This window comes from Alosa alosa, chromosome 2 (assembly GCF_017589495.1).
Source record: "Alosa alosa isolate M-15738 ecotype Scorff River chromosome 2, AALO_Geno_1.1, whole genome shotgun sequence".
Taxonomy (NCBI): domain Eukaryota; kingdom Metazoa; phylum Chordata; class Actinopteri; order Clupeiformes; family Clupeidae; genus Alosa; species Alosa alosa.
The window spans coordinates 18049323-18188867 of NC_063190.1; the positions used below are offsets into that span (position 1 = coordinate 18049323).

General features: G+C 41.9%; 2 protein-coding genes, 1 long non-coding RNA gene and 1 pseudogene across 6 annotated transcripts; 3 read left to right on the forward strand and 1 right to left on the reverse strand.

Moving 5' to 3' along the window:
• Positions 1–29379: 29379 nt before the first annotated feature.
• LOC125291170 lies at positions 29380–30537 on the forward strand. The gene is made up of 4 exons (XR_007192941.1): positions 29380–29470; positions 29551–29626; positions 29714–29787; positions 30032–30537. It is a non-coding gene; the product is annotated as an uncharacterized LOC125291170 (long non-coding RNA).
• A 7251-nt stretch (positions 30538–37788) lies between these two features.
• LOC125310752 lies at positions 37789–40413 on the reverse strand. The gene is made up of 3 exons (XM_048268421.1): positions 40385–40413; positions 39592–39713; positions 37789–38595 (listed from the first exon to the last, which is right to left on the reverse strand). Exons 1-3 carry the CDS (start codon positions 40411–40413, stop codon positions 37919–37921), a joined length of 828 nt encoding a protein of 275 aa, XP_048124378.1. The 3' UTR covers positions 37789–37918.
• A 14265-nt stretch (positions 40414–54678) lies between these two features.
• Positions 54679–74293, forward strand: LOC125310755 (annotated as a pseudogene).
• A 2652-nt stretch (positions 74294–76945) lies between these two features.
• On the forward strand, positions 76946–121412 carry LOC125286009 (unconventional myosin-Ic-like). Of its 4 annotated transcripts, XM_048230667.1 has the most exons (35): positions 76946–77054; positions 77174–77351; positions 78868–78953; positions 83153–83577; positions 90494–90652; positions 91127–91242; positions 92379–92577; positions 93898–93978; positions 94156–94335; positions 94520–94618; positions 94869–94982; positions 95320–95391; positions 95655–95774; positions 96367–96449; positions 97142–97247; positions 97809–97889; positions 99320–99411; positions 99632–99726; positions 100286–100332; positions 100593–100673; positions 100862–100967; positions 101708–101825; positions 102720–102833; positions 103970–104046; positions 105557–105625; positions 106113–106197; positions 106384–106543; positions 111713–111796; positions 112008–112101; positions 112324–112379; positions 113044–113179; positions 116146–116216; positions 116330–116427; positions 119606–119705; positions 120100–121412. In XM_048230667.1, exons 4-35 carry the CDS (start codon positions 83560–83562, stop codon positions 120130–120132), a joined length of 3144 nt encoding a protein of 1047 aa, XP_048086624.1. In that variant the 5' UTR covers positions 76946–77054; positions 77174–77351; positions 78868–78953; positions 83153–83559; the 3' UTR covers positions 120133–121412. The 4 variants fall into 4 exon arrangements, with proteins under 4 accessions (XP_048086624.1, XP_048086607.1, XP_048086631.1 ...); XM_048230650.1 differs by lacking the exon at positions 78868–78953; XM_048230674.1 differs by lacking the exons at positions 78868–78953; positions 83153–83577.
• Positions 121413–139545: the final 18133 nt, after the last annotated feature.

The following is a 139545-nucleotide window of genomic DNA, read 5'->3' on the forward strand; positions in this document are numbered from 1 at the left end:
TGAACTCGTTCATATTTTGGGCGAATGTGAACTGAACGTACTGTATTACTGCCTAATGAACGTTACTGTGAACTCGTTCATTCTGGTGTCTGTGAACTGCACGCTCTCAGTTTAACTTCCTTCAATAGGGTGCCAGATTTCTATAGAGCCTTCTAGGCAAAAACCTGGCTAAAACACACTGCAAACAGGCCTTAATAATGTAGTGGGAAAAACACCCGATCTGGCAAGGCCAGCCACCAGTGTCGCACCGCCACATGTGTCATCAAAACAAAAGCATCATGTAGGCCAGCATTTCTCTATGTCCGCAACGTGGACACTGCTGGTCTGTGGAGTGAAATTATTCCCGGGGCTTCATCTGATAATTGAATAAAGGAATGGTGGACCAACAGAAAAAGAAAACAAATGTTTCTGCAATCAGTAGGAAATACTTGCTAATTTGGTGTCATTAAACTGTCGTGGTATGAGCTTTTATTCAATGCATGCGTGTGCACATCTGCGCGAGAAACCACTCGATAACGTTGGTAGCAAAGCTCCGCTTCAACCTATTGGAAGGCTATTTAATTATGAAATGACATTTAATAGAACGACGTGGATATATGCAACTAACTTAAAAACAGAGCACAGACTATATAAAACACTGTCTAGTATTATGTATTAGCATTACAGTAAGTCAAATTTGAATATAACGTGGCAGCTATTCATTAGTCTTAATTACTAAGATCTCCAAATCAGTGATTTAGGCCTATCTGATCCGCCATTTACAATTCACAAAAGTTGGTATTGTGCACATTGCATAATGTTGGACTGGAGCAATGCTGTGACTGTTTTCCCAAGATGGCGCCTACTTGTATACGTGAACGGTACGGTTTCTACGGTACTGTTTCTAAACTATCTTTTTAATAAACTGTCTGTACACTTACAAAGTTCTCAATGCTTTGGTTTACATGTAGGGCCCCTCATTATGCTACTGTGTGAAGTGTGGTGCTATTTGGAGCCTTGTTAGTGGTATAGAAATAACGATTTCTTTTTTACTTTGCCTGTGCCCCGAAGACTAGCGTTAAAGGGACACCAGGCAACGTTTTCGTGTTAATTAATCATCTTCGTAAGTTGGTATATGGTTAAATGACTCATTACAGGGCGAATGAAGACTCTCGCCCGCCCCTACTGCCTATAAGAAGAATATCCCACTTACAAGTTTACATCCTGCATACAGCACAGAGGCAGGCTAACGAAACGCTAGTGATTGTTGCAAACATGTGTATAATGGCGGAAGATGCAAAGAAAAGGAAAAGAGCTTCAGACCGAGTGAGGGGGAGTTTCGTAGAGAAAAAGTATCAAGCTTGCCTGGTGTCCCTTTAAGCACTTATTAGTGGTTCGATTAGCATGAAAACGTATCCCAGACAATGAACGAACTCGGTACACATGAACGAACTCGGTACACGCTAGATTCATTTTGTGCCGCAATTGTCCTTTAATATTAATTTCTATACAAACCAAGATGGTGGATTCCTAAAGAAACGCAAGCACCCACACCTTAAGTGTATTTAAAATTAGTTATGTACTAAAAAATGTATTTTACCGTGACTCAAAGAGCTGTAAACAGTGTTGTAAGGCTGCGGTGTAAAAATCCACTTGGAGCTCCAGTGGAATTTTGATTTGCAACGGGAATTCTCGGTCTAACCGTGAGAGGTTGGTGTGCCACCAGCCCGTGAGAAAGGTTGGAAATAGGCAGCCACCAGCCCAGCACTAAACTCAGAGCGTGGTAAACAAAATCGGATATTTCAGGCAGTAAAAGCCCCGGTAAGAACCAAACTAGAATTTGTTCAAATCTACACACCTATGCCTACTAAAAAATGTACGGTTCATTTATTAAATGTTCTTTTGAAGTATTAAAAAACATTGTTGTTTTAGAATTTTCGAATGAAAGGGTTGGTAATTGGTGGTTTTATGATAGCTGGTTGAGTGTGATTTTTCATTATTTCTCTTACTCAGGTTACTTGGCCAATGTCACCTCTACCTCCTGCGAGTGTTCTCGTGGAGAGTATAAATGCAGCCACGCTGCTGCTATGATGATCTGGGCTGTTCATAATCTGAGCTCCACGGACGTGGAGTGCAGATGGAAAAAAAACAGTGTTCCATCAGACAGTCAAGGCAGTGGAGGAACTTTTCCCTGCATGCAGTTACAAGCCACTGGATCAATTCCAGGGTCATTTCATGGGGGTTTTCCTGGCTGCTCACTCCTGAGCCAGAAACTCAGCAGGGATCCCTTCTTCAGCTCTGCAGTCACAGCATTATAACTGCCATCAAACACCTGGGCAGTGATGCTGTCCTTGCTGCCTTAAGGCTGTCCTTGGACCAGATAATGGCCATCCAGACAGCAACAGTGGATAATCACCTCTGGCATGCCCTGCGGAAAGGTCGCTTGACGCCCCGCAATTTTGGGAGTGCTGTCCGCAAAACATGCCACCCCTTCCCTCATCAACAGGCTCTGTGGGAACCAGGACCTTTCTGGAGTTGTGGCTGTGCAGTGGGGCATAGTGAATGAAAAAGAGGGTATTGCTGCGTTTGAGGAGGGCAACGGCCTGAAGGTGTAGTTTACGGTTGTCTGACTGGGATCCTTGGTGCCACCCCCGATGGTCTCGTTGGAGAGACAGGCATCATTGAGGTGAAGTGTCCATACAGATGGAGGGACAGTACCTTTGAGGAAGCGGTGAAACACAAGACCTTTTACCTTCACCAGGAAGGTGGCACCTACCACATGAAAAGGAATCACAGCTACTGTCACCAAGTTCAGGGGCAGCTGCACATTACTGGGAAGACCACATTTGGACACCTACAGTGGGCATCGCTTTCAAATGACCACTTCATTCATTACGGCGCTTGATTTTATTACCACTTTCAGCCACTGTCGCGTCGGCTCTGCCACTGTACATCGCTCTGCCTGCCGTCCCTTACATAATTGTTGCGAGAGTAATCCCAGCCTACTTAATTCAATAACAAAATAAATCATGCATAATTAAACATTACCTCGATTTAGGCTACTTGGGTATGGCTTAAGGCTTGACTACAACGAAAAATCGAAATCGAACTTTGCTGTCTACATTATTGTCAGTGTTGGGGTTAACGCAACTTCGCAAAATCAAAACAGTGGTGTGATAATTGAGCCAGTAGAGAAATAACTGTTCAGAATTAATCTGTAGCCTTGGGTAGGCTTCTGCAGAAAACAATGTTGTTGCCGATTTAATACTATCTGGCGGCGTTTTTAACAGGCTACATAATAGAGGCTTAGACGACTATGACCCACGTTTTGGTTTAGTAAATTAATTTGCCCTACTTCTTGACTGCAATGTAGTCAATTGACTGCTTGACATGTCATTTTTATTTTTCTGTACGATAAACAATTACATCTGCTTTATGCCGCAGAATTACATTCATATTTGGCTGACTGCAGGCGGCGCCACTTCCCTCCCCATATTCCAAGATTAAGATAGTATGAAGTGCTTTTTGTATAGGCTACTATCATAAAAAAAGTTTAAAACGAATAGCTATTTGCAATTTGACAAAACACTGGTCCTCATTTTGCGAATCACGAGGGCGATATGAGCCTGTTGCATTTAGTTAGATGTCCGAGTCACGCATAATGTTTGAAAACCACTGGCTCGTAATCACAATAATTTAACACACGACAGTTGGATAACCTACTTCATCATGTCCCCATGCCTACATTTTTGTGAGTAGCATAGAGATCGTTAAACAATAAAGTATGGCTCTCCGTTTGGGACATCGAAAACTTATATTTTTAATAGACTACCGTCGAAGATGCCTACTTGCAAAAACCTCGGGATAACACGTTATCTCCACTATCATGCCCCTTGATCAAAGTGGGGAATGAAATAAAAGTTTGATAACCACTGGCTTAACAAGTTACCTGCAGTCCAGAACACAGAATCTGTTGCAATATTCTGATGATCGGCGATGATATCGGCAAATGTTTGTTTTCCAAAGTAAGAATTTCACTTCACCATGCACCTTCGACAATACCTGGCCTACCTGGTATCATTACAAACATTATTCTGTGTCCTAAAACTGGCATATTTAATGGCATTGTGTCATGTAAGATCGTTGCAAAATCTAGAGAAATGTGTGAGGTGGTCAGCGGGGGACAATTGAGACACACATTGGATTGTGTTATTACTTGAACATTCCACACTATCCACAGCTGTGGTAGGCCTATCAGGGGCAGGAGGATTACTGTCAGCGCAGGCTTTATATAAAATTCTTCAACAGAAGGCCTCGAATGTTGTCTTGTTTGTGGGCTGCTTCTCGCTTCTGTAATTCGGCTTCATTGAAAATGAGGGCTTCCCTCAATGACCCTCCGAGAATAAAGGTTGAATGAATGAATGAATGCAGGCTTGCCCAAAAATAAAAGGCATGTGGTTTTGCGCAGCCTACAGTAAATAACAGACCCGCCAGAATGTGCGTTATGATGCTTTTACGAGAGCAAGATGTTTTTGGTACCCTCGCACACTGCATGTTCTTAAATAACAATGATCATCAGTAATATTCGACCATTCATTTGGGTAAATGGGCAAGCGTGACCACCTTGATTGGCTGATGATTATAACGCTGGCATGATTCCAAACACCTCCCTTGCGATGATGAGTGACAGGTCTCAGAATCGTCGCTACACAAGGATGGAAGATGATGAATAACTGGGGCCGTGGGCTATTCACAAAAGGCTTTATCTTACTACTAGGAATAGGCTACTCCTAAATCGCACTTAAAAGATTTTAGATTGGAGTTTTCTCTTAAAAGTTATTCACAAAGCCTTTCAGACAACTCCTAAACTAGGAGTGAGTTTTTAGATGGCTATGGATGGCGTCATTACTCATGCACGAGCTTGACTGAAGTGACCACCTTGATTGGCTGGCGATTGTAGCGGGAATTCCAAACACCTCTCTTCCGATGATGACTGACAGGTGACAGGTCGGGAGAATGCGTCGCTACACAAGTAGTGTGAAGGACGGAAGATGATTAATAACTGAATAAAAAGGCCTAGCCTAAATGAATAAAAGAGTAAGGCTAAACAAATAGCTTAGTAGCCTAATGAAACATAGGCCTATGGATTGATGCAGTAGCCTACCTTTGCAACATTATTAAATTAATCTGTCACCATATCCCTAGGCTACGTTTGCAAAGAGGAGAACATTTTAATTTGATTCACAATGAAACGTTACATTTCATTTTACATGTTAACAATGAGTAGTTTTGGTTGTTGTTGGTGGCGTTATTGCATCCCTTTTATGAATGCAAAATTGTTCCCTCGCGATTGGAAGCTCCTGTTAGCATAGGCTATTTCAAAACATCATAGCGTAAAATGCCACAAAAAAAGCTGTTTATGAATAGGTCTTAGTGAGTTAGGAGTCCTCTCGACTTAAGCTGTCCCAGACTTAGGTGCTACTTTTTAGGTCTAAAATGCTTAAGTGAATTACTTTTGTGAAAAAATTAGGAGTCCTAAAGTTAGGAGTGACCGCCCATTATTTTTAGGAGTTGCTCCTAAATTAGCCAGTTAGGAGCTACTTTTAGCTAATTTCTTACTTTTAGCAATTCTTTGTGAATATGGCCCTGAATAAAAAAAAGGCCTAGCCTAAATGAATCAAGGCAAAACAAATAGCCTAGTAGCCCAATGAAACATCTGGATTGATGTAGTATCTTGTAACATTATTAAATTATTCTGTTACTATGCCTACGTTTGCAAAAGAGAACATTTTAATTTGATTCACAATAATGTTACATTTAATTTACATGTTGACAATGATTAGCCTAGTTTTGGTTGTTGTTGGCGTTATTGCATGTTAGTTATGCCTACAATGCAAAATTGCTTCCTCGATTGGAAGCTCCTGTAGCTGCATAGGATTTCAAAACCGCGGGTTTGTGAATAGGTCTGTGAGTAAGGAGTCCTCTTGACTTCTTTTAAGCTGTCAGAGGTGGGAAGGTGTGATTTTTTTTGGGGAAGGGCGGATTAACTGGGCTGGTGTCTGATGGCCCCCTTCCCCAGCCAACGTGAATCGGGTGGTTAGTTAATAGGCCTATCGTTGAAGATTTTTCCTGCCATCTAAGGCACGGCGCATCTGTGAGGCCAAGCCTCACCAAGTAGCTCGTTTGTTTACAACTAACATTCCATTTAATTAAACTGCTTTATAGGCTATGCGAAATAGTTTTCAACATTTTGAATATTAGTGTCGGGGTGAATTGAAATGTTCTCAAAGTAGCCTTATGGCTGAAAGCTGCTTAGGACACCCCCAGTCAAACAATATAACCATACAAACGCGCTTCCTGCACTCATTGTTTCAAAGGAGTAATTTTGGCTTTGTCAGAACTGAAGAGCTGTGGACGGCACGGCGCGGTATGCCCAATGAAAATAAATTAACGCAATGCAACACAACACAACACAGATCCCGCTTCTCTGCATCAGTCACTGACAAGAATGAAACACAGAACCCGCTTCTCTCCGCGGCAGTCACTGACAGTAACCTAGAATAAATGCATGGGGAAAAACACTTCCCCATGACAAAGACATCGTAAAACACTGAAAGTTAATATTTTGTCACTAGCAACATTCATCTGTCCTTTGTGAACATACAAAGAGGGAAATTATTTCTCTTGCAGCTGAGTTCATGTTCATAAGGCCGAACATGCAAGCCTATCGTAATTCTCCTCGATAATCGTTGAACAAATACATTAACTCACACAAGTTATTTCACAAGGATGAAAAGGGCAAGGGGTAGCAAATAGGGCAACACAGAGACAGGCCCGATGTGCTGTTATGAGAGTTTAAAATATGGGATATTCTATGGGAAAACATTAAAACGGGCAAGACAAGCGGGGAAAGTTAAAATCGTTGCATGCATTGTTTCGGTCCCGTGCACAGGGATTATTTGTCATACTATTAATCACATATGATTATTTGTGAAATTATGCAAACAGGCCGGAAAAAGTTGACAGTGATTTTTATAATCACTTCATAGAAAAATGTATTGCTGGCGAGGGACACGTCTTTTTGGACTAATGCTCCCAAAACTCCTCCGGTAGCCCCTTAAATAAATAACGAACAGTCCTATTAAGTAAACTTGTGACCATCAAAAATCGTTTATAAGCCTGTAACTCCATGATAACAGGGCCGTAACAGGAAGGCATTTGGCTGAGCAGCGGAGGTTAATACTCTATATTTTGTCCAAATGATGTCTGTCTATCATCGTTGCATTTTCGAGAAAACCAGAATGTTTAATTTGTCCTGTGTCTCTCTGACTGCAAACGGGATTCACTGCATGTTAACCAAATATTTCTTTATTAGGGCAGGGCAGGCATATTTCTGGCTATTACATTATTTCTAAACCAGTCTGCTAAAGTCTGTAGTGAAGTCTGTGTAGGGTTTTCCAGGCTCCATTTCTTTTCTGAGACACCCTGCTCACTTGAGCCATCTACGGTTGTTTGGGTTGTTGCAGCGTCTCACTGGAAAAATACAAATTAAAGTCGCGTGATACCGCGTGATCCCACGCGCGGACCGCGAGTGAAGCTGGCCAAGTCGAAGCACTGCCCACTGTAAGTAGTGCATGATATTGCCAATCTGTGACGACTCCTGGCTGCCTAATTTGGGGATTTTGGAGCCATATTATAACGCTCATTTGCTCCCACATATTGAGCAGAACTTGTAAATTGTAAATAGTGTAACTTTTTTATTTATTTATAGTGTAAATAGTTCTAACAATAAGTTCCCCTTTGTTCATCCTTGAGGATTTCTTCACAGTTCTGTTCAAACATTTTTGGGAGGCAATGGATCAGCGTTCTTGCCACGCCTCCTGTCAGTACCTGATAACATGGAAGCCAATGATCCAGTTAAAAGATATAAAAAAACAGCTAAATGAAATAAAAACAACTAGCTTCTTGTTTTATTTAGGTTAGAGATGCACTGACATGGAATTTTAGGGCCGATAACGATAACCGATATTAAGTGGTTTGTTGTGGCCGATACCGATACAATAACCAACTAGATGTACCGCAGAGCGGTACAAAATATGACCGCCGCCCAGTCCAGCGCATTTTTTCCACAAAAAGAAATCACGCTGAAAGGCCTATATGATTCTAACTGTCTCACTAAATTGCATTATCCACACTCAATTCTCACTGGTATCTGCTAGACAACAAGTACCAAAACATGATTAGTTCATAGATTTCACATGTAAAATTCATTTTATACAACCCCACCTCCATCTTGCCTGTTCATAATTCTGAGAAATTCTTGATTGTTTGTGTGTGTGTGTGTGTGTGCGTGCCTGCGTATGTGCCTGTGCATGCAAGCGTACATATGTCTACTGTGTGAGTATGTGTCATACGTATGATTACTGTGAATCTATGTGTGTGTGTGTGTGTGTGTGTATCTGTTTGTGCACATGTGTGCACATGAAATGGGTTAACATGACCCCGGGAGGCAAACATACGGAAAAAAATGGTCATCCTAGGCCCTACAGTTCTCAAGATATTCACAGAGAACTGTGTCTGCCCTACCCTCGAGATATTCACAAAAAACTGTCTCCAGCCACCTACAGGCCAGTTGGTGTATAGTAACATAAATTAATTTATTGTGTGGCCCCCCATGAACGGAATTCCACAAAACTTGGCGTGCATACAGAGGGTGTCATAATGATCCTACACTTCCAATTTCGTGCAGTTTTGACTATGTTAGGTCACAGATACCTTCAATTACAACACCTCATTTTTACTTTTTTGTGTTTAACTAGGTGGCGCTATACATGAAAGGAGTGGTTATGGAATGGGTTGACATGGCCCCTTGAGATCAACAAACAAAAAAAAAAGGTCCTCCTAAACCCTACGGTTTTCGAGATATTCACAGAAAACTGTGTCTGCCCTATCCTCCTTTCGGGGGGTCCAGTCCAGCGGTGGGGCTACAGATCAAAACGAAAAACGATGGTTCCATGTGGGGTTACATGCCCACCAAGTTTCGTGTACCCCGGTCTTTCAGTGTCCCGGGAATCATTGACGGACCGCTTCGCTGCGCGGCGGTCATAATAATATTGCTCTTGAAAAATAAAATGTGATAAGTGATTTGGGGACAGCATTTAATAAGCATAATTTAATTGCAGTATTTTTCCTACCACCAATGATGGACAAAACTCAGGTAATCAGACAACAACTGCAGTGAGTTGGGAGAGATAAAGCAAGAACACATAGGCTACTACTGGCCAAATCCTCTCCAATTGTTAGAATTGGACTCTGGGCGTTTGGGAACAGCTGAGGGAGGAGGCTACTTGAAACTGTGAGTTTGGGTCGGTGTGGCGGCCGGACTTTCAGTTGACAGTAATTAACACCCTTTTGAACAATCTAAGCTGTCGAACGCGTCAGAGGGCGGGATCAGGCGTGACTAGCTCCTTATAATATCGGAGCACCTCTCAGGTAATCAGACAACAACTCAGTGAGTTGGGAGAGGGAACACATAGGCTACTACTGGAAATCCTCTCAATTGTTAGCTTTGCATGAGGGAGGAGGCTACTTGTAAATGTGAGTTTAGATTAGGTGTGGCTTTCAGTTGACAGAATTAAACCCTTTTGAACAATCTAAGCTGTCTTGCTCAGCTGCTGATGCATCATTAGTGGGACAGGAGGACAGCTGCATGCAATTCCTAGCAGAATAAAAATAGTGGCAGCCAGCCAGCGGCGTTTAAAGGCGGACACGGTCAAGGCGAGCAATTTTACCTGTGCAAGGTCACCGAGCACAGGCACCGACAAAAGGCAAAATGTGCGTTCCACCATATCTGTTATCACCGGCCATTGCAGAAACGGCATCATGCCAAAAGGGCAGAAATGTCAAAGGGGCAGAAATCTCCTTCACCTCCAGGAACTTAAACGGTCCTCACCGACAGAAACCTCCTTCTCCATGGGCTTGTGGAACTGTCAATCCGCCCAGTCAACAAAACCGACTTCATAGCTGGCTATGCCAACCACCTTTCATTGGAACTCCTTGCTCTCACTGAGACTTGGATCAAACCAGAGAACACTGCCACCCCAGCTGCACTCTCCACTAACCTTACACTATCCCACACCCCTCGCCTATCTGGGCGAGGAGGCGGACGGCCTGCTGATCTCCAACAAATGGAAATTCACCCCGCTACTGCCTTCAAACAAATATGTCTCATTCAATTCCATGCCATCACAGTGATCGCCCCAGCAAAACTCTACGTGCTGGTCATCTACCGCCCTCCAGGCCAACTAGGCGACTTTTATTGACCGAACTTGACACTCTGCTATCCTCCATCCCTGAGCATGACTGTCCGCTTCTTGTTCTCCGGTGATATGAACATCCACTTAGATGCCCCAGGCTCAGCGGACTTTTTGGCCCTGGTCCACTCCTTTGACCTCAAACTGGTTCAAAGCCCACCCGACTCACAAAGCTGGCAAAGAGCTTGACTTGATCTTCACTGAACTGCAGCACAGACACCCTCATGGTGGCGCCTCTTTATCTTTCTGACCACTTCTTCATCCAGTTCAACGTCAGCCTGTCAGAACAGCCTCCGGCTCCTCAGCCGATGGTCACGTTCCGCCCGCAACATCCGGAACCTGTCTCCAACGCTTCTCCTCTGTGGTTGCCTCCGGTCTACCTCCACTCAACACCTTCTCCTCTCTGGAGGTTAATGAAGCCACTGACTCGCTCTGCTCCACACTGACCTTGTGTCTAGACGAGGCTGTGTCCTCTTACCACAAGGCCAGCTCGATCCAAACATTCTCATCCATGGCTAAATGATACCCTCCGATCGCAGCGCACCAAACTCAGAGCCGCGGAGAGAAATGGCACAAATCCAAACTAGCTGACGACCTCAAAAACTACCAGACACTCCTGACCTCCTCCTCCATCCAGCCTTACTGCAGATACCCTCGCCTCATTTTTTACAAACAAAGTGGCGGCAATCAGCAGTCAATTCTCTACATGCCCACTCCAACGATCTGACTCAGATACCGCACTCCTACAACCTCTAGGGACTGCTGGAACATCTTTTTTCAGCATTCACGCCTCTCTCGAGAGTGAAGTGTCCAGACTCCTGACATGCAGCCGTCCTACCACATGCTCGCTGGACCCTATACCTCTGAGCCTACTTCAGTCCATCAGCCCGACCATCGCTCCCAGCTATCACACATGTGATCAATGCCTCGCTAACCTCCGGCACATTTCCAACAGCGTTCAAAATGGCCCGGGTAACACCGTTATTTAAGAAAGCTTCTCTCAACCCTGCTCAACTACCGCCCTGTCTCACTACTGCCTTTCCTATCCAAAGGCATTGAACGAGCAGTCTCCAAACAGGTCTCTGACTTCCTTTCACAGAACAACCTTCTGGATCCAAATCAGTCTGGGTTCAAAAGCGGCCACTCTACCGAAACGGCTCTGCTGTCTGTAACAGAAGCCTTAAAAGAAGCCAGAGGCGACCGCCGGTCATCAGCACTCATTCTGCTTGACTTATCGGCTGCCTTTGACCGCGGTTAATCACCGTATCCTTCTCTCTATACTCGCTGACATGGGAATCTCGGTTCTGCTCTCTCCTGGTTTGAATCCTACCTCACAGGGCCTTTCGTTTAGCGATATAATGGCTTGGTCAGCTATCCACACCTCACCATCTCACCACAGGGGGTCCCCAGGGCTCAGTGCTGGGCCCCCTCCTCTTTGCTATCTACACCACCTCCTTGGGACAGATTATCTGTTCAAGACGGCTTCTCATACCACTGCTATGCAGACGACACACAGCTCTATCTGTCCTTTCCACCTGACGACCCCCTGGTTTCAGCACGGATCTCGGATTGCCTTTCAGACATAGCTACATGGATGAAGGCACACCACCTCCAGCTGAACCTCTCAAAGACTGAACTGCTGGTCATCCCAGCTAAACCTACCATACACCACGACATCAACATCAAATTTGACTCCCTGTCTGTTTCACCCGACCAGGACTGCAAGAAATCTAGGAGTTGTTCTGACAACCAACTAAACTTCTCAGATCATGTTGCCTCAGTCGCCCGGTCATGCCGTTTGCACTCTACAACATAATGGAAAATCAGGACTTACTTGACTCAAGATGCTACCCAACTTCTGGTTCAGGCAATAGTCATCTCACGGCTTCGACTACTGCAATGCCCTCCTGACAGGTCTCCCAGCCTGCGCAGTGAAACCACTTCAGATGATCCAGAACACGGCGGCGCCTGGTCTACAACCAACCCAAAAGGGCACATGTTACCCCGCTCCTCATCCAGCTACACTGGCTACCTATGGCGGCCCGCATCAAATTCAAGTCTCTAACGCTTGCCTACAAAGTAGTCTCCGGCTCTGCTCCCACCTACTTGAATGCCCTCATACAGACTTACACTACCTCAGACCGCTGCGCTCCTCTGATCGAACGACGCCTAGCTCTACCACCGCACGCCAAGCCAATCCAAACTTTTCTCATCTGTTGTTCGTTGGTGGAACACACTGCCAGTTGCTACAAGGGCAGGGACATCCTTTTCCACTTTCAAAAAACTCCTGAAGACCCAGCTCTTTAGAGAACATCTACTCTCATAGCAACACTTACAACAAGTCTTACTGATCCTAGCACTCACCAGCCGTTTTAAACTGACAAGTAACTGTTAAAAAGAGCACTCACCGACGCACTTATTCTTACTTTTTTTAAACTGTCCTAAAATTGTGAGAATTGTTCTAAAACTTACTGTTTACCATGTTAGTCGCTTTGGTTAAAAAAGCGTCAGCCAAATGTAATGTGATGTAAAAACTCATAATATTCCTCATGGTTCAGCAGTCAACAAAATAGCAGTAGCCTCGCCTAGAGGTGGATTTTATTGTTTGTTCTCATGACACAGTTCGCGTCGTTCAGTTCGCCAAGATGATTTGTTTGTTCGTTCAGTTGCATTTCCGGTACAACGTAGTTCAGCGGTGAATCATGGAATGCAGGTTCTCAGCTCCTCGTTTGTGCAAACGGTCAACACAACACTGCAATTGTAGTGGCAAATATATAGCTGCAACTTCATTATTATGTGTACAGCAGTAGCTAATGTGTTCATTCACCTTGACATTAAATTGACATATTGAAGGTAAATAGAGTAGACTACGGCTAGATCAGCTAATTTCTTTTTTTTTTAAATGAATTATGATGATTATAATGATAAAATAATATGATAAAAATGATTATATTGATGAAAAGGTTTCAAGTCCCCCCATTTTTCCTAGGCTACAGAGCCATAATCACTCTGCTTCTAGCCAAGAACGAGTGATTGACTTAACGAGAACGACAGACCGAAGTGAAACAGGTGGGGTCTTGGCGTGAGAACGAACGAACGAGACAGATTGAAGAGACATTTATTAACCTGGCATGACACAGAAAATACAAAAACAGCATGCATTTACCATTAGACAGATATTTAAATGTAAATGCCAATATTGAAATGCAAAATGGTATTGTTAATGTAAACCATTATCGTTATTTTTTATCGTATGCTCTCCTACTAGCCCATTTGGGGTTTTTTCATGGAAATGGTTGCTATGCTTTCAGGCCCCTCATTGGCTAATTCAATGAGAACGTTTTAGAAACAATACAGACAACGGCATACGATTGGAAGCTGGGCCATAGGCATTCGCAGCAGCACTAGGTCAGTGTGATTCAGCACTACGAACAAGAACTGGAAAAGCAAACCAGTTCAGGTCGTTCATTTTAAAGACCCGTTCGAACAAACTAGTTCGTTCGCGACCGACCCACCTCTAGGGTCTGGCCATGTTTGAACCGTCTCACTCATTTGTTCGTTGTTTAACACGGACGTTTTAAGCGTGCGCTTCCTATTTGAAATGCAGCATATGCTATGCGTGTTTAATAACTTTCAAACGGTAGAGCCTGTTCATTTAAAAGCATAGCCAGAGGACGTATTCTTGCTTTATTATAGGCCTACACAAAGGCTTATTCTCAAATTCAGATTGCGTTAGGGGGACGGGATTATTAGCGGACAATTTGACCGGAGAGATTTAATTTTGTCGGACATTTCATTTTTTCCCCAGCCAATGTCCAGTAATTACCAGACAACGGAAACCCTGGTATGCCCAGTCAGGAAATTAGAGCTTTAAAAAATATCGACGCAAATTATCGGCCGAAATTCTGTTATCGGACCGAGAATATTTTCATTTTTTCAGTTATTGGCTGCCGATATATCGTGCATCCCTAATTTAGGTACAAGTACTTTCTATGTTACTACAGTATAAGATAAGGGAATGCAAATTCTATTTATATAGCGCGTTTTTGTATACACAGAGTGCAACCGAAAGTGCTCCACACACAAGACAGATGCCAGACGAAACAGCGTAGTCGCCAGCGTACCCGCGACGCCACACCGCGTGGCCTACTGACACCACATTATCACCCTGTGTTACTTGTAATGCAATCCACGAACAAGGAAAATAACTCATGCACAAATAGGTCATAAACTACTTGGGATTTCACACTTATAAGCCTAATTGACCGATTGCAAAACCCTGCCCATCGAATGCAGATGAGCCAATGGCAGTCCAGTAGCTTCACACAGGTTGACATGCTCCATCAACTTCACCTTACGACTCCATAGAAATGCATTGGAAGCCGTGATTTTTTTCTGGTTTTATGGGATTTTATAATGATACGAGTTGAAAAGGACGTTCAAACAACATGTGTGGGATTAACGCAACACTGATACACAGAACAATGGCTTTCAACTCGAACAGCAAGAGGCTGGCATTTTGCTCATCGGTTCTCTGGCGGCCCGCTGGCGGGTTACAGACAAATTGCCCAATATTTTGCCACTATAGAGTAGTGTAACATTTATTCACCATACATTAATAAAGTTGATGTAACCCCTTTTTTTTTTGCAGTACCATGTTTCTTATGGCGGCCTTACATTGTACGATTTTGGTCTGTTTTCACAGTCGGCGACTAAATTTCCAAAGTCGGACAGAAATCATGGGATTTGTACTGGAATCGCAACGCGCTCCTGTCAACTGGATTGTTTAGTGCAAGGTGCCAATCTCAAGTCAATTTTAAGTCAGTCGGAGTCAGTCATTTTCTAGTTTTGCCGTTACAACAATATCAAACATGTTTGATATTATCAGAAGTCTTTTTAGTCGTGGCTCATGCAAATAGTGACGTGAACAATATAAAACACCAAACAGGAAGGGGCACAGTAGGCGACAGCTGTAGCCTATATGATTATTTGTTATTTCATTTATTATAAATTATTAGTATTCCACGCAGAACTCTATATCTGTATATGTATGAAACAATGCTGCATGACTGATATGTAGGCTATCATATGAGTTCCTGTTGATATGTTGTGCACGATGGAAATAATTTAAAGGAATCTAATAGCAGTTTTATAGTAAGCCTGCATGATCCCTAGTTGTTGCAAAATCATAGTCTATGACTCAACAACTCTATCACTTGTCTTTAGATGTCAGAGGGTCTGAGACTGTAGTCTTTCAAAAATCTTTTCCAAATCTTTGCAAAGTCTGTCAGTGTAAGGAGGGCTTTACATGACATGGCAGTGTCCTTGTAACATCCATGCAAGTCTAATATTAGTGAATCACACTCGCCTCCCGTTTAAGTTTGTCACCCAACAAAGCTAGATATGAATTTTTATACATGTGTCTCCATATCATACTAGAATACATACAGAATGGAGTCTTTTGTTAGCCTGACGAGCCAGACCCACATTAAAATGTAGGGTCTGGGCACTCACCATTCGCAGTGCTCAGTCCGAGGGGCGGGATAATCGGTTGTCTTTCAAATTCCCTCTGCACGCAATAGGACAACGCTGAGTCCCATGCGTTTTCCCACCAGCGGAGCTAGTTGGCTAGTTCAAACTTTTGCCATCTTAAAACAAGCTTAACTCGTGTCACACTGGCCAACAGCAACATCCATCTTCTTTGTTTTCAAGTAGCAGGGAATTCAAGCCAAACCGTTGCAACTCTGCCATCAATCATTATGTTAAGCCCGCCTAACGACTCTATACATGATTTGATTGGCCTGATAGAAGTTTAATTTTTCGAGCTCACAAGCCAATGGAGAGTTGCTAGACTAGCCCTGGAAGCAAATGTAATTTGCTGCCGCTAGGGTGCGTCTAGATTTCTAGGCTAGTCTTTTGTCAGATTCTAAATGAAATCAGGTCCATGGCTCTCTAAAAGAGCTAATAAAAATAGCCCCACATCATCACATACCCTTCACCATACCTAGAGATTGGCAGATTGGTTTTATTTCAGTTAGCCTATTAGCTGGTATTGTGGGTTTTCAGGATGTAAAGGGATGTACATTTGCTGTGAGCAGTGAGAGGTCATTGTATCTTGTGTAGGCCAGACCAGAGCCATATAAAGGTACCTTTATATGGCTTTCCAGCTGATGACGTCTCCTCCCTATTGCTTTAGCGAAGCGGTCATATTCACCCCTTGCAAGTGATGTCACGTTTTGTTCGCGCCACAGCAAAATAGCCTAGTGGACGGCAAGAACACGAATCAAATCAATGGGTTGTAATGGGACATATCGCACAGCTAGGAGATTATAGTGAGATTTAACCGTAGTAATGCCCTTCCACGACTGTTGGCTTATTGTTTGGAATACAACAACATCCCATGTTCTTGCATAGATATATTTTGGTTTGTTTTCTTTGTGTTTCGGGAGTATTTCAACCACAATTGCATGCTTATCTCCCTCAGTGTATGAAGCACAGCAGCGTTTGCTATAGCAACCATAGACTCTGAACAGGACGGCAGATAGCACTTAGGCAAAGTCTTTGGCAAGATCTGAATGTAAACAGATAATACCGTTCAAGTTTTTTTTAAATGTCCTATTTCTTTCAATTCTTTAACTTAAGACATGTAAGAAGTAAGTTTATTCGCTGGGCAACATACAAACTGACGAGTTACATTAGCCCTAGCACTATGAGCTACAATAAACGTTAGCTAGAATAGCTAGCTTCTAAGTGTGGCACCTAGTTATTATTTCATGTTCTGATATGACATTCTTAACGTTTTGACTATGTTACAACTGATAAAAGCAAGACAAATAAAGTAACCAAATCGCTTTGCAATATTTTAGTCCAGAAATACTTATGGGTGTTCATTTACCATAATGTTAATTACAGTAGCCTAACATAACGTTATCTCCCCTTGCTGTTACCACCAGTTTTAATAACATTGAACTACAAAGATGTTATGGACCCTTTCAACAAGGTAAACAAAAACAATGCTTGAACGTTCTATTTTGGGCCCCAATCTACTTCCTCTGCATTAAGATAACATATGGAATGTTAAAAAGGAAGTCTTGTGGGGCCAACTATGATGCTGATAATGGAACTCTCTTGAAAGGGTGGTGTTCAGTTCATCATAATCTTTATGACATAATGTAATTTGCCGTCCGTCTCCCATCTTTTTGCCGTCCAGCGACTTAAGTCACGTGTCTGCAAGGGGTGAATAGGGATTGTCAAAGTTTTTTCCGTCATCTACTTCCTGAATTTTTGGTCAACGATACCCGGGACACCGAACCACCAGGGCACATGAAATTTGGTGGGTATGTAGCCCCACTAGACTTTTATGGAAAAATTTTGTTTGGTCCCCGGGGGCCACTCCCCCTCCGCGCTGGGCCCCCCGAAACCCCAAAAAATGCAGTTTTTCCTAAATAACTACCTAAACCGTGGCACAGAGGATGAAGAATTTTTTTGTTGGTCTCAAGGTATGTTAATCACATTTGTGATTTGCCCCGAAAAAATTAAAATGCAATATCATTCTGCTTTAATCACCCCTCTCTTCAGTTAAGATGTTCAGAACTGCACCAAATTTTATGTGTATGATTAACCTGCAATTAGAACAGCCGATACATAATTACAAATTCAGTAGGAATAAAGGAAAACCAAATATTCATCATAATAATAATTTGGCTGCATTTCCAGTATTGGCGTCACATAGTTGTTTGTCCACTAGATGGCGAATCGTTGCAGTGAGACGTAATTTTGTTGGAAGTTGATCTAAAGTGGGTTGGAAAGACACTACGCTTCCTACAAGGACAAGACTGTACGGTAGTTTACCGCAGAGAACGTCTAATAAGGGTAGGATGCTTTCTTCATGACATGTAATTCCCATTTCCTCTTGAAGCCAAAATAAATCTGAGAATGTTTATCAGACATGCTTGTTTTTTACTGCAGGTAGGCTACGTTAATCCTATCAATAGCAGGTAAAATAATGTTAATGTTACCGTTAGCATGGTTGAGTGATGGAGGCCGATTTGATTATTGATGTATTTGTAGGCTACCAAGCAAATTAATAACAGCACTAATTGTATCTTTCGACTGTCATCTCATTCGCTTATGACCATAACCTAGGCTACTAACAGGAGCTAAGTGAGTTAGCTGCTACGTGATGGTTTTCTAATGGAAAATATATAGGCTACCTGAAAGATAACCTGTTTATGATGCATCCTAAACACATGGCACATTTCTGCTCAAAGTCTCAAAAAGCATCTGAGTCAACGTTCATTCCCAAACACCCATATAGGCTACTTCAATCCTCTATTTTCAAAGGTGATTCAAGTAAGGAAGAGATTGGCTCAAAGTAAAGTAACTGAAACTACATAAATTCGTCAAAGTGAATAATTTGTGTCAACTCGCCGCAATGTAGATTTATTAACGCACTGTGATCTACATCTCCAAAATGCGTCAGCCTAATGTAATGTACATTTAAACCAGATGTTTTAGAGCGCACGTTGAGATGTATTCAGGGCAGGCCTGTACCTACACATATTTGTTGCACGTGCTACAAAAATCATTCCTTACGATGGATGATTTAGTACCGTTACACTGGTCAGATAGTTTTGCCTATGGCTATACCGTGAGACTGAGGCGCTTTTTGTTTGTTCGAATTGCGTGTTTAGGGTGTGAGAGAGGAGTCGATTTACTTTGATTCCAGCTTGGTAGTTGTAGTGGTGGATGCTTATTTATTTCGTTTGTTTCGTACCATTATTTCGTACCATCAATCCCACTGTACTGGCCTCTACACTGTTGTGGCCCTTGGTAATTTCTATACATATAACTTATTCAACTACAAAATACCAAAGAGAAAGAAGAACAAGAAAATAAAAGAACTACTATATTTCTATAACCTTTGCCTCTTAATACATTCATTTAATTGAATAACCTAGGTTCCCATCTCAACTGTTACACTTGCACCACCTTTCAACGGATATCTACACTCACTATGCTGATATACTGATAGATAGATAGATAGCTACTTTATTCATCCCCAAGGGGAAATTCAAGGTCTCAGTAGCATACAGACACACAACATGCACTTACAGCAGAAAGGGTAAAAATAAGTATATACATATAACACTGAACAATAGAGACAGTAGAATATAAGAAAAACTAACAAAACTAAATATACTATATAAATTAAATTTAAAAATCCAGTGTGCTTGAGGATGATTATGAGACGCTTGCAGTGACAGGGCCGGGACTGGCCTGTAATTCTGTGTGCAAGGTAAGGTGCTCAAGAGAGTGAGTGAGTGTCATGGTGAAGGTGCAAAAAGTAGTCCAACAGTAGTCAGTGCAACAGTGCAAGAACTAGATGTACCGCAGAGCAGTACAAAATATGACCGCCGCCCAGTCCAGCACATTTTTTCCACAAAAAGAAATCACGCTGAAAGGCCTATATGATTCTAACTCTCACTAAATTGCATTATCCACACTCAATTCTCACTGGTATCTGCTAGACAACAAGTACCAAAACATGATTAGTTCATAGATTTCACATGTAAAATTCATTTTATACAACCCCACCCCCATCTTGCCTGTTTATAATTCTGAGAAATTCTTGAATTGTGTGCGTGTACAAGTTTATGTTTATGTGTGTGGGTGTGTGCGTGCTTGTGTGTTTTCCTGCGTATGTGTGTTTGTGCATGTGCAAGCATGCGTACGTACATATGTCTACTGTGTGAGTATGTGTCATACGTATGATTACTGTAAATGTATGTGTGTGTGTGTGTATCTGTTTATGCACATGAGTGCATATGGAATGGGTTAACATGACCCCTGGAGGCAAACATACGGAAAAAAATTGGTCATCCTAGGCCCTACGGTTCTCAAGATATTTACAGAAAACTGTGTCTGCCCTACCCTCCTTCCGGGGGGTCCAGTACAGCGGGGGGGGGGGGGCTACAGATCAAAACGAAAACCGATGGTTCCATGCTATCCATGTGGGGTTACATGCCCACCAAGTTTTCAGATACCCCGGTCTTTCAGTGTCCCGGGAATCCTTGACGGAAATTTGGACATGCGCGGCGGTCATAATAAGGTCTAGAGACCAGCATAAATAATATGGACAAATAAGAGAGTAATGTATAATGTAGACAAGGTAATATAAAAACTATGTCAGTGCAGGAATAGTAATTGAATTGAAGTAATAGGGTTACAACCATTCAGTATTGTCATTGGTCATGTGTGCCAATATAGCATGAAAAACAGTGTAGCAGTAAAACAGTAGTGGGCAGTCTTAAACATGGAGAGGCAGACAGACAGAAGTCTATCTCTCCTCTTCCCTTCAGTGAAGCATTGAACAGTTCAATGGCCCTGGGGACAAATGACTTCCTCAGCCTTTCAGTTGTGCATGGCAGTGAGCGAAGTCTCCAGCTGATCAAGCTCTTTTGCTTTATAATAGTGCTGTGGAGTGGATGACATTCATTGTCCAAGATGTTGAAGAGTTTACTCAGGGTCCTTTTTAGGGCTGCACGCTATATCTAAAATCTATCATTATCGCAATATCAACGCTTGCTATGGACATACCGCAAAGATGACTTAATTTTCTATACATTTTGATACATTTTCTGTGCCGTGCGCATTCCATACAGTCTGTGGTGTATTCACATTCTGAATGTCAACATATTTTACCAAACCGATGCTGTCATGCAGCCCTAGAAGCCCGTCCCCTACCAGTTTAGGTGTGTGGTGTTTTAGGTTGTTGTTGTTGTTATAGGATCAGAAGATATCTGTCTTTCACTGTAAGGCTTGTATTTCATGATTTGCATTTAGCAAAAGCCCCAGACAGCAGCAGAGAGGTAATCAGGATTCGTTATTTGTAAAAGTTGTTTAGACTTCGTTAGCCTGGACTGTGCGATCCCAGCCCCTTAATTTCACTTTCCGCTGCCCTCGTAGTCGGCATGCCGGTTAAGCCTGTTTGAGTCGTGATTCAAATCACAAATCGACTCAAGCGACTGAGTGAGCAGGCAGTCCGAGATAACTGGTTAACTTCCCGCAGAGCCGGAAACATTGCAAACTCGCAGACCATGGGTTAGTCGGATCAGCCGGCCGGTTAGGCTACATTGAATACGAGTCAGTCAAATCAGCCGGCTACGTTGTCATGAGTGGATCTGTAGACGAGCAAGTAGCTAAATACACTTAAATACAACTTTTGGTTTTTAAGGCCTAAAAAAGTTTTAAATTGTCTCGGATGTCTTAAATTTTCGAAAGGGAGGTATTAAATTGGCGCATGGGACCGCCAGCGAGTGCAAGAGAGCGAGTGAAATGTTTCCATCCGGTTTCGTGTATTTACAACGCAATTGTATTGACTATACGGCTACAGGAGGAAGTGTAGTGGTTGCAGAGTGAAGATGTTTTCACGGGTGTTGTTAAAGGTGTAAAAACGGTAATAATACAGTACAAATATTCCTGACGTTTTCGTAGTTTAGCCGTGGCCTGAGACATACAGGTAGCCTATGTGAGTGGTAGAATGAGCGGGAGAAAGAGTTGGTTAGCCAGTGAGCGATAGGGTGGCCATACGTTCGAATTTAGGCCGGACATATGGATTTCATTTGTCCTCCTTTTTGGAGTTGCGCTGGGCATCTAGAATCTTTGCTCAGACGCAGCATTGTTTCACAAACTATGGACGCGAAGACTGCTGGTCAAATTATGCGCAGTGCTTTTATCACTCGTCTGATAATTTGCTGCGCAATTTATGAAGGAACCACGGACTGACAGAAAAAAGAAAACAAACGTTTCCGCAATCAGAAGGAAATACTGTACATGTTAAGTTGATCTGTTTGCATCTTTCCAGCGGTTGTTGCTGGCATAGCCTAGTGAAGAAAATATCTCTCTAAGTTATAATACCTGTAATATCTGTTAGCAGCTTGCTTGCCAGCGTTTCCCAGTAGGCCTACTTCGCAAAAGTTGTGAAATGTAACCGCGTATTTTTTGAATGTCGGGACTGGCTACATAAAAAAAAGTGCGTCCATAATGCGTGTGTGCTTGAGATGAAACCAGCAGCTTTCAGCAGATCATGCGAGGAGGATCTGTCTCTTGATTCATTTAAAACAAGTCAATGTCTCAGTCAAGCTTTGGTTGGTTTGGATACAACTGGTATGCAAAATGTAAAGCAGTGGATTAACTTTAATTTGCTGTGCTGCATATGGGACAATAGATGTACATAGTAAATTATATAAAGTAGACCTATTAAAATATTTAAATAGCTTAGTCTAACTTTGAAAAAAATATTGAAGGGAATCCAGTCCACTTTGGCAAGTAGCCTAGGCTACTACAGACACAACGTCTCCAAAATGGGGTGGGGGTTAAAATGAGTAGACATACTTTAGATTTGGTGTATAGATGTAGCATATTAAAATGCAATTAGGTCGCGCAGACAGTCCAAAACATTGCACGCTCATGGAGCTGCTTGGATAGGCTATCTACCCGGGTTAGTTGGATCAGCCGGGCCAGGCGGTTACGTTACGTTGTTATGAGTGCGAGTCAGTCGAATCAACCGGCTACGTTGTCATGAGTGGATCTGTAGACGAGCGAGTAGCCCCTTGTCAAGGTGAAAAGCAAATCCACAACAAAGCCATTCTTTCACTTCTGAAATAGACAGTCAGAAACATTGCAAGCTCTGTATGGAGCTGCTTGAGTAGGCTAGCCTACCTGGGTCAGCCGGGCTGGCCGGTTATCAAATCAAATGGCTTTTTGTTATCGAATCAGCCCGGCTGAAAAGAGTGGCGATGTCATGCAGGGATCTGTATTTTGTGGGTTTTGGAGAGGAGGACCTTGTACAGAGAATTTATAAGGATCTGGAGGTCGTATCCATGAAGTATTTTTGCATGGATTCTCCATGGATTCTTTATTTTTATATCTATGTATATTTTAACCATAAGCTATTTTAGGGCATTTTCACTACCTTTATTCATCATAAGGATTTATTCTGGTCATTGTAAGTGCCCCACACACACATTATATATTGTTTTTTTCAGCAGAGTCTAGGCTATCCAGATCTGCCATGTATTAGTACTAGCATTGATTTTTAGAATTAAAATATAAAAAGCGTATTATAAAAATTCTTATATTTTGACATGTATCTCACCACAGCAAGCTCTACGTGCATTTCATGTGTGTGTAGGGCAGACTATCCTGAATCTGGCAATATCATTGCCATAGTGGAGGGATTCTCTGGGGCTGAGCAGTTTACAGACATGTGGTGTGCGCCAGGGGCGGGCAGAGACCTTTGAAGGGGCAGGGGCTCAAATTTAAAAAAAGGGCACATGGAACAATTTTTTCAGAAAATGTGTTAACTTTATTTAAAACTTAATTTTGATTACAACCCAATAGAGAATACATAGGCTACATGCAAATTAGATCATATTTCTGCCTCAACCTCCTCATCTGATCTCGCACTTTCTACTCCTGAGAACAAGTAACAGTGCTATTTACTATTGAATAGCCTATTCAGCCATCACTGCAATGTGAACAAATGGTACATTATTAGTACAGAATTGACAAGGTCTTGTCACGGTTCAGACAGACGACCACAATTGCGTCACACCAGAAAGTTTATTGAAACTCAGGGAAAAGGGAAGTAGGGAGTGAGTGAAGGCTCCAGGGGTTCCAGGGGCTACCGGGATTACAGGGGTTCCGTCTAATGTACTGTGTCTGTGTCCCCCCCAGTGACAGCGATGCGTCCTATGACGCCGGTGGTGGGTGGTCCGGAAGTCCTGGGGGGGGGAGCACAGACACAACAGGGCGGATGAAACAAGGCAGAAGTACAGTTCAAGGGAAATCCAAAATCGTAGTTGCAAGGCAGAAGGCTGGTCAGAGTTACCGGGATCGAAGAGTAGTCAGGAGTCGTTAAGGCAGAAAGCAGGTCTGGTTTTCTGGGGCAGAAGAGTAGTCAAGATTCAGGCAGGTCCGAGTGAACGTCCTCATCCTCGGAGTAAGCCGGAGGGTCGTGGTAGGGAGACGGGACAGGTCCTGAGACAGGGTCAGGCACAGGACAGGAAGCCGAGCCGGCAGGACGGTTAGGGACCCCTCTGGGGCGGCCCCTACGGATTGCAGGTTGATCAGGATGCCGTTGGTGGAAGGCGGTGATGAGGGTCCGATCCACAATCCGACTAGCCGGCACCCAGGTCCTTTCCTCAGGTCCATAGGCCTCCCAGTCAATGAGGTACTGAGACCCCTACCCCTCCGTCTGGACCGAAGCAGGCGGTGGACGGTGTAAACCGGACCACCATCGACGAGCCGTGGAGGAGGAGGAGGCGCAGCAGGGACCAGCGGACTCTCGTGAATGGGTTTAATCTTAGACACATGGAAAGTGGGGTGCACCCTCATGGAATTAGGCAGTTGGAGCCGGACAGCAGTTGGACTGATCACTCTTACGATAGGGGTGCGGTGACATCGACGGGCAAAAGCAAGTGCCGATGGGCAAGTAACCTCCCCTTCCTGGCTGGCGAATAAAGGAGGCTGGTATCCATAGACACATTGGAAGGGGGACATACCGATGGCAGAGCAGGTCAGAGAATTGTGAGCGTACTCCACCCATGTCAATTGCTGCGACCAGGAGTGGGGGTTGCGGGATGTCATGCATCGCAGTACCTTATCGAGCTCCTGATTTGCCCGCTCTGACTGCCCATTGGATTGGGGATGGAATCTGGAAGTCAGACTGACTGTGGCTCCCAGCAGGTGACCGAACTCCTTCCAAAAGGCGGAGGAGAATTGTGGGCCACGGTCAGAAACTACATCCTTTGGCAGTCCGTGGATACGGAAGACGTGTTCCAGGACCACCTGGGCGGTCTCCTTGGCGGTTGAGAGCTTGGGGAGGGGAACAAAATGTGCCATTTTGCTGAATCGGTCGACTATGGTGAGAATGACGGTCATGCCACTTGAAGGGGGTAGCCCCATGACAAAGTCAAGGGTGATGTGAGACCAGGGACGTGTGGGCACAGGCAGGGGCTGCAGCAATCCGGCTGGGGGCTGGCAGGACGACTTGTGTTGGTTGCAGATGGGGCAGGCTTGGACGAATTCCCGTACATTCTTTCTCAGAGAGGGTCACCAGAACCTCTGGGCGAGCAGGTTGTAAGTGCGGGTGGAGCCAGGGTGACAAGCTAGGCGGAAGTCATGTCCCCACTGAATGACCTGGGACCTCAGGTTTTTGGGGACAAAGAGGCGGTCAGCTGGGCAAGTGCTGGGACCTGGCTGGTTACGGAGAGCTTCCAGCACCTGTTCTTCAACATCCCAGGTCAGAGCTGCTACGATGCAGGGACTTGGCAGAATCGACACAGGATCCTTGGAGGGGGTGTCATCTTTCTGGAATTGGCGGGAGAGGGCGTCAGGCTTGGTGTTGCGTGATCCAGGCCGGTATGACAGAGTGAAGTTAAACCTGGTGAAGAACAGGGCCCAGCGGGACTGCCTGGAGTTCAACCGTTTGGCCGTGCGGATGTACTCCAAGTTCTTATGATCAGTCCAAACAAGGAATGGAACGGTGGACCCCTCCAGCCAGTGACGCCACTCCTCCAGGGCAAGCTTCACAGCCAGCAGCTCTTGGTTCCCCATGTCGTAATTGCACTCAGAGGGGGGACAACCGACGTGAGAAAAAGGCACAGGGATGGAGCTTCCTATCCTCCGCAGCCCACTGAGAAATCACAGCACCGACTCCCACATCCAAGCGCCCACCTTCACAATGAATTGCCGGTCCACATCAGGCATCTGGAGGATGGGAGCGGAGGTGAACCTTGCCTTGAGGGTACTGAAGGCTTTGTCGGCTGCTGGGGTCCAGGTGAAGGGTTGCTTGGGATAGAGCAGTGAGAGGAGCAGCAATGGTACTGGAGTTCCGGATAAATTTTCTATAGAAGTTAGCAAACCCCAAAAACTGTTGCAGCTTCTTTCTGTTCTCCGGAACTGGCCATGAAGTGACTGCTGATACCTTGGCAGGATCCATTTGGATACTTCCCTCCACCACGATGTACCCCAGGAAGGCCACTGTCTTGACGTGAAACTCACATTTCTCCGCCTTGGCGTAGAGGGAATTCTTCAGGAGACGATGAAGGACTTGTTGGACATGGTGGGTGTGTTCAGACAGGTTTCTGGAGTAGATCAAGATGTCATCCAGGTAAACGAAGACAAACTTGTTTAACATGTCCCGCAGCACGTCATTCACTAGAGCCTGGAACATAGCAGGAGTGTTGGTGAGGCCAAAAGGCATAACCAGATACTCGTAGTGGCCTGTTGGTGTATTGAATGCGGTTTTCCATTCATCTCCCTCCCGGATCCGCACTAGGAGGTAAGGCGTTTCTGAGATCCAACTTGGTAAAAACAGTGGCTCCCTGGAGCAACTCAAAGGCAGAGGTGAGCAGAGGCAGAGGGTAACGGTTCTTCACCGTGATGTCGTCGAGTCCCCTGTAATCGATGCAGGGGCGAAGAGATCCGTCTTTCTTCCCCACAAAGAAGAAGCCAGCACCAGCAGGAGACGAAGATGGGCGGATTCATCCTGCGGACAGAGAGTCGTTGATGTAGTCCTCCATGGACCTTCTTTCAGGAGCAGACAACGAATAGAGACGGCCCTTTGGAGGGGCTGTTCCAGGGAGGAGGTCGATGGCGCAGTCGCACAGTCGGTGAGGGGGCAGAGAGGTGGCTCTTGCTTTGTTAAACGCTTCTGAGACCATGGTAGCATTCTGGGACATTGGAGAGGTCAGGAGCAGAGTTGGTGGGTACTGGCCGAGGGGGTAGTGCGGCAGCAAGCAGGCAGGTTCGGTGACAGTCCTCTCCCCACTCCCTGATCACCCCGGTCACCCAGTCGAGCTGAGGGTTGTGCCGGCAGAGCCATGGGTAACCCAGGATGAGGGGTTGGCCTGGAGAGTGGAGCAGGTGAAACTGGATAGTTTCATGATGGTTTCCGGACAGGCTCATCAAGACTGGAGCCGTGACATGAGTGACCAATCCGAGTAAGTGTCCGTCCAGTGCCCGGGCAGGAATAGGAGGTGTCAAACGGTGGTTCTCCAGTCCCAATTGGCGTGCCAGCTTGATGTCCATTATGTTGGCCAGATCGTACTGTCACGGTTCAGACAGACGACCAGAGGACCATAATTGCGTCACACCAGAAAGTTTATTGAAACTCAGGGAAAAGGGAAGTAGTGAAGGCTCCAGGGCTTCCAGGGTCTACCGGGATTACAGGGGTTCCGTCCAATGTACTGTGTCTGTGTCCCCCCCAGTGGCAGCGATGTGTCCCATGACGCCGGTGGTGGGTGGTCCGGAAGTCCTGGGGGGGGGGGAGCACAGACACAACAGGGCGGATGAAACAAGGCAGAAGTACAGTTCAAGGGAAATCCGAAATCGTAGTTGCAAGGCAGAAGGCTGGTCAGAGATACCGGGGTCGAAGAGTAGTCAGGAGTCGTTAAGGCAGAAAGCAGGTCTGGTTTTCTGGGGCAGAAGAGTAGTCAAGATTCAGGCAGGTCCAGGGTCACAAAACCGGGGTCAGCCAGAAGCGCAAGCAAACAGGTTCCGGGTGTGAGCTTTGCAGACGATCTGACAAAGGAGAGCTGAAAGACAGGGCTTTAAATACTGGGAGAGGTTAGTAGGTAATGCAGCGCAGCTGGCAGAGTAATTAGAGCAGAGCAGAGACAGGTGGAGCTAGTTAGGCTAAGTAGAGAGAGTGGTGAGCAGAGTGGAAAATAATGGAAACCAATTAAGGTGGTAACCCGGTGGAGTGAGAGGGCTCATGACAGGTGTATCTGACTTAGAGAAATGCTTACTGCCAAACGTTTCATACTGCTTTCTGATTGATGCAACAATATGAAGATATAGTTGATATTAATAACAAGACATGTCAGATAGTTCTTGTTAATTCTGTAATGAGGATTATTCCAACCTGTGGTTTTTGGCTTTTTGACCCAGCTGGTCAGAGATCCACTGCCTTTTGCTGCCTCCCGCAGCTCCTTCTCCCTCTGCTTTCGCTTCCTGTCTTTAGTGGGCATCTTTGCAGTGCAGAATATAATATCATGTTTTATAGAACATAATGCATACGAAAGCTAGAAAAGATACACACAATTTGAATGGTGTAAACTGGAACTTAAGTTTTACATTCCCTATAAAGCTTTAATCATCTGAACCTGAGCTGGAATTGTTTTTTGGGTTTTTTTGCATTTAAATTCTAGCATTATGCTATTTCAATGATGATGGTGGGACAGGCTATTATATGGTTTAGCAATTTGCAAAGTAGTCTAATGCAGTGGTTTTCAAAGTGGGGGCCGCGAGGGGGTGCCAGGGGGGCCTCAGCAAGTTGGAAGGAAAAATAAAAGCAACAAATACTGTAAATACATTTGAAAAGTTTAAAATATACCTATTACTATGAAGATTGTTATACAATGCCATTATAATAATGTGACGCCCCAAATACATTTTTTACACACTGTATGCTCCATCGCGAAGTGCTTGTGGCTAAAATAATTATTAGGATTAGCTTAATGTATTTTTACATTTGCCGTAGTATTGTCGATGGGTTTAATAACACATCAAGGGGGTCCTTGGCTAACCTGACCCTAGCCAGATGAATTTCGCTCCGCCTAGCTCCACTCATGAGTGAAACTAGGTGGAGCTAAGCGGAACGAAATTCATCTGGCTAGGATCAGGTTAGTCCTTGGCCAGAACCTAGTGGTATTTGGGGGGCCTTGTCGTGGAAAAGTTTGGGAACCCCTGGGCTAATGTACTGATAAACATTTTATAAATGTTCATATTTATTCATTATGTATCAAGAAGAATGCGTGTTGTAGCAGACAGAGCTGTAACACATTTTTCTCATTTCTCTCCTTGGTTCTGAAAATTCAATAGGAGTGCATGTACTGTAGCCAGGGCACAGACAGGTCTTTTCAGTTTTCATTAGGCTATTGTCTACACAGAGATCATAGGCTATAAGGCTACATCTTATTGATTAAATTCAAAGCTAGCCAGGTGTAGCCCAGTGCATAAAGGGTTAACTTCTAAAAGCCAGCTGGCCAATGAGAGCGCGACCCCTGCGTCTCCACAGCAACCACGGAAAAACTTTTGAAAGAAATCAAACGAAAGACACGAACCAACAAGAATAATCTATCAATAAGAATTCAATAAGAAGAGAAAAGGTAATTATTTGATCCAATAATAAGTTAGAACATGGTGTAATATGATAAACATGATTAGTAATGAAATTAATATGATATAGAAACCTGAACGAGAACATAAACCTGACCGGAGGGAAAACGATTGACAGGACTAGCGTTAAATCGAATGGATTGAAGGTACATATTTAACTGAAATATCTACAAGATTAGAACAAGACTAAATACATAAATAGTAATGTAGACATACTGTAATTATGATCGTAGACATCCAGAAGACAAAACTTCAAACAGAACTGCAACTTTCTGAACTGCCTGTACTGCATCGAATGCTGGCTTCGGTGAGTTCGTTTTTTTCCGTTAAAAGTTTATGCTAAGCTAGGTTTGCTACTAGAGCTACTGCTGGTGCAGCACCATAAAAGCCTAACGCTAGCTTGAACTCCGGTAATGTTTAATAAACCTTTTAACATAGACCAGTTTCATATAATTTATTTATTGATTTAATTTATTTGATGTGACTATTTATTGGATGTTTTGTACTCTGAGACCTGGATACATGATTGTTTCTGGCCTGTATATTTACAGGTCAGGTTTTTTATAGTGGATAAAAGATCTGAATTGATGGCGAGCCTCCCAGAATCCCGAATCTGAACTTCCCTTCACCTTTCATTTCCCTTCACACCACTGTGGTAGGACTGTAAGACTGACCCAGACTGACCTTTTGACTATTCCCTGACTTAACCTCCTGATAACTTCTGAATGAACTGAATTAATTGATTGTGACACATTGATCGTTGATATTGATAATACATTTTGTTGAATTGATACACATACATACTATAATACACTGAATATTTATTGTATATATTTTTATTTTCTTGTACCATTGAAAGATCACATTGAATATTTTAGAACTTAGGTAAGATAAGGGTGCACCCGAATATAGAACCGTATATAGAACATCTGATATTGTTATTTATTGCACTGCACTTTGTATTCTATTTATTTCAATCTATTCATTGTACTTATTGTTATTTATACCATTTTATTCATTCACTCCTTTTACTTATTAAATGTCATCATTATTCTAACATAAACTTTAGCTTGTTGCATCCATCTACCTCCAGTAGTCTTATCTAGAAACTTCTGATTCTGGTCCAAGTAACTAGACATAACCTAGAATATAGTAAATTGAGCCGAAGTGCTACACAAGCTTGTAGCCTAGCCTATGTCGTCGGCTTATGACGATTTAGAAAAGGTTTGCCTACTCTGTTTTATGAACTAGGTCTACTAACCTAAGCTACTATAACATAGTAACCTAAACAGAATATGTTATGAACGTTCAGTCTTAGATTTTTGAAGCTGCCAGGTTATTGAAATGGATGGACCATGACATGATTAAAACGGGTTTGATGACCTACTTCATTAAACATGAAACAACTTTAAACATTTTATTCTCTTTCTCTAAGCTGAATACTATTGCATGTTCAGATAGGCTAACTGCCAAGTGACCTTACCGTGCTCCCAAACGTCTCCTGCAGCACTGTGCCTGCGTGCACCTTCTGAGAGTTCACTCAATGGATGACATCACGGATTGGTGGCCGCAAGGCATTTCAATTATCACAGAACATTTTTATTTTTGTACATTTCTAATTTCACAAACTATTAATGAGACATTTTAGTGAATATTCACGTTGGAACTAGCGAAAGTATTACACATTTTAAAAAGTAAAAAACGGGTCTTGTCAAAAGGGCATTTGGACATCAAAGGGGCAAAAGGGCAGGTGCCCCCCTTCTCTGCACGTGCCTGGTGCGCGCCTTACAGAAATAAATGCCATTTTTTAATTTAGCGATTAAAAATGACCTGACTTGACCCGAGTTTACGTGTGTGTGCCTATGGTGTCTGCACTCATGATTCTCTACAACTTTTTACTGCATTGCCATGAACAAAGTAAAGGCAAAAAAGGTGTTTCTTTGCCGAACAAATTGGGATGCAATGTGCCTTGAATTGGATACCATGCAGGAATTTGGTAGGATCTCAAAACCGGATTATGAACATTCTTTGCCATAGAAACACACAATAGCATTGGATTATAAACATGCTTTGCTACAAAAACAGACAAAAACGTGAGGTAAGTCGAGCTATATGAAGTTATTATTTTGCCGTCACTTCGTCTGTTTTATAACCCAGAAGGATGTACTTGGTATCAAATGATAGCTGTGTCTCCTCTTTCATCTGACATGCGTGGCATATCTATCCGATCACAGGTCCGCGAGTAATTCAAACGAGAGTAATGGGTGTGCAGCATTGGTTTTTGTACATGACATTATTTTGCAGTCACTTTGTCTGTTTTTAACATACTTGCTATCAATGGATAGCCCCGTGTCTCCTCTTTAATCTGATATGCTTGTCATATCTATGTGTTGACGGGTTCTCGAGTAATTCAAACGAGAGTAATGGGTGCAGAGGTGAACGCAGAGAAGACAGAGTAAATATGGTGCAATTTGATTTAATTTCATGTTTTTTGTTTTAGTTTTATACTTTAAAGGTGCCATGTGTAAGAATTGAGGTAAAAATATCCAAAAAAATTAGCTACACGCATCAAAAGAATGAGAAGAAATAAGGGCAATGATGTAATTAAAAGAATGACAAGGTATAGTGCTGCAGAGATATCAACCTGAATTAGCATGCTAAATTACTAGCCACAGCCCGACAGGTGTCATAATACCAGTTTCTGCCATGGGAGGCGGTATGCGGGCAACATACCTCAACCTCAATTCTTACACATGGCACCTTTAACGTACAGACAAGTGCTTGGTCTTGTTGGAAAGCCCCACTTCTGCTCTGTCACTCCATAAAGGTTTCATCTCGCTGCGATGAACAGTTGCGGAGCAATGTAGGCCTAACAGGGAAGAAAGGGTGTGTTTTTGACGCACTTTGCGTCAATCGGGTTTTAAGGGTTAAAATCTTACGTGCCTTGCTCAAGGGCACTTCAGCCGTGCCGACTGGTCGGGGTTCGAACAGGCAACCCTCCGGTTACAAGTCCGAAGCGCTAACCAGTAGGCCACGGCTGCTCCCAAATGAGAGCCTGAGTGTAAAAATCTATGTGGATTGTTGATATTGGATTATTGAATTGTTATTGTATTGAAGTGTTCAATATTTCCTTATTAAATTCTATTATAAATTATGTTCTAATGTCATCTCTATGTATTTTCATTTCAAGTCAGTAAAAACCCAAAGCTAATGTAATGATAATGATGACAATGACTCAAAGAATGTTTTTTAAGAAGCAAGATAGGTCTTTAATTCATTGCTGAGTTGCCCACTAACAGCCCATTTTGATAATTGACCAGTAATTATTTATTGCCCACGGGAGATTTCTGAGATGCACAGATGTGAACAATATTAACTTATTTACATGGTATAATGATGCCCGTCCGAAGAAAGTGCCCAAAATTGCCATTTTGTTTATGCTAATTAGATGGTCAAAAACTCAAAATTCTGCTTGGGAACAGGGCTAGTTGGATTCAGCACATGTTAATTATGATACAAAGTCCTGTTCCCAACTTTTACGAAGAAATGCCTCTAGAGCCATATACAAGGGCTTTTTCTTGAAATAGCACGTCTATGACAGGTACATCAGGAACAGCAGAAACTCGTCAATGGGTCTCAGTTTCTGTTGAGATATAAAAACAAAAAGCCTCTGTTTAGTTACCTTGACATTGTTATTACAAAGTATAAATCAGAAAATAATACCAATATCAGCTGGTTAGCTTTTACTTTTTAGTTACTGTAGATATAGTTAACTCCACAATTGTATAACTCCACAAACCAACAGGGGCAATTACGAAATAAAAGTTTGTATCCAATTTCAGAGTTACATTAGGCCTACAACTCTTAATATGCACGTCATGTTAGCACATTTGTTACTTACCGTTGTTGGACTGTGCTGATGCTGGCAGAGGCTGTCTTGGCGCTGGTTATGGATACCATCTTGTGGGTCACAGCAGGTTCAATTAATGTCCAAAACGCCATGAAACTCCTGTAGGACGCAAACCTGGTATAAAAGCGCATGTCCTCATCTGATCTCCCTAGAGATCATCCCTAGCTCCCTAACCTGGCGACGTAGAGCTTCGTTCTCGTGGGCCAAATTACTCACCCTCGCTCCTGTTTGAGGGACTACACAGTTGTTATGATCTGGTGCCATTTCGGTCTCCATCTTCGAGTCTGACTCTGGGGCAGGACTCTCGGCCCGCGAACGCCGTTCCCAGATGCTCGGTCTGGGCGCAGGTAGTTCGCACCCATTCCATGAAAAGTAAAGTGGTACAGCTCCCTTCTTCAGTCCCCCGCAGCCACATTAAAATCAGCCTGCTTAAAATGCCAACTATACCCGGGTGTTTTTGGTCGGGTTGAATGTACCGCAGCGTCAACAGGGAATGCGTGAAAGCTAACTTCTCTGTTGTAACATGATGATGAAACAGTAAATAACGGTGTGCTGAGGCTCTCATCTTCTGAAAGGCAAGTCGCCTCTCTTGAATCCTAAAAACACTCATTGAAATAATTATCTCTCTGGTAATGGAACTCGGTCGCTGTTGTCTCTCACTCTTGCATCTTCCGCTCTCGCCTTCAGGTGCAGGCGCGTCGGGCTCCAGTTCGCCCTGTCGGGACATATTTTCCTAATAATGACCGGCGTTCTATACCAGTTTTTCCCAACCTTTTTTTCTTGAAGGCCCCCTTGCCTGTGTCTAAGACAACCCAGGGCCCCCTACCCGAACTCCTACCCGCACACACAAAAAGTATAAAGTGATTAATTACAAACTTATAAGTTCAGAGGTAATAAATAGCTACATGAATTTAAATGTGGAACAAAAATTAATTTGGATTATACAGAATTTTGATTATCCAATTGGGTGTGTTATTAGGATTTTATACATTTAATGTGCGCAAATATAATTCTGGTAACCTTACAACCTCAGCCCTGGCAACATATTGTGCGGACCCCCTGCAATTTCTGGCGACCCCCATGGGGTCCGTGGACCCCAGGTTGGGAACCACTGTTCTATACAGGGGGTCAAGAGCGTGCAGATTAGCCGGCATGTTAGCATACGCCATTTTCAAATATGGCGCTGCTAGGAGCATTTGGAACCAGCGCCATGCACGAAAATCCATGTTGGGCACAAGCTCTCATGCGCGTACATGTTGGTGGGCGGGTACCTATCCGGTGGCTACAGCCAAACGTTATTCAGTGCGTATTTCTTGAGGAGCCTATGAGAAGACATGCATATTGTGGTTGTTTATCCATCATATGACAAATAAAGAAAATTGTATTGATCTTGTTTCGTTGTTGTTTGTCCCGAACAAACATAGCCTAAACATGATTAAAGACAATAAATTACACAACAGAGGCATAAAGACCTTGTCTCGTTACACCATGGGTCTCCAACATGTTGCTCTCAACCTATAGCCGCCCCCTTTGGAGCTTGCCAGAGGCTGAAGCACTAGGCTACTACATTTAAACACAATTATTGCCGCGAGGCATTCCAGCCTACGAATTTAATAAAAAGTAAACCATGCATAATTTAAAAAAAACTCAATTTAGGCTACTTCGCTATGCAATAAGGTTTCCATTAGAGCACAGCGCACGTTCAATGAATGAAGGAAAGGCCTTGTCTCGCAATAAACAGCTGGAAATTCCAACACTTTTTCAACTACACGAAACTTTACAGTGATCATCAAATACCCTCTAGATCTAAACGCCCATCAGTCTCAACATTTAACTATATAATAAAAGTCAAAAAGTAAATTAAATCTCATACCAAAACCGAAAATAGTCTGCGTTTGATAGCCTGGTATGCCGCTCCAAACAAAACGCATGTCTCACAATAATGTAGAAAAGGTCTGCCTCGAATAAGCCTACCTCAAATAAATACCTGTGCTTTGCACAGCCTAAGTAAATAGCAGACGCCGGACATAATTTAGGATTTACGGAAAGTATGCCATCATACGATGTTGGACGCCTGGCGATGCTCTGGCCGTCTACTGTGCCTCCGACACCGCTGCCTCATTTGGATGGTAACTCCACAGGTGAGCGCGAAGATTGGATGTCGTGGATGCTCAAGTAAACTGTTTTTTTTTGCTGAGTCCGCAGACAACATTCTCTTTAACGGTTACTTCACCATCTGCGGTGTACAACTCAAAGTAAAGACACCACATTTTAGATGAGTTGGGGACGTAATTGTCCGCTCAGGCTGACCGTTCTGTGCGTTATCTTCAATATTATTTTCAAAACAGGGTGGCTATTGAGGGCTCTGTCTCCAGTCATTATTGTGGCTCTACTGGCTATTATTGGCTTGATTTGGTCATGGGCCAACGCTAGAATACGTTTAGAGCACCAGCTATGAGATGGCAAACAATAAAATAAAAAACAAACCAATCATAGACTGTAAAAATGCGCTACACTTGGCACTAAAAACCGAATAGTTTATTTATAGTTCGACTACGGATATTTCACGTCATGTTCGAATGCATATTTGCAGCAGGACAGCAGGCAGACCGCTCTTAGTTAGAGCCGCTGTTATCCAATGAAATTAAGTTGCGCTTCAGGGTGACTTCACTCGGACTCCATGCGCGTTCCCGAGCAACTTTTTCTTCTTCTTGTTATGAGGCAAGGACTTTATGTGCCTTATCGCCACCCTCTTACTGGAGGACGACTCTTTTTACAGAATATCCAATAAAAATCGACGTTGGTCCATGCGTCATTTCCAGCTTTGTAACTTGGCGCATGGTCAGAGCCGACTGGCGCTGGATCCGAACCCCAGTGTTCAAGATGGCGTTGACTATGAATTGGCCGGATTTACTAGCCTAGCCTCCACCGTTCATTTGTATGGAGGGGGAAAAAAAAAAAAACACTTAACTCTTTCACCAGCCACTAAAATGATTAAAATGTGCTACTGTCCAACTTGATCTAACTACACCTACATAATCTGATTTTAATATGTAGGCTACAGATATGTAGGCTATATTTAACATTTATTTTCTATTTGGTCTGTTATGAAATCATGCCCATTTAAGCACAGCTCAGTTGTAAGAAACTTAAATACATGCATGCTTAGCATTTTGTGAAAAGAAATCATTAAGGCTACATTGACAAACTCTTAACCTTGAGCTGACTATATTTTCTGATTCTAATATTTACAGATATCTAGGCGATGTAAGCACAGCTTAGTTTTAAGAAATGCAGCCGAAAGACCATGTTGAATTTTGCTTTAATTTATTTCAAAACCGGATTACTCTGGAACAGCTAACTATACACGGGAATGCATTACACCTTTGTGTTCGGTAAGGTCTGCTGTTTATTCTGATATATGGTTTGTCATGTGTTGTGTGAAGAGTGTGTAGGCCTATGATTTTCCACCGAGACGAATGGATGTGGAGAAGGGCGCAGAGAATAATTATTAAATCTCTTGAAGTTATTTTTTATTACAGTAAACAGTGGCTAGCTAGCACCGTTTAAAAGCGGAGAAAAAGCTCTTTCATGTGACACATGTGTGATGAGTAGCCTACTTCTCGAGGAGTTTAACAGAGAAGAATGCGCATGTGAGCGTTTTTTCCCCCATTTCAATCTGAATATTGGTGGGGACATTTCAGTCGTAATTTGACATTGATGTGGACACGTCCTTCGGTCCCCGCTCAAATCTACGCCCCTGTTGCCATGGACATAGACAATATCTGTGACAGGCCATGTTAGACATCCTTTTAGCGGTACGTATGGCAAAGCAACCCTGAGTATTTGAAGTATCCTACCGCATTCTACCTCGTAGCTCACCGCATTAGTTAGCTTAAACGCTAACATATGGGTCGCAACTTAGTGACTATGGGAAATCGAGGGTCCCAAGGCCAGACCAGTTAAGAAACACTGGTCTATAACATGCACTTCCAAAGGAACAGTAGCCTGGAAAATCCAGACCCTGGTAATCTAGAAAGATTAAGGGTCTGGCCACGAACAATGTAATGGCCCAACGAGGGGCGGCAACAAGCATGCATTTAAAAATCTCACTGCACGCCATTGGATAATACTAGACCATGTTTACTCTGAATGATTTAGGACTTTGACGCAATCGGATAACACTACGACCAATATTTACTGTCCTCCTACGTTGCAGCGCTGTCTTCATCAGTTTAGCTGGTTCCCCGGAATGCAATGGGTAAAAGTAACGTGCATCATTGCCAGTGTCTCGCAGAGACAATTCCATTGTGCTCTCGCGAGAACTCTGGATTTCCAGGGTAAAGGAACAGGCTACTCAGATAAACATCTCAAGTTTCATGTTTATTGTCATGCATTTAATAGAGATACATCATTAATCATTTATGAAATTCTTAAACTATAAGATAATAAAGAGTGATTGATAGCCTTGGCGATCCCTGCCTACAGAATAAAACAAAATCTTACGATTCTTTGCATAGCTATTAGTTTACAAAATCTCTGACAGTATCTTGTCTGCAGCCTGTTTCCCAATTAGCTTGTTAAGGTCTGTGTCTCCATTAGGACATGTAGAAAGGACCCCTTTGAGATTCTCCCGTGGAAATCGTAGAATCTTTCCCCTGGGCATATGAAAGGCCAGGGTCACATGGTCCCACACATAGAATTCGTCATCAACTTCATCTACATGAACTTGTCTCTCCTCTCTGTTCTCAATTAGTCTGAACCTGTGTGTTCCAGAGATGGCTTGAGCATGCCAGATGATCTCACCATCCCTGTAAGTACACACCCCCTCATCATTATCACCCAGCTCTGGGTAAGCATCGTAATCATGAACATCCGGGCTATGAATCAGCACAATATACCTGACCAACTGCCTGAAGATTACAGTCTCATAAACCCTAAGTACAGGCCTCTGTTCTCTACAGAATTGTGTGCTGTACATCTGCAGAACATCAGCCAGTGAGAAAGTGAACCGGAAGTTTCCATAGCGAGACGCGTCCCCGAATTCAGGAGAGGTGGTGAACTTGCGCAGGAAAGGCTCCTGTCTTTCTTTCTCTTCTGGACTCCGATCAGGGAAGAGTGTCTCCAGGTACCTCTGCTCCGCATTAAGGATCTCCTCTGGACCAATCACAAGTCCCCATCGCAGGAAGCTACTCCTCCATCCTCCTATGAACCCACCATATTTCAAAATGTCTTGAAGCCCTTGTGAAGCAGTGACATGAGATATTCTGGGCACATGGAATTCCACCGGTCGAGGATATTGTGGAACTTGATATGTTCCATTATCATTTGGTTCCACACATTTATCAAGATAATTGTTCCTGAAGTGTATATCATCTATTTTGATGTGCATGTTACTGACATAATGCTCATTGCTTCTTCTCTGTTGGAAGTCAACCTGTATGGGGAAAGAGCTCTTAGTAGACCTCTGCTGTTTCATGTATCCTTGTTTTCTGTCCTCTTAATTGTTGTTCTGTGTCTGTTTTGTATACAGATAATAAACTGAAATGATAAACAATGCATATAAAGCGTTGGTCTATTTCTTTAAAGGGAAACTTGGCAGGATTTCCCCCTCTGCTGGAGAAATTGTGCATTATGCTATTTCAAAACTGTGGGAAAAGGTAACGATAAAGCACATGGATTTGTTTACAAGCTAGCGAACGGTTAGCATAAGTTTGGCAGAACTATGTGGATGTTACAAGGTAAGAAACACGATTTAAAACGAGTTTCTTGTTTCTCACTTCTCTTTCCGGGTAGTCTCAATGTTGCAAGGTTGGTTTTCCGCCTGGGGGCTAGGGCTACGGGAAAGTCACCATTTTCACCGGAACAGGTCATTTAACCATCCGAATGATTTCTAAACGGGTTTATTACGTTGAAATAGTTGCCAAGTTCCCCTTTAAGTGGAATCACTATGCACTCTTTTTCCTGTTGGTAATTCTCCATGCGCAGTGATAGTTTACTTTCAGTAAAATTCAGTCAATATAAACTAAGTGATGTTTTACAAGTGAACTTTACCAGTCAGTCAATATAAAGTAAGTGATGTTTTACAAGTGAACTTTACCTCTGAGTGTGATTGATTAGTTTATTGTTATGTAGTTAGACACAACACTGTGTTAGTAATGCCCTGTTGAACCCTTCCTAATTTCACTATTCACTACCTACCTGATGCAGACGACGATCTTCCATTTTTCACATCCACCAATTTAGTCTGCTGATGTCTGTGTCCGTCTGTGTCTGTGTGTCGGTGCTGTTTAAAAGGAATCCAACTGGCTAAATAGATACAGCTAAGAGCGACTTAGGCTTTTGCTTGACACAGTATGTTCATATCCAGCCAATCATTAACCCATATATCCTGTCTATTTTCAGACCAATTTTACTACCTTAACCCATAAACCCATAAAATGATTTCTACCCATAAACCCATAAAACTACTTACCTACTTTAAGTTTCATATTCATTGTCATGTATTTGAAAAATATGCAACGTTGTTTGTCATTTAAGTACTACTCTAAGCACTTTACCAAATAGAACAGCTTCGAAGCCAATTTGATGGTAAACAAACTTGTGATATAGGGGAATCATTTACCTTGTATAGCCATAGAGCAGATTAGCGAAGGATCCAAACTGGTGTTTTAGGCAATCAGAAGCTAAAGAAAAACATCAGTGCTGTAATTGGCATCCCTGTGGTCAACTTTCGCTTTGGTAGTCTGATCAATGCTGACTCTCAAGACTACACTGCAGTGAATTGTTTCACCATATTCAACCATGACACATGGCCTGAAAACAGTGATGACCCCGTCGAATATGGATCTGATACGGTGGAGGCCCTCGTGGAACACTTTGGTGATGTGCTAGGCAAGTTGCGATCATATATGGTTTGGATGGTTCATCAGATTATGATAAATCAGTAACTTTATGTTGCGCTCTAGCTTTGGATGCCAGCTTGAAGCCCTACAAGGGGAATGGCAGCGTGTTAAGCCACATGTTTCAAGTCAAAATTGTAATGTGGTATGAAATTATTTGTTTAATCCCTATGACTTAATTGTTTTACAGAACCTCCTGCACCTAGTTGAGGTCCTGCTGATTCTGCCTATTTCCGCTGCGCAATGTGAATATGGTTTCTCAGCGCAAAAGCGCATCAAGAGCTCCTTAACAAAAGTGCATGCAGCATGTTCAGGGGGATCGGACTCAAGCCATGAGAAGTTTTGCTTACACTATACTTGAAGGTATCTACATACCTACGTGTCATTAACATTATAAACAAGTCATAAACATTTATGACATAACACTTCTGTCATTAAGTATCATTCGGTTTTTGTCATGACAAGTTAGGGTTAGGGTTCAATTGTCATGACAGTGTCCTACATGATTGGTTTGCTTGTGCAGCGGCCATCATAACTGCATTTTAGTCATGTGACCTCTTTTTTGCAGTACCATAGAGGATAAGAGACAACATTTTATTTGTCACATACACACATAATGGATACAGCAGTGATAGGCTATGATATTTTTTCTCAGCCATTGGAACAAATCATTACTTGGATGTAGAGGTTATTGATTATGCGACTTGCCCTGGATCTGTATTTATGTTCTTTTTGGCTCTCCACAGAAAAGCCTGGACACATTTCCTCTTTCAGGAGAGCGTGACTCAGAGAGTTGCCAAAGAAGGGCCGAACGTTATTCGATAAGGAGGAAAAAGAGGAAATAGAGGCAGTGGTATGGCCACAACAAAAAACAATGGTGGCACAGGTGGCACTCTAAAGAAAAGGAGCAAAAGAGGCTGAGGGCAAAGAAAAAGTGCCCTATACAGTAGGGGTGGACGGATCGATCTAAATATCGATAGTATCGATGCCAACACTGGTATTGGTATTTGATCGACATAACTGTAATTGAATCGATATTTTAATTTAAATATCTCTCCTCTACGTTCACTATTTGCTTGTGTCTTCCACCTCTACAATTGTTAGAAATGAGCATGAGCAATCACACACATTTTGTTGTAGACCTAGTATAGATCAGACATTCAAATAATATATGCAGCCCATTGAAACGTGTATAAACATAGTATTTTGTGCACATGTGACCTGCTATATTTAGGCTAAATTAAAACCAGAAAAAAGGCAGAGATTTTTGTTATTCGTTATTTATTTATTTTTTAAAAAGGCTGTACAATTTGGTTTGCATTTATTCTACAGTGCCTAATAACTAATAATTTTGTGCTCTTCAATACATTTAATAAAAATATATTGCCTAAAGAATTGATCATTCATTCACCTCAGAAATAATGACATCCTGCTCTCCCCTACACAAAAGTATTTTTTTTTTTTAGTGAAAAAAGTATTGTATTGGTATCGGCAATACAGACCCTATATGTATTTGGTATCAGATCGATACCAAATTTTGCAGTATCGCCCACCACTACTATACAGTAGTGGGGTGAGAGGCTGAGGTTGTACATGTCTCGTCACCTAAGGCAGGCACATAAGTGCTACATGTTGTGTCTCGTCACCTAAGGCAGGCACATAAGTGCTACAAAGAGGATGGTGCCCACCAAAAAGAACATTAAATTGTTGTTAAACTTAACTAAACGGCAAGAGCAGTTCCTGGGGCAATACACCAAGAAAAAAAATTCTTCCAGGAACTATTATGTCCTATCTATATGTAGCAGGTAGACCTCTGCCTGCTATTTCCAATAGCACCTGCCAGTGCTAATGAAGGGGGCGGGGCATAGGCATTTAATCAATCTGGCACCAGTGGAGTGCTACTTAAGAGGGGCAGCAGCCAGTAGCAATGTAGACTCCACTGGTGTAGCCCCTGTCTGTGCTACCGTTAGGTATGCTGTCTCCCCATAGACATTTCTGATATGTATATTGTGGTGTTTTCATTGTTTAATCTTCTGTGTTCTGTTCTTTTAGGCAGCACAGTCATGCTGGTGGGGTAACATGGGTCGTGCTGCTGTCTTGTCTTGGTTTTGCTTTGGTTATTTGTTATGTTTAGTTTTTGTTTTGCTTGTCTTGTCCTTTTGTTTGTGTAACTTTTATTGTGTAACGTTTTTTAGTAGGGAGGTGGCTCTGAGGGGGGGCTAGTTTAAGCACATGTGTGGTGTTTCTGGGGTATTGCTTGTATTGTAGCTTTCCTGTGTGCCTTTGCTGTGTAACAGCTGAACCTTTTATGATGCATGCATGGTATCGGTGTGAACTTCCATAGTTGCCACCCTCAGATCTCCACTTCCCAACCATTGTGTCTTAATAAATCTTTTGCTTTGCTCGAATTCATGTCTCCACCATGTAATTTTCGAACCTGTGAGTGCTGTCTCAGTTTAGAGGTACAATCTCAAGATTCCCTGATGCATTAGGCCTCAGTGTGGTGTAGTCCGGCTACTGTGATTGGCCCCTTGGCCCTTCCTATGTATCACCCTGTTACATATAGTATGGCATTACTGGCTGCAGTACCAGCTTCATCTTGGCTGCCCTGATGCCTATCATGTAAGGGCATGCATTGATGTGGTAGGTACTGTAGGTGGGTTGCGGCCTACTGCAAGGATTCCAACCGGCGCATTTTGGAGAAAATGGAAAGTGATATGGGGAAATTAACTACACCACAAATGGCCAAGTACAACGAGTAAGTAAGTGCTTCCAGACAAGAGGCTGAAGGCTTGGTGTTGTTGTCCTGAAAACACAACACTTCTGCTGCTCTTACATAACTTGCACCACTATGCCACTTTCTTTATTACTCAGGTCAAACAGAACTACCCAAGCCTCTTATTGGCCTGACTTTGCACTAGTTTTTTATTGACTGTCTATGCACAATTTCAACAAAATTTTGCTGCTCTTATTTTTTCATTATTATATGTGCCCTCTTATTTACTTATTTACTTACTTTTTTGTTTACTTGAATGTTATGTTTGTCTGTGGACTTAAAATTGGTAAAATATGTCTTGTCTTCACCGTGGGATAGTGAGAAACGTAATTTCGATCTCTTTGTATGTCTGGAACATGTGAAGAAATTGACAATAAAGCTGACTTTGACTTTGACTTTGAAAAACTTTTGCAAACCCTTCCATTCATCCCTATCCAACAGAGACATTATGACTTAATGAAGGACAATTTAATGGTCACCATCTTATTGACAAATCCCAACTGGTCAGGTGTCCCAGCGAACATGCTGAAGGAGGAGGTTGAGGACACCAGGGAGCTGCAGAAGGCAAAAGTCATCTCTGTGAAAGAACACTAAACTGCATGGCACAACAGGGGTCCACCCGTTATTACACCGTTTATTACGACAACCCTCTATTACGACATGACGTTATTATGAAATGCCTCTATTTAGACATGCCCCTACTGTTTTTTTAGTACCGCTATTGTGACATGACCTATCCTAATTTTTTTTAATCAAATTTTTAGTAGGCCTACCTCTTTCTGACATCACCAATTCTCATTTTCAATTTATTTCTGCAGTTCCTGTATCCTATCAAATTCCAACTTCCTAGATGCATGGATGAGCTGTACACTGCAAAAACTGCTTATCTAACAAAATCTAACCAAGTGTTATTAATCTTATATCAAGATAAAAAAAAAAAATTAGTTGGTATTGTTTTCAGTATAAAGACACTTACCTAGCGCTTTTTTGTGAAATCATTTGACTTAATTTAAAAAAAAATTGACTTATTTTAAGACATCTCATCTTGAAAACAAGCAAATTTGTCTGCCAGTGCGTTGAGCAAATTTGTCTTGATAAGACTCCTTAAAATAAGTTAAAGTCTTCTTAAATTAAGTCAAAATGATCTTTTGAGAGGGCGCTAGGTAAGTCTTTTCATACTAAAAACAATACCAAATAGATTTTTTAATCTTAATATAAGATCAATAACACTTGGTTAGAATTCATTTTTTGCAGTGTAGTCATGTCATCTGCACCACAGCTACATCAACAATCCCCGCCATCCACTCCAGACAATGTTTTTCCCAATAATTGATAGGCTACTTAAAAATAAATAAGAAGCACAAATAAGGCTCTAGGACCTGAGGTTTGGACTTTTTTGTTACGAACAATAGTCCTTGACTGATTCTTGCGTGTTTTGAGAGAATCTTTTTTAATCACGACTCTCGTAAGTCAAGCATCAAGAACAGAATAGGCTAATCTATAGCACACCCGCTGTCCAAACCCCTTTCGGGAAAATTGACTGAATGAAATTACATATTTTTGTATCGGTATGGTTAAATGAACCCCATGATGGTCATTGTAGAGCAAATAACCTACTTTACATTTTATTCGTTGTCTTCATCTTTTTTTTTTCAAAAAAACAATTCTTAGGTATCCATACTCAAGTCTAATTACCACCAGACACAAATAATCATCACCTAGGTTATGCTCTCTCTCTCTCCAAAATCGGCCCACCCTACTTCGCAAAAGTCCACTCTGTTGAAAAATCCTGCCTACGCCACTGTTAATGACCTCATGTCGGAGTGGCAGGACGTTTGAAAAAAGGTCAAGTGCCGCTACTCCGACAATGGATAAACAGATTGTCGCAGTAGTGGGACGCTTGAAAATGAATGTTAATGCCGCCACTTCGACAATTAGACGCCAATGTCTAGCGGCATGTCGGAAAATGTAACCGGCACAACAGCCTTGTAAAGGTGATGATAAGCAATAAGGTTTGTCCCTATGAAATAGCCGCTGCTACCCAAACGTGACATAGTTGCATGAGATCTATTAACTCTTCAACCCTGGTTTACCATTGACCTATCTAAACTTTTTTTTTTTTGTTTAAGACTCAGACTAAGACTAAGTTTATTGCAAAATCACAATTTCACACTCTGTATTGCCTAGGAATTTCAGACAGCAATGTAACCCCTTCCTTTATGGTCTCTTATTTTACCCTGTGCTCTCATTGACCTGTAAAAAACAGTTTCCTTAATCAAAACGTCATCAAAATCTCCGGTGTCCCAGGTCCACATGTTCTTCATCTTGGACTTAAAAACAGCAGTAAAACTGATGGCACCACACTGCTTGTTGCGCGCATTTCCAAACCATGAATGAACTTGATAAAAAAGACCCCATCAACACAGATCTCTCTGGAAAGTCAACAGATTGATTCGAAGAAGAACAATCAGTAGCATTATTTTCTTTCACAGTAGTTGGTTTACAGTTATGGCACATATTCAGAGTTAGTAGAGTTTTCTTGTATAGCGTCCTTTTCTCCATTACCACCTAAACTCACAATCCAACACGTGGGTTGACCGCCCGTATTTAGTGTGTATTTATTATCAGTATTAACCTCTCAAGCTCTGCCTCGGTTAGAACTATGGTAGCCGTCACATATCAAAAACTGGCACTATTTCCGGACTCCAGGGCTCGTCAAAACATAAACTTTTCTCTGAATAAGCAATAACAAAATATTAATATAATTTTGTGTACTATTTTTTGCCATTGCTTGTGTGTGATGCCAATGAAACACTCTTTCGGACACAAAATAAATAGTTTCATTTTGCCTGTTAAAGGTGCTCTGAGCGATGCCCGCGTTTTTTAAGAGCTAAACCATTTTGTCACTTACTGCAAACATCTCCTAACCAAGCGTTAGCTGTCTGTGTCCTTACTGTAAAAAAAACGCAATCTCTGTGGACAAACAAAAACAACCTGGGCAAACCTAGCCCATAAAAACATAAACTGTTTGCAGCACGGGAGGGAGGGGGAGGAAGTAGCGAGGTAGCTCTCTGTTTAGTTTGAAAGTCAACAAAAGTGACGTTACCCCATCGCCCTATGTTCTTGCATTATTTTCCCCCATGATCATATTGTTTCAGTTATCCAAAAGGGTCGAAGGATGCACTTTATTATATGGCAATTTTGGAAAAATAACTAATAAAAGTGAGGTGAGGTGCCCCCCTGTCAGTGCTCATAGCCCCTCCACCCACTCTCTGGCACCGACCCTGACCTGGGTGAAATCCGAATTGCAGACCTGAGAGCAGATAATTAGTCAATTCTTTGTTTGGAGGAGAGACAAGATCGATAGCTAAAACAGACACATTAATAAGAGTACATAAACACTTCTTACATTTTTTATTGGAGGCACTTTCCAGCACTGAAACGGTAGCACACTTGTTGCCTGGAAGATGGGTCCCGACTGGGGACGGTTCTGGCTGACCGAGGGAGTTTGGGAATCGCGAACTCGGGGAAAGACAAAACGCGAGTGGCGGGGCCTGACGACTTAAGAGTCAAAGTTCCTAAACCATAGTCAATGTCTTAAGAGTTTTATATTGTACCAGTGGAGGTAGAGGCACTGCTGAGACCAGAGTGAGCATAGGCAGGCAAACGGAAAGAGGTGCTGGCCTCTGCCGAGCCCATATGGGGAACTGAACCCTGGGGATAGTTAGCAAGTGGGTGCCTGAATGTGAGCAGGAAAGAAAGGCCGATAGGATGCTGAGACGGGGTAGGGTGGTGGCACGGCTCCGAGGAAAGAGGGATTAAGGTAAACCAGGGATGCTAATGCCCTTAGCTAATCCACTGTTTGCGATTTGGGGCTATGGCATATACCAGGCCAAGCTCTGTAGTGGTTGATCAACGAAAATTACAGTCTCCGCAGTTTTAAAAACACCCTTGGATCAATTTTCACTGGAATTACACTGTAATGAGAGATGTGGTGCCTATGTTGAGTCCCCAAGAAACTAACTCAGATAAATGGAGCACATTTTGTAAAAATTCGCACATTTTGTAAAAAAGAAATTGCAAATTGACTTCAGAACCCATTGTGCATACCATCAACATAGTGTGGTTGCTGTCGAAAGAACTAATTCAGTGTTGAAAGCAAAATTGGCTAAAATCACAGTGTCAACAGGAATGAATTGTGTGACAGCTCTTGCTTTTTTTGCTTTCCTCTACCTCAGAGGCCGTTCATCAAGATCTACAGGGTTTAACCCTTTTGAGATTTTGACCGCACGTCCCTTGCCGGCTCCAGGGTTACCACACCCACCTAACCTAGGAGATGCAGATAGGACAATGGTTACATGCGAGAACTAATTGATGCTCTGTCTTCTGTTTCTCAGCAGGTGGCATCAGTCCTTCCACCGAAAGAAAATGGTGCAAATACAAACTTCAGATCCCCTATGAAATCCATAAAAAGATGCTTTACACATATAACTCTGAAATATGCAAAGCAAAACAGTCTTTCTTCTCTAACATCAAACAAAGTACAGATAACACTTCTGTACTATTTTCAACTGTTGAGAAGTTAACAAATCCCCTCACAATTAGCACCTGAACTTCTCTCAAGTAATATATGCATCTTTTTTCAAAGGTAAAGTTGACAAAATCAGACTCAACATAATCTTCTCAATCACTAACTCAACATCCGGAACTTCCAGTTACAAAGGGAGGGAAACTTAACTTCATGTCAGAGTTCAGTTTGATTGATTACAAAACTCTTGAAAAAATGGTACAGAATCTCAGGTTTTCCATATGTGGCTTAGACACTGCCTACCAATTTCTTCACAACTGTTTTTCACCTTATAGCGGCAGATGTCCTTCACATTGTAAATGTATCATTGCTGCCTGGCACTCCTGAAGTCCCTGAAAACAGCTGTTGTAAAGCCACTTCTCAAGAAGAATAACCTGGATGCCTCTTTTAGCTTTTATGTGGTTCAGCTCTGGAACCAACTTTCGGATGACATCAAAAAGGCCCCAACTGTATACAGTTTTAAATCTAGACTTAAGACCAAACTGTTCTCAGATACCTTCTGCTAACTGCACTGAGTTACAAATTCTGAATCTGTCTTTAAATTATTCTACCTTGTGTCTTTGATTTTGTGTTTTTAATTATTCTTTATTTTTAAATGATTTTACCTTGTGTGTTTTATGTTTTCTTTTTTATTATGAACTTTACTCTTAAAACTATTCTTTGACTATTGCCCTTCTATGCTTTTATTTGCTATTACTGTTTTCATTTGTTTATGTAAAGCAACATTGACCTTGGATAAAATGCGCTATATAAATAAACTTCACTTGACTTCCACAAAGTTTACAGAGTACACACCCAGTCAAGCCAGGCCCCTGGGTACTTATCAAAGATTTGCGGGGGGAAAAACACTGGAACCAGGAACTGTGAAGAGGACCTTTTCAAGTGTATTTCTACATCTACAGCTGTTAGGATCGCGGAAAGAGACTCTTGGGTCTATTTGTCACATTGCAGAGTCGTGAAGGATCTGGAACAATACATGAACTGAACTGAATATCCAGCAATCACATGTGGATTGACACAATTTTTGCAATAGGCCGAGGGATACAGACTTAATGGAGGATTAATAAAATATCACTAGCATCACATCAAATTACTTTCTTTTCAGTTTAGCTAGATACATGTTACAAGTTTGTTGTTTTGGTTTGATTCTATTTGGACAGTAACCTGAGGAGGGTCTAAACACCTAAGCCAGCTCTACTGTTGAAGACTAGGGATTATGTTTTATTTTGAGTTTTAATAACTTGGAAACAGAAGATGCTGGTGTTTGTGTTGCTCAGTATTCACCTAAGGGTTTTATCATCTTTTCCCAAGGAAGAAATATGTGGTACCAATAAAGTCTGTGAGTTAGCCTTTTTAATGCCAGGACAACATTAACTGGAAATATGATACATGTTGGGTTTGCCAAGAGAAGTCTTTTCAGGTGCAAGTATATAGAACTTTCCAGGATTCTGTGTGTGCAGCCTCTTGACTGTTGACCAGCCCTCAATGTCTTTCAGCAGTGGCAGGATCCCATGCCACTGGATATTAAGATAGAGGCAACACGGTATTGACAGAAATATAAAATGAGTCTGACCTTGTGTTGAATACCTGGTTTAAATGATGATTACGTAATCATTATTTTATCTTATTTTCTTTTCCATATGGAGGACGGATTCAGAACCTTAATAATAGGATCATTTGTAGAAATTATATTGTAACCAAGTTTTAATGTTGATTCAAGAAGTTGTTTAATAGGTCATTTATACATACCTACTAATGCAATAATAATGTAGCTTCATAGCTCCACAGGGGGGAACATGTGGCCTACATGTTAATTTAAGTTTCTCATTGAATTAAATGTTTTAGTTTAACTTACATATACTGTAGGCTGTGAAATAGGGTTACCATCCAATGAAGTTGTCTTGGATTAAGTTTGACCACAGATATGCATCAGCAGCAAAGTCATGAAGAGGGTGGGAAATGTCAAAACCCATGTTAGTTGAGATTTTGGGTGTATATGCTTTCAAACAATATATGGTTTAGGGGGCTTAATTAGTTTTCCCTTCATGATACAGACCGATATGTATCAGCCATACACTTGATGTGTCAATGTGTTATGCAATGGCAGCAAAGTAAAGAAGAGGGTGGGACATGTTAATTCCCATGTTAGACCTCATTCTGAGGTTATATGCTTTCAGAAAATATATGGTTTGGGTGGTTAAACCGGTTTCCCCTTAACTCATTGAATGCCAAGCTGTTTTCGGGAGCTTTGTCCTAGAGTGACAGCAATCTAGACCATTGTTGATGATATTTGTACAGCCACAGCATATTCTGTGTTATAGCTATGAATACATACAATGGCTGGATTAAAAGGTGAGACTTTAAGCTCTCGGTGGGTGCAAACCGTGTATTTCTACACGCCTCTGTTCCTGAGAAATCCCAAGCTAAACAGTGGCTAGTTTTCATCAAAGTCACTGTTTTTTTCTAGAAATGGAGATATAACGTCTTTCATGAAATATGAAGTGTTGCCTCTTACTTGTGTAAACTTTCCGGGAAGTGATCAGCGAGACCTGGTGAGACTGCCACCTAGTGATAGACCCACGAAAATGGCCTGGTTTTGACCTACTGATTCGACCCAAAGCGGCAACCGAGTTATGATAAAATGTCCAGATTGTGCATTTCATGAGTTTTCGATCGTCATATATTTCATTTCCATTCATCACAGAGTTCCCAAAATCACATATAAGGTGTGTTAGAGTGTCTAGTTTCGTAATTTTAAAAAAAGCTAAAAACGTAATATTACGTTTTTGGCACTCAATGAGTTAATGGCACAGACCCAAAGGTATCAGCCATATACCCGATTTACTCATATCAAGTTCAAGTTACTTTATATTGGGTGACCAGACGTCCTCTTTTGCCCGGACATGTCCTCTTTTTGAAACCTAAAAATGTGTCCGGGCGGAATTTCAAAGTTGTCCGGGATTTTGTTATTCTAGCCTCAAACATGTTTACAGCGAATTTGCATTGCTCTCTCTTTCATTCATGGATATATCTATGTCTTTCATTCACATACTAGTCACGGCCTCCCCCTACAGTTCGCTTTGCATTGAGTGGAAAGTGTAGGGTGTAGAGCCTGACTTTAGCTACCGTCATTGGTCGATAGTAATCTCAAACATTTACTTGGTCAGTCAGTCACCTCAATAGCGCAAACTTCCTTGTTTAGTGTAAGTTCACTAACGAATTAAAACGGAAATTTCCATGTTTTTGTCTCGGTCGATATCAACATGAAGCTGAGTGCCGGACCTGCAAAGCAGGCACTTACGCGTCGGTCGCAAATAAAGGTGCCAATGACTTACAGGTAGGCTACACAATGTTCAGCAAAGCATCGAACGGCAGCGAGGGGTGAGAGCTCATCAGCTAAAGTGAGAGTTTTTCGACCTTATTATGTCTCCAAAATCATTTTGATGGCACATAACCTCATAACCATAGACTGTAAATATAACATGACGAACGGCACTTCTGCCATTGTCTGAGCTATTTATTTAGCTGAACCTTTAAACTGCCTTTAAGGGATAGCCTGCACACTGACAACAGCAGATGTCAATAATCCTCTATCTACTGCAGCCTATATTCAGGTGAATTAAATATGTTGGCATAACATGAGGTATAGATGTAGGCCTATTTCTTTACAAAAGAAATATCTAATAATAATGGATTGAAAAGAGGTAGGCCTAATAATAGACCAGACATGACTGAATAGATATAAGAAAATGGACAACATATCCACATCAGTCCCCATCAACACAACTGTTTTCATAGGTCAGGACTATTAAGCTCTAAAACAGATTGTTTAAAATTATAGAGCTACTGTAAAAGATTCATGTATTTTCAGAAACACCTTGGATCAAATTTAGAGATAGGCTATGCAACATTAAAGATGGGTCGCCATCCAAATGTATCTTGCGAGTATAGAGCTCAACAGCCCCGCTGTTATTGTAATTATTGTTTTTGCACATTTAAAACTCGCCCTGTTTGCCCCCCCCCCCCCCCCCAATTATTGTTTTTTCACAAACCCAAATCTGGTCACCCTACTTTATACCCAATGTATTATGAATGGGCAGCAAAGTAAAGGGAATGCTGAGTAAAGTCAAAACCTAAATCACATCCTGAGGCTATATGCTTTCAGAAAATGGTTTAGGTAGTTGAATCAGTTTACACCCTTTTTTAATCTTGTGCATGGAAATTTCATATCACAGAGGTCAATGACCTCTAGCTGACCTCAGAGGTCAAATTGAGAATGGATCTACATCTTGTATCAAAACATATTACATCAGCAACAAACCCTAAAATGTTCATGCTTTTTTCATTTTGTGCACAATTTTTTATAGCCTAGGAATCTAGACGCACCCTAGCGGCAGCAAATTTAATTTGATTTGCTGCCCAGGCTAGCTCCACTGGTGGGGAAACGCATGAGACTCATGAGGTGTAGCGCTATCCTATAGACCTCTGAAGTTCGCCTACAAAAAAGAACCAAAACGGCCATCTTTGCCCATATAAGGAGATCCGGTTGTTAATTAAAGCTACAATGGCAAGTTGCATTGCAAGTTAGCTCTGGGTAGCAAAAATCTAAGTGTGCCGTCTTCACGTACCAGAGAGCACAGTATCAACTGGAAGGCAGAGGACAAAAGTGTGGTCAGGAAAACGTCTGCATATCAGATTTTTTCATCCACGCGAGAGTTTAACAGGTGCGCTAATTCAAAATCCCCATGTTATTTTCCCATAGGAAAAATCGCCAGATACCGGATGTCAAAGATGGCAGCTTTTTTGTAGGCGAACTTCAGAGGTCTATTGCGTGCAGAGGGAATTTGAAAGACAACCGATTATCCCGCCCCTTGGTCTGAGCACATTTTAATGTGGGTCTGGCTCGTCAGGCTACAATTTTTATGCGTAACAACTCCATTAATATGGCAATGAGGCTGACCCCACGACACATGGCCACATAAGGTTGTGATGTCCCACAGTGGAGCAGGCTTTCACTCCTGTGAACTGACCACGTCATAGCTCAGGGCGCGCTCTTTCAAGTACACCTCGCTGCAGCCTGCGGGAAGGCATGGCTTGACATCAAGCCCTGCCCACATCCAACTCAGCCATGTTGTCTTTGCCTGCGTCACTCCCCATACGCTTTGGCTTTAGGCTACTACCGACAGCCGGGCAGCGAATTATATAGTATATTTGTAACCCCTTGTTAACGGGTGTGTGCACAGGCACTAGTTACAATACATAAAACAATTAATTAAATGGCGCAAACAGGATCCTGAAGGTCTCAGCGGTGGAATGGTGAGCTGACTGAGATTCCTGAATACCAGTAGGCTAACAATTACAGACAATAAAAGAATTAAATAGCGTGGTGCCTCCACTGTAAAAAATACTACACTTACTGTATAGCTTGTGTATAGTGTATTCCTACAGAATTGAAATAATCAATGTGAAAATGGTCCAGTAATCTAGTGGTGGATGCATACAAATGAATTGCCAATACACCCAAAAGTATAATGAAATATAATAATCAAATATTTATTTAATAATAATAGCCACGTCGTAAACGTGACGACCAAAAAGCTGACAACTGTCAGCGAGTGAACAATTCACTCGAACGTTAACGTTAACAGACTTTAGCTAAAGGTTGGCTAACACAGTTAGCTTAAGCTAAACACTTAACGTCACCAGTGTGGAAGACAATACAATATACACAACTCAAGTTAAATCACAAGAATATACCAATCACAACAATATTATTAATCATATGTAATAAAATAAAACCCAACCCCCCCCCCCAAGCGCTGGCCGTTGGAGCTCGGTGGTGCACAGGACGGCAGCTCTCTGAGCTGCAGGCAGGACAGCAACCGCTGAACGGCTCTCCAACTCGCCGGTGATCCAAGCAGAGACGAGAACGTGTGTGTGTGTGTCAGTGTAAGTGCAGTTGACGTTACTCACGACCGATCACTCGACCAATCACACGAGTGAGCAGCACCAAATTCCTGGGGGTGCACATCAGTGAAGACCTCTCCTGGACCACCAACACTGCATCACTGGCGAAGAAAGCTCAGCGCCGCCTGTACTTCCTGCGGAAACTCAGGCGAGCAAGTGCTCCACCAGCCATCATGACCACATTCTACCGAGGCACCATTGAGAGCATCCTCTCCAGCTGTATCGCTGTGTGGGGCGGAAGCTGCACTGAATACAACAGGAAAGCCCTGCAGCGCATAGTGAACACAGCTGGAAGGATTATTGCCGCTTCACTCCCCTCCCTGAAGGACATTTACACCTCCCACCTCACCCGCAAGGCGACCACAATTGTGAGTGATGCAAGTCACCCCGCTCACAATTTGTTTGATCCACTGCCCTCTGGGAAGAGGTACAGAAGCCTCCGCTCCCGCACCACCAGACTCACCAACTCACCAACAGCTTCATACACCAGGCTGTTAGGATGCTGAACTCTCTCCCCCCTCCACCCTCAGCCACATAACATCCTGGACTTTTGGACCCACAATGGCTGCCTTGCATTACTCCACTTGTACACTTGCACACTTTGCAACTTGTTGTTGTTGTCCTGTGTCCTGAAAACACTTCTGAACACACTTCTGCTGCTCTTACATAACTTGCACCACTATGCCACTTCCATACTTAGGTCAAACAGAACTACCTCAGCCATTTATTGGCCTGACTTTTGCACTATTATTATATTGACTGTCTACTGTATGTACAATTGCACAATTTCAACCCATTTTTTTGCTGCTCTTATTTCTTCACTGTATGTGCCTTCTTATTTACTTTTTATATTGTTTTAATTGAATGTTATGTTTTTGTCTGTGGACCTAATTGGTAAAATGTCTTGTCTCCACCGTGGGATAGTGGGAAACGTAATTTCGATCTCTTTGTATGTCTTGACATGTGAAGAAATTGACAATAAAGCAGACTTTGACTTTGACTTTGATCACTCAGAACCGGGAGATTCCGCTCAGTCCTGACACAGGAAGGCAGCTATGTCCCAGCTAGCCGAGGATGCGACTCCGGTGGAGGATATTGCTGCAGTCAGCCTGCAGTGCACACCTCAACAGCACCAGCGGGTAGTTGGCGGTTGGCACTCCGGTGGGCTCAGCACCGGAGGCAAAACGCAGTCGTCCTTAGGAGGTTTGGCTCCGGTGGGCCCAGCAACGAAGCACAAATCGACTCCGTCTCCGAAGGAGAATGCAACAGGAGCTAGCAAGTCAGCTACCCAGGTCAGGATAGCTTCAGCTACAAAATAGCACTGACAAATAGCTAGCTAGACAAATAATAGCTGACCGGTAACTTAAAAGAGAAGGAGTAAACAAGTACGATGCGCCGATGTTACGGAGTAAGTGGGCCTATGAACTTGTCCAATGGTCTCCACAAACTACAGGCAGCAAAGTATCCTCTCTCTCTCCAGTGCAAACCTGGACCGTGACTGATGAGCCTTCTCCTCTCTGAGGAGATGGAACCTTCACGTTCCCCGCGATTTCGCGGGCATAAACAAATAACAAATAATGATTGGCTGAGTATAAAATTCAAATAAAAGCAAACAAAGACATTTGATTGGTTGACATGTACAGTATTCCATCCCAACATAACCATGACAAACCCAAAGCATTGTGGTCATTGTAGTGACAAAAATTAAACAGTGCAGTAATAAAAACTAAACAGATTTTACAGGTGCTTACATATTGTTTCATATTAGATAATAGAAACTGATAATGTAGGCTAAACACAAATCATTTCATGCAACCACAGTGAATTTTTTCATGTAGGCCTAGGCTAGTTATTTTCATTCGTTCATTTGATTTCCGGTTTTGAAACAATAACATGCACATTCAAAAATTAAATATTCATTTATCATTAAATATTGATGACAATGTGTTCAAACGGAAAACGAGCCATATTTCATTTAATTTAGCCCTCAAAAGTAGAATGGTGTGTTGTTTCATTATCATGGACTTTTAAATGTCAGGGCCCTCGGAAGTGTGGAGATACATTGAGCCTCGTAAATGGTGTAAAACAGTGATTTATTTGCATGGCTACCCCGATGCCTAAGCACCACCATTGAAAAAGCTGTTGGTAGCATCGGCTAACTAGCGCCAGATTTTGGAGTGCAGGGGACAAGCCGAGATGGGCTATGAGACATACGTTCACACTCTCGGTATCATGTTTCAACACACTTTAGGTCAATATCACACCGGAATTCTCCTTTAACAGGTGAACCAGAAGCATGCATTGTGTAACGTTAACCGGTTAGATCAAGCTAGACATAACCTCATCTCAAATACCAAGCAAGCAGCTATCGGACCACCGGTAGATAGGCTACTTGTCAGCAACCAGCAATGGTAACGTTAGGCCACCGGCAGTCCGCCGTATAAATGAATAAAGAAAAGGTGGTCAAAGCTGCGGCTCGTTATAGCCCAGCAGACCATGGTAGAACCGATGTGCAAAAACTCAACAGTCCGCCGGCGACAGCGAAACCGGTGGGCCGCCGCTTGCCATCTGGCTGGTTAACTTTGCTGGCTAGCTAGCCAGCTAGCTAGTTCCTATCTGACAAACGAGTAGGCGTTCTTATGGAAACGTTGGTGCTGTTGCGAGTTGTTGCACTGGTTTGAATCCACAGTTTACGTGTTGAATTACACAATAAAACGTGTTTTGCAGTAAGTTGCTGGTTTGTAGAATGTAGCACTAGCAGCTCGCTCAGTCTCGTTGCGAGTCCTGGCTCTCTCTGCTGACTGCCTCCCTCTCGCCGCCAGCAATTTTAAACTGTGTGACGTAATACAAAAAAACATGGCTGACTTGGATGTGGGCTGGGCTTGATGTCAAGCCCCGCCTTCCCGCAGGCTGCAGCGAGATGCTCCTCCGCTCTTTTGGTTACTCTAGGCAATGCAATGCATAAACATACTTAACTAGAATGCAAAATGAAATACAATAATGCAATTATAACATAGCCTAATTATGCTATAATAAACAATCACCAAAAATGAATCTAAATAATATTATATCTAAATCTGAGTCTAAATTACAATATGGAAAATGGCACTAACACCATGGATTAGGCAGGTCGGGTAAAGAAAAAATAACTAAATTGTTAATTGCCGGTGGGTCGTGGGTTGATGAAGGAGGGTTATGCTAAGTCATTAATGACCAAAATATTGACGCTACTTCACCTTCACTGTTCTCTATGCTGTGAATGCGTCTGTGGGCATATTTTGCGTGTCTCCTCCTTATACGTTATTTGGGATGCGCTAATTTGTGATGGGTTTTTTCGTAGGGAAGGGAAAAACTACACGTTTGCTGCTGTTAATGCTGATAAACATCGCATCTCACGGGATGCGAAACCTGGGTCACCCGAGTGGCTACAACGCACGCATTCCCTACCGTCTCTGCCGACAATTGCTTTGAAAACAGATAAGATAGACTTATCTATATCACATAGAACATCATGTCAGTCTAACAAAACAATGATAGACAGAGTTTTTAGGAAATAGACCAGAGTCTGGATTTATTTATTAATATTTGGTAATTAAATGTAAATCTTAGCTGATTCGAGACCATATGAGGGCAAGGTGACAATGTGTAAACGTGAGCAATATGGTCAAACGAAAAGGCCATTAGGGTAAATATAGGCTAAGGGTAAATCTAGTAGTCTAATACAAGCTGGCCCACATTATCCAGGGAAGGGTGTTTTGGGGAGGGGAACGTTCACTATGGGTTAATGTTTCAGTTAGTAGGCCTATAGCTTGACATTAGTGAGGACATTAAACTCTATGTGATCGATTTTGTTTAATTACCAATTATGAACTTTAATTAACTAATGAATAAATCCAGACTGCTGTCTATTTCCTAAAAACTCCGTCTGTCATTGTTTTTGTTAGACTGACGTGACGCTCTGTGTGAATAACATTATGTTTTACATGAGTTTATCAACAAAGACAGGGTAGTGGGTGCGTGTGTGGCAATTACACGGGTAACCCAGGTTCGCATCCCGTCAGATGCGACAATTCAGCCGTGGATGTGTTTTTTTTTTTGCAAACGAACATCGAAGCTAACGTGTTTCAGTCTAAAAAAACTTTCCTATGACAAAACCCATCACAAATGAGCGCATTCCAAATAACGTAAGAGGAGACGCGCACAATATGCCCCCTACGCATTCACTCACACAAAGAGGAGCACAGAGAACAGCTCAACACTGACAAGTAGCGTCAATATTTTGGTCATTAATGACTTAGCACAAGCCTCCTTAAAAGTCATTCATGCATCTCTACATGTGTATCGTCGGACTAATGGGATGTCGGACAAATGGGCTTCTTTTTTTCGGACTAATGGTAAGTTGGACTAATGGGATCTCTCCTCAATGGTTCATTTTCGGACTAATGGGATGTCGGACCAATGATATGGAACCACATACAACATGGTAAACAGTTTATAGCTTTTTAAAACAATTCTAGAACAATTTAAAGGTAGAGTACAGTAAGAAAAGTGCATCAGTGAGTGCTGTTTCTATACAGTGAAGTGTCATATCAAGAGTGAGAGTAGAAGAGGCAGTAAGTCACATCACTTGGCAAGTTAAAGCTCCTCACAGAAATGCCCTGCTGCTGTGACCACTCTATGACTTTGACATAAGCGTCTAAGTCACATTCAGGGATGTAGTGGAGGCTAAACGCAAGTAAACGTTTATTGCGCACACACACACAATGCCTACACACACACACAATACCTTTTTAATTACTACTTTTAATTTAATTCTTTACAGTTGAGCAGGCTTTTTAGAACAAGCATTGCATTACTTATAATTCCTTTTATGAGTACATGAAAATAAATTACTTGAACTTGAACGTGTAATCAAGCGTGTTCAGGCTAAAGTGCGCACATTATTCAGCACTCTACCGCATGACCTCAGTTTACAAAAACGTTCGTGCCCACGCAGGAAGATCATGAATCTTACACAGAGAGGAAGTCAGATTTAGTCACAAATATCTGCAAATAGTCTGTAAATATCTTAATGCTTGCATGCCACAACACATTGGCATGTTACGCTTTTTTAAATATTGAAACTAGTTTTCCTTTCTGTTAGAATCTTTGAGCTTAAACGAAATTCAAAGTGTTTGTTTTGCTCACATCGGACGGAGAGGTTCTTCAATGGCACAGAGGGGATGGGGTGTGGCTATGGCATAACTTCTTATATTCACGTTGTCCCAAACAGTCACAGTTTGAACCCTTTAGAGAAGATGGCAGCGCAAGTTACTTCGATGTCTAAATGCCTGTTGATACTGCTCGCTCTTTCGTTTATCATAAACATTGTGTTAATATGCCTTAACTCCAGTAGTGGAGCATCAACATGTCAGAATACACAGGAAATCTGGAAATACAACCACAATGACCACGGTAAGATATTTGCAGACCTGTCCAGGAATGAATACCAACAAGTCCAGGACTACATGTGGGCACAGAAGAGTTTGGAATTATCACCCGAAGCCACAGCAGGGCCTAAGGAGAACTTCATCTATATGATAGATTTAGTGCTCCCAAAGAAAGCTGATTCACTCCGTTATTTGGATGAATATGCCTCTGAGCCGGTGAGGTGGTGGTATTCCATGGCTCCTTGGGGTATATTAAAGAATATGTGGTGGGACCTATTGGAGGGGTACTCACCCATCGAGATGTGACGGCGGAGAAGTACAATCAGAGTCAGCTGAAAATAACCGCTCGTCCTGTCACCATTGGTGAACAAATACAGCTTTTTGATTTCCTTGATCGGGAGGTATTTGGGGAGATACTGAAGTTGAAGGAGATACTGAAGGAAAGTTTCAATTACGGCGATAAGAAGCCACTGCATCTGTTTGAGGGGTTGCCTAGTGGGATAAAGTCTGGAGACCGAGAGACGTGGATATCTTTTTGTCGGGACATGAGCGGAATCTATATCCATCCAGTCGGTTTCGAATTGTTGGTTAACCACCAAAGCCTCGACAGGTCCCAATGGCAAATAAGGAAATTGCTTTACAATGGTCAATACTTTGACACTGTTGACGAATTGAAAGAATCATACAAGAATGGCAATGTAACCAAAATCGTTTACAAGGATATTTCAGACTATTCCTCCTTAAAACCTATAAAAAATAATTCAGTGGAAATGCATGGATTCCAGTTTCTTCCAGTAGCAGCAACTGGAATCCATGCATTTCCACTGAATTATTTTTGGAATCTGATCCCTTATCATACCTGTTCATTCTTACTCGTCGCTCGACTTATCGTGACTAAATTCAAGATGGCTGCAAACTCTAAACTTCGTGAAGATACTGTCTGTATAAATTGTCTTGTAAGTAAACTACCAGTGCTTTTTCAAAGTTCTCAATGTCTCGTTTTAAATGTCAGGGCCCTCGGAAGTCTACCAATGAAGTGTGGAGATACATTGAGCCTCGTAAATGGGTGTAAAACAGTGATTTATTTGCATGGCCCGCCGATGCGAAGCACCACTATTGAAAAAAGCTGCTGGTAGCATCGGGCTAACTAGCCAGATTTTGGAGTGCAGGGGACAAGCCGAGATGGGCTATGAGACATACGTTCACACTCGGTATCATGTTTCAATACACTTTACTGTAGGTCAATATCACACCGGAATTCTCCTTTAACTTCAAAGTTGACCTAGATATTCTGGGTAAGTATACAACTACAAATCAATTTAGTAGTAATTGGCATTGATGTGCGTAATGGTATTCATATTGTCCAGATGCGTTACAATTGTTTTTTTAGATAATGTAATGAGGTGTAGGCCTAGTTTTAATAACAGAGTGTACAATTACAAATGGTCTCCGCTGCCATCTAGTGGCAAAAGCATTTAATTAATAAGGCTGCTTTGCTGGGGCATCCATCTGATATCCATATCTGTGCTGTGACCAGAATCACATTGCTGTGCCTTTTTCTCTTAAACAAGTGATATCACAATATGTAAACCTACGAGTCAGGAAGGGGTTACAGTCATTCATCCACAGGGAAACCACTTCAGGTATCTCTGTGGGAACATGCTAAACTTTTTCTCACCAACTATGCCTCACATAAAATGCTCTTAAGGGCATATGTTTAAAAAATGATATGGAAAAATTGCCACTAACTCAAAGGTGCAGAGTCTCTTTGATAGATTATACAACATTACACCAATGTTTCCTTAAGGTTGTATCCCTAAGGCAGTGGTTCTCAAAGTGTGGGGCGGGTCCCACTAGTCGGGAATAGAGACATGTCATGGGGCGCGATGAGGGAATTTATTTGTTTTTTTGTTCATCTTTAATAATGCCTTTCATTTTTTTGACAAGATCATAGATTCAAAACAAAATAGCCACACACAAACATAGGAGTCATAAACAGACCGAAATATGAATTCAAATAGTATCTGATCCAGCGAACCAACACAGGAAATGCAACGTGGAACCATTTTTTTTAACATTACCATTTTGCAGAGTTGATGGGGTCAGGTGGGGCTTGAAAATTCCCCACTTCCAAAGTGGGGAATGACAGAGAACATTTTGAGAACCACTGCCCTAAGGTATTTATGCATCTGGGGCCGTATTCACAAAGCCTTTTATCTTACCACTAGGAGTATTCCTAATTCGCACTAAAAGATTTTAGCTAGGAGTTTTCTCTTAAAAGTTATTCACAAAGCCTTTCAGACCTAATCTTAGTAAGGAAAAATGTCAACTCCTAAACTAAGAGTGAGTCTTCGTTGCTATGGATGACGTCATTACTCATGCACGAGCTCGACTGAAGTGGCCACCTTGATTGGCTGATGATTGTAACGCGGGAATGATTCCAAACACCTCCCTTACGATGATGAGTGACAGGTGACAGGAATGCGTGCGCTACACAAGGATGGAAGATGATGAATAACTGAATAAAAAGGCCTAGCCTAAATGAACAAAGAGTAAGGCGAAACAAATAGCCTAGTAGTTTCAGCCTAATGAAACATATGGATTGATGCAGTAGCCTATCTTTGCAACATTAAATTAATCTGTCACCATATGCCTATGTCTACGTTTGCAAAAAGGAAAACATTTTAATTTGATTCACACTCTACATACTTACAGCACACTGCCCCCACCTACCCACACACACACACTACACACACACACACACAGTCACTGCTCCACTCCCGCCCACACACACATCTTCACTGTCATCACTCACATACATTACATACAGTACTCTGCTTGCAATAGTAAGTCCCTGACCCCCCCCCCCCCCAACACACACACTTACATCATCACTGTCATCACTTCACATACATACAGCACTCCTCTACATACTTCCTGCACACTGCCCCCCCCCCCCCACACACATACACAGCACATTGTCTTCAGGATCTTCTCCAACACACATCCTCTACATACCTTACAGCACACTGCCCCCACCTACCCACCTACACACTACACACACACACACACACACAGTCACTGCTCCAGTCCCCTCCCCGCCACACACACACATCTTCACTGTCATCACTCACATACATTACATACAGTACTCTGCTTGCAATAGTAAGTCCCTGCCCCCCCACACACACAGCACATTATTTCATCAGGAAGCTTCTCCAACACACCTCCCCAACATACTTACAGCACACTGCCCCCCCCCCCCACAGCACACATTGTCTCATGAGGAAGCTTCTCCCCTGTCATCCCCCCACACACACACCAAGACCCTGGCAGTTGGGTTTGGCCCCTTGAGCCCGTGGATCTGCCCAAGGTTTCTTCCCTTGGTAAGGGGAGTTTTTCCTGCCCCTGTTGCTCTTGGGTGCTCCTTGTTGGTGCCCCCCACCCAATCCCAATCCTCCACCACCTTTTTATGCAGCCCTTGCCACTTAATCTACTAAACCCCCTCTTCTACTGCACTTTTACCCCCATTAATGCACAAATAGGCTGACACCAGACATAATTTCACTGCATTTCTTACTTCCAGTAACTATATGCATGTGACAATAAACTTCCTTGTATCCTTGTATCCTTGTATGAGACGTATTTACATGTTAAGAATGAGTAGTTTTGGTTGTTGGTGGCGTTATTGCATCCCTTAGTTATGCCTACAATGCAAAATTGTTCCCTCGCGATTGGAAGCTCCTAGCCGCATAGGATTTCAAAATATTGTGACGCGATATGCCACAAAAAGCTGTTTGTGAATAGGTCTTAGGGAGTTAGGAGTCCTCTCGACTTCTTTTAAGTTGTCCCAGACTTAGGTGCTACTTTTAGGTCTAAAATGCTTTGTGAATTACTTTTAGTGAGAAAAATTAGGAGTCCTAAAGTTAGGAGTGGCACACCCATTATTTTTAGGAGTTGCTCCTAAATTCGCCAGTTAGGAGCTACTTTTAGCCTTCTATTCTTTGTGAATACGGCCCCTGGTTTCTAGTAGACAGATTTATAATCAAGAGGGTTTGTCTAGCATTCCATAAAAAAATCTTTAAATGCTGTGGGCCCCAACTCAAATAGGATGTGGTAATTCCATAAAAAAATCTTTAAATGCTGTGGGCCCCAACTCAGATAGTTTTTTTTTGCCAGTGTTAGCTCATACACAATGAATCCTTACAAGCTCTGATAAGTAAAAGTGTAACTTATTATTTGTACGTAAAATATTGATCTGAAAGTCGAATTGTATGAGGATAATTGTGTCTCTTTTGTTGTATCCAATATGTTCCACGACAGTTCTCTTGTGTCCCAGAAGTGGGATCAGAAGAATGTCTCAGTTTTAAGTAACATTTTGGCAGGAATGTCTGGGGTCTCTGTCCTGTAAATATTTAGTTTAGCTGAATGCTCAATCTGGACCAGCTGTAGCAAACACGATCCAAGACTAGTGCATGTTATATCTATGAACAGGTTATTGAAGCAAGACGTGCAAATACCCATGAATGTTAATATATGCAGATGAATACTTATTTGCTCATAATTTAGGCCTATATACAACAGAAAAAGTTGGGACGTTGTATAAAATGTGAATAAAAACAATGTAATAATCTGCAAATCTCTTAAACTTATATTTGGTTGCAAAAAGGACACAGACAACATATCAAATATTGAAAATGACAAATTTTACTATTTAATGGAAAATATATAATTTTGAATTTGATACCAGCAACATGTTTCAAAAAAGTTGGGATGGGGAAACAAAATGCTGGGAAAGTTGTGTAAGGATAAATAAAACAAAAGGAAGAATGTTTCACAACTAATTAAGGTAACTGGCAACACGATTGGGTATGAAAAAGAGCATCCCAGAGAGGCAGGGCCACTTAGAAGTAAAGGTGTAGGGGTATTCATCCCTCTGTGTAAACCTGTGTGCACAAATTATGAAACAATGTAATTTTAAATCCTTCTTCACATGAAATTGTGACGTATTTAGGGAGTTCATCATCTACAGTACATAATATTATTAAAACATTCAGAGAATCCAGAGAAATCTTTGCAAACAAGCGAAAGAGCTGAAAAACGAATTGGATGGCCGTGGTCTTTTGGACTTCAGATGGCACAGCATCAGCACCAGACCTGTTTCCAGACCTGTCATTGTATGGGCTCAGGAAAACCTCTGATAACCATTGTCTATGCATAGTTTGATACTCAATTCAAAAACTGCAGCCAAAATTGTAACAGCAGAAATTGTATTGAGACATGATACAGAAAATACCACCCTCTTATCTGGGCCTGAGCTTGTTTAAAATGGACTGAGGTAACGTGGAAAAAGGTCCTGTGGTTAGACCAATCAAAGCTTGCCATCATCTTGCACATTTGGCAAAGCACAATCAATTCTGTTTTGAGTAACATATACTGCCATCCAAGTAATGTCTTTTCCAGGGACGACCTTAAATACTTCAGGAAAACAACGGCAAAATTAATTCTGCACATATTTAAATAGTATTTCTCCATAGAGGAAGAGTCCAGTTGCTAAGATGTCCTGTCTGCAGTCCAGATTTGTCAAATTAGGTGCATAATGGAATGAAAAGCATAACTAAGAATACCCCATACTATTGAGCAACTGAAATCCTATATCGGTGAGTAATGAGACAACATTTCATTCTCAAATCTGTAGCAAATGGTCTCCTCAGTTCCTAAACATTTACAGAATTGTGTTAAATGAAGAGGTGAAGCAGTACAGTGGTAAACATGCTCCCGTCCCACCTTTGTTTAAAACATGTTGCTGGCATCAAATTCAAAATTAACATATAGGCTACTTTCCATGAAATAGTCCAAAGTTTCATTTTCAACATTTGATATATTGTCTATGTCCTTTTTGCTGCTAAATATGGGTTTATGAGACTTGTATATTGTGACATTCTGTTTTTATTTGCACTTTAAAACTTTTTCTGTTTTGGGGTTGTATACATACACACTGAAATTTTGTCACTAGCAACCAACATCTGTCCTCTGTCCAAATAGGCCTACAGTTGCATTTTCAGCTCTGAACAAAATTGTTCAGGAATTAAATTTCAGCAAAGTGGAACAATGCACAATGTTTCATTCAAAGTGGAGTGCACAATGTTTCATTCATTCATCAAGTACAAACTCCCGCACTAATTTAAGGCAGCAAGTGCATCAGCAGGAAAGGTCCCGCCTTTGACAATGTTAATGGCCAAACATAGACTAGGATTTTGCGCGAGTCATATTCAAAACTAGATGTACCGCATAGCGGTACAAAATATGACCGCCGCTCAGTCCTGTACATCCGTTCCGCGAAAATAAATCACACTTCAATTTGTCTCCATATTTTACTCCATCCCCCACTCTTGAAACTTTTGTGTATGCTTGTGTGGCATGCCTGAGTGTGTGTGTGCAGCTGCACAGAAAGTAACCTACTGGTGCTGAAAAGGTGAATAGATTGTAGAATAGCCAAAGAAGATGTAGCATTGTTATAAAACCTTTAAAATCTCTAAACAATCACAAGTAGGGCAGTTAATCACAGTTCATCCATTGCAACTGGATTGATGAAAGGTCACTTACACCTGTAGGCTACATTGTATTTGGGAAAAGCAAAAGGTATCAACATAATGTTATTTATTTATTTATTTATTTATTTTTTGTGTAAAACATCTCTGTCAGTTCCATGCCGTTTTCAACAGCTATCAAAACAAAGGTCATTTTGGATGGATGGATTTTTTGTGAATGTTTCTTCTTCTACATAAGATTTTAGTCATCTTTAGTTCATGTAATACTTTATTGTCAATGCACAAATTAAGTAACAGTAGTCTGAAACGTTATTGTTAATGCACAAATTAAGTAACAGTAGCCTAGTCTGAAACGAAATGCTGTTTTACATCTAACCAGTGGTGCAAATAACTGACATGTCCAAATGGGCCTTGATGAAATCGTTAAGCTAGACTGTTCATACACATTTTAACGGGCCAAAGTTGAAGAGCTTTTGTCTGTTATTGTTCGTGCAAATATAGGCTGATTCATGTTCCCTTGCATTGTGTAACTGAGGTCCATGGCTAGTCTGGCTTTCATCAGACCAAGCTCAATCTTTTAAGAAATCAAAAAATAAATAGCGGGCAGATCAGGCTGGGTTCACCCAGCCTAGTCCATAGGCACCGATATTGTTTAATTTTCGATTGAGATATACACGCTCTGGCTATTCTAAATGCAAAAATGCATCAGGGAGTTATGACAAAACGGTAACTAACAAACTAGATCCTAATAGAAAGCTGTTAGCTTCCCTAAGCTACAGGTAGGATTATAAGGTAGGCCTATTTACAACATAAATTGTCAATAGGCTATGCTGGCGACACAAATAAAATCTCCTTTGGAAACCAATGGCTTACGCCTTACAGTATCAAGCGGACTTAAACTGCCATATCGTGGCGAAAATTTTTAATAACATTCAAGCAGCTCCATGAGTCAAGGAAAGCGCAAATGAAGTAGCCACTTCTAGATGGGACCCACTACACAGTAGCTTAAGGTGTGTTGCTAAAGCAGCCATAATGAAATGAAGGTGTCATTGTTTGGATACTTCACACACACGTGCTTTTTAATTTCACAAGACTACAACTAAGATGTGCTTTGATTACTACCAAGCTGTAATCAAAGCACATCGATTCCCCTCTCACACCATGCACGCACTTAAAACAAAATAAACAGGCGTCTCAGTCTCACGCATGTATAGGCAAAACTGTATCAGACCGGTGTAACGTTGGTAAATCTTCCATTGCACAGAATGATTTTGTAGCACGTGCAATAAATGACAGTCGAAAGATACAAACAGTGCTGCTATCAATTTGCTTGGTATAACCGCATTTATAGTTTTCTACAAATGCAATCAATCAAATGCCTCCATCACTCAACTAACGCTAACGGTAACATTACCTAGGTCCTTATTGATATTACAAGATTAACGCATTCCTGCAGTAAAAACCAAGCATGTCCGATAAACATCCTCAGATTTATTTCGGCTTCAAGAAGAAATGGGAATTACACTTCATGTGAACATCGTCCTATCCTTATTAGATGTCCGCTGAGGTAAATTACAGTCCTTGTAGGAAGTGTCCATTGTTTTTTCCAACCCACTTTTAACTTCCAACAAAATTACGTCTCACTACAACGATGCGCCATCTAGTGGACAAACGACTACTTATCGCCAATACTGAAAATGCAGCCATGATGATGATGATGAATATTTATTTTGGCTTTCTTTTAATCCTACTGAATTTGTAATTATGTATCGGCCGTTCTAATACCGATAGTATGTGGGTGCCTGTGTGTGTGCATGTGTATATGTGTGCACCGCCATTTACAGGCCAATGAGTGTACAGTCACTAAATGTACACATAACCTAATTTTTTTAGACCCCCCCATGGATGAAATTCTACAAAACTTGGCATACCCCCAGAGAATGCCAGGTCAATCATACACATAAAATTTGGTGCAGTTCTGAACATCTTAACTGAAGATAGGGGCAATTAAAGCAGAATAATATTGCATTTTCATTTTTTACTGGGGGGTGGGGGTGCAAATCACAAATGAGTGATTATGAGCCAGGTTGATGTGGGCCCTTGAGACCAACATACTATAAAAGATTCTTCATCCTCAGTGCCACGGTTCAGGTAGTTATTTAGGAAAAACTGTTTGTTTTTTTGCAGTTCGGGGGGCCCAGCCCGGGGGGGGGCTGGTGGTGGTACCCGGGGACGAAATTAAATTTTTCCGTAAAAGTCTAGTGGGGCTACATACCCACCAAATTTCATGTACCCCGGTGGTTCGGTGTCCCGGGTATCAATGACCAAAAATTCAGGGAGTAGATGACGGGAAAAATTCTTGAATTATGTGCATGTGTGCGTGTACAAATTTATGTTTATGTGTGTGGGTGTGTGTATGTGCGTGCTTGTGTGTTTGCCTGCGTATGTGTGTTTGTGCATGTGCATGCATGCGTACATATGTCTACTGTGTGAGTATGTGTCATACGTATGATTACTGTAAATGTATGTGTGTGCGTGTGTATCTGTTTATGCACATGTGTGCACATGGAATGGGTTAACATGACCCCTGGAGGCAAAAATTGGTCATCCTAGGCCCTACAGTTCTCAAGATATTCACAGAGAACTGTGTCTGCCCCTCCTCCTTTCGGGGTCCAGTCCAGCGGGGGGGCTACAGATCAAAACGAAGAATGACGGTTCCATGCTATCCATGTGGGGGTACATGCCCACCAAGTTTTGTGTACCCGGTCTTTCAGTGTCCCGGAATCCTTGTTGGTGTAATGCGTCACTAAATGTACACATAAATTATTTTATTGTAAGGCCCCCATGAACGAAAGTACACAAAACTTGGCATGCATTCGGAGGGTGTCATAATGATCCTACACTTTTAATTTCGTGCAGTTTTGACCTTGTCAGCCAGAGATATTGTGATGAAAACACCTAATTTTTTTGCTTTTTAATTTTTAACTAGGTGGCGCTATACATGAAATAAGTGGTAATGGGATGGGTTGACATGCCCCTTAAGACCAACATACATAAAAAGGTGGACCTCCTAGGCCCTACGGTTATCGAGATATTCACAGAAAACTGTCTCCGGCCACCTACAGGCCAGTTGGTGTATAGTAACATAAATTAATTTATTGTGTGGCCCCCATGAACGGAATTCCACAAAACTTGGCGTGCATACAGAGGGTGTCATAATGATCCTACAATTCCAATTTCGTGCAGTTTTGACTATGTTAGGTCACAGATACCTTCAATTACAACACCTCATTTTACTTTTTGTGTTTAACTAGGTGGCGCTATACATGAAATGAGTGGTTATGGAATGGGTTGACATGGCCCCTTGAGATCAACATACAAAAAAAAAATGGTCCTCCTAAACTCTACAGTTTTCGAGATATTCACAGAAAACTGTGTTTTGCCCTACCCTCCTTTCGGGGTCCAGTCCAGCAGGGGGCTACAGATCAAAACGAAAAACGATGGTTCCATGCTATCCATGTGGGGTTACATGCCCACCAAGTTTCGTGTACCCCGGTCTTTCAGTGTCCCGGGAATCATTGACGGAAATTTGGGCATGCGAAAAAGAAAAAAAAAAAAAAAAAATCTGACTGAACATTATTATGACCGCTTCGCTGCGCGGCGGTCATAATAATGTCAAAAAAAATATATCCGCAGACAAAAGTGAAGTCCTCGTTCATTTGGTAACCACTTTTGGATAGAGGGAAAAGGAGTTATAATAATAATAATAATAATAAGCTTTATTTATAAGCACCTTTCATACACAGAACTTAAAGAGCTGTACATTGGGAGCATTTAACACAATAATAGCGGACAAATGGGAATTCACAAGATGGTAAGGAGATACAACAACACATAATAAAACTAATGCAGTGAAAAGTGAAGAGTTAGCCCCGAAGTTACGGATAACTTCGGCCCTGTGTTCTCCAACTTGGTCAGAAGAAAAACAGCTTGTTAACGCTATCAAACAAAGCCAGAAACTACTACTAACTACGATACGAGATATAGCCTACCTGCCAGCCTATAAATCCTATATTTGTCATCGGGTGACTGGTTAGTGCAGAAATGAAATAGCCTAAACTGCACCACTAAAACCTCCTCTCCATAAAGGTGATAAGCCATTAAACAATACCCTATGCAAGATGTTCACCTTAATATAACGTTTACAAAGCTGATTTGATGCTAAACAAACTTGTAATAGGGGAATCGTTTACCTGGCATAGCCATACAGCATAGATGTAGCGAGTTACTAATGAGAAAACCAGCCATGCAAGTTCAAGGACAGCGGCCTTTAGAAAATCTTTAGAAAATCGTGAAACATTACGTTGTCAATAGATATAGCTCTTTGGAGATAGTTTTAACCTGTTGTTAATCTTTCACCTCCACAACAAAAGCATGGAGGTACAGGGGAGACAAGCCACGAGAAGTTTTATTGGCTAATTGCTATACTGACAAAACCATAATATACACTGTAAAAAATAACACTACATCTTACTGCAGTAACACAAGTATACTTTACTTACTATAGGCTGACCTAGTGTTCTTACTAGAGTAACATTAGTAATGTGCCGAACTTGCAACAATGGGGTCTAAAACTTGAGATACACGAGTAAGCTTCACAACTCAGACCTGAGTAAACTGGACTCACGCAGTGCACACGCGCACAGTTAGCAGAGGGAGCATTCTGGATTCCACAGCCAACGGTCGGCAGTGTAATGGTGTGGCTGACTTTTGGGATGGGAGTGTAACGCAGCTTCACCAGTGACTTTGCTCTGTCCGGTAAGTTTACAGTATGTATTAATGTGTCAAATGTTTACAGTATAGGTTGAACTAACAGCATTTGTGCAAAACTGTACATTCGGTTTCATTAACAGCTGGGGTAATGTTAAGTTCAACTTGCTAAGTGGCCGATATATGCGCTAGCTGCTAACAGTTTGCAGCTATGCGAGTTAACACTGCCTCAGACCATGCAGAGCAGAAAACAAATATTCTAGGTATTCAAGCCCTTTGATATTTTTGTCATCGAAGTTATGAGGAAGTGGTGGCCCTGGGGTCTAGAACTAGGCTGTATAAATTTGCCAATAGCAGTTGTCTTCATGAGCTCTCTTAATGAAGTTTAGTTCTAACGTTAGCCATTTCTCATGAGAAACGGCTTGCTAGCATGCTAAGTTGATTCAAAACGTGTACAGATTAAACTGTGTATGGTTTTACGTCGATATTCCTACTGTATTGATAAAACAATTAGGATAATTGGACTCATAACCTTACTGACTGAGAAAGCCATGGTCTTTTATTTAAAATCTTTCGTTGTGATTTAGCAAGAGGACTTAGGTTGCAGTGTGTGGAATTTGAGCAGAATGTGCCATTATTGAGGTGCAAAATGGCGTCATATAATTCCAACGATGATTGACATTTTAAATTCTATTGTGATAAATGTACTAGGCCTGAAGCAATAGAGAAAATTAAGTTGCCAAATCATAATATTTTTAGCTTAACAGTATTAATTAAGTCTCTGGAGAAATAATTTAATTTAACATTTAATGTGAAACTTAATCAGCTGTTTTAGTTAAACATGGCCAATAGATGCATATTGATAATAATTTTGCCCTCTTTTTCTTTTTGCAGTTGGAAAACTGAAAATGCAGAGCAATGAACTGGACATGTAAGTTGTGCTTGTTTGGATGTGAAGTCAGAGGTCAGTTGCTCAAACACTACTGATTGAAACATGGAGGTTACACCAGAATACGACCGAAAAAACTGCAGAGGGTGGTGAAAACTGGCCAGCGCATCACCCGGTTCCTCACTCCCCTCCATCAAGGCCATCCAGGGCAAGTGATGCTTGCGTGGTACAGCATCATCAAAGACTGTTCTCACCTCAACCACAGACTGTTCACCCCACTCCCCTCTGGGAAGCGTTACAGGTCTCCCTGCACCCAAACCAGCAGGTTCAGAGGAAGCTTCTTCCCTGCGGCTGTCACCCTACTGAACTCTAGCTCTGCATCCCGGTGACAACCAACCAACTAAGCCCCCGCCCGATGCCTCCTTGCCTGTGCCTGTTGAGGTGTCCACCATGACCATGGAAACCTTGACGGGGGACACCCACCCCCCACGGACAATTGCCCTATCCCACCCATAGTGTTCTATTTATTTACAAATGTACATACTGTAATTACACTTATACATGGCATTTTCTACTGCTCTTCATACTATTCATCCTGCACATACATATTATTCTTACTACTGTTATAATGTTACTGTTTCTGCACTACAGTACTGTTACCACACTGCACATAGCTGTATACTGTACATATATGTCTATATGGTTCATACCGAATATATCCATATTTATTCTGCTAATACATTGCACATATTTATATATAATTTATATTACTCTAAACCACCTTCTGTAAACCAACTGTATACTACTGTTTACACCGCATATTTCTTATCCTGTCTATGCACCACCTGTCTTTGTATATCACATTGCATTTTTCTGCTTTTTTTTTCCACTTCTAGTTAGATGCAAACTGCATTTTGTTGTCTTTGTACTTGTACTCTGCAAAATGACAATAAAGTTATCTAATCTAATAGTGCCAACTATTTGTGTATATTCTGCAAGTAAACTTTACTGTCCAACATAAAGTACCCTTTACAACTCAAAGTAAGGGTAACTCATTTAACAGTAGTAAATACAACTTCGTTTCAAGTAAGCTTTACTCGAGGGCATGAAGTAAACTTTACTAGTTGGAAGTAAGTAACCAGAACTTTAAAGTCTTAAGTAAGGATAACTTCTTCTAAGTAAGCATTACTTGTAGACATCAAGTAAACATAACTTGGAAGAGAAAAGTTTTGTTTACTTAACTTATTTAAGGCAACGAGTTTCCACCCTTTTTTCAAGTAACCATTACTTATTATTTTTTACAGTGTAGGCCTACATTAAATTAGTGTTTAAAATCTATCCATGACGTGACCAGAGACAGAAAGGTGTGAAAGCATGCACTCCTGTACACCCTCTCTAGTCACCCTGGGAAGCAGGGATACACAGCAATTCTGTCATTCAATCCAATTTTAAATCTGGAAAACTCATTTACATTAGATGCAAATCAGTATAACATGAATATGTAAATAATGGAAACATACATAATGTATATAATATACATACCTCCTTGTACAGCAGTGATTTCAAATTATATTCTCATAATTGGAGTCTCATATGAATCCTCATAATCTCATAATATATTGTCAAGTATATGAATATCTGTGTGCCCATAATTGATACTCAGTATCTGCGTCTGAAGGAAGGATCTAAATATGTCTCACAGACACATACATGTATATATGTAGTCACAAACACAATCTTTGTCATGGCTGTGTGCTCTGATTCATCAATGGAAAGTGGTGAAACTAGACCTTACTTCAGTTACCTCTCGCATCAGATCATTCATGAACTGTAATACGTTCTTATTGCTGTCATTTTTATCATGCTGTCATCCAAAGGTGTGAAGAACGTCTTTCAAACCAAAGACATGGCTTTTGAAGAGATTTACCTGCCCTGGGCCTCAGAGCGGAAGGCCAAGATCCCCGTGCTGGTGGAAAAGCAGTTGGCCAGCGAGCAGGAGGCTGCTCTGCGTCACGGCAAGCCCATGCCTCGCTACCTGCACGTGGCCAGCAACCAGACAAACCGCTGGGGACACCATCGCTCCTACCATCCAGGTGATGAGCTCTGTGGGAGACCACCTGAGTGAGAGCGAGCCAGAGGAGCACTCCATGTCCTGGGCCAGGTGAAGTCCTTCCTCTCTCTCTGTTTTTTTTTTTTTTTTCTTCTTCTCACACTTCGGTGCTGGTCCCAAACCCACCCATCATTCAATAACAATCTTTCTCTCTGTTTCCTTGCTTGTCTGTGTGTTTCTTTCTTTCTTTCTTTCTCTGTCTCTCTCTCTTCCTCTGTCTCCCTCCTTCCTTCCATCCTCCCTCTCTTAGGTACAAGTTGGCCATCACCAAGCACAAAGATGTAGAGCAGAAAAGTAGTAGTCTCTATAGCCAGGATGATATGTGGTCGCCTGCAGTAGACTTCAGCAGATTCATTGCTGATAATGAGTCAATTGTGAATGAGGTAAGAGGTGAAATCATAACTTTTTCTTCACAGTCATGCTCATAATGTGGTCATCTAACAGGACGTCACATGTGAAAATTGCACAAGTTTCTTTTTTTTTATCTTTCATTACACTGGGAGAAATGTGCAATGGATATTCCATATAACCTTTAGTCTATCTTTAGGCATTTTACTAGGTAACCCTAGTATTTACAGTGACTACTGCTGAAATAAGTTAGGGGATTGAGACAAAGTCTCTCAACTTTAATGTTGCTCACTTTCTCTATCCTTCAGGATCTTGTTGCCTGGGTGACTGCAGGTTTCCTGCACATTCCTCATGCAGAGGATATTCCTAACACAGTCACCGTGGGCAATGGTGGCGGTGTCATGCTGATACCACACAACCCATGTGGACCCATCCATCCACTCCCCTAATGGGGTTGAACCAGGGTCAGAGTACAGCTGCGAGTACAACAAGATGGCCTGCCTGAAAAATGACCTGTGCACACCCACACTGGACTCATTCACTTTTAAAGGGTTTGATGGAGGTTTTGAGTAGAGTGTGTAGGGCTGGGCACCGAACGCCGATGCTTTTATGGCATCAACCGAAATGCTCCGATCCTATCGTATATCTAAAAATTTATTAGATTTCGGTGCCAAATTTCGATACCCAAGGAAATAAATCTTATTGTTTGTTAGCCAATAAACAACTTGTGTCAAGAGATCTAAATTGTCTATTGATCAGTGAACTTTCTCTCAACTCCTCCAATCATGACAGCTACAACAACATGCACACCACGATGAATGGTTTCTGTGTGAAATGTTGTCCTTTTGTCTCCCAATAGCTGGCCAGCCAGTCCCATGTATTGTCAGTGAAGCTTTCGGGAACATTCCCCAAACGTTGTGTTTGCTGTGTTGTTTTTTTTTCTCACATAGCGTAATAAATGGCAAAGAAATCAAAGTGTGGTTCCACTTCATTAAGGTGGATGCCAACAAGGCGAAAGGCCACTTATGTGCAAAGGATGCTTAAAAAATTGTGCACTAATCTGTTAAATTTACATTTAGTACTTTAAAGTAACATAGTAGTACTTCAATAGGCCTATACAGCAATAATCTCTTACATATTGTTTATTTGAAATATTTTTTTACAGATGTTTATGGAAAAAAAAGTTTGTATTTTTATGCCATTTGTTTCTTTGATTTGTTTCACCAATAAAGAAGAATGTATTTTTGTTGTTAAAATTGATTTACAAACATACGTATGGTATCCAAAAAAGTATCATTCAGGAACCGGCATCGAAATCAAGGTATCAAAATTGTATCGAAAAAGTTTAAACGATACCCTGCCCTAAGAGTGTGTGTAAACAGGTTCAAGCCATTTCATGGTGAAACATTTTCTGAAATGGGGGCTTTGGAATGAATTAAATTGATTTTTATCTGGACCCGGTTCCCGGATAACGATGGATACAGTACATCTTCATCTTAAGTAAAAATCCTTAAGTAAAAATGTCAGGTGATATACACATTAATTCACTTCAATACGAAAATAGAAAAACGTTGACATCTGCATGAAAGCATCCCCAGCAGGCTATAGGCCTACTACACACATACATACATAATAGTAATTATTTAAGATTAACGGTAGATTGTTGCACCGTGTTCATATTTGTTGCAAGATACAGTCTATGAACATGGCTGTCTGCACAATAGTGTTTTGGGGTAGGCCATTACTGAAGAAGATGAGGAAGAGTCAAGTCAAGTCGGCTTTTATTGTCAATTTCTTTACATGCACTGGTCATACAAAGAATTGAAATTTCGTTTCTTACTTTCCCATGCAGACATAGACATGCTTTAAATACAGACATAGACATACTATAGACATAGCCATAGACAATAAACATTAAATTAAAGTGCAAGACTGAAATATAGATATAGAACATGTATGTATCAAAATAGAAATATAAAAAAATAGAGGTAGTTGTGTTGTATATTTATATAGTCTTAACAGTTACATGAAGTTTAAACTTGTGCTTGTGTGACCTGTATATTTACATTGATATGCAGTATGCAGTAATTTCAAGTATATCAGGCTTGATGTGAAGCAGCAACACGTTAGGCTGCGCAGTCACAGTGCAGTTCCACAGGGCGGTGTTGGGGGGGGGGGGTTTTAAATAACAGGCTTTAGCAGCACTGGCTAAACGACATGATCCTTATAATACATTAATTACTACATTTTAATGATCTGTTGGCCATTTGGGAGTGAACCAATTGCGATTTCAGGAAATGGAAATGTTTTCAGATTAGGCCAAGTATATGTGTATCAAATGTCACATTTTCACATTCAGTAATTCTTGATATATGGACGTGTAGCGAAGCGAATGTATGGAAGCGAATTATTGAAGACATCAAGACTCACCAATTCCATTACACTAAGGCAAAGACCACTCTTCATCAAAGTCCAAATCACAGTGCGTGCAGCCCACTGTATGCCAAAGTGCCCTCTCTTTATAAATGGTCAGTAGCCAAGTGGGAACCGGATAACTCCGCAATCTCCTCTAGCCTTGTCTTTGTTGTCTTCATGATTTCCTTTAAAACGTTTTTATATTAAAAAGGAGAAATCAATTATCAAAAATGATATACCAGTGGAACCTGCCACTCTTTCTCCTTGTGCGCTCAGACGCGTTCCGAATTGAAAGAAGTAGCATAACGTTGAAGTTAGGTCTGCTGCATAATGGAGACAGAGAGGACCCAAAAAACATCATCCCTACGTAAGATGCTGTTGGTGCATTTTGACATTTTGTCAACGTTCTCTAAGAAGAGTGAAACACAGTTTGTAGTAAAGCTGTTTTGGCTAAATTTTGGCGCCCCCTCTGTCCCTAGGTGCCATACGCATACGCGTGATGCGCGTGGCGGTAGCGGCGGCACTGCATACAAATGACAGTGCTACGCTTACAGAGTTTCTCCAAATTTCCTCAGGAGGGCGACGCTTTCACTTGTTGACAAGAGCAGCCTAGTTTAAACGCTGTCGTCTGCTTATGGTGTGATTTAGCATATAACATAACATAACATTTAGCATTGTAACACTACAGACTGCCATAGTGATTAGTGATAGTGCATTATGGCTACTACACATTCATGGCAAGAACTCAGAACTTTAGAGATAATGAATCTACAGCTGTGATGTCACAGTGGGCTACAACTTGAAATCCACTGACAGGCGCGGGGCTTCTGACTAGATCAGTAGGGTCGCGACTGCGAGAGGACTGTAAACAATCATTCTTTGGGCTATTTCTTGAAGGCTTGTCCTATATTGACAGTCTGTAAGTAGGATATTGCTGATATATAGCCTGGAACCAAAACCCTCACGCAAAGTATAATTTTTTAAAAATACACCTGCACTTCAATACTTGATTGGAATAAACTATTTTATTTCACAAAGGAACGGGAGGTCATACGAGGCGACTCGTCGTGAAATGTGACGCCTGGAATGCCCACACCACACAGTTGTGGAACAGGCGCTATACGCAGAAGGGACCAGATAAGCTACCAGGTATATTAATCAAACGGCTACAAAGCAAGAGACTACAAAGTACAACCCTCTAACTGCTCACATACAGGTAAGTGTGTATCCGATTCATAAGCCTATTGGTTTTGGTTTCTTGAATGTAAATGCTGCCTTAGCTAGGTCTGACAAGTAAGCTGTAACATCCTAATTTATTCGACAAATATACTTATTAGCCTTGTGGTGTCATAATAAGTTCATCCGTTACCGTGGTGCATTTTGCAGCAAAGGCTTTGGATGCAGGAAGCATCACATTTCAGCGTTAATTGGTTACAAGCAAAACAAAAGCCATTTGTATTAAGTGTTCGGTTACTTGCCACATCAGATAGTGCAGCCGTTCACGGTCCGTTAGATCGTTTCTAATTACCAGTTGTTGCAGGAGGGAAGAGACCTAACCGATTATGCAGGTTGCATTTCTACTCCTGTTAAGCAGTTAGAAGGACCATGCTTTCCGGGGTTGTTTACTTTAATTACTAAGGGAGCAGCTTTCACTCCTGCAGAGGAATTCAGCTAGACCTAACATCTTCCGTCGTTAGCTCGACCGATGTGAAAATAGGATGATGCAGTTAAAACGGAAAGGAAGCCTATGTTAATATTAATGTAGTCATTGTTTTATGGATATTGAGGGATGCTCAGTGCTCTACTGTATACTTCTGTTGGAGAACAGTAGTTTGACATTTGACCCTGCATCCAGTCCTACAGATCATGACATAGGCTGAGAGATAGTTTAATTGAATTAGTATATTGTGAATATTTAGTTAGAGATGTTTTTATCAATCGATTTCTGGGCCTTTGTCCGATAATAAACTTTAAAAGAGCTGACACCGAGAGGGTTACAGTGGGCTACATCATCATTGTGAGTAGAAGCATTGTTTTTCCTTGCTTTTCATAGAAAGACTAACTCATGAGAAATGGATGAAACTAAGTAATTTTCCCTGTTCAGTGAACCCGGATGCCAAAACACTACTGACTTTGTGATTAGTAGATAGGTAGAGGGTGGCGCATCAGGACAAAACACAACATTACATAACAAAACACAACATCAACATTAGTTGAGGGCTGCAACTTACATTTTTTAAATGGCAATATCCTGGCCGGACTACTGTTGTCAGTGATATAAGTATTTGAAATGAACATGATTTTTTAATGTCTAGTGACATATCAAGGCCATTTTATGATTAATTGAAATACATTTCTTACATATGGTTCCTTTAAGGAATCTTTTCATTTAGAATTGTAACTGTCAGATACCAACAATGTGATAGGTCTCAGTCCTAAATTCCTAGTGGAATTTCTACATGTTGACAGGTTGATGTTTTTTGGTGGATACCCCCCATGGATATTTGGATAGGGTGTGGCATAAGTGAACTGTTATGTGTTTCATGTGAGATTCATGTGGTTGACCCACTTTTCTTTGGCAAAATAATTGACTTGGACGTTGAATTGTGGACTTTTGAGTAATTAAATTAATATAATTGAAAAAATGTAACTGTAACTGTTTAAGGAAACGACACCTCTCTGGATATTGGTCCCTTTGACTGTGTTTTCAAAACATTTTAAACTCTGTGCAGCTGACTTGTCCAACCACATGAGCCATTTAATATGAGTCTCCATTTGTTTCAAACATCCTACATCCAGCAACATGGAGACTGACATGGTAGGTATGGCTACCCCAGCCCCCCCCCCCCCACACACACACACAGTGTTTAGGCCTACATTTTGTCTTGCAGAGATAACCCAAGACCTTAATCCAAGCCGTTAATTTGTCATCCTGGTGTCATCCTTGCATCTTTGTCACCTGCTCTCAACATCCCAATTTATTTAGATTTGTTTTTTTGTCCATTGCCGGATTACAATGAAACCCAGACCAGACACCTATGAATTAGAATGCTATAAATACTTTCACATTCAGAATGGAAGACTTACTTTGATCTTATGTAGTAGGCCTATCTGTTGAGCTTGACAAGGTAGCCTCCCTTGTCTCTGTGTCTGACAAAAAGACCACACATGCAGGCGGTGATCATGTAACTGCAGTTCACTGGTTTTAAGTATATTTCCCAGAAAAAAAATAAGATGTTCTAAAGAGCATATTAATTTGGCTGGCACCACAACATTTGCTCACTATAGCAGTAGGATGGAATTGACGGGTAAGGAGTAGTGAATAGTAAGCCAGCAACAATTGATCGATTATTCTACTACTATTACGGTAAATTATTTGCCAACTATTTTGGTGATTGGTTAATCAGTTTCTGTCATTTGTTAAGGGAAAAAACCCCTTAAAATTCTCTGTACTTACTCTTATTTTACAGTAAACTAAATATCTTTGCTGGTGAGTGGACAAAACAAGACAATTGAGGACATGATTGTGGGCTTTGGGAACGCTATCATTATTTAATTGATATATTTTGTCGATCAAACAACTAGGCATAATCGATTAATCAACAGCCCTAGTGAACTATATGCCATAGTACATTGTACTCAGGGCTACTCATGGTAGAAAGGGTGGGTGTGAACACATGTATTTGGACCAAGGTCTTGGGTGTAGAGTGTCCACTGATGAAATTATTAAAAATGTAATTAATTGGTTCATAATCTGAATCCACTCACTTCGACTTATTGTAGGTGAGTGGTAATTCTAAAAGAAGTCGTATAATGTGAGATCAAGACCTTTTACAATTCCCTTAGGGATGAGGACTGTTAGTGTGTTGTGTGAACTGTGTGCCAGTGTGGTGGTGATCTTTGCATGATGCAGGGTACATCTGCATGCCAGCTGTTTGTGCATAAATCTGAGTAGCTTAAATGTCAGACTTAATAGGATTTCCTCCCAGTCCAGCTTCCACACAGTTTATTGGACCAACATGCTGCTGTCAAACTGGTGGTATCTGTTGGAATCAGATATTTTGATAGTAAGCTATACTGTACATGTATGTGTGGTTGGTGTGTGTGTGTGTGTATGTGTGTGTGTGCAGACATCACTAGGTCTGTTCACTAGCCTGCTCTTGTTGTTAATTACAGACACACATACTCACAAACTGCATATTATCATTGAGTAATAGAGATGTTTGTAGACAGAATACTGTTTGAATTGCTGTGTGATGCTGTGTGTTAGTGAGCACTGGTAAGGTATAGGCTAGAGCGTGTGAGTAAGTGAGAGCCTGACTGAGGTAGAGATATATGATGTAGATACCTTTTCTGTGTCAGGGAAAATGAGCTTTTGCTACATTGCCAAAGGTTATACCCGATACACACTCTTACTCAGTCTCGAGGTTAGTCTTTCAATGGGTGGGTGTGTGTGTGCAGGCATGTGCAGACGTTTGTGTGTGTGTGTGTCCAAGGCTGTACGAACAGTGACCCAGGTTATACTGTCACTCATCACAATGTAGTGTCTGTGTCGTCAACTGATTAATCTTTCATGACTTAATTCTTTGTGTCTATGCCATATTCTTGCCCATGCATATGCCGTATTCCACAAAATAACATCCAGGATGTTAGACATCTAGAATGACAACCAGAATATTAGACGTCCAAAATGACATCCAGGATATTAGACATCCAAAATTATAATGTGTCTCTTTGGAAATGACCAATGTATGAATCTGAAAAGGCCCTGGAGGGTATAGACGAGAGAGCATAATGCCATGTTATGCATTGCGTCATGCCCTATAAACTGACAACACTGAGAAGATGGCAGACACTGCCATATTTTCCCCATTACTATTTCTGTTGTGGGTGGTGGTTTTCTAGTGGGGTGCAGATTAAAAGTGCTTGAGAAGGTCTTGTTTACTGCGAGTTGTGCTGCCTGTGTTTTTGCTGCTGTTGCTTGTTGTTTGGAATTTGGAATTTTCATAAATGAGTCAGTGGGGGATTGCAGAATCCAGATGTGTTGGAGTGGGGAGGGGATGGGGAGGGGAGGGGATGCGTGTGGCCTACCAGAAGGGAGAAGCTTTAGGGAGATAAGGCGTGTCAACGAAAAAGTAAAAGAAAGGGAGGAAGAGCATTGTCCACTGTGGAAGAAGAGAGCAAGGGGGATTCAGAGAGGGAGCGAAAAAAACCCTCCACTGAATCATTACATGGATCAATGGCTCCTAAAAAGGCTCATATACTGTAACCCTATCCCAACTATGTATGGGCTACACCACAGTAGAGAAGAACCAAATACACAAACACACATCACTAGGTAAACAACAGACTGCAACAGACCTTTCTACACTATTTGTGTGGGGAAAAAAACACATCAGTGGCTTGGGAAAAAAAGCATGTTCAACTCTGATTCTTCATTTATCTAAGAAAGAGGTTTAAGTGAATGAGGCGTGTCCAGCGAAAATGTCAAAGAAAGAGAGGAAGAGGATTGTCTACTGTTGAGGGAGAGAGAGAGAAAGGGATTGAGTGAGAAAGAGAGAGAGAGAGAGAGAAGTTACATATCTGGACATGGCGTTAGAAATGGTTTTAGAATGAAGTCTGGCCACTGCATTGGGAACACATTAGTCACTTTTCCCCAGTGAGGAAGGAGGAGTGGAGAGAGAGAAAGAGAATATTGTTTAAAGGGGGGGAGCGACAAATGTTCAGGGAACAAGCCAACCTTTTGGAAAGTTAGCTTATTTGCTGTCTACCCCAGAGTTAGATGAAAAGATACATACCCATCTCTTCTCTCCTCTGTGGGTTCAATAACCCAGTCTGACACCATTAGCCTAGCTTAGCATAATTCACTGGAGGTGGGTTATTCCAGTTAGCCTATAACTAGCATATAGCTGAAAGGGAGCTATAGGCTAACTGGAATAGCCCAGGTCTGTGGTAGACGGCAAACAAGCTAATTTCCGAAAAAGTGGGAGTGTTCCTTTAATGGGGGCCAGGGTGACGTTGTGGTTTCTCAGACTTGCAGAACACTGATGTAATGGGGTGTCCCTGCAACAGCAACCCACACAAACACATTCCCACATTTCACCTTCTCTCCATGCCAACAGCTCTGTGTTTCACACATACACAGCAGAAAAATGTGTATGAATGTGAGAATGTGTGCCTTTTTGGGTGTTTGAAAGAGAAAGTGTGTGTGTTTGTGTGTGTGTGTGTGTGTGTGTGTGTGTGTGTGTGTGTGTGTGTGTGTGTGTTTGTGTGTGTGAGAGGGAGAGAGAGAGAGAGAGAGAGATGATATTCATCTTACCCACTTGACAGCTCCATGGCTTTCATTTAAAAAGAAATCTGTCCCAGCTTGTGAGAGGGAAAGCCAGGAAGGGAGGAAGAGAGACAGAGAAGGAGAGGGAGACAGAGAGGGGGAGTAAAAGGGAGGGAGAAAAAGAAAGAATGCCTGTAGCTTTTAGTCATGTGAGTTTTGTTTGTATTTTTTTAGAGTCTCATAGCGATTAGATGTTTGCAGTCCCAGACAGTTTGGTCAGAGATTTTTCCACTTTTTTTCTTTTTTTTTTCTTTTTTTAAACTCTTGTTTCTCTGCAAACTCCCTCTTTAATGGGTCTGTGCCAGCATATTTACTGTCATTCTTTCTGCCCTTCTGCTCTTTTCCTTTTTTCCCTCCTCTTTGCTCTGTTTTAAGAGGCAAATCGGTCCAGCTGTGTAATGTGTGTGTGAAATGGCTGCTCGTGTTGTAGTGTTGTAATCCAGGAGAGAGAGACAGAGAGAGAGAGAGTTTTGGAAATGTGTTAGTCAGTCAGAAGGAGCAGCGATCGTGCTTGACGTGTGGCTGAGGGGGGTGAAAAAACCAGCGAATCGAGCGAGCCAGCGAGAGAGAGGAAGTGTTTATTTAACCTGTGTCATGGTGGGACAGAGAAAGAGGTGTGAATCAGTCAGTGTGCCACTGCTGTAGCTCAATGCCTGGGAGTCATTCTCTGTCCGCTGCCCTTCCAGGACAAGCCCCGTGCAGGAGAGGGACTGGTGGTCGGTGGAAGACCCTGAACATGCTCTAAAAACAGGAGAGAGGGAGATTGGGGGAGATAGAGTGTGTGGAGGAAAGGTAAACAGAGAGAGAAGAGAGAAGCAGAAAGAAGCTGGAAGAAGGAGAGGAAGTGGCATGAGTAAGTGACAGAGGGGAAAGACAGGTCGTTTGAGGAGTACCGGAGATCAGCGTGAGATTGGCTCCTGCGTGAACTCAACGTACAGGCTCACACATGCTTCGGCGTGACACGGGCGTAGAGTAATCGGTACGCACACCTGCCAACGGTAACGAAGAACTCGCAGAAACAGCGTGAGGAGTACAGGAACACAGAGATAGTCAAAAGAGGAGGAGGAAGAGGAGGAGGAAGAGGAAGAGAAAGATGAGATACCGCGCAAGGGTAAGCAAAGTATTAGCCATATACATCATTTTTATTCCATCAGTGATGTGGGTGTGTTTGAGTGTGTGTGTGTTTGAATATGTGTGTCTAAATATTTGTGTGTGTGTGTGTGTGTTTAAGTATGTGTATTTAAATATGTGTGTCTAAATATTTGTGTGTGTGTGTGTGTCCCAAAGAAACTAAGAGTCTATTGTACAGTGATTGCTGGCATGTCATCATCAAATGACTAACATGTGATGTTCCCTCTCCTGCTGCATCGTTATGGAGTCATCTCATTTAATAACTCTTATTACAGTTTACTGCAGCCAGTCATGCCTCATTTGGGGTCGTTCCTTAGCAGATATTTTCATAGCTCAGATGAGCGCTTGTGGCCTTTAGCCTCAGCTGTGCTTGTGGGGCTGGCCCATGGGCGTTGAGTGGCCGTGTTTGGGTTTGCAGGTCTCTATGATACCAGTGCTGGGTGCTTGTACTGGAGGAGAGGTTGTGGTGTGGGGAACGTGCCGGTTCTGGTCTGTACCCAGACCAGTAAAGCTGCCAAGCAGGGCCTCAGGACGGAGAGGGCGACCTTATAAGGAGAGGCAGACTTTTGTAAACCCAGAGGAGCAGAGTGAAGGTGGGAGTGCTGCCAAGTCCCATAGCTGAGCCCCCCCACCCCCACCCACCAGAGACTGCTGCTCACTGGACTACAGGCCCCATAGTGCTTTGCTTACAGGACTGCAGTACCCAAAAGCTCTGTGGAAGCACTGAGGATTAAGCTCATTCAACTTCATGCAGGGCTGAGCAGATATGGCTGAACGTGATGCATGCTGGACTTTTGTACAATGCAGACATGCATTGAGTTATATTAATAGGCCATGTAAGTTAGGCATATAGGCAAAATTGTTAGACATATTGAACAGGACTTCTGCTGTGCTGCACCTTTAGGCCTATCTGCCTACAACCCAACAACCAGTTGAATGGAAACAAGGCCTTAGGGTAGTATGACATTAAAGAGAAGCTGGCAGTGGTCTGTTATTTTAGGAAGTAACAGACGGTAGCTAAGGGAAACATACTGTAGGTGATATGATGATATTACAACAATTGAACAAAGTGTCTAAATGGTTGTCATTGATTCTTCAGCCGACACAAGGCTATGCAGGTCACTATTAAGCTTGTCCATGTTGTCGTTTTTGGATCAAATGGCCTTTTGAATGGGAATCGTAGGGGCATACTATTTTGATACAAGAACGCGTTAAAACACTATTTTTAAAACACTAAGAAGGCTCGACACAACATGAAACCTTGATTGAAGTATCATCAGTGACTCTACACATGAACTTGAGCATTGAGAACATTTTTGGTGTACACAGTTCACTAAAAGAAAGATTTGCCATTTGACGCAAAAACACGGACAAGCTTAAAAGTGGCGCTTCGGACGTAATTATGCTTTTAAACGAAAGTTTTACTCGGGTGCATTCACAAAAACACCCTAGGATGCATTTTGGCGAAAGTTACGCTTTAATGCAACTAGATGTACCGCAGAGCGGTACAAAATATGACCGCCGCCCAGTCCAGCACATGTTTTCCACAAAAATAAGTCACGCTGAATTCTCACTGGTATCTGCTAGACAACAAGTACCAAAACATGATTAGTTCATAGATTTCACATGTAAAATACATTTTATACAACCCCACCCCTTGCCTGTTCATGAGAAATTCTTGAATTGTGTGCGTGTGTGCATGTACATGTTTATGTTTATGTGTGTGTGGGTGTGTGTGTGTGCGTGCATGTGCATGTGCTTGTGTGTTTGCCTGTTTATGTGCCTGTGTGTGTGCATGTGCATGCATGCGTATATGTCTACTGTGTGAGTATGTGTCATACGTAGGATTACTGTGAATGTAATGTGTGTGCGTGTGTATTTGTTTATGCACATGTGTGCATATGGAATGGGTTTACATGACCCCTGGAGGCAAACATACGCAAATAATTAGTCATCCTAGGCCCTACGGTTCTCAAGATATTAGAGAACTGTATCAAGAGATATAGAAAACTGTGTCTGCCCTACCCTCCTTTCGGGGGGTCCAGTCCAGCAGGGGGGCTACAGATCAAAACGAAAAACGATGGTTCCATGCTATGCATGTGGGGTTACATGCCCACCAAGTTTCGTGTACCCCGGTCTTTCAGTGTCCCAGGAATCCTTGTTGGTGTACGGTCACTAAATGTACACATAAATTATTTTATTGTAAGGCCCCCCATGAACTAAAGTCCACGAAACTTGGCATGCATTCGGAGGGTGTCATAATGATCCTACACTTTCAATTTCGCGGCAGTTTTGACCATGTCAGCCAGAGATATTGTGATGAAAACACCTAATGTTTTGCTTTTTAATTTTTAACTAGGTGGCGCTATACATGAAATAAGTGGTAATGGGATAGGTTCACATGCCCCCTTAAGACCAACATACAAAAAAAAGGTGGACCTCCTAGGCCCTACGGTTCTCGAGATATTCACAGAAAACTGTCTCCGGTCACCTACAGGCTAGTTGGTGTATAGTAACATAAATTAATTTATTGTGTGGCCCCCATGAACGGAATTCCACCTAAAACTTGGCGTGCATTCAGAGGGTGTCATAATGATCCTACACTTCCAATTTGGTGCAGTTTTGACTATGTTAGGTCACAGATACCTGCGATTACAACACCTAATTTTTACGTTTTTGTGTTTAACTAGGTGCCGCTATACATGAAATGAGTGGTTATGGAATGGGTTGACATGGCCCTTTGAGATCAACATACAAAAAAAAATGGTCCTGCTAAACCCTACGGTTCTCGAGATATTCACAGAAAACTGTGTCTGCCCTACCCTCCTTTTCGGGGGTCCAGTCCAGCTGGGGGCTACAGATCAAAAAACGAAAAACGATGGTTCCATGCTATCCATGTGGGGTTACATGCCCACCAAGTTTCGTGTACCCCGGTCTTACAGTGTCCCGGGAAATTTGGACATGCGAAAAAGAAAAAAGAAAAATCTGACTAAACCTATATGACCGCCGCTTCGCTGCGCGGCGGTCATAATAATACAGTAATCTGTAAAGAATGCAATATTTGCTTCAGGTCAGTAGTCAATGGAATATGTTAACAGGATTACAACACCCAAAGACATCTTGGCACTTCATTCAAGCACCTTTAGTATCTCAGTTGGCCTATTTGACTGGTCAATTTTGTGGCATAATGTAGGCTAGACCACAGACACTGGCAGAAGTATGCATAACCTTGGAAACCCAATAGCCAAGACATGTAATATCATCATATCATTTACACTGTCATTGTCACATTCCCTGTAAGAAAATGGCAGCATATGGATACTCTTTTATGAGTATGCTGCTGTGCTGCACCAAGGCCTTTTTTCTGTTCGACTGGCTGGATTAGGTGGAACAGTCTTCATTCACTGGGCAGATAGGTGCAGTAGCCTACTGCGTGGACAAGGTCCAGTGGCTACAGAGGTATAGTCGAATAACCCTAGTGTTGCCTAATGGTCTCTCATCTCATTACTTTCTACTGATCTGCTTTACTTGTGTGATTGTGTTGATAAAAGTACAGTGTCCCTCTGGCATGGGCACAGCAATGTTCAAATGCTCATAATGCTCTTATGCTCCATACTCAATAGAGCTCTACTGTGTGAATGTACATATAGTACAAGACTTTATATATATACCATTTTGTATAATGGTGTCTGCCAAATTGATGTGAGTTTGTGAGGGCCTCTCCTCTTAGGAATACATTACCCATAAAGCCTAACAGCCACAGAGCTACTATATGTTCCACATCTGGGTGGGTAGAAAAACAAATGAAGCTTTCAGCCCGAGATCTAATGAACAGTTAGTCGGATGACTCTTCCTAATGCCCGTCTACATACAGTACATAGCTGTTTGATCCTGTTTATAACCATGAGGTCATAGGCTACTACTGAACGGCACTCATGCTTGACATATCAGCATGTGGAAATCTCATTAGTGAGGTGCTAGTTCTTATAGTGTAGACGCTGGGCCAAGAGACTATGACTTTGTTTACATGCACTTCAGTATCCTGGTTAGAATCGGGATTTTAATAGTATCCCAGTTTTGTATTTGTATTTGTATATCCCGATTTCAGAACCGCAGATAAGCTCTTATTCCAAGTTTCAGTAACCCGGTTATGCTAGGTGGAGTACTCCGAAAGAAGCCATGATTCTGTATGCAACCTTATCCCGGTTTCTCATGCAAACGTGCTGTGCGACTGTGCTAATAGACCTTTGTTGTTGGTAACCGGGATACTAGTATTCATCATGTCTACAGGGATATTAATAACCACGTTTCTCTGTGTTCATGTAAACACCATATCCTGAATGATGAAAACCGGGATAAGCCTCATAACCTGGATAATTAAGTGCATGTAAACACAGTCTATGCTGATGCAACAGCTGTCACTTTGCGGTGAGGCGGTCCATGACCCCATGTCTGTTTACTTGGAACCTGAGCGCCGATACCACTCCAGGAGCTCTGTGTCAGCAGCCTCAGTCCACTCAAGGCTCTCCCGTGTCACACACACACACACACACACAACCACCACCCTCCCTCCTCCAGTCACTGACGAGCCATCACCTGCCTGCATGGCCACAGAGACAGGAGGAGGAGGAGGAGTATATGGTGCTTTTTTTCCGAATGCAGAAACTCAAGGAGCTTCTTTTTTTTTACTTTATTTATTTTTTACTTTTTTTTTCCACTGGGAGATTGGTGTGTACATTCCCACTGCTAGGAAGCAGCTGCTATAGAGTTCCTCTAGGGTAATTCCAGGACCATGTATCTCTTAACAGACAAGAGAACTGAGCAGACCTCGGGTATCGATCTCGGGTAAGCGCAGAACTGCCTGTGGCTCCTGGTCTGGTACGGTGCTCCCACCTGATCTGGTTCTAATCTGGTCTTGGTTCAATCCTGCTGCTTTTGGGGTATGCAGGTTGTGAACAGTGTAGATTATGAAGATGCCTGAAGGAATGCGGAGAGATTTGAAAGCCTAATTGATGAAATTTGATGACTGGCACTTGGAATGAGACTAGAAAAATGCAAGAGAGCAGAAACACTCCCGTACATGTTATGTCAGACCTCTGTCTTCCTCAAACCAGAGCTGAGAGTGGGCCTTAAACAGGATGTGAGAACTCCATTGTGTGTGGGTGTGTGTGTTTGTGTGTGTCTGCATCTGCGTGTGTGTGTGTGTTTGTTATATCTCCTCAGCTGTAGCTGCTGGCCTGTAACTCGCATGTACGTGCACACGTGTGTGTGTGTGTGTGTGTGTGATTTACTCCCTCGTGCATAGCCCTATTTGTGTGTGTGTGTGTGTGCATGGGTATGATGTGTTTTGAACAGAGCCTTTATATCCTGTATTCACAATGACCCCTACAAAGCACATGCTTTATCCTCTGGAAAATATGATTGTTCATGGAGAAGGTGTGTGTATGTGTGTGTGTGTGAGAGAGAGAGAGAGAGAGAGGGAGGGAGAGAAGTGTTTTTGTGCATAGGACGGGGGACAGGAAGGCTACACCACCTGTTGAAGCAATACTCTAATGGGTTGGCTTATGCTGTGTGTGCGTAGTGTATGTGTGTGTTAGTGTGTGTGGGTTTGTGGGTGGGCGTCTGTCATTTCCCTCCGCTCAGATACTTTGGCTGTGCTCCACCGTTGTCTTGCTGTTGTTCCACAGCCTCTTCCCCCATTAAGGAGCCAGAGATAAAGACCCCGCTTCCAGGCCCAAATGAGACCGGAGGGAGCTTAACAGGCCCCAGCACAATACTGTGTGTTGTTCCAACATCGAAACTCTGTTAATCACACATGGCCCTAAAATGTTGCCCCTACACATGATGTGATCCCATACCTCCATCTCTCTCTCTCTCTCTCTCTCTCTCTCTCTCTCTCTCTTTCTCTCTCTCTCTGTCTCCCTCTCTCTGTCTGTCTCTCTCCCTCTCTCTCTCTATCCTCGACGAACACACACACACACACACACACATAGAAAGAGAAACTGAAATGTGGGTGCCTTGTGTCACTTCTTTATTGGGAACGTGCAGTTACTAGTTGGTGTTTAACATAGAGTGACAGTAGATAAATCTCATTGTTATCATCCATGTAATCTTTTAGTTTCACACATTGTTCTGCTGGAACATTGTTAGACTGGAATGTGTGTGTGTGTGTGTGTGTGTGTGTGTGTGTGTGTGTGTGTGCATGCACACCTGCACACCTGGATGTGTCTTTATCTGATGTGGATGAGTGAGATGTATACATGTACACACACTTTGGCTTTGCTGTGATTGGTCCGTCTGTGCCAGGTGATGTGGTGATGTGTATGGTTTATACAGTGTATGCAGCAGAACTCTGTAATTGGTTAGTCCCGACTTGATGTAGTTTAGATGGACAGGACCTCCTTATTGATACATTATGACCTGTGTGTTCATTTAGAGACTCCTTGGGCTACGATACCTCATTCTGTTATCCCGGTTGGCCAGATATTGACTATGTAGCAGTTTTAATTACTATGCAGTTGGAAATACCTACAAATTTCACAATGTAAAATGAGTGCAAAACTCTGCAGCTATTGCTGTGTAAACAGTGTAATGGCTTGTTAGGAAATCATAAATAAGGGATTTGGTATCATAGGCTGCATGGCTTATTTTTTTTTTTCATTTGTGTGTGTTGTGTGTTGTGCTTGTCATAACCAAATGTTCATAGTTTTATTCTTGATTAGATTTTCCCTCTATGGTTTTCCCATTCACTATTATCCCCGCCACATTCTCTCTCCCATGCAGCCAACCTCAACCTCACTATCTCTCTTCCTCTTTCCCCCTCTCTTCCTCTTCCCCTCTCCCCCTCCCTCTTCCCCTCTCTCTCTCTCTCTTTCTGCCCCCCCCCACTCTGGTAGGAGGTGGGGGTGGATGGTGGAGTGAGGTTAGTGATGGAGAGTGCTTTGACGGCGAGGGACCGGGTGGGGGTGCAGGACTTCCTGCTTCTAGAGAACTACACCAGTGAGGCGGCCTTCATTGAGAACCTGCGTCGACGCTTCCGCGAGAACCTCATCTATGTCAGTAGCAGCAACCAACACACACACACATACACACGTATACATACACACCCATACACTCACACTCAAACACACACACACACACACACACACACACACACACACACACACACACACACACACACACACACACACACACACAGACACACACACACACACACGATCACACAAAATTGTTATCACACATGATTACACTAACACTCTCAAACACAGATATTTACATCCTTGTAGAAGGTGCTAACAGAGAGGGTTAAAGCAGATCAAAGATCTTTGGTGCTAACATGTGTTCCCACTCACATACTTCCACACATAATTCCACTGGTCTCCATTAAAGTGTGTTCTTTAAAAAATAAAAATAAAAGGCATGGTCAAAGCAGAGTTCAAGAGAAATGCATGACCTGAGTATCTATGGGTTCATGAATGTGTGTGTGTGCGTGTGTGTGTGTGTGTGTGTACATGTGTTTTGCCTTTTAGACATACATTGGTTCGGTGCTGGTGTCGGTGAACCCGTACAAGGAGCTGGAGATCTACTCACGACAGCACATGGAGCGTTACAGAGGAGTGAACTTCTACGAGATCTCCCCTCACATGTGAGTCAGGCCCTGACACACACACACACACACACACACACACACACACAACCAACAGCACTGGACCTTAACCTGTCTGCCTGTGTTTGACTGGTGTGTTTTCTAACCTAATTAGCTTAATTGTGACAGCCAGGCTACACCGGGAGCATAACTGATGCGTAGTTTTAGGAGATGTACTGTAGAAGAAGATTTTTTTAAATGTGTGCAGCCCTCTCATATGTAGCCCCACTGTGAGTCTGTGGCGTATATGGATGTATGCGAATGTAAAACTAGAGTATGTGCATGCTCAACGAATGCATAGAGTATATTTCTGTGTTAATATCTGCTTAAGGGGGGTTTGCATGGCAATGTATGTGTTCATGTGGTGGTATATCAGGCATGTGTGTGCGTTGTATGCCTGTGTGTGTTGTGTTTATTGTCCTGTATTGTATCTGTGTGTCTGTGTGTGTACAGCTGGTTGCCTGTGCCTGTTGTGTGTGTTGTGCTGTGCTGTATCTCTCTGTGTGTGTTGTGTGTATTGTCCTGTACAGTATCTGTGTGTGTTTGCAGAGGCCTCTGCTTTCCATGTGAGTCCTTAGCAGGCCATGTGTTTCCCTGTGTGGGAATCCCACAGTGCATTCCGCCCATTCTCTGGCCGTGAGTCAGCTTTCCTGGAGATCCCGGAGACAGGGGAGTGGGAACACCCCGTTCCCGGCCTCTCCCGGCGCTAAGCTTCCTGACCCAAGCTCTTACTTACCCAGCCTTCCGTGCCTTTAGCCCTCCCTACCTCCAGCCCTTCCCTGCCTCCAACCCTCCCCTACCTCCAGCCCTTCCCTGCCTCTAACCCTCCCCTGCCTCTAGCCCTCCTCCTGGGCTCTTTGCTCTGGATCAGAGTGCTGTACTCCCACTACTAGAGAAGGGGTCACAGTGGAAATAGATCTATTTCATTATTGTTTTCCACCCTCATGTCTGTTGAGATGTTGAAACAAATACAAGACAGCAGTAACATGGCAGTCATAATCTGTCATGCAAATACAAAAACAATGATCAAATGATATCTCCTTTTTTTTGTTCTGCTGTGCATCACTGAACCCCCCCCCCCTTTTCCCTTGGTGCTGCATTAAATGTGTCCCCTCCCTCCCTCCCTGTCCTCTTAGTTTTGCCCTTGCGGATAACTCATACCGGGCGCTTCGCACGGAGCGGCGGGACCAGTGCATCCTGATCTCGGGGGAGAGCGGCGCCGGCAAGACGGAGGCCTCCAAGAAGATCCTGCTGTACTACACCACCATGTGCCCCGCGCGCGAGAACAACGCCTCCATCCGTGAGAGGCTGCTCCAGTCCAACCCTGTGCTGGAGGTACTCCACCCACCCCACACTAAATACCCCACCCCATCCTACCCCATCTGCAATAGGAGTCTCACACACATATCACATAGGCAGTTGCATTTAATCTATATTCACTAAATTTGTGTCTGGGGCAGTGGCATCCATTTATTACCTAGCTTTAGGCTGAGATTATAAAGCACAGTCCTAAAGGGCCGTTCACACCAAGAACAATAACTATAATAATAATAACAAAAAAGTATCGTTCTAGCTAATGTGAATGACACACATAAACTAAAACGATAATGACATGAGCAGCGATATCGTTGGGGATCACTTTCAGAGCAATTTTGAGAGCGATAAAAGGCTGACAGCCAGTTAAAATCTATCAGATTTTAGCCTTCACATTCATCAACATGAGGAGAGACTTTCCTTATCGTTGGCCAGTGTGGACGGTGTTCTTCCTAGCTCGAGTTGCTGCAGCCGACAGCTAGGGCAGTCAGTTAGCTAAAGTGCTACACTCTGGAGGCATGAACACACAGGCTCATGAACATGCCACCAGAGTGTAGCACTGTAGCTGCCTGACACCTTTAGCTGTTTGTTGGACTTATTTTCCCAATAATGACCGGCATTCTATACATTATCCCGATTATTATACGGCTACTTGCCTAAACGAAAAAATAAACTCCACAATATGTCTCTTTACAGTTATTTATTACCGTTTCGTTGTGGCTTTTGCTGAGAAACAAATAGTTTGAATCAAACATTCTTTAGAACACAGCTGATCAACCGTCTGCCTTCACTTTTGAATGAGATCCGTTGCCATTGACAGCGGCCAATATTTAGAGGTCCTTAGGCGAAAATAATGACCGGTAGAACTTTGGGAAATCCCATTCAAGTCAATGGAGCGTTCTACCTGCATTGTGAAGAGCCGTATAATAAGTAATAATTAATACGGTAGTAACAAAGGAATATGTCACAGAGCACTATAATAAAAGACACCCAGACACACTGCAGCCAGGCACACTATTAAGTTGGTCCTCCTTGCGGTTGGTATAGGAGTGTATTTGGAGTTTCACGAGTGCTCTTCGTTTCTACGTGATGAGTGCTCTGGTCAGAGTTAACGTCAGCTTATGTCGGAGAGAGGTAAACATCGACTCCATTAATTCTCTGGCAATAGAGCCTGTCGTCCTCTTTGTTGCCATTCTGTGTCATCACAGACAAGAGGGCAGGATGTAAGCGCTTCGTGTCTCACTTTGTCATTTCGCTGTTTAAGCTGTGTCTGTTTTGTTTTTCATTGCCCCTTCGAAACATCCATCCTCCAGCCACTCTATTTTGGGTTTGTATTCGCAGGCTTTTGGGAATGCCAAGACTCTTCGCAATGACAACTCGAGCCGGTTTGGAAAGTACATGGATATCCAGTTTGATTTCAAGGTACGTGTGGTTATATGCCTGACACTAGGCCCTCCGTGTGGATCTCTTGAAAGGAGAACCACTGCACCAATGAAAAGGTCGCAGTCATGTAAAAGATCTCCCTCTCTTTGTGAAGTAGTTCTGTCTGCTGTGAGTTCCATTCTGAGTCTCTCGTTGCATTCTGTCCACCATGATTAGGGTTGTCCTATCGGCGGGCACATCCTGAACTACCTGCTGGAGAAGTCCCGCGTGGTGCACCAGAATCACGGCGAGAGGAACTTCCACGTGTTCTACCAGCTCCTCGAGGGAGGAGAGGAGGATGTGCTCAAGAGACGGGGGCTAGACAGGAACCCCCAGCACTACCACTACCTGGTGAAGGTGTGTGTGTGTCTGTGTTTACCTGTGTGTGTGTGTGCGTGTGTGTGTGTGTGTGTGTGTGTGTGTGTGTGTGTGTGTGTGTAAAAGGGCATCTCTTTGTGTTTGCATACTGGTGTGATGAAATTCTGATGTATATTTATATGTTTTGAGTATTTTCCTCAACATACTCCCTTTCCCATTTTAGGGAAGTTGTCCTAGAGTGAGTTCCATCAATGACCGGAATGACTGGAGAACAGTGACTAAAGCCCTGACCATTATTGGCTTTAATGAAGCAGAGGTGGAGGTAAAACAAATACATGGATGGCCACAAGTACACAAGTCATGCAGACACACAACCTCTCTCTCTCTCTCTCTCTCTCTCTCTCTCCCTCTCTCTCTTACTATTTCTTCCAACTCTCCACTCTCTTTCTCTTTAATACACATACCACCCATTCAGTTAAATTTACACACATAAACACACACATAAACACACACAAACATAATCAAATACTAATTTGGACAGATATAACTGAACCTCTTTTGTGTGTCCGTAGAAACTGCTGGATATTGTGGCCAGCGTTCTTCACCTGGGAAATACTCAGTTTGGCGAAGATGAAGATGGGGAGACACATATCACCACGGAGACACAGCTCAGGTACCTGTCTAAGGTGAGTCACCTGTCGGGGTTGGGGCATCACATGAGCGGAAAGGCCCTTCCACGAATCGAGAGGAATAACATGTGTTCCTAAGTTCATGTGCGTTAGCAGTGAGAGTTTCAAGAGAAACAAAGATGTTTAGAGATGTTAGATGTTTAAAGAGAAAAGTCTTTGCTGCATGTGTGCCCAAACACAACCACACTCAACCTTCCTTTGATCCTGTGTCTCCTCAGTTCAGGTTTTTCCTTTTCCTTTGCAAGCTACTCTTTCTTTGACACACACACACACACACACACACACACACACACACACACACTCCAAATGATATGTCCTGTTCTTGTTTTGACAGCTGTTAGGAGTGAATGGGTCAGCACTGAGTCAAGCCCTTACCCACAGGAAAATCACTGCTAAAGGAGAGGAGGTAACCTAGCATTTACTCCACACCACACTGTACACTGGACCAAGGCCTCAGACCCATGACACTCTAGAGTTGTCACACATCCACATGACACAACAGTCATCGCCCAAGAATTCTCAGATTCTCTGTTTGGGTTTCTAGGCAACAAAGTCATTGAGTATCCTCAGGCTGTTTATGCATTGAGTTGATACTGATATGTGTGTGTGTGTGTGTGTGTGTGTGTGTGTGTGTGTGTGTGTGTTTGTTTGTGTGTGTGTATCTTTCAGATGGTTAGCCCACTGAACCTAGAGCAGGCAATGTCATCTCGTGATGCCTTGGCCAAAGCGGTATATGGACGCACCTTTACCTGGCTGGTGGCAAAAATCAACCAATCACTGGCTTTCAAGGTACACAGACACACTATATAGTTTCTTTGTGGTTAGACCGGTGTGATTGCTGATGCCTAGAGCTTAATATGTTGATTGTAAATATTGCTTTTCACACATGCACGCACGCACACACACACACACACTCTTTCTCTCTTATCTCTTTTTCTCTCTCAAACACACACACATACACACACACACACACACATGCACTTATGAGAGAGAAACAGAGAGAGAGAGAGAGAGATTAATCAACTCCACCATTGGGTATGTATTACGACAATGACAAAATCCTGTGAGACTGTCGCCCTCCAAGAGAAGGGAAATCCACCCTGATCTGATTACATACTGACTGCTTGGCCAAGAACTCTGTATAAGCTCTGATGCCACCTGGTGGCCATGACTAGGTTGACATTGACACCAATGCACCTGTCCTCAGCATGCTTTCAGATCTAATCAAATTTGATGCTGATTGCCTACTGTTATAAAATAACTTACAGGAAATAGTTACCTGATTTGTCTTTTTCCCTTGTTCGTTCATAGCATACCATAATAAATGGAAAGGATGTAGTCCACGTAGACATGTAATTAGTTGAGTTTCTTTTTTTTTCAGGATGATATATATTACTCTGGAAAGTGCTCCTCTGTGATTGGACTGCTTGACATCTATGGATTTGAGGTCTTTCAGATCAACAGGTCTGTAAAACAAGCCCACTCTTTGCTCTTTCCACAGGCCTTGTTGGTGCTTCCTCTTTGTAGGAGTCATTTGGTCTCATTTTGTGAGTGCTTAACTGGTCCACTAGGTGTCACTTTATTATGCTATGGGTGCAGAGCAACCCATTTGTTACTAGACACAAGAAATGCAAGTGGCTATGAGAGCGCCAATTAGATGCCAGTGTAGCAACCCTTCACTCGTTATCCTCTTACAGCGAAGCTACACCAGGCGCATAACTGAATCGTTCCGTTCGCGACGCGTAAAATCCATTTTAGATGAATGGTCTATTTTTTTCAAACGTACGCGCCGCTATCACGTCTGGTGTAGCTACTTCCATTGATTATAGTGGCAGCTAATTGTTGCAGCAGACGCAACGCGAGCGGAACGCTTTAGTTACGTGCCTGGTGTAGCTCAGCCTTTAGTCTAACAATACCTGAAGTTTTGCTATTCTGATCACGTGGGTTTGATATTTTACTTTTTCCACTGAGATTGACATAGCTGTAGTTTGTTTGACAACAAAACAATACACAATTATTTAAGATGACAATTACTTCACTAGTCCGTATATATTTATATTTAGTTGTTCTTGGTAACCTTCTCCCTCTTTCTTCTTTCTCTCTTTCTTTTTTTACCTCTATTCTCTGTCTCTCTCAATTTCTGTCTATCTCTGCAGCTTTGAGCAGTTCTGCATAAACTACTGCAATGAGAAACTGCAGCAGCTGCTCATCGAGCTCACACTGAAGAGCGAACAGGAGGAGTATGAAGCCGAGGGGATCGCGGTGAGCGAGAGAGAAAGCGAGAGAGGGGGAGAGATAGAGATGGAGAGAAAGAGAGGGGGAGAGAGAGAGAGAGAGGGGCAGAGAAGAGATGAGTAGAGAAGGGGAAATGGAGAGAGAGAGCACAACAGTAAAGAAAGGAAAGATGGAAGAGTACATAGGGGATGGAGACAGATGAGAAAACAGAAAATGGCTGATCAGATTTACATGACTGAAATGCCAGCTATTGTCCAGGAAGAGTGCTGGGGACTGGGGTTGGGTTAGGGGGTTGGGGCTGGGTTAGGGGGTTGGGGCTGGGTTAGGGGGTTGGGATTGGGTCAGGGGTTGGGGACTGGGGTTGGGCTGTAGTGTGGGAGGCTGGGCCAGTGGAAGAAAGGGATGTGGTCACTTGATTTGTATTGAATGCTTATGAATACATCATGTTCTGTAAAAACAAGCAAATAAATGGACAAAAAAATACCATTAAACTGTTATAACAAACAAAGAAACAAGCAAACAAATAAATAAATAAATAGATAACAGTGCTATTAAAGCCAACATTTTTCCCATGTTTCTCTGACCCAGTGGGAGCCTGTGAATTACTTTGACAATAAGATCATATGTGACCTGGTGGAGGAGAAGCACAGAGGCATCATCGCTATTCTGGTGAGTACAACTTTTCATCTCATTAAGCGCCATGCTAAGAGTTAGGAGTCCATTCCACAGTGAAAGGTTTGCATAGTGAAAAAGTACATGTTGCTGGTGTGCATGCATGCCCTCTGTTGCATGTTTTTATGGAGTATCTATCTCCACCTACTGACTAATAATATTACTGCAACAAAGGCATAAAGTTATGACCAGGCTTGGTCCTCCTGCCTGTTTTCATCTGGTTTGAATGCAGGGTTGGGAACGTTTTGGGAAAAATATCTAATTGCAATTTTTCTGGATATTACGATTTTAGTTTGATTTGTGACATAAGTCAAGCTTCAGTACAAAAATCACTATATAGTACATTTAAAACATACGATGAAGCATTACCAATAAAGATAACATGAAAATATGAACTACTCTATCTACTAATCCAAGGATGACAATACACAAATTACTTCCAAATATAGTAAAAAACATACTTTACAAGTAATCTTTTTGAATGATCTTTTTAATTCTAATTGGATGGTGTTACCATCTTTACACACATTTTCAAAACTCTACACACAAAACCCACAACTGCTGACACAAAATGCAAAAGGCCTAAAATCTCCAGCAAAATGACACACAACATTCAAAATGTCATAAATCTCTAAAGCATCATTTGCCTCGCATTATAAACATTGTTGTCATAACATGCCATTTTGGATACACCCTACATGTACACACCGTTGCTCAAAACCTAAAGCTCTTCTGTCTTTCATGGGCTTCTATGCAGTGGTGACGTAGTCTAGTTAGCTGTAGTGGGTATACTCTGATGTAGCAGTTTGCTGTAGTGGGTATACTGTGATCAACTCCAAAAGTTAATACATATCCTTGCCTATTTTAAGTGGGTATACTGAGATGGTGATGCTTTTTAATTGTCAAGTGGTGTGTCCTGTAGACTACACCACTGCTTCTATGTATATTTCCATACAAGAGTGAAAGTCATCCACAGAGAGAAGTTGAAATACACAGTAATTAATTTTCATTTTAAAGTATCTGCATTGGTTCTGAACATTTCAACCGGATTTAAAGGGTCTATACCTATATAGAGTATATCTATTCATAGGCCTAAGGCAATGATTGGATGGTGTTCAGGAAAGTAATGTAATGTGGTGAATAAGTGTGGCATTTTGAGGTTGTGTTTTTGTATGTTATGTAGAAAATTGTATGTGGTGTTTTGCAAAATGTGTTTTAGGAACTAAAAAACTCAAGCTCAAAACTCATTGAAAGTCAAACACTGAAAATTAGTGTAAGGTTTTGCAGATTTTGTGTGGGGTTATGGTGTTTGAAAGACATGTTTAGAAAACTGTGTGACAAGCAAAGATTTAACTGTAACTGTTGACCATTCTGTTAGCCTGACTGGTGTGTGAAGGGTGTGCTTTACATGTGTGTGTGTCGTTTAGGACGAGGAGTGCCTCAGGCCAGGAGATGCTAGTGACATCACCTTTCTGGAAAAGATGGAGGACACCCTCGGAGGCCATGCACATTTTGTCACGTCAGTTGAACATACCCAAATTTGTGTATACCCTAAACACATACACACATATACAAAGACACACAAGCAAATAAACACACACACACACACACACACACACACACACACACGCACACACACACACACACACACACACACACAGTACCTACACACACACACACATACAGTACACACACACACACACACACCTAGAGACTTTGGTTTGTTTTGTGTCCTTTAGTCATAAGCTGGCCAATGGGAAGACTCGCAAAGCAGTTGGCAGGGAGGAATTCCGACTACTGCACTATGCTGGAGAGGTGAACTACAATGTTAATGGTAATGTCAAGTATGTATCGTATCTTACAGCCTCTCGCAGATGACCCTTTTCAAATGAACAAGCCTTCAATTATAAGCTTACTGTACTTATACGAGACCAAGAAGATAATTAACTAGATGAACTCATGGATCTTTCTATTTAAACTTTTATATTTAATCCATTTATTCATAATGTATGTATCTATTTATTTAACTGTTTATTGTGTTTGTTCTTAAATGTATATTTGGCTTAGTAACCAATTAAATTTAATTAACCATTCATGAAGTCACAAAATAATGCAATATTTAAAAGAAACGCCCGCCACTGAGCCCTCTGTGGTTTAACAGAGATATTGCCTCTCCATCTTTCTTTTCAGTTTTATTTCCTTTTTAAATTAATCAGACTTTTGAAATTCCTGAACATCAATTCCTAAGTGATTACTGGCATTTCCATTTCCATTACAGCGGTTTGCGTCAACATGAATGGCCAAATCTGGCCGCGGTGTGTGTTTGACTGTGTGGAATCTGTGTAGTTCCGCTCCGTGTAACTTCCCGTTTTTCTCTTTCCTGACTCTCACAGGGTTTTTGGACAAAAATAACGATCTCCTTTACAGAAACCTCAAGGAGGTGAGTCTGAAGGAAGTGAAATAACTAACGAATCTTAGTGCTCTCTGTTAGCGACACACACACACACACACACACACACACACAACACACAATATATATATATATATATATATATATATAACATTTGCCCAACTGTGCAGTACTCTACAGAGGAACTCCCTCTCCGGATGTGCAAATGTGCTTGTGTGTGTGTGTGTGTATGTGAGAGAGAGAGAGGGGGGGGATCTTGAAGTGAATGATATGACTTTCTGTTACTCTAGGTCATGTGCCAGTCAGAGAACCCGATCATGAGTCAGTGCTTTCATCGAGAGGAGGTGATTGATCAGAAACGGCCTGAGACGGTATGAACATCACACACACACACACACACACACACACACATACACACATACAGTACACACACACACTAACCGAACACATACACACACACACGCACACACAAACATTCCTACACCAACAGTGGCCTACTCAAGCAAACTCTCAAATGGTTTCATAGCACCACACTTACTGGGCTCTGTGTTCTCCTCAGGCTGCTACCCAGTTCAAACTCAGTCTGGCGAAGCTGATGGAGATCCTTATGTCAAAGGAGCCCTCCTACATGCGCTGCATCAAACCCAACGATGGCAAACAGCCAGGTAACTGCACAACCCCCCTGTGTGTGTGTTTGTGTGTGTGTGTGCCTGTGTGTGTGCGTGTGTGTAGGTATGTGTGTGGGTGTGAGTGTGCGAGGTGTGTGTGTGTGTTTCCAGTGTGTGTGTCTGGGGTGATGTGTGTAGGGAGTGTCAGAGATGTATTGATGTGTGTGTGTGTGTTCATGTGTGTATTTCACTCAATCTATCTGTCTCTCTCTTTCTGTGTCTGTCTCTCTCCCTTTCACTCTTACTCTCTGTCTTGCTTTCCCCATCCCTCTCTTTCTGGGTCTGTCTCTCTTTCTTTTACCCCCCACTCTCTGTGTCCCTCTGTTTCTGCGTCTGTCTCTCTTTCACTCTCACTCTCTGTGTTCCTCTGTTTCTGCGTCTGTCTCTCTTTCACTCTCACTCTCTGTGTCCCTCTGTTTCTGCGTCTGTCTCTCTTTCACTCTCACTCTCTGTGTCCCTCTGTTTCTGGGTCTGTCTCTCTTTCACTCTCACTCTCTGTCTCCCTCTGTTTCTGGGTCTGTCTCTCTTTCACTCTCACTCTCTGTCTCCCTCTGTTTCTGGGTCTGTCTCTCTTTCACTCTCACTCTCTGTGTCCCTCTGTTTCTGGGTCTGTCTCTCTTTCTTTTACTTTCACTCTCTGTGTCTCTCTGTTTCTGGGTCTGTTTGTCTCTCTTTCCTTTACTCTCACTCTGTCCCTCTTTTTCTGTCTCTCTGTGTCTCTCTCGCTGGGTCTGCAGGTCGTTTTGATGAGGCGCTGGTGCGTCACCAGGTGAAGTACCTGGGTCTAATGGAGAGTCTGAGGGTCAGGAGAGCAGGCTTTGCTTACCGACGCCATTACCAGGCTTTCCTACAGAGGTCAGACACACACACATACACACACACACACACACACACACACATGCTCATGCTCATGCATTTACACCTATTCTCTCTCTCTCACACACACACACACACACATGCTCATGCATTTACACCTATTTTCTCTCTCACACACACACACACACACACACACACACACACACACACACACACGCATGCACACACACACACTCATACTCATGCTCATGCATTTACACCTAGTCTCTCTCTCTCACACACACACACACATACACACGTATAGAAGGCATAAACACCAGTAATAATCCCAATACACACACACACACATGTACACAAATACACTTACACTTACACTTACACACACACAACATGCATGCTCATAAACACGTGCACATTCATACACATGCACATACACTTACACACACACACACACACACACACACACACACACACGCATATGCACATTTATACACATGCACATACACTTACACACACACAAACACAAAATCGCATATACTTACTGTATATTCACACTCTCAAACACACACACACAGGCATAGTTACAAGCAAGAAGTCATAAAAAGGTTAGAGTTTGAAGGAAGTGAGAAACATCTTTAACCACACATAAGAACTCCTGTGAGCTCTCACACTCTTTGTACATTTTAAGGAACTTCCTGAGCATGTTTGTGTGTGTGTGTGTGTGTGTGTGTGTGTGTGTGTGTGTATGTCTTCGTGTGTGTATATTTATGGTTCTGTTTACTGTAATTGCATACTTTATATAAAAACTACATTTCAGTAGTATACACAATGCAGTATTTCTGTAATGAGATGGAATTGTCTTTGCTTTACCTTGCCCAGGCATATCTATTGTTTCTCACATGGTATATTGCACTTGGTCACCTGTTCCTCCAGATACAAGTCCCTCTGTCCGGACACCTGGCCAAGCTGGCAGGGGCATCTGGCTGACGGTGTGGCGACTCTGGTCAAACATCTGAGCTACAAGCCAGAGGAGTACAAACTGGGAAAGTAAGTGAGCTCAGGGAGCAGTGAGAGAGGCGGAAGTCAGGGACATACAATTTTCCATTTCGGTTAATTCGATTGTATTGGGGCAGCCGTGGCCTATTGGTTAGGGCTTCTGGCTTGAAACCGGAGGGTTGCCCGTTTGATCCCCGACCAATAGGACAAATGTGGGCGGGGGAAGTGGTTGAGCACTCCTCTCCCATCCCCACATCCCCGGCTGAAGTGCCCTTGAGCAAGGCACCTAACCCCTCATTCCTCCCCGAGCGCTGCTGTAGCAGGCAGCTCACTGCTCCGGGTTAGTGTTTGCTTCATCTCACTGTGTGTTCACTGTGTGCTGTGTGTGTTTTACTAATTCACGGATAAAATAAATGCAGAGACCAAATTTCCCTCACGGGATCAAAAGAGTATACTCATTCTGTTCGTTCAGTACACATTTTTACATTCCCGTTCCAGTGTTCCATCCAAGGCCTCTCCTCCAAATGGTAACCGGTTAGAGCGTTATAAAAGAATGGTCAATAACGTTCCTTTAAATATGACATTGATAATGACAAATTGATTTTTGGCAGGTGGCACAGTAGCCTAAGCTTTTTCTACACAACAGCCCTAGAGCGTAAATCAAAGCACATTAGATATCAAGGCTAACTATTAAAAGCACTGTGCCTGAATTCAGGCATGGGCAAAGATTTGAAAGTAGGCAATTAGCCTATATAATATGAGATCTTCAAAAATATCTGACAGCCTAACTTCAGCCAGAATGCATTGTGTAAATTTTTCAGTACATTATTCAGTACATCATGACAGTGAGTGGTGGTGCCATATTAGCATTTTGGTTTTATAGTCAATGTCTTGTGCACCTTCAGTTGAACAGACATAATGTACACCCCACAATATTGACGTGTTGTGGTATCCTAAACTATAGTCCTTACTTACAACAGTGTTCGTAATCAGTGGATCAGTTAATACAAGTCAGTATAAGATACATCATATTATTATTCTAATTATTAAATCAAACTAATATAAGATACATCATATTATTCTTATAATCATTAAATTGGCCAATTAAACATTCCTGTAAAAATAAATAACCATATGCCTTGATGAAGGCTCCATACACATTGTCAAATTTCCATCTACATCCGCAGGTCCAAAATCTTCATCCGTTTCCCAAAGACACTCTTCATCACCGAGGATGCGCTGGAGGCCAGGAAACCCAGCCTGGGTGAGTCAGCTGAAAATGGCAGAGACGAGTGAGGAGCATGATGAGTTCCATTCCTCTCATTTCTCCATTTGCACGACGAGCGAGAGCATTACACTGTGTTGGGTTGAGTAAATCGCCATTGTCGTGTGTCATCTTTAGATATGGTTGTCAGCATGGGTCGTAAACAAGCAGTGTCACTTGAGTGGACAATGTGCTGAGGTCTGTTGGCCTTTTTAGTCAAGTGCTCATTTCAAATTATCTGTGTATATCTGGTCAATGTAATATTTATATTTATTAATTTAGCAGACACTGTTATCTAAAGTCACTTACGTCAACTATATTACAAGGGATTACATTGTCCTGGAGCAACTTGGGGTTAAGTGCTCAAGAGCACAAATGTGGAAGCCAGGAATTGAACCCACAACTTTTCAGGCCACTGTACACTAACCCAGCTCCTTAACTACTACGCTACTAACACCCCACATAATATACATAATATACAGTACAGTATCTGTTGTGTAATTCTCCGAGGCAGTGTAGATATTCTCTACAGTTCTGTGGTAGATAGGGGGTCTAAACAAAAACATGCAAAATTGAAAACTGCGGTATCTAAGAACTTTATACTTATCATTGTCCTTATCCTTGGGACCAAACATACATTACGTACATTTGTTAGAATAAAACTATTGATTAAAATGCTGATTCGGTGCTGAGTCTTGCATAATAGAGTTCAGGATTGTTGGGTGGTGTGTCCAGAAGCTGAGAGCCAATAGACACGTAATTGCACCTGGGTGACATGCATCACTGATCGCCACGCAGTGGGGGTGTTGATGGGGGCACGGGGAATTTTCTCAAGTCAAGTCAAGTCAAGTACCTCTTTACTGGCACCCAGCATTTTGAAAAGACGAAATGTCGCTCCTCATCTACCACAGTAAGGTGCAACATGTACCATAACAGGTAGGGGACAGTTATACATACTAAAACATACTGAATATATATATATATATATATATATTCAGTATGTTTTAGTATGTATAATATATATATATATATACAGGGCAGACATAAATATGCACAGTAATCAGTAATTGCACACAGGGAGACCTACCTGGCAGCCCAAATTTCACCACACTTATCTCATTTCACTCGCTCGGCTCTTCTCCAGGCTCGAAAGCGAAAGCAGATATCCACACTCATTCAGAAGCTGCTGAGCCACAGCAATGTTGAAATGAGGGATGGGTGGTTAATGATGTCGATTTCAGAATGATCTGCCGAAGGGGATTATGTCCCATTGTGAGACTGGTCTTAGGTACTGGAAGGGAGGCTGCTGTTTCCAAATGTCAGCAAAAAAGCATTTTGTTTCAGAATGAACATTTTAAAGGGGAATACACACCATTGTATTGTCAACATTATTATCAGCGGTAGTCGTTTCCCGTAATCAGAAAATGATTTGATTTATGTGTGCATGAAATTATGGTATTGGTTTCAAGTGCAGTCTGTGCGACCGATTCCCCCTTTGTCTCCTATGCAGCCACCATTTTGCAGACCTCCTGGAGGGGGTACAGAGAGAGGGCCAAGTACCACCGGACCAGACAAGCAGGTATGGACCACCAGCCAATCAGATGCACTGCTGATAACTCTATTACCCAATCAAAAAACAAGTTTGACAAGCAGGTATGGACCACCAGCCAATCAGATGCACTGCTGATAACTCTATTACCCAATCAAAAAACAAGTTTGACAAGCAGGTATGGACCACCAGCCAATCAGATGCACTGCTCTTAAGCAGGTATGGACCACCAGCCAATCAGATGCACTGCTGATAACTCTATTACCCAATCAAAAAACAAGTTTGACAAGCAGGTATGGACTACCAGCCAATACGATGCGCTGCTGATGACTCTATTACCCAATCAAAAAACAAGTTTGACAAGCAGGTATGGACTACCAGCCAATCCGATACTGCGGCCAGTTAGATTTTTAGGTAATCGTAAAACCAGGGCTGTTAAGGTCACCCAGGTCAGCAAGACGAGATTCGGAGCTGTGTAGCATTAAAGAGCCACTGGTGTTTCTGTCTCCTGCTTTAGTGATCACTATCCAGTCATGGTGGAGAGGTGTGAAGGGGAGGAGGAAGGCGAAGCATCGCAGACAAGCAGCGGACACCATACGCAGGTGTGTGTATGTGTGTGTATAATGTGTGTGTCTTTGTCATCTCTAGCTATTTGGAAATCAGTTTGGAAATGAATGCTTCTTTTCTTTCTTTCTTTCTTTCTTTCTTTCTTTCTTTCTTTCTTTCTTTCTTTCTTTTTCTTTCTGTCTTTCTGTCTTTCTTTCTCTCTCTCTTTCTGTCTCTCTCAGCCTCATCAAAGGCTTCATCCTGAGGGACGAGCCTCGTGGTGCTGATAACGAGTATTTCCTGGATCATGTGCGTTTTTCCTTCCTCATGACTTTGAAGAGGAACCTGCCCAAGAACGTGCTGGACAAGAGCTGGCCCCAACCCCCCACGACACTTACAGAGGTACTAAAACACGCACACACACACACACACACACACACACACACACACACACAGCATATGAAGAAAGTACCGAAGCATCCAGTCTTAAGTTCTCTGTGTCAGCAAGTGTTGTATAGCGAAGACTTTGAACAAAAGACTTGGACTTCCGACTTGACTAGAGTGGACTTCCGACTTGACTAGAGTGGACTTCCGACTTGACCAGAGTGGACTTCCGACTTGTTACTGAAGTTGTTGCTTGCCAATGTTGTTTTCCTCCACAATTATTTCCTTTTCCTTTTCTGCTAATAATTATGCTAATAAAGTCCCTTTAAATACGAATGAGAACTAGAACAGAGGTGTATATTAGCTCAGTAGGTTGAAGGCTGAGATATTTATTGAGGCCTCTCAGGAACTCATCACCAACTATCTATGTGTAACGCTTTACCACTACATTTGGGACAGTTGTTGTGACAGGTTTCAGGCCTTTCCCAACAATGTATGAGTTCTGTTCTTGGGGTTTCTGTCTCATTCAGTTCTAATGTAGTCTGCAGTTGCGTAATGACTCTATTTGACCAGCCCTGCCCCTGCCAAGGCCTGCTACTTCCAGCACCCTCTGAATAGGAGGGGATGCTGGCAAAGGAGATTAAATCCATACAGGTGCTAGCATCTCTTACTACAACTCTAACAGTGCCGGCAGGGAGATTTACTTAATGTACATACTGCGCAGCTATTGTACCAGCTGGCTACCGTTACAGAAGCAATTGCTCTGGTAGGTTTCAGGTCCTCTCTGTCACGCTTACTAGGGAATTTACACCGCAAGCAAGAAATAAGTAAGAGTGAAACGTAAATTAATCAGTTTACACTTCCTCTGTCTTTAACATGACACATCAATATGTTTATCCATGTGTTTTTCTGTGTGCACTTCGCATACGCTCTCAAAATATGCTTCCCTCTACTTTTAATGGCGGTAATACGCAAATTCACACATTGATTCTAATGGAAATCTATTGCTAAAAATAGACTGATGTCACGGGCGATTCAAAAAAACTTTAAAAAAATGGCTCTGGTGTAAATTCCCAGTTAGCGTTTGAGCCCGGTCTTGTCCATGGGGGCATCCCAAAGAAGCCAAGGAAGGTGTCGTCAGTTCCACTGGAAAATAAGGGATAATCCCATTACTAACTCCTCAGTCCCAAAGACGGTGACTGACGGAAGAGAGGTGTGGCGCTGATTTTGAAAGAATTGTTAGAGCCTATTGGTACAAGGCTACCCTCCCAGCTCATTAAGCATCAGATACCTTCAAATTACAGAGACTAGGGTAGTAACTCTCTCGAGGGATTACTGTCAGGGATCTGGCACGGACGCCTCTGGGACTAGAGGAGTACATCTGATTAACTGATTGGGACTCATCACATCAGGTTTGCAGTGAGACTCTTCAGGAAGGTTGAAGACCAGGAAGAAGATGGACACCCTTGAGCCGCATCATGTATAGTTAAACGCGGCAGCGTAACAGCCAAGCCTTGAGCGCTCGATCAGCTTCCAGAGATGGGTATTGTGTGTCCATTCAGCTAAATTAGTTCGACAGGTTTGCGGTACATGCCAGGTACATGTGTTCCCTCTCCCAGGGGGCACCGAGAGCAAGCGTATACAAATAGCCACTAATTCTCTGAGAGATTCAGCCGCATGAAGCTAGGCCAGAGCCGGGCCAGAGCTGCTTTAGAGTCGGGCCAGAGTCGCTCTGGAGCTGGCTGCTGTTTTAAATCCCAGTATGGGGAGTGTTAACGGACTAGGCTCTTATGGCTCGGCAACATGGAGGGAGGCCATCCGAGGATAACATTTAAGCAAGAAATTATTTATTAATTAAGGTCAATATTAGTGTCCAACAAGAGAGAATGTCACGATATGTGTAGTAAGAAAAAAAAAAAGTCTGAATGAATGTAGTGTGATGTATAAAAAGCAAAGCAAAAAATCCCAAAGCTGTCTGGAGGAGAAGGGAAATCCCGCATGGCGGCCAAGGAGCACTATTTATAGCTCCAGCTGATCAATTATGTCTGTTTGATCAAATGCTTCTTATGATTATGACGATTATAGTTTATGTTTATAGCTCTTATGACGATTATAGTTTATGTTTATAGCTCTTAGCAGATGTTTTTGTCAGTCCAAATCAACTTAGTGACATCAGTAAAGTAAATATTACATTAAGTCATATAGCCTGAATAAAACAGATCCCAATATTAGTAATAGAATTTAACAGAGTAGTGACAATAGCCAGTAGGTACACATATGCAAACCCCAACTCTGTAAGGAGAATTAATTAGTTAGATACAAGGTAAAAAGATGAGTCATCGATGCTTTTTGAAGATCTCAAACCTAACGCTAGAACAAAGAGGTACCGTATTTTCCGGACTATAAGTCACACTTTTTTTTCATAGTTTGGCTGGTCCTGCGACTCGCATTCAGGCCGCTCCATTATAAGATTAACGTCAGACAGCGTTGTAAAATGTGTGGGAATTTCTCGCACTATGATGGCTAGACTTGCGGGATTTTTATTAGTAGGCTATGCTCAATACTTAGTAATAATGCATGCGCAATACCCGCAATCCCGCGCTGAAATTTAGGCCCTGGTTTTAAATGCGCATCTTTTTTTCTCTCAATCCCTCGGAGGTGGCCAGCGAGCATTTGTTCTGTTGCCAGCTTGTGCCAAAATATCGTCCAACATGCTTGATTGCATTGCATTCTCCACATTTTTAGCTACATTTACATTTTGTTCAGTGAATCTTTTGTAAATTGCTTTACAATAGTGTCGGGCCCTTGTGCAGCCTTCGGCTTGCCTCTTGCCACTATTCACTCCTTCATCTTCAACATTCCCTGTAGAATTCTCAATATTTTGGCCTCAATGTGTCCAGTTACATAGTCTGTCTGTTCTTAGTCTTGGATTTTGTGAAATAAATTTCTAAATATCATCTGCTTGCTGCAGCTTCGTTCTGCACGTCCTTTTAAAACCGCATCTTTTTTCTTTCTCAAGCATTTAATCTGCTGCCGGCTTGTATCTCCACATCGTCCAACTTGCTTGATTGCATTGCATTCACCACATTTTTAGCTAAATCTTCATGTACCACATCAGCATTTTTGTTCAGTGAATCTTTTGTAAATTGCTTTACGATAGCGTAGGGCCTATTGCCTGGCTTACCTCAGCTTCGGTCACGTCCTTTTACAACCGTCTTTTTCTCTATCATGAGTATTTAATCTGCTGCCAGCTTGTGACTCCACATCGCCCAAAATGCATTCTCCACATTTTTATGGGGGGGGCGATTCTGATACCAAATCAAGAATTGCGATTTCGATACTTCTTCGATACTTTTTTTAAAAAGTGTTTGATTTTGGTGCCCCCACCACCCTGACATCATCAGTAATATATACTATATATGCTTGCAATAGTAAGTCCCTTCACCATACTTGCAGTACCTCCCCCCCCCCCCTCCCCTACATACACAGCACATTATTTCATCAGGAAGCTTCTCCAACACACATCCCAACATACTTACAGCACACTGACCCCCAATACACAGCACATTGTCTCATGAGGGCTTCTCCAACACACATATTGCACACTGCCCTCTCCCCACATACACAGCACACTATCCCATCTCCCCTGTCATCCCCCAACACACACACCAAGACCCTGGCAGTTGGGTTGGCCCCTTGAGCCGTGGATCTGCCCAAGGTTTCTTCCTTGGTAAGGGAGTTTTTCCTTGCCCCTGTTGCTCTTGGGTGCTCCTTGTTGGTGCCCCCCCCATAAATGCACAAATAGGCTGACACCAGACATAATTTCACTGCATTTCTTACTTCCAGTAACTATATGCATGTGACAATAAACTTCCTTGTATCCTTGTAGTGGGATCATTCACAACAGTGGACATCCTAGATTCTGCTTGACTCTCCACACACACACAAACACACTGAAAATGATGGCTTATGTGATATGTTTCTATTATATATATTTTTTAATTCATATAGAGTGTATTTAGTTAATAATGTATTTTTTAATGTATAACATTTTACTAGTAATTACTAGTAGCTAAACATATTTAGTAATATGAATGCTTCATTTTGACGTTTAACCTATAACACTTATAACACATATCTTTAATGTGGTGTGTAGGTCTAATTGAGTGCACATTGGTGATGAGTAGGTGTAATTGAGTGCCTGTCACTTTAAGAAAATACGTGAGAGTAATTAGCCTCCCTTTAGCCTGACTGTTTTAGGCTAGTCGCTAGTGAATAAAAGTTGTGCATAGTGCATAAGGACATGCGGATGCAAATCATTATGTTTTCTGTGTCACAATAAATGTTCAAAAAACTAACAAGTCGAAGACAATCGAGTGTTGACGTGACTGAGCTAGCAGGATAGTTACCAAGGAGCTCTTTCCAGATGTAAAAGTTTGCCATGGTTGCGCAGCCTATTTGCGTAAGCTCTAAGTGGTTCTCTCTCTCTCTCCGTGTGTGTGTGTCTGCGTCTGCATGAGGCTATGTTCAATTCAACTCGGTAGTTGATCCGTCCGGTCAATAGCACCGCATTCACGCCACTTCATGATTATATTAACATCATCAGACAGGCTGTAAAAGTGTATGCGGGAATTTCTCGCATTATGATGGCTAGGGTTGCGGGACTTGAACAAATTATGCGCAATACCAGCAATCCCGCAGTGAAATTTAAGCCCTGACTAACATTGGATTTTGTGAAATACTTTTCTAAATAAATGCGACTTATAGTCCGGTGCGACTTATATGTTTTTTTCCTGTTCATGACGCATTTTTTGACTGATGCGACTTATACTCAGGAGCGACTTATAGTCTGGAAAATACAATCATTCCACCAAACAAGGAATCTTAACTGAGGCCTTTCCAGTGGAGCTGACGTCAATATGTCATTTTGGATGTCATGACCTTGGGGCGTGTGGAGGACTAGTTGTGGTTGTGTTGATGACCTTGGGGCGTGTGGAGGACTAGTTGTGGTTGTGTTGATGACCTTGGGGCGTGTGGAGGACTAGTTGTGGCTGTGTTGATGACCTTGGTGCGTGGGGAGGACTAGTTGTGGCTGTGTTGATGACCTTGGGGCGTGTGGAGGACTAGTTGTGGCTGTGTTGATGACCTTGGACCTTCTTCCTCTCCCTTCGTTGTCCTCCTCACCAGGCTTCAGAACACCTGCACAGACTCTGCATCCGCAACATGGTGCGGGCCTACTGCAGGAGAGTACAGCCGGAATGGAAAAATCAGGTATGACACACACACACACACACACACACACACACACACACACACACAAACACACACACACACACACACACACACACACACAGACACACACACAGACACACACACACACATACACACAAATATCCACATGTTCACAGGACTGAGTTTGACTCTGAACACAACAACTTATTATGAAGTATTTTTTGCTCCTGTCTCTCCTTGTTTTTTCTAGATGGAGCAGAAGGTTATAGCCAGTCAGATATTTCAGAACCAGAAAGACTGTTACCCCCAGAGTGTGCCAAAGCTGTTTGTGGGCACTAGACTGGGTAAGATACTTACTGTCTGTACACACACACACACACACACACACACACACACACACACACACACACACATGTATAGAAGGCATAAACACCAGTAATAATCCCAATACATCAGAAAGCAACACTAATCCCCATTTTGAAAGACATGTACACACACACAGACACAACAACTCCCACAGACTCTCCTAAGCGCCCTCTTGAACAGTGTCTCTCTCATGTGTACAGAGACAGAGCAGATCAACCTGAAGGTGATCCAGACCCTCGGCAATGACAAGATGAAGGTGTGTGTTTACTGGACCTTCTGCCCCTCACCACACTCCTTCACTCGCTGACCTTTGACCTCTACACCTGGCATTATAATGCTGTACTTTGTTGGGGATCCTTTCTGCCTGTTTCTTTTTTTTCCAGTTGGTCTGTTCATGGTTCTTACATTATTGTATCTTCCCCCAGTTCTCCCTCTTTCCACGTCCCTGTCTTTCCTCTACTCCTGTCTCCATTCAGGAGTAGGGCTCAAAGTCACAGAGTGACTCACAAATTGATATGGTCACAATACTATGCCCACAAGAATGATAACATCACGATTTCGCAATTGTGCAATACTTTGCATACATTGAAAAAGATTGATCCAAAAGATTGATACAATATATCATGATGTGCAAATCACTGCATTTCGCATGTGCAAAAAAGTACCACATAAGAAATAAACAGGTTCCTTTTTTAAAATGCATGTTTCATTAGTGTTTCTAAAAATACTTGTTATTTGGCAGCAGTATATCGCAGAAAGATGTCACACAATATTTTGCAGTAACATCTCTCTCTCTCTCTCTCTCTCTCTCTCTCTGTGTATCCCCCCCCCTCTCTCTTCTCTCTTTCTCTCTGTGTCTCTCTCTCTTCTCTCTCCCTCTCTCTCTCTCTCTGCATCTCTGTTCCCTTTCCTTCCCCCAGTATGGCGTGCCCATCACTAAGTATGACCGGCGTGGTTTCCGGCCGCGCACACGGCAGCTCCTCCTGACCGGCTCTGCCGTGGTCGTGGTGCAGGAGGCCAAGGTGAAGCAGCGGATCGACTACAGCACACTGCTCGGTGAGAAGCCCACACTGTAGCGTGGTCACATTTCCAAGTATTCAAGTGATGTTTCAAATTCCAGATCACACATGAGCCTGAGGCCATCCTTAAAAATATTTTCGTTTGCCGTAACCCGACCGACCCTGTCAATTTAGAACCGACCCAAATATTTATTTTTTTCCCCTTTTAGTCCGACCGACTTGCCAGTTGTAAACTTGCGTTAATACCGACCGATTGTTTTTTTTACTCTAAACAACCAATACAAATGCAATAAAATAATATTTCTTTTAGTAGGCCCAAGTATTGTGAATATAAATTGCCTACATGCAAGCGTGGCTCATCAAAAAAAAAACCTGTGGCGTCATCTCTACACCATTGGTTTTACGCGTATCACACTATGGCCCTCGCCCGTTTCATTCACACAAACTGATAACGCTTTTTTACTTGGCACGAAGTTCTGGAAGAACTGTGGCCAGATCTTTTTCTCATCCCTTCTCCCCTAGTCTAACGGTGACCATGTCGGAGTATTGAAATTGGTTGTGGTCTATTCAGCATTTCTCAAAATATGGGTCCGCAACATGGAGACTGCTGGTCCGCGGAGTCGTGGAGTGAAATTAGGCCCGGTGCTTCATCTGATAATTTGCTGCGCAGTTGATCAAAAAACCGGCTGGATCGACGAAAAAATAAAACAAACGTTTCTGCTATCGATGTCATTAAACATGGAGCCCTACAATTAAGTGGTGGTATGAGCATTCATTCAATGCGTCTCTTGCCGAGAAACTGAAACTAATCGATAACGTTGGTATCAAAAGCTCCGCTTCAATCTGTTGGAAGGCTATTTATTTATTTAACGAAACTTAATAGAACGGCGTTGTTTTTTTGGAACTTCCTTAGAAACAGAGCAGAGACTGTATAATACACTGTATAGCATTGAGTATTGTATAGTCAAATTTTAATATAACGTGGCCAAGAGCTATTGTAGCCTTCTTTCTGGGTACATGTAGATGAGCCTTATGACCCAAAAGTCTGCCATGACCGGGCCTCAGGTCAAAGAAGTTTGAGAAAGGCTGGTCTATATAACCTGCATCAGAATGAGGTTTTGCAATGTTAGCCTGAAGGCACGGGTTGAAGACCCAGTCAGTTTACGCCACGATATATGCATTTGTGTAAATTTATTCCTACGTAATCACCATGACCAAAATTGTACTTTATTTTTTACTTTGAATCTTGAAAAAAAAAAATATTCACCTACCTACCGACCCATTTTTAATTTTTTTTGGCTGTTACTGCAAACAAAAATATTTTTAAGGATGGCCTGACCCTGATCTCATCCCGACTCAGCATGGGGGAAGCACTGGCTGTCATTGCTACTAAGAAAATGCAGAGATCACAATCAAAAAAGAAGTCATTCTTTCTCTGGGCATTTCCACGCAAAACGGTCATGTCCATAATGCCAACTAAATGCCATGGTATTTGTATGATGCGAATGATTACGTGAACAGTTTTTCATGTAAGTTCTACAACCAAGAAAAGTGAATGCTCAAATTTCAAGTAATCATCATTCACATCAGACCATACGATGGCATTGTGTTGGCGTTATGGACGTGACAGTTTTCCATGGAATTGCCCCTCTGCTTAATTATTAATAATAATAATAATAATAATTCTTTTTATTTGTATAGCGCTTTTCAAAGACCCAAAGTCTCTTACAGAATGGGGGAAACAAAGAAACAAAGAAGGACAACAGTACCACATACATACATACATATATACATACATACATGCATACATACATACATGCATACATACATACATGCATACATACATACATACATACATACATACATACATACATACATACATGCATACATACATACATACATACATACATACATGCATACATACATGCATGCATGCATACATACATACATGCATACATACATACATACATACATACATGCATACATACATGCATACATACATACATGCATGCATGCATACATACATACATACATGCATACATGCATGCATACATACATACATACATACATACATACATACATACATACATACATACATACATACATACATACATACATACATACATACATACATACATACATACATATAGATACATACAGACACAAGAGCAGCAGTGAATTGAGGAATAAAAAGTAAATCATAATGGTACAAACATACAACGAAGACAAGAGCAATAGTGGAATGAGGAATGAGTAATAATGGTACAGACATCCAAGACAAGACAGGAGCAATAACAGTCACAATGGGGGTCGAGTTGCGGAGGAGGGTGGCGGAGTAGAGGCAGGGGGTGACGGGGTATGAGGAGGGGAGAGGGCAAGGGTGGGGATGGTTATGGTTATGGGTAGGGGATGTCGTAGGCTTGAGAGAAGAGGTATGTTTTTAAACGGGATTTGAATGTGGAAAGTGAGGGGGAGTCACAGTCACGGACAGGTTGGGGGAGTGAGTTCCAGAGTCGGAGTGCTGCTGAGGAGAAGGTTCTGTCACTGAAGGTTTTGAGTCTTGATGGTTTAGTGATCAGGGTGAGGGGATGACAGGGGGGCGGAAAGTAGTCCAGATCAAGGGGATAGCTGAGCCGTGGGGGAAGTGTTGATTGTGAGTGGGGCCAGGACCTTGATGGATCTAACGTGGATGATGAAGGATCGAGGCTTGGCTTGCAGCGGTGGCAGCTGCAGTGTGAAGACGATGATTTTTTGTTGTTCAGGCGGTGGAGGTCAGCAGCAGAGAGGAGAGGGTGAGGAGTTGGTGGAGTAGGGAGAAGGGTTGAAAGAGACTGTAGTAGCAGAACTGATAATCCAAGGTGGAGCTGAGTTGTGGTAGACGAGAGAAGACCAGGTAGGATAATTCTTTCTTTCTCTCTTTTTGTATCTCTTTCTCATTCCTTCCATCTCTTTCTCTCCCCCTTGTCTCTCTTGTTCTCTCTCTCTCTCTGTCTTTGTGATCAGGTATCTCTGTGAGTTCTCTGTCAGACGGCTTCTTTGTTCTCCATGTGCCCACCACAAACACCAAACAGAAGGTAAGACTAAAACGTTCTCTATCCCATCCGTCCCTACACACGTTCGTTACGTCAACACAGGAAGCAGCGGCGTGCCACGACACACTGACCTCTGACCTGTATGTTGTCCGCAGGGAGACCTGGTGGTGCAGTGTGACCATGTGATCGAGGCGGTCACCAAAATCGCCATCATCGCTGACAAGATCCATAACGTCAACGTCAGCGAGGACAGGTGAATGACCTGCTTCTTTGTGTGTGTGTGTGTGTGTGTGTGTGTGTGTATGTGTGTGTGTGTATGTGCGAGAGGGTGCGCGTGTGTAGGAGTGTGCAGCACAGCACGCATCTGTTGTGTTTGCTGATGGGTAATGCAGAGTAGCTATGAATATTTCAGGAGGGCGGTATAGACAGTAAGCATGGAGCCCTGGTGCTTGAACCTGAAACTGAAACACAACACTAGTTTTGATCAGCAGGCTAGACTGTCCTATAGTGCTAATCAGTACGGGCCCCTCATCTCCTCTTTCACTCATTTCCTCTAACTTTCTGCCCGTCCATCACTGTCGCATGGCTTTCAATACTTATGTTATCTTTTTTTTTCCCTTTCTCAATGCCTCAAATTTTCTCTCTCATTCTTCCTCTCTTTCTCTCTGTATATACCATGTCCCTCCATCTTTACTCTCTCCATCTTCTTCACTCTTATGCTGTCTTTCTTTTCTGTCTCTCTTCTTCTCACTCTCATTTGAAGTCACTCTCTCATTTTCTCAGTCTCTCTCTCTCTTTCTTTCTCGCTCCTGTTGTTTCACTTCATTTTTTTGTTTTCCTTTACTCTCACTCTCTTTTCAAAGTCAAAGTATACTTTATTATCACAGACTTGGGAAATTTGTTTGGTCAAAGTGCAGCACATTTAAGACACACAGGCATAGACAGACACACACACACTCACACAATAACATTTAGGAATACCTTAAATAGTTAGGTATGAACACAAGTCACAGCCTTCCCACACTTACACTTCAATCAACCAATAGCAGGCCTGGCACACATAGGCCCAAGATAACATTCCAAATTAATTTAAAACAATAAAAGAAAAACACAGTATTGCAAGAGGGGGCAATACAATTTATTACCTTGACCTGTCTTTCATTAAAAAGTCTAATAGCATAGGGGACAAATGACACGCTAAACCTTTTGGTTTTAATTGACCTTTGCAGCAGCCTACTGTTGCCACAATTGCTGAGTTGGAACCTCCTATTTAAGGGGTGGGCAGGATCCCTAAGTATCTGCTCAGCTTTACTCACAATAAGATCTGACCATAGCTGAGTGACTGACGTCTGACTACATCCAATCATTTTCCTCGCTGTCTTTACCAAATGCCACAATTTATCTTGGTCTTGTTTGCGCATGTTCCCAAATATGCAGACTAAGCTAAAGGACAATACGCTCTGAAGGACTGTTTTGTAAAACAATTCTAAAATAATAAAGTCCACCTGAAAGTAGCTTACATAAAAAGAACATACGCTGTTGTAATCTCTTTTACCTTAGACGTAATACATATATCAAATAGGAGTTGGTCATCAATTTCAATGCCTAGGTATTTTTAGCTATTAACCCTCCCAATTGGTGTGTCATTAACAATGCTTTTACGGATCTCACTTTTATGACATCTAAAATCAATGACCATTTTTTTATTTTTTTTATTTGCATTAACAGCCAGGAAGTTGTCTTTACACTATTTGGTGAAGTTACTCACCTCTTCCTGGTTAGTGCTGAGCCATCAGGTTTCAAATACTCCACAATGGCAGTATCATCTGCATATTTGAATAAAGTGCGTGTGGATGTGCTAGCTCGGCACTCATTAGTATAGAGTGTGTAGACAAAACACACGCAGGACTTTGGCATAGTATGCTTTTTCTATGTTACCATCTATCTATAAAGCAAGAAGCGTCTGTGTGTGTGTCTGTGTGTCCTAATGTCAAGAAGCGTTTGTGTGTGTCTGTGTGTCCTAATGTCTGTGGCACGCATATCTCACTGACCGTTTGTCAGACTGATTTCAGTGCCAAATTTGATGTTGTTTGAATAAGAAATGCAAAAGATATTGTTAAATATATCGGCAAAAGAAGCACACATTGGCTTTCGCTGCTAGCCACTCCCCCTCTCACACAGCACTGTACTGTAAGCTACCAGTGAGGATAGAAGCAAGGCTTTGGCAGAACTGGCGGCATTACCATAAGGAAATGGTCGTAGCCTACGTCAAGTTTGAACCTGACGTGGAGATAAGCACTTTTCCACGTCAAAGACGGCTTTTATAAATCTCAGCATTGCCATGGATTTGAGCGTATGCACGGTCTAAGATCAAATCTGTGCGTAAGAATGCTTTATAAATGAGGCCCCAGGCTACTTTGGACTGTCTTTAGACTTTGAATAAGCAAACGACAATTCCAACTGCAAGGTCCTAAATTGAAACGAGCGATAATGGTCCCTAATTAAAGAGTCTCAGAATGGCACACATGCAAAGCATAACCAGCGACAAGCAACGAGTGGCAGACAAGAGTGTGATGTCACTTATAGGCCACCAGAGTGTTTTTGAGCCACACCGATGCAAATTTCATATGATGATGCATCATTCCACAAAATGGTTTGTTTTCTCTATCATCAAGTTATTCAATAGGCTAAGCATATAGCCTTGACTCAAAACAGCTGTTAGAATGTTATGTCATTTTGATTTGTAAAAAATGTCACATACAGCCATGCTGAAATTCTGCTCACTTCACATTTATTATATTATTATATTATCATGTATTCATTATTGAATGCTTAACCTGGAATTATGTTTTCCCCTATCATCCTATTTTTAAAGCAGGCCTACCTGCAGGCATGTAATTGGGCTACAGGAATAGCATGTTTGAACGGGCACTGCACTAGTAGCACAAATCAAGGCAAGCCTCGTCCCGACTGGGACATGACACATACTGATGGTAGGTTGGTAACAGTTCAGTTAGACTGCAGAGGTTGAAGTCTCCCAGGATAACCTTTGCTGCGTCGGGGGTTTCGCCTCTGTCTCTGCCACCAGATCGTGTATGATTTTGCCCACCTCCTCTGTGTCAGCAAAATACAGATCTAGTTTATCTCACGGGGAAGGTAGTATGGTCTACGGTTTACTGCTAAGAGTTCAATGTCCTTGGTACAAAGTCTGTTTCTGATGACCACCTGTGATGGGTTGCAGTTGTTATTTATAAACATGCACACGCCCCCTCCCTTTTTTTTTCCTGGAGCTCGCATTATGGTCCGCCCGAGCCATGGAGAAACCCTCCAAGTCGATGGCAGATTCAGGGCCTGTCTCCTACTGTACATACACCTGACCACCTCTGCAGTTCACTTCTCTCCAACATGTTCCTCTTCTGTATCCCCGTCAGTATTAAGTTTGCTGTGGCCCGAGGAAAGGAGGGTGTGATTGACTTCACGTGTGGTGCGGAGCTCAGGGTGGTCAAGACCAAAGGAGGACACCTCGCTGTGGTGAGTTGAACTATGGACGTTGGCAGACTGAAAAAAAGCCAGAAGTGTTGACACTGTTATTGTTACTGTTATGAGACATTGTTATTGCTATTGTTTAATCTCAATTATATATTATTTTATAAGTAACGTTGGCAAAAAGTGTCTTGTAATTGTAAAAGCAGCTTTTTTTTGCCCACATTGATTTTTGCTCTGTATAGGCCCACATAATCTTACTTTAACTCTGTGTACACATCTAAGTGTAGTGTGTGGAGAGATGGATGACTTCTGCAAGGTGGTGATTACTAAGCAGAAGGAGATGCTGTCAAGAGATAATTTTTAAAAATATTTCAGGGTAATATTGTTCTGTATGAAAATGTTGTTGCTTTCTAAATGAATAGTGTGTTCTGTGTTCTAGACTGCTCCTCGCCTCAACCCAACTCCAAGATGATGATGAGGAGGATGAAGATGAAGATCAACTAATGCCAGCTTGCGATGATCAGTAATAGTGGACCAACGATTTTACAGGAAGATAACCTGCTTTAGCCAATCACAAGCACAAAGCCACATTTTTAGTTTGATTTTTAGTTTGAACCATAAACTGCACTTGGCTTCAGTTAAGCATCACTTCTTAATTTAATACAAAATCTCATCTAATCTCATTTGCTTTGCTTTATTATCAGTAAAACAATAAAAATCACTAAAATAACATAACCACTGAATGTATGATTTCAAAAGACTCATGAAGAGTGTGACCACCGAACAAAATGTAACCTTTATTTTATTTGCTATTGCATCGACACACTCAACTCACTCAAAGAGCACAACCTGATTTTTTTTTTCAAATGTGTTTTGGTGGTGTTCGATCACTCTTTCTGGTTAAGGTTCAAAATCAACCAACTGATGATGATGCCATTTCTTAAAAGAGTTATGGCACAGCCATTTTTAGATGATCCATTTAACATTCTCTCTTGCAATGACGCCATAGCACAAAACAAAGCCCATTATGTCCACTCCATGGAATCATAAGAAGTTATGTGGTATGCGTTTTTGGATTTTTGATTACATGACAAGTTTCTCTGTTTCAATGCTTTTAATTTCATTTTCAAACAAATTGACTTACCAGGGGTGCATTTCCCAAAACCATAGTTGCTAGCTAACCTGTTAGCAACTTAGTTGGTTGGCAATGGGAAATTGCATTGCAACAAACAAAGTGGCTAACTTTACCAACTATGGTTTTGGGAAATGCACTCCAGATAAGGATGATAATTTATGTAATCACCAGCGGAATGCCATTTATTTCAATGTTCCCAAAACTGTTTACTCACTCTGATGTTTTGGTCTTAATCATTTGTTATATGCCTGGAAACATTTCACATGAAATCCTCATACCTTTCACTGTAAATGTTTTAGAAATATGAAGTATTACTGAATCTTGAATGTTCAAATGGAATAACACCTTTTCTCTGGTAGATGCATATTCACTCCAGTGACCTCATTGTCATATTACTTCCCATTTGGATTTAAAAGTCCAGACAAGTTAAGACAACTTCATAGGCTTCCTTATGAGTCTTTATTGAGTCACTTACAGCTGTGGGTCACATTTCATATGAATCACATTTTTTTTTGTAATGTAAACAAGATGACAAAGCTAAATGATACTGTAACACTATTTTTAACAGAAGAACCAAAAAAACAAACAGTAATAAATAAATATTGATTGAAAAAACAGTATGCTTGCATAATTTCTCACTGATCTCTCTCAAAGTCTCATTGCAATATATATATATATATATATATATATTAAAACAACAACAATGCGATTAAATAATACATCATAATAAATACTTAAATATATACTGATGAAGGTTATGGAAAGTACAGGGAGGAATCTGCTGGGAAAGAGGATGTTGAGTAGCTGGGAGTCACATCCAGATGCTAATTGGCTGCATGGTGGTCATAGCGTAGGGAAATACCAAACCATCAAGGACATGTGGGCACAAACCAAGATCCAGAAACACTCTTCTCAACATCTATGTTCTTTTGGGTTTAACCAATACTTTTTTGTGCAATCATTGGCATTGAAGAAGTTTTGTATCTCACATGAATGGAATTTACACCCATTACTTTTGCTTTCTGTAACTTGAAATACCCTGCTAGGTTTGGTGAGTTTAGCTATAGAAATACCTTTTAGTAGATATCAACAGTAAAACAGACTAGGACAGGGATTTACTTACATGCCATAGGAGGCATCTATGCAGACTTACATTCTCTATGTCTCCTAAATGTAGAGGTAATTGCGGTTTCATACAAGGTGAAAGTTGTGCATGTCCCTAAAGGTAAATGCACTTTAGCTGCCTAAGGTTGATGTCAAACCAAATAAATATAATCCAGTAATAATAATAAAAACACACATCCATTTCTGTAAAAAAAAACACCATCCCTGAGGTGGCACACATATATCCAATAATAAATAGAAAAATATAAAAAAAACATTCAATCACTTGTCATTCTGCAGCTTTGTTGTCTGTCTTTCTTGTTTGTTTTTGAGAAAGGTGAAGTCTCGGGTAAGCCTGACCAGAAACCGTTTTAGGCCCCTGAGGACCATGTACCCCTCCTCTCGCTGTTCCCATGTGGATCGAGGGGGCCTTCGGCCCGTGGCAGTGGAGCTTGCGGAGTGGGTCACCCCATCATGGAGGGTTCTGGAGCCACAGGGGGAACCGGGGCCTGTATTGGTGCCATTCAGCAATAGCAGCTGTCAAGAAAAACAGTGAGAGACACCCTGTTACAATCAACTTCACAACAAACATTGCATACTTAAAAGTAAAGAACTGGAGGCTATCTTGGAGCTCAAGTTTGGTGCAGCACTGAAAAGTACACTCTTAAAACGAATGTGTTGAAAATAACATAACATGTCTCTATGTCCAGATAGGGACAACACAGATTGTGTTGTTTCTAACACATTAGTTTAAAGAGTGTATCACATATCTCACTTAGACTAAAGCATGGACGCACTGCTGAGCCTGTATCTTCAGGTATAGAAGCCACATGTGTACCTGGGCATTGACATGGTTCAGGAGGTTCTCTAGGTCCGCCTGGATGTTATCAATGGACTTGGACAGGCCTCTGCCGATCTGGCCTCTGTCTCCATGGCGAATGCCTGCCCTTTCCATGGGAAACTCGCTCTCCAGACGGAGCCTCTGGGTCTCCAGGTGAGCCAAGAACGTCCGGAGCCCCTTGGCGTCCCAACACAGGCGCTCAGCATCCTGACACACAGAACAAAACACATGGCTGTTAAAATCAAATCATGGATGAAATTATCAATGGCAAATACAAGCATGCATTGCCACCCGAGCAGGGGCATCCCTCTCTCGCTCTCTCATCTCTCTCTTGCGTGGACACCTTCTCTCCTAACATTTCTAACAACCTAACACACCTAACAAGCACTTCCCTCTCTTCTCTCTTCTACCTCCTACCACTTTCTCTGTCGACCACACTTTGACGAGTATTTATAGCATCTGCACTCATACTCTACTAATAGTATTGACTGATGCAGTAGCAATTCCTACCTAAGGTCTCCTGTGTACTGTAGCCTCAATGTTATTTTTCATTTCTTTGTGTAAAAGCATCTGGTAAATATAAATGTAAATATAAATATATGTTGAAATGCATACACACCTTGATGAGTACCCAGGTAGAGTAGTGGAAGTTTACAGCAGGAAGTGATGCGAGCACCCAACCTTTGTTTATCTTAAAATGATCGCCCATCATGTGCTCTTTCTAAAAAACAACAAAAAAGACACAACATGGCTATTTAATCATGCAAGCCACTAGAAGAAAAAAAATATGTAACCTTTTTTTTTAAATCTTTAAAACCATTAATTTATTCAGATGTGATATTGGGAAAAAGTGTGTGTGTATGTGTGTGTGAGGACATGGTCCCTTACATAGTTTTGTAGCAGCATTTTAACTCTGAAATTAGTAGAATGTGTGAGGCGGAGAGAGTTTGAGAAGGACAGGGATCTTCCAGAACAGGATGGGTCAACATGTGTCAGGTACAGCAGGAGAGCAAGAACAGTGTTCCAACACATTGCCATCTGAGAGAGAGAGAGAGAGAGAGAGAGAGAGAGAGAGCATTATAAAATCTGCTATTCCAGATCACTTCCCTATTAAAATAATGGCCAAGGAAGCTCTTAAAGACTGTTCAATAAAGGCATACTGTAGCTGCATTAGCAAATCTTATATTTATTTACATGTATATGTTCAGAACACACTTTTATCCAAAGAGGCTTGCAAAATCAGGATTAACATTCAAGATACATTGTACATAAAGATAAGGTAACAAGGAATACTTCTATAGACCACACCACAAGACTCCCAGAGGATGAGAGTGCAGTTTAAGTATGAAGTGTAGGGAGAGAGTGTATAAGGAGAGGAAGGGAAGAAAAGAAGTGCATGGTAGGTGCATGATAGGTGTGTTGAGTTGTTAGATGTGTTTTCTTGGAAGAGTAGGCCTAAATTCTTGAAAAGCTTCTTGAAATCTTGGCAATGAAATCTTGACAATGAATAATAATAATGATTGTACTAATAAATTATCAATAAACCTTTTAAAATGTTCAGCCTGCTCTAAGGTTAGGCTACTTCTAATTTAGTGTTGTGCTGATCAGTTTAAAACTTCATGTTGTCATCAGGCTACACCATATAAACTGGAGCCGATTAGCCTCCTCAAAGCCGTTGTCGTTTTCACATCTGGAATCCACCTGACATTACAAACCCATCTTCATTTTCAGCTCTGTATTTTTATTTGAGAGAGAATAGGCTAACATATGTTATACTCTGACTGTTCTAATTTAGACCTACATCCCAAACTGACTGAAAATTAATGTTATTTTGCGAGTCAGCAATAAATTATAGCCTACCAGGCAAAACGCTATCCAAAACAAATCTTATGTCACGCAAACCATCTGAAAGCAACCGTTGGTAAATTAACTGAGAAAAACACTCCGTTTTATCATTTAAATATCGACCTGGTTTAAACACACACACACACACACAAAATCTTACCTTTAATTTTAGGCTAAATGCTACTGTGGACGATGTCAGCTTGCTGTTCGAAGTGTATGATAGAAAGCTCATACTTGACTGTAGTATTTATTAGGTCTTCATGTTTCAGTTTCTTCTCTCATCTGAAACTGAGGTTTTTTTCTTGAGGCTTCCCCCAAGCACACAATTCCCATGTTTCACAACATTAAGAAGACAAGTGAGAATCTGAGGTAATAAACGCCCACTTACCTACTTTGCCTTAATACCTTAATAATAATAATAATAATAATAATAATAATAATAATGTGTTTATATTGACATCACATTCCAATTATGTCTTGTTTTGAAACTACTTTATTAGGGGATGGGCAGGGGTGATTTGAGTTGTTTATCTCATATGGTAAAGAATTCTCCAGTAAGATGCAACTCGAAAGAAATTAGGCCTATAATAGCCTAGGTCAGTCGCTCTCACTACACTTCTTGGTGGAAATTCAAACGTTGCAATATTTGCTAACTTTCTTTATCAACTCATGACACAGACGGTGGTAAAGTTAGAAAGATTTTTACAGATCCGATGTGCCTGGGTCAATAAAATAATTTCGAATCTGTGGTATCTTAACCGCAATAATGACTTGGTGCTCTCATCTGACAGCAGGAATGGATGTTAGACCTTGAATCATAGCCTTGGCAATTCCAAAGTTAATAACGAATCTTCCCTCAATCAGAAACCCTTAATATTATGAGGGATTCTTTTCAAGGGAATACGGAGGGAAATTGTTCATGCATTTGGGGAAAACTAGGCTAATGGATTGCCCGTTGAATTATTATTAGTGTAAGACGAACATTAATTTGTTTCAAATTTAAGGTGGCAGTAACATACCCTAAAAATGATCAATATACGTATACGCGCATTTTTAAGGCTATGCGCACTGAACGTCAGTAACATTTTAGTCTACTTCAGAATGGTGGTCAGTTTATTTCAGCATGTGCGCACACAGGTGATGCCATGCTTCCTGTAGCCTACTGGGGAAAAAATTGTCACCCCCCCCCCTCTCAGTCCCGCTCTTTCCAGTAAAGATAACGAACTAAATGCTTGGTCAGCACTGCACGAAGTCTCAACACCATATATATATTCTTGGACCTTATAATGCATGCACACAAACACACACACATATTACATATACACTGAACCACATACATATATAACACGAAAATGAATTTGTCTACGCGCATTTTTAAGAGTCTATGCGCACTGAACGTCATTCACGAACATTTTAGTTTACTTCAGAATGGCAGGCAGGTATTTATGTGCGCATCCACAGGTGATGCCATGCTCCACGTACTGAAGAAAAATAATTTCTCAGACGAGCGTCAATTTGGGAGCTTGCTACACTCTTTCCTTCTCAAATAACTTGAAAAGGCCGTTTGCACAATTTCACAAATAATCACAGGGACCGAAAAATACCTAACATGCCAACTTTTTTCGGGTTTAGGCCTATCATTTTAACTTTCCCCCGCTGTCTTGCCATTTTAATATTTTTCCGTAGAATATCCCATATTACTGTAATACTCTCATAACATTAGTCCTGCATTCTGGCCTGTCTCTGTGTTTTCCTGTTGTTACCCCTTGCCCTTCCAGAGAAACAGATGTATTCAAATCATCGTTTTGCTTGCTTGAATGCGAACTCAGAGTGATGTGTACTGTAGGTTACACACCTACAGTAGGCCTATTTAAGATAACGACGTGGTTGTCGTGAGAGCACGATTCATTGGCGCTTGCAGTGTTCGGCCGTAGGCTATGTCTACGTGCGCACCTGCCAGGCTAAGAGACAAAAAAATCCCCCTGTATATTCACTCCAAGTTGGCCTTCCATAACTTACCAACTCTACACTGTAGACCATAAACTGGCTATTTATATGACCAATGTATTTGTTCAACTTTATGAAGCAGAATTACGCACTTCTACTTGGAACGTAACACATTTTTGTTGGCAGGAGAGAGAATGACATAACAAATTGCACTTGTTGCTGGTTACTAATAAATAGGGCCTACTACATATGTTTTTGCAAACAACAAAAACAGAAAGCATGGAGACAGCAAAGCTAGAGATGGGCAGGAACAAGGTCAATTGGTAGAAATGCTTGTCAAAACGTTAGGAGCTGGATGTGTGGATGAATGAAGCACAAGTATGTTTTATAAGCATGCACACTGTTTAAAGTTAGGCTAGGCTACACGGTAAACTACAAGTAAACCAAAGTTAAATTGAGCTTTTTTAGGGCTGGATAAAGTTGACCAAATGGATATAGGCTGTTAGGCGTTTGTTGCTCCAACCCTTCCAACGTTAATGGGGACGGATGTTGACATTTTCCGTATTTTGCGTGAGAAACCCGGGAAATCTCCCTTATTTTCATTGTTCAATGTTGACAGAGCTATGGAACGAAAGAGAACGTTACATGGCGACAGAAATCAACAATCAAACAAGCCACTTTGATTTTTTGCTGTTTTCATTAATACCAAAGATGGGTGACCCCCCCCCCCTCCTAGACAAAAAAAAAGTTAGGTGACCCTCCCCTCAACAAAGAATAAAAAGACATGACCCTCCCCTATTTTCCTCCGGTGACCACGTTTATAAATAACGAACGGTCCCTAAATACTTGTCAATGACATTCTTATTCTCAGTATACACCAACGTCCCCCTTTCTTACGACTTTAATAGAGTCTCCCTCTCTATCTCTCTCTCTCTCTCTCTGCCCCACTCTTTCCAGTAAAGATAACAAGCCAAATGCTTGGTCAGCACTGCATTATGTCTCCATTATAGACAGAATACCAGCTGAGATCATTTGCATTTTTTTTTACTCAGGGCAGCATTTTTTTCACACTTTCATAACATGCATATTTACAAAATTGCAAAAGGGTTCTCCAATGCTTTCTCAGTTAGCCTTTTAAAATTATATATATATATATATATATATATATATATATATATATGCATACTGAACCCACTTTCACATACACTCTCCTATAATGCATTTACACAAGGCCAGGGAGACCGAGAGAGAAACAGAGATATGTACCTGAGCACATTCATCATCAAATATGTTGCATGGAGTCTCCTACAGCACTGTCTTACAACTGCAGCTATTGCTCTGTCACACTGTGACTCTGTGGACTGAGTCCTTGAGAAACCAGGTGAAAGGGGCAAGGGAGTAAAGTTCATTGATGCACAACATAGTGATAGGCATGCAAACAGGCTCTCAAATGCACAGAAAGATCAAACGAAAGAATAAAACCAATCACCGTCACCGTCTAACTCAGTTACCCATGGCCCTGCTGCTCCTTCAAAAGTTTCCTAGATACTTTAGCCTCAGAGTGGGAATAGTATATTATATAGAATAGTGTGAAAATGGTGAGTAAACCTGAAAAGCAGGGCCCAAAGTGTTCTTCTTTGTGCAAGAATGGCTTCTTGCTGTCCCATAGGCAGGGGCACTACTGGGGGGTTTACGATTATGATTATTCTAAGGGCCCAGCACTGATAGGGGGCCCCCAGAGAGCTATACTATATTGTATTATTTGGGGGACAGAATTATTGTCTGTCATAGGGCCCAAATTATCTAGCAGCGCCCCTGCCCATAGTTTCCTTGGGCTTGTGGAAAACTTTCGAGTTTTGTTTCGGTGAGAGAGGAACATGTTTACTGACATTTTGTTGACTTTGAAGATTCAATTCTTGAGTATTGTGACTTGTGGACAAGGCGACCAATGTGGAAACAGGTCTCCCTAGGGGAAAGATGTTAACAGAACAATCTGCCTCCTGTCTGTTCTATAAATAGTTATATTGTCAGTGTGTATTTTTAATACCTGACGTGTATTTACAGTGAAACAAAACTGACCAGGTAATATATTCTAATATTTAGGTAATATGTATGAGTATATCGATAACTATTTTTTTTTTTAAACCATTGAATCAATAGATTACAATACACAGTTGTGGGTACAAAATTTAACAGATATTCTGAGATGTGTAAATATTGCTCAGCAGGTGACGGAGCCTTTAATGAAAGCCTTTAATGAATGTTGGATGATAACAAATGAGAAAGCACTCAGCAGGTTTATGGCAGGTTTATACTACCTTACATAGATAAACCATACACAAAGATAATAATGTGGGTAACACTGTTAACAGAAAAATATTATGGTTCAGATTGTTTGATGGGTTGTTGTGGTAACTGTAACTGTAAACTGTACTGTAATTTCTCTTTTTAAACAAATGTCTGTTTGTGATATATTTAATATTTGTAACTGGTTGCTTGTCTGGTTCCAAGATCTATTTTGGTGAACAGTTGCCACACATCTCTGTCTGTCTTCTGCTGGTAATACTATGCAACGGTCTGGCTGGATGCTAAAGATCACATCGTCACTGAGGTAACTTCTTCGCTATTGTCTCATGATGTCTGGAATATGTGAGGCAACTACAGATTTGCAGACAAATGTAGCCATCACATGAGCTCAGCTACACTGCAGTGCAAATACCTAAATGTTGGACAGTATGAGCTTATTCACATGTCCTGGGCAAGACATTCGTTTGGACCAGCCACCTGGTAGAAAACAAATCTGCTGGATTTTTATGTATGGAGTCATGTGCTACTAGTCATTGTTCACACATTAAATATACATACATATATTCCACACACTTTGAGATACTCCACAACTCATATACTCAGTGTTTATGTTGATGGGTCATTTTCCGATTTTTTTATAGAACCTTTCCTTCGCAAATATTGCTTGGATGCCCAAACTATCTTTTTTTGTTTGTTTCCTAGTATGGAGACAAGTTGGATTCCCATTCCATATTGAGGTTGCGTGACATCAGGCAAAGAGAAAGCACATGATTACATTGGAACTGACTAATTGAATCCCTTTAGCTGACCTGACTCATAATATAGTATTGCCGTGTTGACAAAAGTATGGACTGATACCACAATTGAGAAGGGACTGTACTTGTTCCTCTCTCTTTCTCCTTGAAACATCTTCAGGATAGAGGCGTAACTTGACGCAAGGACAGTGACACACACGCCTGCTTGAAACTGAGCTGAGTGGTGTGAATCCCCCCCCAAGCCCACGCACCCTGCCAAGCCCCCATTACAACACCACTCCCACACCCTCGGCTTCGTGCCGGACCGTAATCCCTCGACTGTACACTGTCACGTCACTTCCTGTTTCTCATAAACGCGCTGAGGAAGTCTGCCTCAGCAAAGTAGAGCAGAGCAGGGCATTTCCGCCTGTGACGCGTGCTGTTTCTGCACAACGCAGGCAGCCTCATTACTATGGTGCAAAGGTGACCACATGTGGCACAACGTGATATGCAAAGTTTGTGCTATTGTTATGTGAAAAATTCACGGACCTCCTGTCATGTCTTCATATACTGTATTTCTTCTTATATACTGTTTTTTTCATCAACAGTGTCCTCTTCATCTTCCTGGTCATCTTTATCATCACCATCATCATCAGTGTTATCATCATCGTCATCATCATCATCATCATCATCAGGGTCTGAAAAAGACAAATTAAATGGTTTGTTTTGGCCACTATGTCATCTCAGTGGTGGTATAAACTAAAGCACTTTCTTTTTGGTTTCTTGTAAATGGACTGTCTACTACATTTTGCACTGAGGTCTGAGTAAGATGTCTGCGGTGATCACTAGAGGGTCTTGAGGGGGTAACACACACACTATGTCTCTGGTATCCCCCAAATAACCCAAACTGTTGTAGTGGCAACCACATGAGGAAGTAGCAGTAGAACCCGTCGTATAACAACACTGATCTGTCACTTCCTGTTTGGAGTGGTGAGGTTACAGTGTCAGGGGGAGCTCCCAAGGAAATAGGAGAGGGAGGTGTTACTTGTGTTGAATGCTGCTTCTCCTCAGCATGCACACTTGCAAACACACACACACACACACACACACACACACACACACACACACATACACACTCACACACACACAAATGTGAACGCTCTGAGTGCAGACTGTACAGACACACATAGTTTAGGGTTCAACTAGCTACACACAATCAGCTCTGGATTTTTTTCTCTATCAAACAAGCAAGGCTTACACCTTTGCCTCAAGAAAGGTACCTCAAGAAAGGTACGCTCAATTCAGCTGATGTGAAGAACTATAGACCTGTGTCCCTTCTTCCCTTCTCATCAAAGGTTCAAACAAGTTTCTAATTTCCAATCTCAGAACAACCTAAACAGTCTGGTTTCAAGAGTGTTTTTTCTACTGACACTGCGCGTTTATATGTGAAGGAAGCATTGAAAGTAGCTAAAACTTTTGCTCAGTTAACAGTTTTGATTTTACCGTGACATTCTCTACAGCACGTGTCAAACTCACACCTGTGGGAACTTGCTTTTTAAGCCTACACTTTGTTATTCACTTGAAATTCACTTTAATCTTATAAATGAATAGCATAATGGGTCCCTACTCACAGAATACTTGTACATTATGTAAGTGCATATACATTGATGCACAAGCATGTTTTTGTTACATTTAAAAACAAAAAAAAAAAACTGTGTAATAGTTGTACACTTAGATACACAAGATATCTGCTTGCCATAATGGTAATGTTAATTCTACTTCCAAAGCTAGTTAATTTGTTTATAATCAATAATAATAGAATGCAGAAGCAATTGTACAATAATATTATACATATTATTGATACATTAACATAGTCTATCAGTTGCAACTGCCCTTTGAGGGCAACCATAATGCTGATGTGGCCCGGGATGAAAATAAGTTTGACACCCCTGCTCTACAGAAAACGCTTACCAGTAATTGGTAAGGACAGGTATCAAAGGCTCACAACCTCAGTAGCCTACAGGATGCTAGCCTGGGAAAAAACCCAGACGTACTTCCGGTAAATTCGAGATTCACTCTGAAAGTCCGTCTGGCCAAGAACCCATTCTAGCCCATTTCCAATTTTCCTACATCGAGGCACCAATCAGAACCCTTGAGGCGGGCTTTACACGATGACGATAGCGCACCGTTGAAGAAGCCGGAAAAAAAAAACATCAACCATGGCTGCTGCCGCTTGTTTGAAGCTGATATCACGTTGGTTTAAAGGAATTATCCGGAGTAAAATGCACTTTAGATCAATTTACGGATGATTGGGAGTACATACGTTGAGTTGACATCAAAATCATGTCATTCGGATATGTTTTGAGAAAGTTCGATTTTACCGTTTTTAGTCAAAACTCGTTAGCGTGGAAGTGAGAAGGGCATATTATTTCACCGCTACAAAACGCTATTTTTATACCTCTTCTACAGTTCCAAACAACATTACACTTACGTGGTAGTGAGTAGAGGGTCCCTAAAGCCAAACCGAAGTATCCCGAGGTCTTTATGTGGTCGGATAGAGAGTCCAGAATGAATTTCATCAAGCCAGTACCTTTCCGGAAATGTTGCCATCTTTGCTGCCATCTTTAGGGCAAAGTCCGTAGAAGTCAATTGCCAAGTGTGTGAGTAACACGCTCTGGAAATTGAAATGAAGTTGTATGGACTGGACTATGTTTTTTTTTTTTTTAAACGGCGACGAAATTGTGAATTTCCAGAGCCTATGCCCTTCTCACTTCCACGCTAACGAGTTTTGACTAAAAACGGTAAAATCGAACTTTCTCAAAACACATCCGAATGACATGATTTAGATGTCAACTCAACGTATGTACTCCCAATCATCCGTAAATTGATCTAAAGTGCATTTTACTCTGGATAATTCCTTTAAGACAGGGAGTTAGAAGTTTCTTAACTGCTTCCTTATGTTGGAATATGCAACATTGTACAAACATGTATGTAAGGGATACCTATGTGAAATCTGCAACAGTGGTAGGCCACTGAAAACGGTTTGATATTCTGTTCATTTATAGGACTATAGTAGCTGGACACGTAGCCGACAGAAAACACATAGGCTACTTTTGAATTGCCTTGAAACAATTCCGTCATACTTGCTTTGAACGTTTCAGTCTCTCGTCCCCCATTCCTGCTTTATATGTCCCAGTCAGCCAGAAAGGACAAATGAAACAATGCTCGTTTGAACGTGAACGGTTTTGTTCAGAGCTGAAAATGCAATTGTGTTTGACAGAGGGAAGATGTAAATTGCTAGTGACAAAATATTAGCTTTCAGTGTGCCATGATGTCTTTGTAAATTAGCCTACGTTTAATTAAAAAGTGGTTAATTCTTCCTGCTTCTCCCTACAACCAGTGTTGCAAATTGTGTGTTTCCGTCACTCTGTCTCTTTCGTTGCTCTGATTGGTTTTTGGCCTCTCCTATTGCGTCCGAGGCATTTTGATCGGCGTCTGTTTGGAAATGGGCTGTGAACGAACCTTCCCCAGACCCACTCTCAGTTACGACTGAGAAGGGTCTGGTTTTAACCGGGCTATCAGGATGCCCTTTTGTTCTCCATTTACACCACTTTCTTAGGCGAGATCATTCACTCCCACAGATTTGCCTATCACTGTTACACATTGCTACTCAACATTATTGCTTGGATTTCTGCTTGTCTTATTTCAGTCTGGATGAAAGATCAACAGTGTTATGACTGGATGATTTATTGCTACAACAATATGTCTTGAGGACTAAATAAGGCAAAATTATACGAGGCCTGCTGTGTTTTGTTACAACCTTGGCTTGTATAGTATAGTATATACTCTTTTGATCCCGTGAGGGAAATTTGGTCTCTGCATTTATCCCAATCCGTGAATTAGTGAAACACACTGCACACAGTGAACACACAGTGAGGTGAAGCACACACTAATCCCGGCGACAACAGCGGCACTCGGGGAGCAGTGAGGGGTTAGGTGCCTTGCTCAAGGGGCACTTCAGCCGTGGCCTACCGGTCGGGGTTCAAACCAGCAACCCTCCGGTTACAAGTCCTAACCAGTAGGCCACGGCTGCTGTTGTGTATAATATATCCGTAGCAATATGTAGATGCAGCACTTTGGGTCTTGAAATATCCACAAGAACCCATAGAAATAGAATATCCATGATGTACATGATGTGTATCCATGAATATAAGTTGTGTAGATGTATTGTCCATCTTATACACACCCATTGAACCAGCAAAAACAGAATGCAATTGCAAAACTAGAGACTTTTGTGTAATTATTCCATATTTTGTGTAGTCATTTTATGTAAGAACCCCTAACATACAATCCAAATAGTCTAGAAACCTTTAATTTGAGACCAAAGATTATGCTTCTACACAAAGGGGTTCATAATGGGCAGAAGGCTTGGTATTTTCAGTATGCATTTTGGATAACCATAGGTCCTATTTGGAGTCTCCATAAGGACATTGAGCAAAACATTTTTTTGTAAATGGTGGAGACAGTCACATGACAGCAGACAGGTAAACAGAGCACATGGGGAACAGCAAAAGCAAACAAACACAGGACAACACACAAAATGGCCACCAGGGTGGCACAAAGTCAATCAGTCCATGATAGCTTCAGCGAAAGTTCTACTAGGAAGACTCGTAGTGTAGCCTTTACTCCTCCCATGCTTAGCTTTGCCTACTTTTCGGGAAAGCCCTGCAATCTGATCATTCACTCATTCAATCAGCGCTAGCCTATAGGAATTCAGTGGGCTCTTTAAATATGTACCACCTAACACTGCTTCTGCTTCTCAGTACGCCGACTTTGACGTCCCCGCCACCTCCCCTCCAGCCACATCTGCCAGCAGTCCATGTCAATTAGACATGGTCTGCCTACCACATCATCTTACTTCAGTCACCGCCACCAGTTGGTCCCCGTCTCGTCGTGGGGGGTAGGCTCCCCGCCCCTGCCTTCATCCATCGGCAGGAGACCAGATCTGCTCATCGCTGGACGGATCCGAGACGGGGCCTACGCCAAAGACTGTTACCTATTCAGGACTCTTTATCATGCTTGTATCCAAGCCGTTCCTTTACTAATTCAATTGTTAACTGATTCTATTCTGTCTACTGAGTCTTTCTGGTAGAGGGCAGTGTCCCCATTTTAAGTTTGCAAAGACAAAAACATTGAATGTTTTGGAGGTATTTGAGCTTCTGAACTGAAAATGTCCCAATCACCTTAGTATACAGTATAGTGCAGATACCATCAAAAAGTGGGCACAATGCAAGTAAGCGCTCAGTGCACACTAGCAGTGTACTGATGGAAATATGCGGTTTGAGACACAGACAATGTGAAGTAGAGGAAGAATGTGGTAGAAGAAGGGGGTAGAGAGGGAAGTACATAGTAAGTGAGTCAAGTCAAGTCACTTTTACTTACAGTATATAGCGCTTTTATATGTACAGAGTGCAACCCAAAGTGCTCACACTCAAGACATTGACACACAAGACAAAACATGCCGGACAGAGCGGCGTAGTTGCCAGCGTACCCGTGTGTGACACAAAGACATAAACAATTTCACAAACAATAAACAAAACAAAAAATAAACAAAAAGCAAATAAACAAACAATAATAAATCATGGCCCCAGCTGTGGCGCGACTGGCTGGGGAACCTGCACTGTACGCCGGCGACCCGGTTCGATTCCCGCCCCGTGGTCCTTTCCAGATCCCACCCCGACTCTCTCTCCCATTCGCTTCCTGTCACTCTCCACTGTCCTGTCATTAAAGGCATAAAAAGCCCCAAAAACACAATAATAAATCATAGCCACTGCACATTGGTGAGTCTCCTGGTATTTAATATCTTGAGCAACATTGTGCTCTTGAACAGTCCATCACAAGTTAGGAGCTCTTGAACGTTTTTTTCGGCAGACCGGAGCTCTGGAAGCACGAGTCAGCTGTGGTTCCCCAGAAAGCTCAGAAATCACAAACTCAATTAGATTAGATTAGATTAAATATTAAACTTTATTGTCATTCTCCAGAGTACAACAAACAAAGACAACAAAATGCAGTTTGGGTCTAACCAGAAATGCAAAAAGGCAGAAAAGTGCAATGTAATATACAAAGTATAGACAGGTGGTGCATAGACAGGACAATAAATACAGTGCAGTGTAGACAGTGGTATACAGTTGGTTTACTGTACTGAACTAAAACGGCCCTAACTGCAGTAAGCTTTTGGCTAAGCAACCAACTGCAGAAGTGAGAAACTCTACTGCTGAGTCAGTACACAGGTAGATGAGAGAGACCGAAACCTCTACATAGGCACTGGACTGTTCCTCAGGGTGTAAATCACCACATTGCTTGAACTGGACAGCCCATGGTCGAACAGGGCAGCCCACATGAGCTCATATGGGAAATATTCATTGTGTCACGTTTGTCCTAGCTGATATATGATTTTAGCTGAAAATGCAAGAGTTGTTTTGTTTATTAGTTTTTAACTATATTTATCTGATGTGATAATGCTTTTAGGTGTAGTGGTGGTATATGCACAAAAGTCATTCCACCTTATTCAGTGACCTGGTTTAAACTGGGCAAAGAATGTGTTACTTGATAATATTCATGCACAGAATATATTTTGGTGCAAAAAATATAATGTAATGTAATTTAAACATAATCCGGTCAGCTCGGATCAAAACTTTTTATAGTTGTAGAAATAGAACACAATGATTGAGAAAGGTTTATTGATATAATCTTGTTTGTACTGACTGGGTAACTAGTGCAACCCAGTGGACATGTTGTTAAACTGAATCATCTATTAGGTGTTTCAGTTCAATGAGTTCATTTGAGAAACAATGGAGATACATATTTCACAATCTCAGTCTATGTAATAAAATTGGGATCCAGTCTATTGTCATCCTCACCTTAGAAAAGCAAAAACACTTTCCATTGGCTTAACATATTTTTCAAAACAGTAGACACAGATCTCATAGAAAGACATACAACTATATTGGATTAATTTACGACATACAACTATATTGGATTCATTTTCCATTTAGAGAATGGAAACAGGTAATAACATTTATTTGCACATTTACTCTAAAATCTCTTATGCAAATCTGTTACTGTTTTGCACAATTGTTCAATCAGTCCTTCTCCAATCTACATTAGATGCCATGTCTGTGCTGCTATTTGCAAGCAAGAATAAAAGAGGTTAAAAAACATAATAAGAATAATGTATTGACATTTTTTATAGTTAGAGGGCAACGCAAAAGCTGCGCCAAACTGAATTTATGAATTTGTGTTTAGTGTAGGTCTTACATGCTAGTGACAGTTAGGCTTCTGTACTTCTTGATAGTACAATTTACAATATGCACTGTCCATAGGTGTCCCTGTGCACAAACCTTCAGTTGAACAGGTGCAGGTGAGGCAGGTAAGTATAATCCAAGAGTGAAAGATCAAAAATCACCGCACACTGATCACTGTAACTTAATATTTATTGTAGAACGAACAACGCGTTTCGCCTAGCGCTTCATCAGGTTCGCTCAGAGCTTCGGATACATGACACCTCAGAGTCAAAAACTCTGAGGTGTCATGTAGAACTCATTTCTATTTTGCTTTTTGTTTTGAGTTGGTTTTACTGATTTCAAGTACAGATGCACTACCTGCTGAAGGCCACTAGGGGCACCATTATGAGTGCAGCCCAGGCTGTAGGCCATTTCAGGACATAGACCCTCAATCCTCCCAGGCCTGGAAAAGCAGCTGTCTCACCATGAATCAACAAATACACCACATCAAAAGCGCTTTGTGATCTGATCATGTCCTTTTATACCCTATGGCCCACATTATGCACTTTCTTTAAAAGTGTTTAATTTCTTTAAAAGCAACCATCACTTTCTCATGACTGCTATTTCAGGATATCAAAGAAAACATGTCTGAAAACATTATCTAATTATGAAGAAAATGCTTTGTGTGTGTTGGTGATAACACTAAATATGTTGCTTGTATATAATAAATAGACTAGACCTGTTTTTTTTATTAATTATTATTACAGTTTTTCCTCAGTCGCTTTGGTGCTTTTCTCAGATCAGAATGGAAATTCTCATAACTATTAGTTCAACCTCCACAACATTTGTGCACATTATAGTAGCAATTTCTCCTTCCTCTGAACAAATTGCAAATGCTTTTGGACATGTATCAGTTGCTATGTCATGTCAGTCAAAATGAACCATACTTATGGATGCTGAATAGTCGTTCCCAATTAAACTAATAGTCTTCATTTCATTGCTTGAGTCATTACATACAAAATTGGTGAACTAGTTATCAAATTATGTCACAATGCTGTAGAATTGCAAAGAGCATATATAGTACGGTAAAAATGTGAAATGTACATATTCAGTGTCTTGTACTCACTTACTCTCCTAACTACAGCAATTTCTAACTTTATAGTTTTCAAATGGCTGTACAAGTACTGTATAGTGCTGTCTTGAGTATATTAAGGTAGTGTCACCAAGTTCTGACCTTTTTTTGCATGGGAAAACACTGAGAGAATAAACTTCCATAATGAAAACATGACAAAGCCATTTGACTATCTTGTTCATAAACGATGGTGTCAAGACTTCTCATTTTGATGACACTGGCAGTTTCATTGACATAAATACTTGCTTTTGAGGCTATCCATTTTGAGCAAGTGACGTGCTTTTGCAGGTTATCCACTAGGTTTTGCAGTTTGCGCTAATTGTTTTGAGAAATGCACTAACTGCTGTGCAAATGTTAATAGTGATGTGAGAAAAGCATCAAAGCGACTGAGAAAAACTGTAATCTACAGATATGATTTACGGCTGGCTAAAACATAACCTGCAAGTCACATTGTTCATGATTTTTGGTGTGTTTACTGTATATCTGGAAGGGACTGGAGGTGAGTTTGTAGTCTTGCTACAGCTTTTTGCTGTTATTTGCCTATTATTTGTGGAAATGGCCTTTATCTAAGTCAGGGGAGAACATCTTGTTTGATCTGGCTGAACCCTTCAAACCCCCGTGGACATGGCTGAGTCTCAGCACTGCCCATGCAGCTGCATGTTGTTTAGCCAGTGAGTCCTCACTGGGTTGGCGAATGGGGGAAGTCTTGCACAAGACAGGCTCAGTTTCCAAGCACTGCTACCACTCCAGTCAGGAAAATAACAGCTAGGGACCAAACAGCTATGAAAACATATTTTTCCCCATTGTGTTGTGGCTCTGACTGCAGTGCAGATCTCAGTGTTTCTTGAGGTTGTAAAAATAAATATAAATTACACTGGTCTCCACTTCCACCTTTGTTACACTTTACTCTACTGACATACAATTAAGTGGCATGGGCTACATATACAGACTATTAATTGATTACATAAATCATGCACTAATCTCCTTAACCCTGGAGCCTCATTACAGAAACATATCCTAACTGCTTGTCCTATCTTAACTTAAGTTTCAAAGATAGGAAAAATCCTATCTTCCTATTACAGAAGCAATTCCTGTGTCCTATCTTATCTCAGACCTCCTATTTTATCTTAACTTCTTTCTTTCTTTCTGTCTTTCTTCCCCCTGTTCCTTCTTTCCCTTTTCTTTCAATCATACGAGTATTGGGTGCTTGTTTTTTGTTCTACATCCTTTGGATTATTTTGGAACCTTCTGCTTGTCAGCCACCTTTAGCTGTAAAGGTATTGAAGGCATTGAACTATCCTTTCAATATTATTGCACTTACATTAATGTTTTTTGTTCAGTTAGCCTATTTCCACGATATGGTAGCTCAGCTAACCTTATCATAGCTTTCATACTGCACATCAACTCCCTAACCCTATCCCTTGCTTTACCCTAACCAAAATGAAGCCAGACACTGTTGAACTGTAAAAAGAAGTGCACTACAACAAAATGCACAACAAAATGGATGGTGATTCATTCAACAAATGGGCAAGAAAAGGCAAAAATAAATACATCAAG

Bases quoted from the DNA above. Each gene is read 5' to 3' on its own strand.
- LOC125310752 (XM_048268421.1), bottom strand. From the start codon at position 40,413: ATGTGGCTTAACACGCTGCCATTCCCCTT. The intron at 39,714-40,384 runs GTAGGGCTTCAA...AGTCGCTCTTAG, and splicing joins AACACGCTGCCATTCCCCTT to CTGTATCTATTTAGCCAGTT. The intron at 38,596-39,591 runs GTAGGTAGTGAA...GTGGGTTCATAG, and splicing joins AAGATCGTCGTCTGCATCAG to GAGGATGGAGGAGTAGCTTC.
- LOC125286009 (XM_048230667.1), top strand. The intron at 93,979-94,155 runs GTACGTGTGGTT...CACCATGATTAG, and splicing joins ATATCCAGTTTGATTTCAAG to GGTTGTCCTATCGGCGGGCA. The intron at 112,380-113,043 runs GTGTGTGTTTAC...TCCTTCCCCCAG, and splicing joins TCGGCAATGACAAGATGAAG to TATGGCGTGCCCATCACTAA.